The sequence below is a fragment of the Papaver somniferum genome, unplaced genomic scaffold, assembly GCF_003573695.1.
Source record: "Papaver somniferum cultivar HN1 unplaced genomic scaffold, ASM357369v1 unplaced-scaffold_123, whole genome shotgun sequence".
Taxonomy (NCBI): domain Eukaryota; kingdom Viridiplantae; phylum Streptophyta; class Magnoliopsida; order Ranunculales; family Papaveraceae; genus Papaver; species Papaver somniferum.
Window position 1 is genome coordinate 4,402,763 of NW_020621381.1, and position 144,179 is coordinate 4,546,941.

At 36.8% G+C, this 144,179-nt stretch overlaps 3 protein-coding genes, 2 long non-coding RNA genes and 1 pseudogene across 7 annotated transcripts; 4 read left to right on the plus strand and 2 right to left on the minus strand.

The window, feature by feature from the left end:
- Positions 1-6,283: 6,283 nt before the first annotated feature.
- On the minus strand, positions 6,284-8,185 carry LOC113330979. The gene is made up of 2 exons (XR_003350614.1): positions 7,543-8,185; positions 6,284-6,673 (listed from the first exon to the last, which is right to left on the minus strand). It is a non-coding gene; the product is annotated as an uncharacterized LOC113330979 (long non-coding RNA).
- Positions 8,186-32,957: 24,772 nt separating this feature from the next.
- LOC113331050 lies at positions 32,958-34,516 on the plus strand. The gene is made up of 2 exons (XM_026577835.1): positions 32,958-33,605; positions 33,758-34,516. Exons 1-2 carry the CDS (start codon positions 32,958-32,960, stop codon positions 34,514-34,516), a joined length of 1,407 nt encoding a protein of 468 aa, XP_026433620.1.
- A 1,514-nt stretch (positions 34,517-36,030) lies between these two features.
- Positions 36,031-79,363, plus strand: LOC113331051 (annotated as a pseudogene).
- A 17,372-nt stretch (positions 79,364-96,735) lies between these two features.
- Positions 96,736-97,333, plus strand: LOC113331052 (uncharacterized mitochondrial protein AtMg00810-like). The gene is made up of 2 exons (XM_026577837.1): positions 96,736-97,104; positions 97,289-97,333. The coding sequence occupies exons 1-2, from the start codon at positions 96,736-96,738 to the stop codon at positions 97,331-97,333; spliced, it is 414 nt and encodes a 137-aa protein (XP_026433622.1).
- A 595-nt stretch (positions 97,334-97,928) lies between these two features.
- Positions 97,929-99,759, minus strand: LOC113331028. Of its 2 annotated transcripts, none has more exons than XR_003350637.1 (4): positions 99,583-99,759; positions 98,946-99,057; positions 98,545-98,599; positions 97,929-98,339 (listed from the first exon to the last, which is right to left on the minus strand). It is a non-coding gene; the product is annotated as an uncharacterized LOC113331028 (long non-coding RNA). The 2 variants fall into 2 exon arrangements; XR_003350636.1 differs by lacking the exon at positions 99,583-99,759 and adding an exon at positions 99,325-99,570.
- Positions 99,760-100,623: 864 nt separating this feature from the next.
- Positions 100,624-103,387, plus strand: LOC113331027 (pentatricopeptide repeat-containing protein At5g48730, chloroplastic-like). 2 transcript variants are annotated; one of them, XM_026577803.1, is made up of 4 exons: positions 100,624-101,493; positions 101,831-102,071; positions 102,171-102,237; positions 102,543-103,387. In XM_026577803.1, exons 1-4 carry the CDS (start codon positions 101,068-101,070, stop codon positions 103,273-103,275), a joined length of 1,467 nt encoding a protein of 488 aa, XP_026433588.1. In that variant the 5' UTR covers positions 100,624-101,067; the 3' UTR covers positions 103,276-103,387. The 2 variants fall into 2 exon arrangements, with proteins under 2 accessions (XP_026433588.1, XP_026433587.1); XM_026577802.1 differs by having other exon boundaries at positions 100,625-101,493; positions 101,831-102,237.
- The last annotated feature ends 40,792 nt before the right edge of the window (positions 103,388-144,179 follow it).

Here is a 144,179-nt window from a genome sequence, read left to right on the forward strand (position 1 = left end):
GAAGAAGAAGAGGTGCCCTGATCCAAAACACAGGCGCCTTTAACAGCAGGGGTGCATGGGGGTGCCCTTATCCAAAATGAGGGTGCCTTTAGTACTTTTCTTCGGGGGTGCCCCGAGCAACTTTTCCCCGGTAGCGGCGCCAAAAATTGATCGAATTTTATATAGTGGTAAATAGAGTTGTCGTTCACTCGGACTTTGTATAAATTGATTCTAGGCTTAAATATAAAAATAAGAAATTATATACAAAATATGTCACGGGATGAAGAATTCACTGAGACTCGGGATTTCACTGTTTTTCATACTCAAGTGGTTCATAAATTAATCCTAGGCAATTATAGATCCAAACACAAGAAATATTAACTTTATTCTTTGCCAAAATAGATTTCGTAAAACATCAATTGTAAATTACAAGCATAGTGTATCAAAAGCACCTAAGACTAAGCATACACTGTCAAACAAGATAACAATTGATTAATAGAAATCATAAATCATTTGTAATCAGTGCAAAAAGTAAATAATGAATTAATTAAATTTACCACATGATGAAATTCAGCTTCGTCCGTCGTCCCAACGATGGGGTCTAGCTTCTCATGATGAAAACACACTCAAAAGGATAACTCATAGCTCAAATGGTATTTTTATTGGAAAAATAGTAGAAAACAGAGATTTGCAATGGTATAAAGGTGTTGCAAAATAAACTGTTACAAAGAACGATAAATGGAAAATGCCACAGTCACTGTAGCAAATACAATGCTTCAGTATGTGTCGTTGTCACTGTTGATGAACGACTGTTCTTTGGCATCTTATGTTCTTCGTCCTCTCCTTCAATGGAAGCAGCAGAGACAAGCTCTGCAACTTCCTATTCTACGCTCTGTTTTTTCCTCCCGTCACCCTCGATACCCTTCTCTGCAACACCAGCACCCTTTATATAGCCAGCATCACCAAGAAATCTCGCTCAATCACTCCAAATTTTCTTCCATTACTCGGCAGTAAAAGAATATGTCCTCGAGATATTTTCTTCTCCAATTTATCTTCTCATGTTGTCTTCTCATGTTGAAACACTCCAAACGCGCTCAGTCAGCATCCCAGAAGTGGTTAAATGCACAACAACCACACGCAACCATCCAAATCACACACACAGAACTCGGGTTACTCTGTTTTATCCAAAAGCAATGATTCGGCCCTTGTTAATCGATTCTAACCAATATACCCATCCTGTTTTGTCGTAACAGGATCATACTAATCCAACTCACCGAAATAATCTCTCTCAAATCACTCCCTGTTTCAAACTAAAAACCCGAGAAATACCTATCTTCCTTGATTTGCTCAATCGAATTATCTAGCCAAATTCTTTCGAATACAATGACTATACCAATCCTCTTTAGTGTTAACAGGTCCAACAAAATTGAATCCAGCGATTGAATCTTCCCTGAACAACCCTGAAATTCGTATCCAAAATCTGCCTGAAACTGCCCGTGAATATTTATCTTCCTGTTTGCTCCAACATGATTCTTCAGCCAACTATGATCGAATCCATTGCATATATCAACCCTGTTTAGTCTTAATAAACCCAGCCCAACAAAATTCAGGGATTGAATCTCTCTAAAACTCGACTAAAATCCGAACCCTAATCTGTTCTTCCCTAAGACCAATTTCCCGCCAAAACCTGGAATTTGAATTGTTGAAGATAACCTCCCTTATCCTCTGATGGGGTGCGAATAGTAAGTGGGTCCGCCTTAGTAATTAAGGTGCCCCTTATCCAAAGTAGGGGTCTGTTTAGCAAGTGTCCTCCGGGGTGCAAAAACCACTTTTCGAGCAACTTTCTCCATAAGAGCTTATTTCCTTGAAAAAACATAAAACAAGTTTATTAGTAATAAAATGAGGCCTAAATAATATAGTTATGGGTGAAAATGCGTCGCACTTGCGTGCTTATCACCGGTCCTGGTAATTAATGTAACCAATTTGGTAACTGATGTAACCGGTCCCAGTAACCATATTAAGGTAGAACTGATCCTTGTGTTTGGTAGAACCGTAAACCCATGATTAGTGTCTTGATTTGATCAATCACATAGTTCTTGGAAATCAGATGAACCAGTTCTAAACTTGTTTTGAAGTGTGGTATAATCGGTTCCAAAATTGTAAATATGAAAAAGGATTTAGAAAGAAATAAGATGTCGACATACTTTGAACATGTTCAGTAACTCTTATCTTTTATTGTTCAAAGATATTCCTTAGTAACTCAAGGATATCCATGACCGAAATAAGTTGAGAATCTTTTAATTAAGGTTGTTAATTTTATATGATTTTAATTACCAGCAATTAAAATGCTTGGATATTTTCTAGTAATTGGTAATGTGCTTGGATAATTACCAGCAATGATTTTATAATAATTGGTAATGTGCATTTACTAATTGGATATTTTCTAGTAAGATTTTGGTTAATATTGGACAGGGCATTTCTAGGAATTATGAAAACTGAATTTGGAAATATATTGCATATCTTGAGAATATTTTTGGTTTTGGAAATTCCTTGGTGTCCAAACTTTCTTGGTCTATAAATACCCAAGTCATTTCGAGCAAACTATCCTAAGAGCCAGCAAAACTACCTTGTTGTGTTGTTACTGGTGGAGCCGTCTATTTGGAGAGGAAAGTACCCTAATTGGGCGAAATATCTTACGACCGCTCGTTTAAAGACTTATGTGGGATCAAGAAGCTCTACAAGTACCGTTGGTGGGAAACTAGATAATCGCAGTATTATTAGTTTTCGATTGATTTGATTGACTAACGGTTATTGAACTTTGATTGCACCTAGTTTTTTATTCTTGAGAATCTTCTCTTCTGATATAAGATTCACTCAAACTAGATCGAAGTGTCGACTGGATCTTTAGAACTGCTTGTAGATCTAAAGACGTCTTGTGATAATCCATTTTTAACAGACTTCGTTCTGTGCGTGATTGATCACAAGAGATTCAAGTTGTGGTGTGTAGGTATTTATTGAAGATTTAAGAAGATCCGAAGATGAAGAAGATTTCTTATTTGGGTTCATAATCTTTGGTGTGCACAAAACTTGATCGGCTGGGATCCAACTATAATCGGTTTATCTTTGATATATTTGATTGATTAGTTGCGTAGATCGGCATTAGTATTTAGTATCTTGATAGATCCTATTATTGATTGCATAATCTAAACTCTACTACTTTGGTAGTTGTTGGATAGATTGATTTAAACCCGACAAAGGAGTTTATTGGATTAAACAAAAGAGACTTTGTCTAACTCATATCACTGAGATTGAATAGAGTTGTTACCGAACAAATTTTTTGTTCCTTTACTGTTTGGAATACAATCCAAAAAAATTGTTCAAGTGCGTGCACTTATTGAATGTCGGAAGCGCAGGGATACTGAAGAAACTAAGTGAACTATAGGTTTAGTTGCTTGGTCTCAACTATACGAAGTTAGTTTGATTTTGTATTGCGGCTTAATTCTGAGAATATTCAATTATGGACTAGGTCCCGAGGTTTTTCTGCATTTGCGGTTTCCTCGCTAAAAAAATCTTGCTGTGTCATTTACTTTTGTTTTCCGCAATTATAATTGTTGTTATTACAATTTAAAGTAAATTACACAAACGTTAACTCCGTATTACTTGATAGTGATTTTATAGAGTTTGGTTAAGTCCGAACCTATTATCAAGTAATCACATTTTGATTGTTGTATTGTCTCGATCTCGTATCCATAGACGATCACACAAAGTATGAATACCGATTCGTTGTATTGTCTCAACTCAGTCCATAGACAATCACATTCGGTAAGAGGACTTATATGTGGAAAAGTTTAAGATTGTGGTATATTTGGGTACCCTCGTCTTTTCACTTGTTGTTAGTTACTCCCTTCTTATGATGAATTTTGGGATTAATAAGTTATGCGGTACAGGGATATTATAAATGTTATAGGAGCTTCTATTACTTGTGTTAGTTACTCCTTTCTTACTTGTACATTTCCAGGGATATAATGACTGCTTTGTTTATTATGCATGATTGCTGATTGTGTAAAGTAGAACTTTCAAGCCAAGTTAGGAAGTTTTCATCTTGGTGTTGCAAACTACCAGTTAATGAGTTATCAGTTGATACTTTCATCTTCATTTATTATTTCATCTTTTTTGGTAATATAAACATGATATTATGTAGATATTTCGATTGTAAAAACTGAACTCGAGGGTTAGTGCTTGGTTGTTCTTTATGTTAGTTCTTGGATCCTCAAAATATGAAATTTATGTTGTATTTGCAGACTAAACGTGATTTTTCTTTTCTTGTTATGAATGTTTTATCTTGTTTATACTATTAAAGACATCTCAAGACAAATATATTATGCAATGGTAGCACGTCTGACTCCATGTTTGCATTTGTGTATACATTTTGTTGGAGATAATTTATACTAGTTGCTTCCACATTGAAGACAATTTGTACTAGTTGCATCCATATTTAGAGATAACTTGGGTTGGTTTCTTTCGTAATTGGAGACACTTGGGCTAGTTGCTTCCATTATTTTTGATGTTTTTTGGTATGCGTTTTTCTTCCTTTTTGATATGTTTGTTTATCGTATGTTTATATGTGGTTAGACATTTTTATACTTCCGAATACGGGGGACTACCAAAGTTGACGTTTACACTTTATTGTTTCCTTTAGTATGACACCACTAGTGTCCTGGATTCCTAATTTTGGAGACAACTTGCTCAAGTTGTCTAGAATTATTGAAAAAACTTGTGCAAGGTGCTTTCAACTTTCAATACAAATTGAACAAGTTGCTTCTAGTTTTATATCTTTCTTACATTTTAATTGTTGGTAATGATATCTGTATTATAGTCTCTTTTGTTATACATTAGCTGATACAATTTTCCACTGAAATGACATGCTTATGTATCTATAGGTTTTGGATACTTTATTGGGCTAAGCTATTCTGGTTGTGGTTTGATATACAAATTTAGGTTCTAAATTATAACATTCATTTACTAGTCTAGGCTCTCATTTATTATTTTGTTTCAAAATGAGTATTGTTAATAGTGTTATAATTCCTTACTACATGTATACTTTGAAGGTAGTGCATAAGCTTTCTTAGATTTCTGTCATGGAAAGTATATTTATCTTGTTCATAACAAGAAATATATTTGTGTCATGTATTTCAGGCTTATGTGGTCTTCATGTCACCTTCTTGGGAAGGTTCTGATTACTCAAACCACAAACCTATGACATTGATATCGGGGGAGTGAGTCAACCTCTTGATGGTCATTTTTTTTCTTGTACTTATTCTTGGTTATCAAGTCTATAGTTTGCACTTTTCAACACGTTACTGGTGCAATTAGTTATCAAGTATTTTTAATTTTACTTTATTATGTCGCTAAGAATATTCAGGCTGCAAATTGTTCGCACTCGAAGGTATCTCGTCTCTAAGGCTCATTTGTGCAAGAAATGTTGATGTGGATCTGCAAACAAGCTTACATGGAGACATTACATCCATTAATCATTCTAAACATGTACAAGGTTCAGTATTTATGAAACTGAGACATTGTATATATGTAAACAGTCATCAAATTATTTTTGTTAGCAGTGGATGGATTATCTGCGTTGTCCTTACTACTTGAGTTCCATTTTCCCCTATAACGAATTTGTGTTAAGGATATTTTTTCTCTCCAAATAAAGTATACCAAGGATATATGATTTGTGATGGCATACCGACTGTATAAAATTTATCTGATCTCAAAGATTTTTGATATAATGACTGCGCATTTGTATGATTTTGGAGTCAGTTTGAGCTAGTTGACTCCACTTTTTAAAGCCAACTTGTTTTCTGGATTCCAGATTTTGGGGGCAACTTATGCTAGCTGACTGCACTTTTGGAGCCAACTTGAGAAAGTTGTATCTACTTTTGAGACCAACTTTCCCTAGTTGACTCCACTTTTGAGACCAACTTTTGCTAGTTGACTCCACTTCTGGATCCAACTTACTTTTTTGATCCCAGGTTGTTGGAGCCAACTTGGCCAAGTTGATTCCACTTCTGGAGCCAACTTGAGAAAGTTGTCTCCATTTTCGAGCCAACTTGGCCTAGTTGCCTCCATTTATTCCCGCACTTTAGATTTCAGATCCAACTTAAGCAAGTTGACCCTAAATTTTTTGGAACCAACTTAACCTAGTTGTCTCCATATTTGGAGCCAACTTAAGCTAGTTGACTCAAAAATAGATAATTAATTTGCATGGATATGTTTATATATTTAAGATATCTCCATAATCCACGTATGTCTGCAATGTATCATAGTGATTCATTCATTTTGGGACAATATATCTATTCATATCACGTTTCGGTCTAGAGTGTCATTCAACAGACACAAATCTAACAAATGCAAAACCTTATTCTTAATGCACTATTCATTAATCTCATTTTTATAACTTACCTAACTTAAACACATTAAATAATTTGCATCTGCATCTGTTTCAAGCCCACCAACGAACACTTCATATTCTTCTTTGTATATTATTATTGTATCTTTCTGCAGGAGGGCATGCATCTCTTTCATAATCATCTTCTCTACTAAAGTATCTACTTATATATTGAGGATCGCGATCCAGACTTGGTGATTGTACACTTATGCATGGTCGACTTGTATAAGAAGGGACGAATCCATGTTTCTGCAATGTGATTAATAGATATAATATATTAATCTAGTTAATTCATTCTTATGTTAATTTGGTATCAAAAAATAAGAATTGAAAATAAAACTACTTGCTTCCAACTATTGATTCAAGTACAGCTACAACTTACTTGATGCTAACAGAAAAAACTACTTGTTTCCAAGATTATTCAATCTTTCTAACTCTACTTAATCTACTTTGGTCTATTCCAAAATACATGGAGATATACACTAACAGTATCGTATGTGGGGTAACTTAGTGTTTGTCAGTTCATTCTTGATTCCATGAATTATAGTCAGTTCCATTCTTTTGGAAATCTACAACTAAAGGTCTAAATATGGCAATGAGACAAATTTTATGCTTTTTGAGATATTGTCACCTATTAATCTAACAACAAAATGTATCGGTAACTCCAATATCGGTGTAATTAATCCTTTACTTTTGATGCTTTCTTCTTGTTTTCTTAATATGTTTTGACCAAAAGAATAGTTAATTAGTACTGAATTAGTTTGCTTAAATTATGAAAATTAGCCCAACTTGTCTCCAAAACTCGAAACAACTAGCACGAGTTATTTCCAAACTTGGAGTCAACTAGTACATGTTGATCCCAAAACTGGATACATAGCAAAGTTATTGTGCTCCAAATATGAGAACTTCCACATGTTGTTTCAAAATTTGGAGCAACTTGCTCAACTGTGGAACAACTACCACAAAATTAAAAAGAAACAATCAATTGAGAAACTCGTCGACAAATCCCCTACTACAACAGACTAAATTTCTATACATTAATACTATAAACACTAAAAGTAGACTAAATCACAACTCTAAACTTACAATAACTCATTACCAGAGATTTTGAGAGTTACCTTTTAAAGATGTTTATGTTGATTTTTAGCATCAATATCATCGGTTTCCATGCATAAATATATTGATCTCATTACATGCAATGAAATTATAAAAGTCATTAGTAAATGAAACAAAAAACAACAACGATTAATAGATCTGTACTAGATAAAGGATATTTGAAAAAAAATAATATCCGATTTATAAATCTAACTAGATGAAGAAGTTTTGAAACAAAAAAAAACAAATTGACGAATCAGAATCAAACAAAATTAGCAGTTAAATACAAATCAACATAAGCTGTTAAGGAAGATTAATTTGCATAAAAATCAACCAAAAGTTTATTACTAAACCCTAACAAAATCAAAATGAATTGAAATGAAAACTATTTGAAACAAGTTAATTGATGTTTTACCTTTGATTTGTACCTTAATTTGAAGATTGCACGTTATTAATATTCAAACATCAATTACAAACCCTAGTTTTCTGTTTTTTTTTTTTTAAATTTTCCATTTCGATTGATCTTCCGTATCTCTATAACCCTATCAAAAACTAGTTTTTAGTTTGATTTCTGCATTTTTTTTGAATTTTTTCCTGTCTAGTTTTTAGGTTTTGGAGACAATAGAAAGAGGAAGAAAGAGTGAGAGAGAGAACCGAAAACCTGAAATGAAAGTAACGCCTCCATGTTTAATCAGATGCGACGTTTATGTCTGTTTAACTAGGGTTATTTTAGTAATCTTCTAATTCGGGTTTTGGGCTTCTGTAAGTTTGGGGGTATATTTTAAGTTTATTTTTTTAATGGGCCTCACTACGGATATATAAATAATTTTCCCAATTTTTATTGTTTGTCAAATCAATGATATCCATGTTAGTTTTGATCCACATATCAAAATCTAACTGTTAATGTCTAATTCATCTTAGATTCTTCTCTTGTTTCTTTTATGATCTCACAGCGATATTATGTTACTTATCTATTGATGTAGTTTTTAAGTGGTAGTAAAGTTCGTTCAACTCGGATTGTGTAAAGGTTTGATTTAAGAACTAAGAATAAAAATACTAAAAATATATTCAAAAGGTTTGTCACAATTTCGAGAGAGACTAAGACTCAGGATTCCACCAAATTCTATTCATGTGATTCAAATAATAATTCCAATCAATTATAGATCAAATATTAAAAATATGGACTCTTATTCTTTGCCAAAAAGTAGATTTTTAAAAAGCAATGATTGTAAATCAAAAGCATGATGTATCAAAAATACATAGACCAAGCATACACCATCAAACGAAATCACACTCATTCAATAAAAATCATAAATCGATTAAAAATCAATGCAAATAGTCATAAAAGAATTATTAGAATTACCACATGCGTGAAATAGGGCTTCCTCCGTCATCCCAGTGTTTGGGTTTAGCTCCTCATATTAATCAATTGCTCAAAATACATGTTTATTAACCCAAAAGTTGATTAAAAGATGAAATAGTGCTAAAGCAGTGAGTTTAAGACTGCCAGAAAGGGTCACAGAAGAACGATAAATTAAAAGTGTTGCTACGCTTTGTTTTAAGACCGTCAGCCGCTGGTCGTTGTCACTATTGAAGAATGACTGTCAGTGAGGGTCTGTTCTTCGTGTTCTTCAGTAGCAGCAGCAGCAGAAAAATATTTTGATCAAACACTGATTTCTTCTTCTATGGCTCTCCTAAGATTCCCAAACTTTCGACACCTCCTTTATATGACCCAACCAATCTATTTATATCAAAAAGACTGATTAAATCTCTCCAGAATCTTCCAAAATCTCTTCCCTTCTCTTCACGTCAAAGTTGCGGCAATTTCATGTTTTAGAGTTTCTACGCGTTTCTGAGCTTTCCTTTTGATTCTAAACTCTTCCTTAGATATATATGAATCTTTGGGAAGGTTTATAGCTCTTTAGTCTCTCTAGAATTTCCTAAAACAAGTCACACACGCGACTTTCCATATTTTTCCGTTGAGGTAAAAACCCGTCGATTGAGCCCAAGTTAATCGTTTCCAACACCCATATTAGATTCCTAGACCCATAAGGAGTCTATCCTATGAAAATCAGAGGTTTAGTCGACCTCAAACTCCTCCAAATCACGCACAACAAATCTGCCAGAGATGTTTCCGTTTTCCCGCCAATTTCAAAAATCAAAAGGTGAAGGTGACCTCCCCCTAGTAATTAGGTTACCCCTTATCCAGGGTGTTGGGGTCCGCATAACACTTGTCCCTTGGGTGCCTTTAGTAATTTTTCTGGGATGTTTTCAACACTTTTTCGGGGTTACTCCGAGGTATTTCTGGGGTGTCTCTGGCATACTTCTGGGGTGCTTCTAGTACGTTATCTACGGAGGTTCAAATGCCACATTTTGAGCCAATTTCGCCGCAAAAGCTTATTTCTCCAAAAACACCTACAAAGACATAAAATAACCAAATAAGTACAAAATTGAGCACTAACAATATATACAATTGGGAAAAATTAGACACATAAATGCGTCTATCAAATACCCCCAAACTTATTATTTGCTAGTCCTCGAGCAAAGATAAAATAGAAAAATAAAATCCTAACTCACTGACGCAGGCATCGTCGATTGCATTTAGCGTATGCAATAAGCCTTTAAACCCCTAGGTGGCCCTAGTGGCCGAGTTATAGTCTCGGGAGGGCTTACCAGAGGTATACCCACAAAACCTTTATACTCCAGACCCTAGCTATCTACGCAGAACCTTGGAAAGCACTAAAGAATCTCCTTGGTTGACATACTTATTGACTACAGGAGGAAGTACCCTGATGCGAAATTCCAATTGATGTACACGAGTTTGCACTCAAGCATACTAAAATTCATATATAAGTGATAGAGCTCTACTTAGATAGTTGCACTATGGACATCATATTCGGAGTCAAACTAATCACATGGAAAGATTAAGAAGGTGGATATAGAGAAAAACATAGATGGTTTTGATGTTTACTAAGTGAACGGCGTTTCCCATATATGTCTGAAGGCCTCCGCAAAAATGAACCTATTCTAATGGATTGAGGTACTAGTCTGACTAATATCAACACACTGGCATATACAAGGGAACCAGTGGTCGATAACCTAACTCTAGGTCAACACAACTGGAATATACAAGGGTACCAGTGGTCGACTTTATTGAATTTATTCCTTTTGGTCAAATGGTCTGGTCTCAAAAAAAAAATTCAACTTTTTCAACTTTTTCAACTTTTTTTTTTCATGGTATCTCAATCACTCTAATTCACCCTAGCATTGGTAACAACTTGAATCGTGAGCCCCACCAAATCACTTAGAAACATATTTAAAAAGAAAAATAAAAATAGAAGTGAAAAGGACTCAACGAGATATGGCAAAACTACCATGTTATTTCTAACACCTGAGCTCTGTGCTTTTATGAATAGACTCTTCTAGATGTTGCCATCTAATCAGATTGGTTCCTCAACTCCTACGATCAAAATGCTTCCATCCACTTAGATTATTTAGTGCAATCCTCAATAGGCATAAATTTCTAAGCTCTGGAGTTTATTTATTCATACTGCAACTAAAAAGTTTCTCCCATACCCTCAAACTTAAATCTAACATTTTCCTCAATGTTCTAAAGATAAAATTAAAAGCATGAACAAGGAGAAACTGTTACCATTTGAAGCAAAAGAGATAAGGAAAGATATTACCATGTTGCATGAGATTGGGTTACCTCCCAAAAAGTGCTCAATTTAAAGTCTTCAGCCAGACGTCAAATACCACAAAATGGTTAATTACCTTTCAAATCATATATCAATAGTCGAAACATATGTGGGTCAACAAAAGCAAATAAAATTGCCACAATTATCAGACAACTGCACCAAATCAGAAAAATGAACAGACATAGCACATCCTCATCCAAGGTTTTCTGCAAGACAACTGGGTTTTTCTGTTGTGCCCATTTGGGATTCATATAAGTGTCTTGAAAAATTGACTCATTCGAACAAGTCTTTAGAATTTCCTCCTGGACAATATCAGGAGGATCCGGTTGCGGAGTCGGAAGTGACTCAAGTAATACCTCAGGTACACTAGGCTCGAATCCCAAGTTAGGGACTTCTAATGGAGATAATTGACCATTACTACCCCCAAACTTAGGGTAGTCAGTATTCTCGGACAAACCTCTAACTATTGCTTGAATTTCTGGATCCTCAAAGTGTTTAAAATACTCAAGAGCTTCTTCAAGTTCAAAAGTTTGGTCACCAAACTGACTTAAGAGAATTTCCTCATCAAGTTCATCTAAGGAATCACCAAATAAAGTGTCGTCCCAATTATCCTGAGTTAGATCCTAAACTAAAGTGCTAATCATATTCACTTCTTCTAAATCATCGGAAGGTTGTTTATTAACATTAAAGACATTTAGTTCAGTGGTCATATTACCAAAGGATATGTTCATAAGTCCGGTCCTACAGTTGATGACAGCGTTAGCTGTGGCTAAAAATGGGCGACCTAAAATCATCGGTATTTGAGCACTAGGATCCTGAGAAGGCTGAGTATCTAGAACAACGAAATACACTGGATAAATAAATTTATCAACCTCAATCAGAACATCCTCTATGACACCACGAGGTACTTTGACAGACCTATCAGCTAATTGCAATGTCATTTTAGTCGGTTTCAACTTTCCAAGACCTAGCTGGTTGTATACATGATAAGGGAGTAAGTTCACACTAGCTCCTAAGTCAAGCAATGCCTTATCTACTGAATAATTAACGATCACACAAGATATGGTGGGGCATCCAGGATCTTTATACTTAGGGGTTGTTTGGTTCAGAAGGATTGAACTTACCTGACCAGCTAAAAAGGCTTTCTTATGGACATTAAGATTACGCTTTCGTGTACAAAGGTCCTTAAGGAACTTGGCATAAGCAGGCATTTTCCTAATTGCTTCTAATAAAGGGATGTTAATGTTTACCTGCTTACATATCTCTAGTATTTCGTTGAAAGTCGACTCTCTCTTTGTTGGAGCTAACAACTGTGGATATGGGGCTTTGGGTACAAAATGAGACATGTCGGGAATCACATTGGCATCACTAGAAATTTTATCGGTTTCTTCAGTTAGTGGCTCCTTCTGGGGCTTATCTTGGGAACTAGAAGGTGGATCTACAGTATGTCCACTATTAGGCTTGGCTACCCTATTGTCTACCGTTTTACCACTCCTAAGGGTTGTGACAGAATTCACTTGATTAAATGGTTTTGCACCTACTTCATGAACTCCTCTAGGGTTGGGGGTAGTCTGACTATGGAGCCTTCCGTTATCTCTCTCACTTAAGGTCTTAACTATTTGGCCGACTTGAAGTTCTAGCTTAGCAAGGATCTGAGCATTAGTTTGAAAGTTCTGCTTGGTTTCCTGCTGAAAACTAATTTGGCTCTGTGCTAACATATACTGAGTTTTTGCTAACATATTAATAGATTCCTCTAAGCTAGTCGTTTTATTTTCTGGGCCTGATGAATTCTTAATGTAGCCAAAATCTGGGGGAGCATTATAATTACTAAACTGACCTAGACTCTGGCCCTTAGACCATGAAAGGTTCGGATGGTTTCTCCAACCAGGACTATAGGTTTCTGAATATGGGTCAAACTTCTGACGGTTATCAAACCTAGTGTTATTATATAGAGCATTGGCTTGCTCTTCATTATTCTGGACTTCCCAAAAAGGCTCTATTCTACCACTAGTATGACCCAATTCTAAGGCTTCTAACCCTTTTGCTATAGCAGCAATTTTGGCATCTGATTCATAGCCTCCTTCTACCCTATTAACGTTTCCTCTACCTAGAAGAATTTTTTTCTTGGGTTCCCTACTATATTCCCATTTCTGGGTCTTTTCGGCGATTTCATTCAAAAATTCCATCGCCGCATCAACAGTTTGGTTTTCAAAACCACCAGTGCATAGAGACACAACCATGTTTGTTGTTGAATAATCTAAACCCTCATAAAGGATTTGAACTATACTAACCTTTTCTAAACCATGATGAGGACATTGGGCTAATAAGTCATTGAACCTTTTGAAATACCTATACAAAGACTCTCCCTCCTGTTGAGAAAATGTGCAGATTTGCGTCCTAATAGACGATGTTTTGTGCCTAGGGAAAAACTTGTTCAAAAAGGCAGATGTAAGTTGTTCATATGTTTCTATTGAACCGGAAGCCAAACTATATAGCCACGATTTGGCTTTATCTTTCAGGGAAAAAGGAAATAACCTAAGTTTCAAAGCATCATCATCAAGGTCTCTAATCTTTAGGGTACTACAAATTTCCTCAAAATCCCTAACATGGAAGTATGGGTTTTCATTTTCTTTCCCTAAAAAGATTGGGAGCATCTGTAGGGTCCCAGGCCTAAGTTCATAATTTGCTTCAGTTTCGGCTAACATGATACAAGAAGGACGAGTAGTCCTAGCTGGGTTCAACAAAGCTTTCAAAGTTGCCATTGCTGGCACTATCGGGATATTTGGGATTCTATGCAATCACAAAACAAGGATGACTCAACCAAATCAAACCAAATTTTCTAGCAAACAAAAAGCATGATGGTTCCACTTAGATTGTTTCTAGACCAGCTTCTATTCTTTCGAAAAGGAACTCGTTACAATCTGAGCAAACCCCTCTGGAATCAAATCGAGGCGAGGGAAGCTCAGTGGAGCTTTTATACCCAAGGCCTCACCGGTTACAAGGCGACGCAGTCACGCATTCAAATCACAGAAACCATCATGAACTTCGAAGTATGATCAAAAGAGTAACCAATATTTTTCGAACGACTTTCCTATTAAGCTCGTTACCCTATCGGTCTTGTTCTAGTCAAAATTTTAGGCTTAGGTTCGCGTTTGGTTTCGTTTTCCTAAGGCGGGCAAGAAGAGAACGGTGATGAAATCCGAACCCTTATCTTGTATGGCCAGTCCTTTCCCTTTACTAGGAAATTAAAGCAGCCGTTTTCAAGTCCTCAGCATATATGCAAACGAAGGAATACAGTAAACCCGCTGACAGGGGATTCGCGGGTGTTTCGAAAAACTTACCTCCCGTACCAGACGGGAGAAGAACCGCTGAAGTCGACTCGGGCCACGACTCCTATGTCATGTACGAACCCGAGGGGCCGAGGCGATATCGTAATCACTGTCCTTCTCTGCACACAGTTTTTATTTAAACCAACCCTTCCGTAGGGTTTAAAAATAATAATGACCCAGTCCAAAAATAAAGTCCAAAAAGTGTCCAAAAATAAAAAGAAAAATTACAAAAAATAAAACCCTATTTACAGTTTCTAAAAATAAACCAAAATAACTATATACAAAATCTTCTTCTTCACTCCTTTCGGATTCCTCTTTTCTTTCCTTCTTTGGCGATGCTTTCCTTTTATAGCACTTTTTCTTTCCTTGTAGCTTCGCTCGAAATCTGAAAAGAATCAAAAAATACCAAAGGCGTAAAAGAGAACAAATATTCTAAAAGAGATAAAATAAATCTAAAACCTAATAAAAATCCGCGTCGGCGGCGCCAAAAATTGATGTAGTTTTTAAGTGGTAGTAAAGTTCGTTCAACTCGGATTGTGTAAAGGTTTGATTTAAGAACTAAAAATAAAAATACTAAAAATATATTCAAAAGGTTTGTCACAATGTTGAGAGAGACTGAGACTCAGGATTCCACCAAATTCCATTCATGTGATTCAAATAATAATTCCAATCAATTATAGATCAAATATTAAAAATATGGACTCTTATTCTTTGCCAAAAAGTAGATTTTTGAAAAGCAATGATTGTAAATCAAAAGCATGATGTATCAAAAATACATAGACCAAGCATACACCATCAAACGAAATCACACTCATTCAATAAAAATCATAAATCGATTAAAAATCAATGCAAATAGTCATAAAAGAATTATTAGAATTACCACATGCGTGAAATAGGGCTTCCTCCGTCATCCCAGTGTTTGGGTTTAGCTCCTCATATTAATCAATTGCTCAAAATACATGTTTATTAACCCAAAAGTTGATTAAAAGATGAAATAGTGCTAAAGCAGTGAGTTTAAGACTGCCAGAAAGGGTCACAGAAGAACGATAAATTAAAAGTGTTGCTACGCTTTGTTTTAAGACCGTCAGCCGCTGGTCGTTGTCACTATTGAAGAATGACTGTCAGTGAGGGTCTGTTCTTCGTGTTCTTCAGCAGCAGCAGCAGCAGAAAAATATTTTGATCAAACTCTGATTTCTTCTTCTATGGCTCTCCTAAGGTTCCCAAAATTTCGACACCTCCTCTATATGACCCAACCAATCTATTTATATCAAAAAGACCGATTAAATCTCTCCAAAATCTCTTCCTTTCTTTTCACGGCAAAGTTGCGGCAATTTCGTGTTTTAGAGTTTCTACGCGTTTCTGAGCTTTCCTTTTGATTCTAAACTCTTCCTTAGATATATATGAATCTTTGGGAAGGTTTATAGCTCTTTAGTCTCTCTAGAATTTCCTAAAACAAGTCACACACGCGACTTTCCATATTTTTCCGTTGAGGTAAAAACCCGTCGATTGAGCCCAAGTTAATCGTTTCCAACACCCATATTAGATTCCTAGACCCATAAGGAGTCTATCCTATGAAAATCAGAGGTTTACTCGACCTCAAACTCCTCCAAATCACGCACAACAAATCTGCCAGAGATGATTCTCTTTTCCCGCCAATTTCAAAAATCAAAAGGTGAAGGTGACCTCCCCCTAGTAATTAGGTTACCCCTTATCCAGGGTGTTGGGGTCCGCATAACACTTGTCCCTTGGGTGCCTTTAGTAATTTTTCTGGGATGTTTTCAACACTTTTTCGGGGTTCCTCCAGGGTATTTCTGGGGTGTCTCTGGCATACTTCTGGGGGTGCTTCTGGTACGTTATCTATGGAGGTTCAAATGCCACATTTTGAGCCAATTTCGCCGCAAAAGCTTATTTCTCCAAAAACACCTACAAAGACATAAAATAACCAAATAAGTACAAAATCGAGCACTAACAATATATACAATTGGGAAAAATTAGACACATAAATGCGTCTATCATCTATCTATGTTTCACGAGGTTAAGAATTCAATTATGCAAATACTACTACCAGTGAGTTTTCTTACTCTTAAGTGATGCATGTCGGATAAATATTACATACTATATTGAAAACGAACCTGCAAAAGAAAAAGGTTATCTCCCAGTGCGCAACACGGGTTACTATCTGATATACGTCTCGATCTTCTTTTCCCTTCTTTCTTCTCCCCAAATAGATAGTAATGAGAGAAACACAATGGAGCGTTGAAGGTTTGGAGAGTATCTTCAAGTTAGTTCAAACACTTCATGTATTTCTCTTCCGGAACCACTAAAACCACATCTATTAAGTTTATACCTTTCAAGTGTAGTTCTTCTTCTCCCGCCCCTACCACTAGCGTGTTAGAAAAAAACAAGTTTTGTTTTTTTGATACTGAACCATAATTTGATACTGAACCATAATTTGATCTCGACCTATTGCTCACTATATGTTTTTTCCATGTGAATAGATAAAACATTAGTCCCACATAGACTAAAACCTTAAGAGTTGTTAGACTTAAATACCATGGGTTTTGGATAAAGTGCATGGCGTTTTGGGTATACACACTTTTGTGTGAGGGAGAAGACCTAGACTAGGGAAAGGTTTCCTTTTCCCGTACGCGCGGTGCTTCACGCTTCCGCCGTCCGACTGTCCGGTCGGTTGGGCCGGGCTCGGGTTCGGGTGCGGGTTCATTAGATCCTACCTTTTTGCTAAAAGTTTTGGTACGTGTTTTCCATACATGTGTATGATTTCCCACTGGATTTTACGCGCGAAGAATATTTTCGCCTCTTTTGATGTCTGACATTCTGACATGACCGTTCTGTTATCTAACAAAAGTTTTGAGTCTTTCCTTGTCAATGTTTTCTGTCAGCTTTGACAGTGCAGTGAGAATATACTCATTCTTTGTCTGAATCTTCTTGTTGATAACATTTTGAAAGTACATAAACAAAAACAACTTCTACTTCTCTTATTTTCTTTCTCTGTTTTTCTGTGACTGTTTTTGTTTCCCAGTAACCATTTGAGTTTACTATTATACATCGCTTCCAAACTCTTAGGGTATTTTCTTTGTGTGCTACATTTAAAAATACTAACAATAGTTGTATCCCGGAGGTAAGTCGTCAATGGTTATAACGTCTCTCTATTTAGAGGAGTAACATCCGGTATTGTGTTTAGGTCAGCGTATCTCATACGTGCCTCTATTATTTCCTTCTACAATTGTCGCTGCAGCATCCGAAATATCCATCAAGCGTCGATTTGAGCTAAGTATTATTTCTCAATTTATGACGATTGTTGTTACTAGAACCAACAATCTAAAGACAATACCTTATTACTTTAATTTTCTGTAACAACAATGGGAAAAAAGTATTATTGACAAACCTACTAAGTTTAGTGGAAAAGATTTTAAACGTTGGCAATCGAAATGTTATTGTTTCTCAAAGACTAGAGATTAGATTAAGTTTCTTTGACAAGACCCTAAAGAAGGCTTTATGACCGTGATTATAAAGATAGACCGGATAAGTGGACTAGGAAGAACTATATGTGTAAAAATCATATACTTAACTACTTGGATGATTCACTGTATGATTTTTATAATGCAAAAGAGAATTTTACTGCTTTTGATTTATGGGAAGCCTTGGAAGAAAAATATCTTGTTGAGGCTGGTGGAAGCAAGAAGTTTTTGGTGGATACGTTCCTTGAATACAAAATGAATGATGAAAAACTTGTGGTTGATCAATTAATGGAACTTCAGTTCATCATCAATGAAATTCTTGTTGAAGGCATGGTTACTGATGAAGCTTTCAAAGTATCTGCAGTTATTGAAAAATTCCACCTTCGTGGACTGAGTACAAAAGGAGGTTGCGACACAAGACCCGTGAAATCACCATGATAGATCTGGGGAAAAAGATTCAAATTGAGGAATTATTATGCTGCAAATACAAGAACCTGTTGTACAAAAGACATGTCCAACAAAGGTCATATCCTAGATGATAATGTTGCACCAAAGAAAGAACATGATGGAAAATCTGAATCCATCGAAAATGGTAACAAACGCCATAACTTCAAAGGTAACCATCTCAAACCTATGGGTTGTGTCTCTCAAAACAACATCAAAGATAACTGTTACAATTATGGTAAACCTTGACATATGGCTAAAGACAAAGCTAAAAAGAAGAAAAAATGATCCGAAAGTGAAAAATAAAGGCAAACATAGCAAAGCATGAGAAAGCGTGTATTGATAATGGACATGCTTTTATCCCCTTTGCTTTTGACACTTTCGGTTATTTGGCTCCAGAGGCGGTTGGACTTCTCAAGAGAGTTCGGAAAGTCATGCACAGTAGTGTCATGACTCCCGGTTCGAGGGAGTTTTTTTTTAAAAGGATACGTTTTGCTATCCAAAAAGTGCTTGCGGCGCAGCTTGTTGCTCGCTTGCCTTCTATGTAAAAGACTCTATTTGTGATCAACTTTATATAAAACAAAAGGCAAACATAGTAGATGAATCTGGATATTATACTTACACGGTGTCTGAAGTCAACCTTGTCTCTGATGTGATCAATGTGACAAACTGGTGGTTAGATTCTGGAGCCACCAGGCATGTTTGCAAGTTAAGAATTGTTTTCTCCTCCTATGTCAAAGTAGGATATGATGAAAAATTGATTATGGAGAACTCTTCCACCGCGAAAGTGGTGGGAAAAGGCAAACTTGAATTGAATCTCACTTTAGAAAAAACTCTCGCATTGAATGACGTGTATCACGTCCCAGACATATGCAAGAATCTTATCCAAATACCATTTTACTTGGGAAAGGTTTTAGAAATGTTGCTGAGTCTAACAATATTGTAATCACTAAAGGTGGTGTCCTTGTAGAAAAGGGTTACGTCACTGAAAACATTATTAATCTTAGTGTACTTGCTTTGAACTTGAATAATAATGCATCTTCTTCTACTTATATTTATGACTCATATATTTGGCATGACAAAATTAGACATGTTAATTTCAAACCTTTGGAAAGACTTACTAGTTTAGGTTGCATTCCTAAACTAAACATTGACAAAGGTCATAGATGTGAAATTTATTTTGCATCTAAATATGCAAGAAAACCATTTAAGAAAAAGGTTGAACGTAGAAAAGTTCCCCTAGAACTAGTACACTCGGACTTAGGAGATTTGATATCAACACCAACTAGAAGTGGCAGAAAATGGTATATTACTTTTATAGATGATTACTCGAGATAGTTTCAGGTTTATCCCTTAAAAGTAAAGATGGGGATTTAGAGGCTTTCAAATTATATAAACTTGAATTAGAAAACCAAAAAGGTGTTACAATTAAAACTCTTAGGTCATACCGTGGTGGTGAGTACATAATACCTATAGGTGAATTTTGTAGACTAAATGGCATCATCTATGAAACTATTGCACCTTCTTTAATTGATTCAAATGGTATAGCTGAAAGGAAAAACTGAACACTCATAGATAAGGTGAACGTTATGTTGACTAGTTCAGGGTTACCTTCGAACTTCCGGGGGATGCGATTCTCTCTGCCTATTATATCTTGAACCGAGTTCCTTTCAAGAAATCTGATAAAAATCCTTATGAGTTGTAGAAAGGTAGATAACCTTCCTATGCATACTTTAAAGCGTGGGGGTGTTTGGCCAAGGTGGAAATTCCTCCTCCCAAGAGAACCAAAATAGGACCCAAAACTGTGGATTGCGTTTTCATTGGTTATCCTGAGCATAGTAATGCACATAGGTTTATGGTCATAAGTTTTGACCTTAATAACATTGGTATGAACACTTTAATGGAGTCTGGAGATGCAGTGTTTTTTGAACACATATTTCCTTTGAGGTCTGGACCTCGCAAAAGGTTCCATGATGATCTCACATATGTTCCTTCGACTAGTCAGCCATGTATCTAGAGGATGAGACCGAACCTAGAAGAAGTAAGAGAGCTAGAACCGAGACAATTTATTAGGTCCCGACTTGTGACTCTTACGGTAGAGTCTGAACCCCATACCTATACGGAAGCTATGACTTCTCCAGAATCCCCTTCGGAGAAAAAGCTTCGATAAATGAGTGGGATTCCATTCATAAAAACGGAACTTGGAAAATTGTAGACTTAACTCTTGGTATTAAATCCATAGGTTTCAAATGGGTCTTCAAAAGGAAGCTTAGAACATATGGAACTTTATTGAAATACAAAGCTAGGTTGGTAGCTAAAGGCTATAGACAAAAGGAAGAATTAGATTTCTTTGGTACTTATTCACCTCTCACTAGAATCACTTTTATTAGGATGTTGATTAGTATCGCTTCTATTAATGAGCTACCTATACATATGATGGATGTTAAAAATGCATTCTTATATGGTGAATTGAATGAAGATATTTATATGGACCACCCTGCAGGTTTTGTTGTAAAAGGTTGTGAAAACAAGGTATGCAAATTAAATAAATTTCTGTATGGTTTGAAACAATCACCTAGACAGTGACATGATTTTTTTTTATCATGTAATGATATCAAATGGCTTTAAGGTTAATGAATCTAGTAAATATGTTTACATTAAATCTGTGGATGATGCTTATGTTATTATATACCTGTATGTTGATGATATGCTCATATTAGGTAGTAACATTGATATTATTAATACCACTAAAAACATTCTTAATAAAACTTTGACATGAAAAACTTAGGCCCTTATGATGTAATCTAAGGGATGAAAATCAGAAAGACGTATGATGGATATAGTCTTAGTCAATCTCAATATGTCGAAATTGTACTCAAGAGATTTAATCATGAAAATGCTAAACTTGTCTCTACTCCTTATGATCCCACTTGTATCTTGAAAAATAACAAGGGTGAGGGAATTTCTCAACTTGAGTATTCCCGCGTAATTGGCAGTCTTATGTATTTGATTAGCTGCACAAGACTTGATATTGCTTACGCTGTGAGTAGATTGAGCAGGTACACTTGCAACCCTGGAAGGATCATTGGAATCCTCTCAACAGAGTTCTATGCTACTTGAGAGGCACTTCAAACTTTTGCTTAATTTTTGGGAAGTATCTCGCTGTGTTGGAAGGCTATTGTGATGCCAACTAGATATCAGACTCAGCTGAGTCCAAATCCACTAGTGGGGTACATCTACACACTTGGAGGTGTATCTATGTCATGGAAGTCTTCCAAACATATATGTATAGCTCGATCCATGATGTATTCTGAGTTTATATTCTTGGACAAAGCTGGAGAGGAAGCTGAATGGATACAATCTTTCTTGGAAGGGATTCAACTCTGGATCAAGTATGTGTTTTCGATCGCAGTCCACCGTGACAGTCAAGTTGTTATTGGATGTGCAAGGAACAATGTATACAACGGAAATTATATACATATACGAAGAAGCAACAAGAAAGTGAAACAACTACTCTCCACTGGTATTATCTCTCTTGACTTTGTAAGATCCAAAGATAATATTGCACATCCTTTGACGAAAGGTTTATCTAGAGAGGTAGTTAGATCCACATCGAGAGGGGCGATACTTAAGCTCATAGAATAAATCACCATGAAGGATACTCAACCTTGTGAATGGAAACTACAAGATCAAGGTTCAATGAGACAACTAATTTATAGTGATATCGAGCCAAACACTATTTTTGTCCCTCCATATGGTGTAATTGTGTGATAGTGCAACCTGCCTGCACGAGAGGATGATCTGTTGAGATCCTAATGGGTTCCATAGCTTTGTTTAAAGCTGGGTATGGAAGAACACTCATGATGGACCCACCTATGTGTATGTTGGAAGTGGGGTGGCTTCCTATAAGAATTTGAGCTGATTCTCTAGAGACATTCATAAAACAAGGATTTAACCCACGACCAAAATGGGCATAACCGCAAGAGCTTAAAAGTTTTCGTTTGAGATATCAAAGTGTGGTTGTTATTTATAAATTGCATTCACTGTTGGCGGTTTAATACATTGTGTTCACCGTTACAACAAGCAGTTCTGGTAACTTCGCACTAAGTTAAGGTTCAATCTTTGGGACACCTTAGCCTAATTTTATGTCTTCTGTTTTCTCTTGTTTTCTCAATATATTTTATCATTCATGTGGGGATTGTTAGAAAAAAAAAAGTTTTGTTTTTAAACTAAAATACATGAACCATGATTTGATCCCTAGATCTATTGCTCACTATATTTTTTTTCATGTGATTAGATAAATAAAACATTAGTCCCACATAGACTAAAACCTTAAGAGTTGTTAGACTTAAATACCATGAGTTTTGGATCAAGGTCATGGCCCTTTGGGTCTACATACTTTTGTGTGAGGGAAAATACCTAGACTAGGGAAAGGTTGCTTTTGCCGTACACGCCGTGCTTCGCAGCAAAGAACGCACGCTGTCGCTGTCCGTCCGGTCAGTCGGTCGGTCCGGGCTCAGGTTCGGGTGTGGGTTCATTAGATCATATCTTTTGATGGAAGTTTTGGTACGTGTTTTCCACATATATACATGATTTCTCACTGGATTTTAGGCATGAAAAATCTTTTCATCTCTTTTGATGTCCGACTTTCTGACATGACTGCTCTGTTGTCAGACAAAAGTTTCGAGTCTTTCCTTGTCAATGTTTTCTATTAGCTTTGTCAGTTTGTGTGAGATTCTCCTCCTTCTTTGTATGGATCTTCTTGTTTATAACATTTTGAAAATTATAAAAGAACACTTAGGCTTATTTTGAATGTACAGAAACAAAAACAACTTCTACTTCTCCTATTTTGTTTCTCTGTTTTCATGTGACAGTTTATGTTTCACTGTAACCATTTTAGTTTACTATTCTACATCACTGCTAAGCTCTTAAGGTGTTTTCTTTGTGTGCTAGGTTTATAAATACTAACAATAGTTGTATCATGGAGGCAACTCGTCAATGCTATAACATCTCTCTGTTTAGAGGAGTAGCAGATGATATTATCTTTAGGTCAGCGTATCTCATACGTGCCTCTATTATTTCCTGCTAGAATTATCGTTGCAGCATCTGAAACATCCATCAAGCGTCATTTCAATCTAAGTATTATTTCTCAGTTTATTACGATGGTTGTTACTAAAACCAACAATCTAAATACAATACCTTATTACTTTAATTTTCTGTGACAATAATGGGAAAAAAAACACTGTTGACAAACCTACTAAATTTAGTGGAAAATATTTTGAACGTTGGAAATCGAAAATGTTATTTTTTCTCAAAGACCATAGATTAGATGAAGTTACTTTGACAAAACCTTCAAGAAGGCTTCATGACAGTGGTTATGAAGATACACCGGATAGGTGGACTAGGAATAATTACATGTGTAAAATCATATACTTGAGGTTTACCTCTTCCATCCACTTCGTGTGCAGTCACATGTATCGTGAAGGAAACTCAGTTGCGGATTTGCTGGAGAAGCATGGTGCTCAGGTGGAATCTCTTTGGTGGAATGATCCCCATGTTTTCGTTAGACGGGCACTTCATATAGATAGATCTCTTTTGCCATTGTATCGCTTTAGAAACATGTAATTTATTTTTACTTTTTGTGCTTTTTTCTTCTTCTATTCTTGTTGGAGGTAAGGTCTAGCCCCCCTATATTCTTTTTTTCCTATGCCTTTGCCATGGGTAGCATTCCTTAAAAAAAAGGATTGTTAAGGGATTCAGTTTATGTAATTATGATTCTTAGAATCGATAATATGGATTTTATGCTTCAATTAGGTTGTAATTCTATCAGCTAAGCATATTTAGTATTTGGGGCGTCACAAGAACCAATACAAGTTTTGGTCCCGACTTTGTGAATCTTGCGGTAGAGTCTGAACCCCAAACCTATAAGGAAGCTATGACTTCTACAGAAGCCCCCTTATAGGAAGAAGCTTCGATAAATGAGTGGGATTCCATTCATCAAAACGGAACTTGGGAAATTGTAAACTTACCTCCTGGTAGTAAAGCCATAGGTTACAAATGGGTCTTCAAAAGGAAGCTTATGACAGATGGAACTGTAGAGAAATTCAAAGATAGGGTGGTAGCTAAAGGATATAGACCAAAGGAATGATTAGATTTCTTCGATACTTATTCACATGTCACTAGAAACACTTTTATTAGGATGTTGATTAGTATCGCTTCTATTAATGAGCTGCCTATACATCAGATGGATGTTAAAAATGCATTCTTATATGGTGAATTGAATGGAGAAATTTATATGGACCAGCCTTCAGGTTTTGTTGTAAAAGGTTGTGAAAACAAAGTATACAAATTGAATAAATCTCAGTAAGGTTTGAAACAATCACCTAAACCGTGGCATGATTTTTTTTTTCATGTAATGATATCTAATGGATTTAAGGTTAATGAATCTAATAAATGTGTTTACATTAAATCTGTGGATGATGCTTATGTTATTGTGTTCATGTATGTCAATGATATGATCACATTAGGTACTAACATTGATATTACTAATACCACTAAAAACATGCTTAATAAAAACTGTGAAATGAAAGACTTAGGCCCTGCTGATGTAATCTTAGGGATGAAAATTAGATAGATGTATGATGGATATAGTCTTAGTCAATCTCATTATGTTGAAACTGTACTTAAAAGATTTAATCATGAAAATGCTAAACCTGTCACTCCTTATGATCCCAATTGTAACTTGAAAAAGAACAAGGGTGAGGGAATTTCTCAACTTGAGTATTCCTTCGTTATTGGCAGTCTTGTGTATTTGATGAACGGCATTAGACTTGATAATGCTTATGCTGTGAGTAGATTGAGATGGTACACTTGCAACCCAAGGCAATATTATTGGAATGCTCCCAACAGAGTTGTACGCTACTTGAGAGGCACTTCAAACTTTTTCTTAAGTTTTGGGAAGTATCCCGCTGTGCTGGAAGGGTATTGTGATGCTAATTGGATATTAGACTCAGATGAGTCCAAATCCACTAGTGGGTACATCTTCACACTTGGAGGTGTGTTTCTGTCATGTAAGTCTTGAAAACAGACATGTATAGCTCGATTCACTATGGAATATGAGTTTATAGCCTTGGAGAAAGATGGAGAGGAAGATGAATGGATACAAGCTTTATTGGAAGGGATTTAACTCTGACCCTACCCCGCGTCTTCGATCGCAATCCACCGTGATATTCAAGTTGTTATTCGATCTGCAAGGAACAATGTATACAACAGAATGTCTATAATATATGAAGAAGGCACAAGATGGTGAAACAACTACTCTCTACTGGTATTATGTCTCTTGACTTTGTAAGATCCAAAGATAATATTGCAGAATCTTTGACGAAAGGTTTATCTAGAGAAGTAGTTAAATCCATATCGAGGGGGATGGGACTTAAACTCATTGAATTAATCACCATGAAAGATACTCAACCTTGTGAATTGAAACTCCAAGATAAGGTTCAATGAGACAACTAATTTATCGTGATATCGAGACAAGAACTATTTTTATCCCTCCTATGGTGTAATTGTGTGATAGTGAAACCTGCATGAGAGGATGATTTGTTGAGATCCTAATGGGTTCCATAGCTTTGTTTAAATAAGGGTGTGGCGGAACACTCATGATGGACCCACCTATGTGGATGTTGGAAGTGGGATCTCTTCCTATGAGAATTTGAGTTGATTCTCTAGTGACATTCATCAAACCAGGAATTAGCCCACGACCAAAATGGGCACAATAGCAAGAGCATGGCAGCTTTCGTTTGAGACATCAAGTGTAGTTGTTAATTCTGAATTGCACTCACTGTTGGAAGTTCAAGACATTGTGTTCACCGTTACAACAAGCAGTTCCGGTAACTTCACACTAAGTTAAGGTTTAATCTTTGGGACACCTTAACCTAATTTTGATGTCTTCTGTTTCCTCATGTTTTTTTGATATGTTTTATCATTCATGTGTGGGATTGTTAAAAAAAAACAAACAAACAAGTTTTGTTATTAAACTAAAATACATGAACCATGATTTGATCCCTAGACCTATTGCTCACTATATGTTTTTTTCATGTGAATTGATAAAACATTAGTCCCATATAGACTAAAACCTTAAGAGTTGTTAGACTCAAATAGTGAAATCACCATGATAGACCTAGGGAAAAATATTACAGTTGAGGAACTATTGTGCTGCAAATACAAGAACCTGTTGTTAAGCAAAGACATGTCCAACAAAGATCATATCCTAGATGATAATGTTTCACCAAAGAAAAAACATGATAGGAAATATGAATCCAGCAAAAATGGTAACAAATGTAAAAAAACGTCGTAATTCCAAGGGTAACCATCTTAAACCTAAGGGTGGTGTCTCTAAAAACACCATCAAAGGTAATTGTTATAATTGTGGTAAAACTGAACATATGGCTAAAGACTGTAGAGCTAAAAAGACGAAAAAATGATCCGAAAGAGAAACATAATGCAAACATAGTAGATGAATCTGAATATTATGGAGCCACCAGGCATGTCTGCAAGTTCAAAGATGTTTTCTCCTCCTATGTAAAGTATGAGATGATGACAAATTGTTTATGGTAAACTCTTCCACCGCGAAAATGGTGGGAAAAGGCAAGGCTGAATTGAAGCTCACTTTCGGAAAAACTCTCACATGGAATGACGTGTATCACGTCCTGGACATACGCAAGAATCTTATCCCAGAGCCCATCTTACTTGGGAAAGGTTTTAGAATTGTTGTTGAGTCTAACAATGTTGTAATCACTAAGGTGGTGTCTTTGTAGGAAAGGTTTATGTCACTGAAAACATGATTAAGCTTAGTGTACTTGCTTTGAACTTGAATAATAATGCATCTTCTTTTGCCTATATTTGTGACTCCTCATAAGTTTGGCATGATAGACTTGGACATGTTAATTCCAAACCTTTGGAAAGACTTGCTAGCTTAGGTTGCATTCCTAAAATTGTGTTGATCTAAATATGCAAGAAAACCATTTAATAGAAAGGTTGAACGTAAACATTTCTCCTAGAAGTAGTACACTTGGACTTAGGAGAGTTGAAATAAACACCAACTAGAGGTGGCAGAAAATGGTATATCACTTTTATAGATTACTACTCATGATACTGTCAGGTTTACCCTCTTAAAATTAGAGATGGGGCTTTAGAGGCTTTCACAGTATATAAACTTTAAGTAGAAAACCAAAAAGGTGTTACAATTAAAACTCTTAGGTCAGACCGTGGTGTTGAGTATGTAATACCCATAGGAGAATTTTGTAGACTAAATGGCATCATCTATGAAACTACTCATAGATAAGGTGAACGCTATGTTGACTAGTTCAGGATTACCTTCGAACTTGTGGAGAGTCGATTTTCTCTACCTATTGTATCTTGAACCGAGTTCCTTTCAAGAAATATGATAAAACTCCTTATGGGTTGTGGAAAAGTAGACAACCTTCTTATGCATACTTTAAAGTGTGGGGGTGTTTGGACAAAGTGGCCATTCCTCCTCCCAAGAGAACCAAAATAGGACTCAAAACTTTGGATTGCATTTTTCATTGGTTATCCTGAGCATACTAGTGCACATAGGTTTATGGTCATAAGGTGGCCATACTAGTGCACATACTAGTCATCCTCCGTCTCTAGAAGCTAAGACCAAACCTAGAAGAAGTACGAGAGTTAGAACTGTAAGGACTCTCAAGCTCGTAAACGTTATTAGACCGGTCAAGAGTCGATCTAGGGATGATCAAGAGACGATTAAGCCGATAATGATTCATTTAGTTTGACACGAACATTAATTAATAGAAATTAATATAACAATGAACTAGATACAAAACTAGTACCATTGGTTAGATATCAAAAAGTTGTGTGGAATGGGATACTCGTACGTGTCAATCGGATATCGAACGAAGAAGATATCTTCAGATTAGTATGGAGGGCAAAGTAGTCTTTTTGCTATCAACCGCCTGGCTTCCCGTATCTTTTATCTGGGTGCCTTAAGATTTTTGGTCGGCCATATCTCCAAACCGCTCGAAGATAATTCCATTCTCTTATCTTCTTTCTCTTTCTTTTCTTCTTCTGCTCTTCCTCTCAATCTCTCCGTCGATCTTAGTTCAAGTGATGAGTTCTTTTCCGGTGTGAGAAATTCATAGAAAGCTTTTAGTAGTCGAATTAAAGGAGAAGGTGATAATTTTGTTGTTGATAGAACTCTGGAAGATGCCATTTTTGGTAAGTTAAATTAGGGTTTCGTATTTGATTAATTTTTGTTTATGAATTTGATTTAAATGGATTGTTTATAGAATGGGTTTGCTGTTAATTGAAGTATAGATGGATATAAGAAGTTTAATTTTAATTTCATAGGGACCTAGGGTTTGTATTGTTCTTCCCCAAATTGGAATTAGGATTCATGGAGTGATTGAATAGTTTACAGGAACTGGAAGAGATGAGTTTGGAAACGATTAAACTTGAAACAAATGAAAAATTTGGTTGAGCTGGTGGTTTAGGTTAAAAATAAGATGTAGATGAATTGAGGAATCACAGATGTAGAATATGAATTGTTAAATTTAGATTGTTGTTGGTGATTTAGAATTTGGTTTCTCTGACCAGAGGATGTTGAAGTTGGGAGTTGCTAAGTGGAGAAGATAGAGTTACCTGAACTGAAGTTTAGAATGTTCCGTGGTTGTGGTAAATCGATGTAGCTGAAGTTAGTAATGAGACATTGGTGTTTGAATTTACAGGGATTGGTGTTTGAGGATACAATTTTGAAGAATGCTAGTGTCATAATGGGTTACAGTTGAAGATTGTGTATGAACTGTATTATTTGTAGTTAGTGGAAGCTGTGCATAGGATTGAATTAGTAGTTGTGGTGATGCTGCTCAGTTGGTGGTGGTGGTGGTGGTGTTAATGCAATAAGAGTGTAGTTGAGATACAGATGTACACTAGGAAGGATTGACGAATTACAGAGAACGAAGCTAATAATATAGTGATGCTGAGAGCTGCAGTTGATGCTAATTGAGCTATTAGTGGAGAAAATGAAGAGCTGTCAGAAATGTTGGTGTTCAAGAGTAGTGATTACAGGGAATGAATTGAGTTACAGTGTTAGCCAATGGATTTGGAGGAGGAAGTGTAGCTGTGCTACTCTAACAACTTCGTAGGGAGTGGGTAAAATCTGGTGTTGAAATTGAAATAGTTATGATGGGTACGTAATGCAGATGAGGATGAACTTTAGATGGATGTTAGGTAGTGGCATGGACTTGATGATGCTGTTATTGCAGGGTAGTAATGAAGCTGCCAGTGTTACTCAATGAAGAACTGCATTGAAATGGAGATGGTATGTATGTGCTTGAACTATCATTGTAGTCTGAGTATACGTTGAGTGATAAGGAAATGGTGGTGTTGTTCTGAGCTGCAGGTGTTGGTGCTAGTATGAGTTAATGAAGATTATATTACAGTAGAATTGTTATTAGGGGAACTTCAGTTAGAAGTTGTTGTTGTTAGAGTTGTTCTGTTGGTATCGACTTTAAGAGTCATAATTGTATGAAATCTTATATCTTGAATTTAAACCTGTTAGTCATCCCAGTCAGTTTAGATGACTCAATTTGTCATCTGACTTAGTGTATCTGACTCAGTTAACTCAGTGGCTAGACATGATAAAACCTGACTCACTGAGTCTTGACTAAATTAAATTCTTGACCGAGTTGCCCTGACTTGACTATTGACGCTAACCGTTAGTCGACTATGTTGACCAGACGCTGACCGTTAGTCGACCAGGCCTTGGCTTAATGGGCCGATTAGTGGGCCGGTTTGGATCAAACCTGTGGATCGTGGGGTTGGGCTTAGAACTAGTCTTTCTTTCGTTGATTTTTAGACCCTTTATGGTCCGAATTGACCTTTGATTCTTTCTATAAAGTTGTAGATCTTCTTGCGACATATCTAATGGAATATAGAATCAATGCAATTGAATTAGTAAACCTTTAATATGCTAAAGGTAGAGAATGAAAGAGGTGTAGAACCATTAGATAGTTCACTTATCTTATAACTAGAGAATTGTATAAGATTATGTTATGAGTCTTGTACGAGTTTATTGGATAAATCCCTAGAGTGCTTGCGTGCTTAACAATTAATCTTTATTAACAACGATTGATCGAAAGAATTAACCAATGTATCATGGATTTCAAGGTAGGAGTGGCTTTTCGTCAAAAGAGGTGGGAACTTTGTAACCTTCTTGTAATCATTAAGCTTTCCTTTAACTGCGGGCATGATGAGAATTTATTATCTTTGTGCATGATTGCGTGTACTTTGATGTACCATTCTTGTATCTTTGAGTATGATGTTTATGTTGTATCTGTATGTACGATGTTTGCTATGATGTGTTTTTGTGTGATATGTAATGTGAGATTTCCCTGCGAGGAGTGACTGTGTTTCCCCACGTCTCCCTGCTAAGTTAAGTAAGCGGATGCTCTTCCGTCGACAATATTATTTAGTAAGGCGGATGCTCTTCCGTTTAAATATTACTTAGTAGGGCGGATGCTCTTCCGTTTGAATATTATTATCTTTTAATTTTATCGTCTTAAGATAGTATGGCGGATGCTCTTCCGCTTTAATATTACATAGTACGGAGCATGCCCTTCCGTTTTAGTATTATATATACTATTTTATTTGGGGGGAATCACTCGTGTGCATATTATACTTGATGGACTAACTTTTCTGATCTTGTGGTAATATTCTGAATCATGGTTTGTATGGCAATCTGTGTGGACGATGTTATTATTATTGATTAGGGTTTGTTTTCGCATCGTCTTCTCCAACGAGTTTGGCGATGTTAGGATAACACTTGCTTCTTATTGCATGAATTTCTGAATGTTTCAATTTGTTTTCGTTCTTAAATTATTGTTATTATTTTAGAACTGTGGAGCATGTTAGTGATTATTTGAATGTTATTTGTTTTCTGTTGGGCACCCCTTTGGGATGATGTGCTCACTTGATCCCACTTCGTTTCAGTGATCAGAAGAAATAATGCACGTGAAGATATCCATTTTTCGTAGCTTAAGGTTTTAGCGAACTGAAGATGTTTGTCTATCTTTTATGTATGTATTATTTTGTTAATCTGTAAAACAACACATTATTATATTCATATCACTCGAGAGATTTTCACTTATATAATATCAGAGTACAAACTTGACCGTAAACCCTAATAATAATATCATAAACCCTAATGTTGCTGATAACATTTCTGAATCTGCCAAGCACAAATCATATGCTAGTATGGTTTCTTCATTTAAATCACTGGATTTTGATTCAACAAAACTGGCTAAACCTTGTTTTAATGGATCTCACGTATCCGTTCGTATATCTGAAGATTAGTATCAACTGGGTGTACAAGACTATAAGAACTGTGTAATTGGTAGACTGGTTTTGCCAAAGGGCACAGTTCCAATGAAGATTCCATAAATACATTCCAAGTTAAAACAACTGTGGAATCTTAAACCATGGTTTATTTCTCCACTTGGTAAGGGTTTCTTTTGTTTCAAGTTTTCCTGTGAGGAGGATGTTACTTATGTTCGTTCAGCAGGTGCTTGCAATATTAGACCTGGTATTTTTCATTTTCGTATCAAACCCTATCTCAAGTTTAGGTTTGCATATATGATTTGAGTTATGAATACTGGAGATCTAAAACTTTGTTTGAAATCTCTAGTGCTCTGGGTGATCCATTATAAATTGATAAAGCTACCTTGACTAGAAGTTTTGGTCTATATGCGAGGGTTTTGGTTGAGATTGACCTGTCTAAGCCATTACTCTATGAAGTTCTCGTTGAAAGAAAATATTTTTCTTTCTTTGCCTCAGTTGATTATGAAAAAATTCCGTCCTACTGTGATTTCTGCAAAACAATAGGACATGATCAAGCTTCCTGCAAAAAGAAGCAACAAAAAGAAGGGAGTGACTTTGTACCCAGCAAAGATGGTGTTAATAATAAGAAAGCTCAATATGTTCCTAAGAAACCTACTACAACAGCTACGGATGCTACGAACGGTGGCGTGGTTCCACCAAGTAACCCCCTCCTGTTTCTGATCTTACTACTGGTTCTGTTATACAGCCAAATAGTAATGAGTCGATCCCAATTCCTCCAGCTACGGAAGTTAATACTGATCCAATTGAAGTTACTTTGTCTCATAATAATGATAATAATTCAGTTCCTGGGAATAGCAATGGTGTGGTTGAGAATACTCCACCATGTAATAATGGTTCTCTTTCAAATCTGAATCTTTCAGAGAATGATGTTCATGATATTACTCATCGGAATGATAACAGTGGTGGAAATGATAATGATAGTCAAGCAATTTCCTTTTGAAGAGGTTCTCACGAAATCTCAGAAGAAACGTGCTAGAGAAAAAGCTAAAAGAGCTGCTATGGTAGATTCACAAAATGTACCTTGGAACATGCGTCCAAGAACTGGTAAAAATTTATGGTAGTTTTTGTATTTATTGCAGAGCCTTGGGTAGTTTTTGATTCTATCCCTAATAATTTCTGGTCTAGTTTGGACTTAAAGTTAGTTGTAACCAATGATAGAGGCAATCAACTTTCAAATTTATGGTGTCTCTGTGCCAGAAACATTAATGTCACAGTTGTTTCTAACTCCATGCAATTGATTGCTTGTGAAGCCACTATGGGAGACATAAGTTATTTTGTTGCTGGTATCTATGCTTCAACTTCTTATCTCACTCGTAGAGATTTGTGGATTGAGTTGTCAAATTTAATGGACAATCTTCAAGGTTCTTGGTGTCTCATTGGAGACTTCAGTGCAGTGCTGGGTGCCCATGAAAAATCGAGTGGTCCACCTCCTATTAAAGCTTCTTGTGATGATTTTTTGGCTTTCGCAGATACCAATGATCTTCACCATTTGGATACTAGAGGTGCTCCCTTTACTTGGACTAACGGTCATAAGGGTAAACAGCTTCGGCTAGACAGTGTGATGTGCAATGAACAATGGCTTCTTTCTTGGGATTCTTCTGTTTGTAGTACCCTTGCTCGTGTTAAATCCGATCATCATCCTTTACTTTTTAAGGCTCATAAGGGAGACAATTCTTTTGCTTCTTCTTTCAAGTTCCAGAGCGTTTGGTTAAATCATCTTGGTCTACGGGATATTATTTTTAATGCCTAGCAACAACAGTTTTTTGGTTGTCCCATGTATGTGCTCATTCAAAAGTTGAAGTTTTTAAAACGGTACTCAAAACTTGGAACAAAGATATTTTTGGTGATATTCAGTTAAGTGTTAATAATGCGACTCATATTCTTGAGGTGATTCAACAGAGAATTGCAGATGAGGGTTACTCTGATGAGTTGCATATTGAAGAACTTGATCCTTCAAGCAAGCTTATTGATGCTCTCAAAATTCAGAAAGATTTTTGGAGAGATAAGTCTAGGCTTCATTGGGTTAAAGATGGAGATGCTTGCACCAGATTCTTCCACACTTATGCGAAGATTAGAGCTGCCACTAATAAACTCACTCATCTGAAGGCTGATGGTAATCTTTTAGTTTCTCATGTTGATGTTTCAAATCATGTAGCGTCCTACTTTCAAGATATGTATGCTGGTGACTCTGTGAATCCTTCTACAGACTTCATCTCTAGAAATATTCAAAGTTCAGTAACCCAAGATGAGAACAACTCTATTACTTCCATGCCTAATGCGTCAGAAATAAAAGCTGCTGTGGACGATATGAATGCTAATGGGGCTCCTGGCCCTGATGGATTTAGTGGTGTGTTTTTCACATCCTTCTGGGATATAGTTGGTGCTGATGTGATTAATTATGTACAATCTTTCTTTTTAAATGGCTGGCATATTCCTAATGCCAATCCTAGTCACGTTACAATTATCCACAAGGAGCCTGGTGCTGACACCATTGAGAAGTTTCGTCCTATTGCGTTGGGAAATTTCCACTTCAAAATCATTGGCAAAATCCTAGCTAATCGTCTTAGCCCTATTGCCTTTAGAATCATATCTCCAGCAAAGAAACTTTCTTAAAGATAGAAGTATTTTTGATTGCAATGGAATAACCTCAGAAGCTATTAATTTGTTGGACTATAGATCTTTTGGTGGTAATCTTGCTATGAAATTTGATATTCGCAAGGCTTTTGATACGATCAACTGGGAGTTTATTCTTCAATCCCTGGTGCAATATGGTTTCTGTAAGAACTTTGTTGATTGGATTCGCACTATTCTTCATTCTGCTAGATTATCTATTGTAGTCAATGGTAAAGCCATGCGATACTTTGGATGCACTAGAGGTGTTCGTCAAGGAGATCCATTATCTCCCATCTTTTTTTGTTTGGCAGAAGATGTTTTAAGCTGCGCGATCTCTAATGCTTTTAGTCAAGGTTTGGATCATCACATTGCCTCTCCTAGAGGTACAATTGCTCCTTCTCATGTTCTCTATGCAGACGATATAATGGTTTTTGGTAGAGGTACAAAGCGAGATGTTCAGGCTATTATGATTATTCTTGAAGAATATGGTCATAATTCTGGTCAGTATATCAGCGCGGCTAAGTGCACAATTTTTTCTAGCAAGCACATTACAGCCAGGGCTTCCATTATTGCTGCATCTTACGATATTCTGATGGGCACCCTTCCTTTTCGTTATCTTGGAGTCCCTATTTTCCAAGGAAAGCCAAAGAAATCTCATCTTAATAGGGTTATGGATAGAATCAAGCTAAAATTTGCGGCATGGAAAGGTAAGTCTTTATCCATGATGGGGAGAGTTGAACTTGTTAAAACTGTCATAGCTAGCTCTGCTCTATACAGCTTTCATGTTTATAAGTGGCCTAGTTCTTGCATTAAAATCCTGGAGCAGTGGATTCGTAACTTTGTGTGGACTGGAGATATAAACTCTACTCATCATAACGTCGTAGCTTGGGATACAGTTTGTCTTCCTGAGTTTGAAGGTGGTTTGGGCATTAAATCTATGAAGAGTCTTAATAATGCAGCTCTTATGAAGATGACTTGGAAGGTAATGACTGGGGACTCTGAATTTGATAATTTTATTCGTACTTGTTTCAAAGGCTCTTCCTACAAGAAATCTTCAGTGTGGCATAGTTTTAAGGAACAGTGGCATATCATTCAAGAAAATATCATCTGGCTGGTCGCTGATGGTAGTAACATAGACTTTTGGAATGATGTTTGGTGCATCAATATGGGTTCCTCCATCGCAGATTTCTTAGACCTGGATAATTCGAACTTACACAACACAGTTGCAGATTTTATTGAAGAAGGAAAGTGGTGCTTCCCTACTTATATTCCAGAGCTTGAGGGTCACGTGCAACAGAGGATAAGAGAGACCCCTTATGCTTCTCATAAAGCTGACTAACAAGTTTGGACTGTGAGCAAGATAGGTAGTATTACAATAAAAGAGGCTTATGATTATCACAGACCTAGATCCTCTGAAACTTCTGACTTCAAGGATTTATGGACTGTAAAAATACCTCCTAGGCATGCTTGCATTGCTTGGAAGTTGTTTCATAACAGAATTGCGACTGATTACAATGTTAAGGTTCAAGGGACAGATGCAGCTAACTGCTGTAATTTATGTCCTACGCCTAACTGCAATGAAACTCAAAACCAACTATTTTTCAGCTGTATGTTCGCTAAATATATTTGGAGTTGGATTATGCAGGTTTTTAATCACCGTCTGAATTGTGACTCCATTAACTCGTTGTTTGCCTCCGTTAGAACGTTTAGAGGTTGTTCTCAAACCAAGAACCTTCTCTGGATTGTTGTGATCAACTGCATATGGCTCATATGGTTGTGTCGTAACAAGCTCCCGTTTGAGAACTGTATTATTCCTCATAACCTTGCAGTGATTCGTTTGGAATGCCTAATTGTTGAATCTGGGAAATATAACGGAGGTTTCTCTTTCAATACGCATGCAGATAAGCATATTCTGGATTTTTTGAGCATTCGAAGGTTAGCTCCTAAGTTTCCAAAAGCCATCTCGGTTAAGTGGCTTCCTCCTTCTGGCTGGATAAAGCTAATATGGATGGCTGTTCTCTTGGTAATCAGGGTCCTTTTGGCTATGGCGTGGTGTTTCGCGACTTCCGTAGTATGGTCAGAGGTGTCTAGCTCAGCAGTTGGGTATCACTAATTCCATTATCGCTGAACTTTGGGGTGCTATCTATGCTATTATATTACCCCAATCTAAAAGAGTCCAACGTCTTTGGCTAGAGTATGACTCTACCTCTGTCTTGCACGCCGTTTCCAACCCTGAGCTGGTTCATTGGTCGCTCTACACTCAATGGAATAATTGCTTGAAGTTTACCTCTTCCATCCACTTCGTGTGCAGTCACATGTATCGTGAAGGTAACTCAGTTGCGGATTTGCTGGAGAAGCATGGTGCTCAGGTGGAATCTTGTTGGTGGAATGATCCCCCTGTTTTCGTTAGACGGGCACTTCATGTAGATAGATCTATTTTGCAGTTGTATCGCTTTAGAAACATGTAATTTATTTTTACTTTTTGTGCTTTTTTCTTCTTCTCTTCTTGTTGGAGGTAAGGTCTAGCCCCCCTTTATTCTTTTTTTCCTATGCCTTTGCCATGGGTAGTTTTCCTTAAAAAAAAAAAGGATTGTTTTGGGATTCAATTTATGTAATTATGATTCTTAGAATCGATAATATGGATTTGATGTTTCAATTAGGTTGTAATTCTATCAGCTAAGCAGAGTTAGTATTTGGGACGTCACAAGAACCAATACAAGTTTTGGTCCCGACTTTGTGACTCTTGTGGTAGAGTCTGAACCCCAAACCTATAAGGAAGCTATGACTTCTACAAAAGCCCCCTTATAGGAAGAAGCTTCGATAAATGAGTGGGATTCCATTCAGCAAAACGGAACTTGGGAAATTGTAAACTTACCTCCTGCTAGTAAATCCATAGGTTACAAATGGGTCTTCAAAAGGAAGCTTAGGACAGATGGAACTGTAGAGAAATTCAAAGATAGGGTGGTAGCTAAAGGATATAGATAAAAGGAATGATTAGATTTCTTCGATACTTATTCACCTGTCACTAGAATCACTTTTATTAGGATGTTGATTAGTATCGCTTCTATCAATGAGCTACCTATATATCAGATGGATGTTAAAAATGCATTCTTATATGGTGAATTCAATGAAGAAATTTATATGGACCAGCCTGCAAGTTTTGTTGTAAAAGGTTGTGAAAACAAAGTATGCAAATTGAATATATCTCAGTATGGTTTGAAACAATCACCTAAACAGTGGCATGATTATTTTTTTTACATGTAATGATATCTAATGGATTTAAGGTTAATGAATCTGATAAATGTGTTTACATTAAATCTGTGGATGATGCTTATGTTATTGTGTGCCTGTATGTTAATGATATGATCATATTAGGTACTAACATTGATATTACTAATACCACTAAAAACATGCTTAATAAAAACTGTGACATGAAAGACTTAGGCCCTGCTGATGTAATCTTAGGGATGAAAATTAAAAAGATGTATGATGGATATAGTCTTAGTCAATCTCATTATGTTGAAACTGTACTTAAGAGATTTAATCATGAAAATGTTAAACCTATCTCTACTCCTTATGATCCCAATTGTAACTTGAAAAAGAACAAGGGTGAGGGAATTTCTCAACTTGAGTATTCCCGCGTTATTGGCAGTCTTATGTATTTGATGAACTGCATTAGACTTGATATTGCTTATGTTGTGAGTATATTGAGATGGTACACTTGCAACCCAAGGCAAGATTATTGGAATGCTCCCAACAGAGTTGTACGCTACTTGAGAGGCACTTCAAACTTTTTCTTAAGTTTTGGGAAGTATCCCGCTATGCTGGAAGGGTATTGTGATGCTAACTGGATATTAGACTCAGATGAGTCCAAATCCACTAGTGGGTACATCTTCACACTTGGAGGTGTGTTTCTGTCATGTAAGTCTTCCAAACAGACATGTATAGCTCGATCCACTATGGAATCTGAGTTTATAGTCGTGGAGAAAGCTGGAGAGGAAGATGAATGGATACAAGCTTTCTTGGAAGGGATTTAACTCTGGCCCAACCCCGTGTCTTCGATCGCAAGTTACCGTGATAGTCAAGTTGTTATTCGATCTGCAAGGAAAAGTGTATACAACAGAATGTCTATAATATATGAAGAAGGAAAAAGATAGTGAAACAACTACTCTCTACTGGTATTATGTCTCTTGACTTTGTAAGACCAAAAGATAATATTGCAGATCCTTTGACGAAAGGTTTATCTAGAGAAGTAGTTAAATCCATATCGAGAGGGATGGGACTTAAACTCATTGAATAAATCACCATCAAGGATACTATACATTGTGAATTGAAACTTCAAGATCAAGGTTCAATGAGACAACTAATTTATCGTGATATCGAGACAAGCACTATTTTGGTCCCTCCTTATGGTACAATTATGTGATAGTGCAACCCACATGAGAGGATGATTTGTTGAGATCCTAATGGGTTCCATAGATTTGTTTAAAGAGGGGTGTGGCGGAACACTCATGATGGACCCACCTATTTGGATGTTGGAAGTGGGATCGCTTCATATGAGAATTTCTGATTCTTTAGAGACATACATCAAACCAGGAATTAGCCCACGTCCAAAATGGGCACAACCGCAAGAGCTTGGCAGCTTTCGTTTGAGACATCAAGTGTAGTTGTTAATTCTGAATTGCACTCACTGTTGGAAGTTCAAGACATTGTGTTCACCGTTACAACAAGCAGTTCCGGTAACTTCACACTAAGTTAAGGTTTAATCTTTGGGACACCTTAGCCTAATTTTGATGTCTTCTGTTTCCTCCTGTTTTTTTGATATATTTTATCATTCATGTGGGGGATTATTAAAAAAAAAAACAATTTTTGTTATTAAACTAAAATACATTAACCATGATTTGATCCCTAGACCTACTGCTCACTATATGTTTTTTTCATGTGAATAGATAAAACATTAGTCCCGTATAGACTAAAACTATAAGAGTTGTTAGACTCAAATACCATGGGTTTTGGATAAAGGGATGTCCCTTTGGGTCTACACACTTGTGTGTGAGGGATAAGACCTAAACTAGGGTAAGGTTACCTTTCCCGTGCATGCGGGGCTTCGCACCGAAGCACGCACGCTGCCGCCGTCCGTCCGGTCTGTTGGGGCTCGGGTGTGGATGTGGGTTCGTTAAATCCTATCTTTTTGCTGAAAGTTTTGGTACGTGTTTTCCATAGAAGAATCTTTTCATCTCTTTTGATGTATGACTTTCTGACATGACCGTTCTGTTGTCCGACAAAAGTTTTGAGTCTTTCCTTGTCAATGTTTTCTTTCAGCTTTGCCAGTGCGCATGATAATCTACCCACTCTTTGTCCGGATCTTCTTGTATTCTGTAAGATTTGTCATTGCGCGTGAGAATCTACTCAGTCTTTGTCTGGCTCTTCTTGTTTATAACGTTTTAAAAATTATAAAAGAAAGCTTCAGCTTATTTTGAAAGTACAGAAACAAAAATGACTTCTACTTTTCCTCTTTTTTTTTCTTTGTTTTTCTGTGACGGTTTTTGTTTCACTGTAACTATTTGAGTTTACTATTATCTTACTTCTAAGGTCTTAGGGTATTTTCTTTGTGTGCTACATTGAAAAATACTAACAATAGTTGTATCCTGGAGGCAACTCGTCAGTGGCTATAGCATCTCTCTGTTTAGAGGAGTAGCAGGCGATATTGTCTTTAGGTCAATGTATCTCATACGTGCCTTTATTATTTCCTGCTACACTTATCGTTGTAGCATCCGAAACATCCATCCAGAGTCGGTTTGAGCTAAGTATTATTTCTCAGTTTATTACGATTGTTGTTACTAGAACCAACATAAAGTAGTTTCAGACTGCAATAGTCGTAGAAGGTCGTTTTCTTCATCACCAACTTCCGCTAGAGATTCTATTCGAGCTATTCGTCTCAAAAAGGTATTTAAAATTATTTCTCTAGAATGAAACGGTAACTTGGGAGTTCTCTTGAATGTGTGAATTATACTTAGGTAGAAGAATTAAGACAAAAGGTCATGAACATTATGCTTATGGATGGGACAGGACTCATACTGCTAGTCAACTTCAAGAAATTTATAAGAATTTAGGTAATGGTGAAGAGTCGAGTCAACTTCAAGAAATTTATAAGAATTTAGGTAATGGTGAAGAGTCGAGTAAAGAGGTTGATTTGGTTTCAATAGCTGGACGAATTATTGCTTGTAAAGCTTTTGGAAAGCTTGCTTTTTTACCACTAAGAGATGATTCTGGGACAATCCAGGTATGATTCTGGGGCTTCCTCTCTATAGGCGAGTTTGGTATTGTTGTGAGGTTTAGAAAAGTGCTTTTCTGTTGTGTTGCGTTGTGCGTTGTTGTGTGATGTGCTGTGAAAATAAAGCGGCATAACGTTTGGCAAACTATAATTTAAAAAACGCTGTTAAATTAACAAACTATAAATTCTGTTTGGTAAATTGATATTTTAAAGTGATGGTGATGTTTCCAATGACGAAAATAGACATCTTTTAATAATTAATTTTAAATATATTGTAACTATAATAAATTATATTTTTATTCTAATGTATTTAATAAAATAAAATAAATATTTATTTTATTATTTTATTTTATTTTTAATTTGAATTTAATAAGGAAAATTTGTTTTATTTCTTATAATTATTTTTATCTTCTAGTAAAGAATTCTATGATTATGGTTTGCTTTAAAAGATATTTTTATTGTGATTCTTATTTATTATTTCAAAAGAAAATATGAAAAATAGAGGAACAAGATAGAAGTTAGAAACATAATGATAAGTGTACAATATTTCAGGGTAAAATTTGTTTTTACAAAAAAATAACAAGGTTGAAATAGAGAATCAACTAAGTCAAATTATATGGACCCACAACTTCTCTTTTTCCAGCTTTTAAAAGCTAGTGCTGAGTAGCTTTTAAAAGCAGACCTAAAATGGATGTGTTTCTCTCCAAAAGCACTTCGAAAAAGATTAACCAAACACATTTTTTACAAAAAGTTTGTTACAAAGTGCTTTTGATAGAAAAAAACAAGCAATCCCAAACAGGGTTTATATATGTTGAAACTAGTACTCGTTTGTGCGCATTTTGCTTGTTAAAACATTCCTAGTACTCGTTAGTGCCCTTATATTGATTCTGTACACATTCCTAGTTATATCTTTATTGCGAGAAGGAAAAGCTTCTGCAAGATCAGTTTGATGAGTTAAAGACAGTTGTGGATATCGGGGAAATTGAAAAGACGAGGGTACCCAAATATACCTCAATCTAAAAAATTTCCACCTATAAGTCCTTTCTCCGAAAGTGATTGTCTATGGACCTAGTCGAGACAATACAACTAATCGTTTAACACTTCGTGTGATCGTCTATAGATACGAGATCGAGACAATACGACAACAAGATAACTTGTGTGATTGACTATGGATACAACATCGAGACAATACAACAACGAAGTATGTTTACTTGATAATAGGTTCATACTTAACCAAACACAATAGGATTGATATCACGTAAATAGGAATTAATGTTTGTGTAATTTACTTTAAATTATAACAACAACAATTATAATTGCGGAAAATAAAAGTACATGACACATCAATATTTTGTTAACGAGGAAACCACAAATGCAGAAAAACCCCGAGACCTTGTCCAGAATTGAATACTCTGAGGATTAAGCCGTTATACAAAATCTAAACCAATTTCGTATAGTTGAGACGAAGCAACTAAACCTATAGTTCACCTAGTTCCGTATGTATTCATGCGCCTCCAACTTGCAATAAGTCACGCACTTGGAACAATTCCTTTGGTTCGTATTCCAAACAGTAAAGGAACAACAAATCTGTTGGATAACAACTATTTTCAAACGTGATATGAGTTTGACAAAAGGCTCTCCGGTTTATCCCAATAAACTCCTTTGTCATGTCCTTAGATCTATCTTTTCAACGACTACCAAAGTAATTGTTAAGACTATGCAATCAATACTTTTAATCACAAAGAAATGTATTGATGCCGATCTACTCAACTAATCAATCCAATCTATCATAAAGATAGACCGATTATAGTTGGATCCCTTTCCAGCCGAAACAAGTTTTGTGCACACTAAAGATTATGAACCCAAATATCTTCTTGTCTTCAAATCTTCTTTGATCTTCAATAAACACCTGCACACAATCAACTTGAATCTCTTGTGACGAATCACACACATAACGGAGTCCGTAAACGATGGATTATTACAAGACGTCTTTAGATCTACAAACAGTTTTAAAGATCCCCGTCGAAACTTCGATCTAGTTTGAGTGAATCTTATATCAGAAGAGAAGATTCTCAAGCATAAACAAACTAGGTGCAATCAAAGTTCAACAACTGTTACTCAATCAAATCAATCGAAAACTAATAATAAACTGCAATTATATAGTTTCCCACCAATGGTACTCATAGAGCTTCCCAATCCCAAAAAAGTCTTTAAAACAAGCGGTCGTAACAGATTTCGCCTAATTAGGGTACTTTTCTCTCCGAATAGACGGATCCACCAGTAACAACACAACTAGGTAGTTTTGCTGGATCTGAGGATTAGTTTGCTTGAAATGCAAACTTCAGTATTTATAGACAAGGAAGTTTGGACACCAAGGAATTTCCAAAACCGAATATTCTCAAAGATATGCAATAAGGGCAAAAACGGTTTTCATAATTCCTGAAAATGCTTTGTCCAAACATTGACCGAAATCTCAGCATAAAATCTCCAACTAGTAAATGAACATTACTAATTTATATTTTCTAAAGATATGCATTTTAATTGTTGGAAATTAAAAGCATATAAAAACTAAAAACCTTAATTAAAAGATTCTCAATTTATTTCGATCCAGGATTCTCCTTTAGCTATTAAGGAATATCTTTGAATAATAAAAGATAAGAGTTATTGCACATGTTCAATGTATGTCGACGTCTTTACTTAGTAAATCCTTTTTCATATTTACAATCTTGGAACCGATTTGCCACACTTCCAAACAAGTTTAGAATTGGTTCATATGACTTCCAAGAACTATGTGATTGATTATCCTATCAAATCACCATTAATGGGTTTCACGGTTCTACCTCAACATAAAGTTTCGGTTCTACCTCCAAGTGGGTACTAGGATCGGTTACCATAAAATGGCTAACTAAGCACTAGGATCGGTTACCACTTCTATGGTAAAACTTGTGATCGGTTGACCAAGTTATAGGATCAGTTACACCAACTTACTAAAACTTGTTAAACCTCTTACAAGGATCGATTACACTCTCTCTTGTGATCGGTCACACCTCTTACTAGGATCGGTTATCCAATGGCTAGTATTTAGTCACACCAATTTTAAGATATCAATCTTACCATCTCAGGTGATTACTTAAGATCGTTTTCACTAATAAAAGTCATACCAATACAAAAGTAAGGCCTTGTGAATAGTTTTACCAAGATATATAAACAAGTTACGAGCGGTTATACTAAACACACATATTGGTAATTCAAAATATTTGCAATGAATAACAATACCAAAAAGCCTAGTGATTTCCCTTTCGATTCACAAAACAAGTTTATGAATTTACTTTCTTTAAACGAATGTAAAACATTGTTTCTTATGACGAAATCTTCACCCATACCGATACATAATCACAATAACATTCATTCGATTATGTCGTTGTCTTATATACGAAGTTCAAAAGATATACATTATACTTCTTATTGTAAATCCTTAATACAATGTCTAACTAGAGTATAATATTCACAGCTTCGCAGTTATGTTTTCAATATGCACGACTTGAAAGTTACTAGGGAATGATACAGTTCAAGTCAAATATTACTAACCTCAAGTGGAAGGATGATGTCGTCGTTGTAGCTCTTTACTTTTTCACATTCTTCAAGTCTTCACGTAATACTTGTAATGTCTCATATCTTAATACTTTCAAGCTAACCTATATGAAGTTGACTCTAGTAAATAATCAAGCGACTCTTTAAATGAGTTTTGGTTAATTAAAATATGACAACCAATCTTTACATACCAACGCTTGGTGGGTTCAACCGAGCTATGCTCTAATAATCTCCCCCTTTGTCAATTTTAGTGACAAGAATCTTGCATCATATGGATAAACAAATTACAAGAATTCATTACACATACGCTTGATTCCAAGTTTCAACAGCATAATAACCTGTATACATTCAATCCTTTAAATGTCGCTGTTGACATTGTTAGAGCATAGCTCGGTTGAACCCACCAAGCGTTGGTATGTCAAGTTTGTTTGTCATATTTTAGTGAATCAAAACTCATTTAAGAGTCGCTTGATTATGTACTAGATTCAACTTCGTATAGGTTAGCTTGAAAGTATTAGGATATGAGACATTACTAGTATTGCGAAGACTTGAAGAAGTGAAGAAGTAAGAAGCTACAATGACAACATCATCCTTCCACTTGAGGTTAGTGATATTTGACTTGAACTGTTTCATTCCCTAACGTATCTTTCAAGTCGTGCATATTGAAAACGAAACTGCGAAGCATGAACACTCTAGATAGACATTGTATTAAGAAATACAATATGAAGTTTATTGCTTAACCATTATACTTTGTAGATAAGACATCGACATAATCGTTTAAATGCTATTGTGATGATGTATGGGTATGAGGTGAAGATTTCATCCTAGGAAACAATGTTTTACATGTGTTTTAAGGAAGTAAGTCCATAAACTTGTTTATGAATCGAAAAGGAAATCGCCAGGCGTTATTGGGATTGTTATTCATTGCATATTTTGTGAACATCCAATATGTGTGATTTAGTATAACCTCTCACGACTTGTTTGTGTTCTTGGTAAAACTATTCACAAAGGCCTGACTTATGTATTGATATGACTTTTATTAGTGAAACCGATCTTAAGTAATCACCTGAGATGGTATGATCGAGTTTGTGATTTGTTTGACCGAATTTGGGTAAAGGGGAACCGATCCTATGAAGAGGTGCAACACATCACAAAGGGGAACCGATCCTTGTATAAGGTGCATCAAGTTTGTAGAAGAAAGGGGAACCGATCCCATGGACATGTGCAACACATATAAGTTATATACCATATATATGTGTGGAACCGATCCTAGTACCTAGTCAACCGAATTTTGGAAAGCTAGTGTGACTATGCACAGTAATCACATGGAGGTAGAACCGAAACTTGTTTTGGTAGAACCGTTAAACCCATGGTTTGTGATTGAGTGTTTCTTAATCAATCGCATAGTTCTTGAAAGTCAGATGAACCAATTCTAAACTTTTTTGGATGCGTGGCAAATCGATTTCAAGGTTATAAGTATGAAAGAGGACTTACAAAGTAAGGATGTCGGCATACTTTGAACACGAGCAGTAATGTTTATCTTTTATTTTTCAAAGTTATTCCTTAATAGCTACAAGAAGAAAATCCCAGGATCGAAATATAAATAAGTTAAGAATATTTTGTTTAAGTTTGTTAATTTTATTTTAGGAAAATGAGAATTAGTAATGTGCATTTACTAGTTGAGATTTTCCAAAGAGATTTTTGATTATTTTGGACAGAGCATTTCCAGGAATTATGGAAACCGAATTTGGAATATATTGAATATCTTTGAGAATATTTTCTGTTTTGGAAATTCCTTGGTGTCCAAACTTCCTTGTCTATAAATACTTGAAGTTTGCATTTCTAGCAAACTAATCCTCCGTGACAGCAAACTTCCTCGGCTGTATTATTACTGGTGAAGCCGCCTATTCGGAGAGGAGCGTAACCTAATTAGGCGAAATCTCTTACACTGCTCAGTTTAAAGTCTTCTTTGGGATTTATAAGCTCTACGAGTAGCGTTGGTGGGAAACTAGATAATTACGGTTTATCTTGTGTTTTCGATTGATTTGATTGACTAACGGTAGTTGAAATTTGATTGCACCTAGTTTGTTTATGCTTGAGAATCTTCTCTTCTGATATAAAATTCACTCAAACCAGATCGAAGTTTCGACAAGGATCTTTAGATTGTTGTTAGTTCTAAAGACGATCTTGTGATAATCCATTGTTAACATACTCCGTTCTGTGCGTGATTGATCACAAGAGATTCAAGTTGTTGTGTGCAGGTGTTTATTAAAGATCTTAGAAGATCTGAAGACAAAGAAGATATTGAAGATTTCTGATTTGGGGTTCATAATATTTGGTGTGCACAATACTTGTTTCGGTATAAGAGGATCCAACTATAATCAGTTTATCCTTGTGTTAGATTGGGTTGATTAGTTGTGTAGATCGGCGTCAATATAATTCTTTGTGATTAAAAGCATTGATTGCAAAATCTTAACAATTACTTCGTTAGTTGAGAATAAGATAGATCTAAGAACTTGACGAAGGAGTTTATTGAGATAAACAAAAGAGCCTTTGTCGAACTCACATCACTTGGTTGAAGAGAGTTGATACTAAACATATTTTTTGTTCCTTTACTGTTTGGAATACGAACCAAAGGAATTTTTCCAAGTACGTGACTTATTTATAAGTTGGAGGCGTGGGAATACAGACGAAACTAGGTGAACCATAGGTTTAGTTGCTTGGTCTCAACTATACGAAGTTAGGTTTAATTTTGTGTAGCGGCTTAATCCTGAGAGTATTTAATTCTGGACAAGGTCCCGGGGTTTTTCTGCATTTGCGGTTTCCTCGTTAACAAAATCTTGTTGGGTCATTTACTTTGTATTTACGCATTATAATTGTTTTATTATAATTAAAGTAAATTACACAAATGTTAATTCCTATTTACTTGATAAGCAATCCTATTGTGTTTGGTTAAGTCCGAACCTATTTATCAAGTAAACATACTTCGTTGTTGTATTGTCTCGATATCGTATCCATAGACGATCACATGAAGTGTGAACCGATTAGTTGTGTTATATCGACTCAGTCCATAGGCAATCATTTTCGGAGAAAGGAATTATAGGTATGAAAAGTTTTAGCTTGAGGTATATTTGGATACCCTCGCCTTTTCAATTGGTATCAGAGCGGGAAAACACGAAAAGATCTAACAATCTTTATTTGGTGCGATCCAACCTATAAGAAATTGAATCCAGTGAATGATTCAGTTAACGTAGAGCAAGAAGGTGATATACCTCAGAGAGGATGTTTGTTTTCAAAACCTGATAAACATCTCAACAGTGTGAATTCTCTGGTGGAAGACATCTAAGGAAATATTAACCATGATGACTTAATACAAAAACAAATACTTGTGACAAATGAGTCAGATTCAGAAGACAATAATGAGATTAAATTTTTCATAAAGCTTGCTGAAAAATATAATCTAAAGGATAATGTATTTTATCCATCTGCCGAGAAGCTCGTCAGAGAATCATTGATTCATGAAGATGTTGAATCTAAAGGACTTGATGTTGTTCAAGCCAACAAGGGTATATTAGTTAAAACAAGGATATGTGATTCTAATCTCCAGAATCTCTTAACTAATATACTACATCGTGTTTCTAATAGCCTAACCACCTAAAAGAATCAAGATAGATGTGTCTTAAGGGATAATCCTTTCACTAGTATCCGGTCAACATCATCCAATGATGATTATCTCTTAAACATAGAAAAAGATCAACTCATGAATACAAAAACAAATGATTTCAGATCATGCTTCTTTGTCGTTGATCAAGTATCTAAAATAGAATCCAAGAAACAATCTCATCAAATGATGATGTCATATTCCAAGGAATTCCTGGGTCGATATGAGAATTCTGGTTTCGCAACTCAAAAAACTTTAAGTCACGCTTATGATTTTGATCATCAATCTGATCATTTTGATAAGTCAGATCACTCCAACTGTAATACAGTGAAAGAAGTTTAATCTTGGAAGAATCCCATAAGGACGGATATTCAAAAATATCATGATGGATCATGTTCCATAAATTCTAAGCTATCACTAGATCACACCAACAACTGATGTTGGTCTTTGGAATTTCCCTACATGTGCTCAATTCAAATAAAATGGGAAGTTCTTTAAAAGAGCACAAGAACATGAAGATCGTATAATATTATACTCTTGAATATCTAAAGTATTTTTCTGTACTTGGTATATCTTTTCTATTTTTAGAAAAATACTTTCGGTCTTTGGAAAGTCTATGAGAAAAATTGGGAAAAATATTTTAAAAAACTCCTGGGTTATACTGGTTCGGAAAAAAACTCTATGATGTTTCCGAAAGTTTATATTTTCACAAATAAAAGTTATCGTGATTAGGTATTTCAATCTTGGTAACCCAGTCTGGGTTATTATATAAATCCCCTATAGGACCGATCTTCTTCCGTCCACGGTAAAAGATGGGTGAAAATAATATTGACACTGAATCTCAACTTTGAAAACTTGAGACCTTTCCAGATGAGTTCAAATGCTACTTCTCAAACTAACATAAAAAGAATCATATTGATTTTGAGCCTATGCTTATGCTAATGGGAGATTTTGAAGTCGCTCGTGATCTTTTGGAAACTGCAGTGGTGAATGAAAAACTGCTCGAGTCAAACCTCTTGAAGTCGATTTTGGAATTGAATCTTCTGAAACAAAGACTCAATCATCTGAAATAGAAAAGAAGGCTCAAGATTCAAAACACCGAGGAATCTTCGGTAAACAATGAGAGCACCACTAGAAATTAATTTATATGCAGTAATACTTAATCTAAGAATATAGACATCAATTTTTGATTTCTTTCAATGATTATATTAAGTTTATTATGAATAAAATTATTTGATTTATAATTTTTCTTGTGATGGTTTTTGATTTACATAGCCTGTGCTTGAATGCTTTAATATTGCTATGGATGTTTATGGGATTTTGATTTTATTACCTTGATATTCGATCTCATAATGTTGTGAACCCTTATGATTTGGGTGACTTTTTAATTTAGCAGGACTAAGTTCTAGCCCATGTTGGTAGGCTTTATCAAAGGATCATGAGGGATTCTGGTAGAAACAATATGTGAAAAAGTCAGAATATCTTGAATCGGTTTTGGTTTAGCATAAAAGCATATGTGTTTCGAGGGTTTTCAACTTTTGCTTGCAATAGTTAAAAACCGGGTTTCAACCTTTCTCTGGTAAAGGTTGGTTGTTGTTGTTATTCTTTTGTTTTGCATAAGGATGACAACATAAGGATATTTCGATATCAATTCTCCCTGGAAGAAGATGCAAACATATTGGAGAAGCGGATGCGAAATTTGAGGTAACAATATTGTTAGTTAATTGTTTTCCTGTTTAAGAAAAGCCTGATTTTATTTCATATATATTTTGCTTTTGCTTAACTAAATTTCGGTACAATTGATGTTTTATTCCATGATGTGTGTATGGATGTGTGTGATTCAATTGGTTCCGGTTAAGAAAAACTATTGTTATCTTGCTTTATTATGTGGTATCAATTGTTTAGGCTTACAAAATTTCGGTGCAATTGCGGTGCTATAATGTCTATGTTGTTTCAATTGCTTCCGGTTGAGGTGAATAATTATGCAAGTTGATTTATTTGGTTTGTTTGAATTATTTATGGCTTAACGAAAGAAAAAGTTTACGGGATGAGTTGTTTCGTCCAATTCAATTCCGGATAAGAAAAACTAAGTTTATCTTAGTTAGACTTATCAAAGTGGAGGTTTCTGTTATTCAAGTCTAATCGAATGCCTTAACAAGAAATGCTAGTTAACTAACCTAGTACTTGTCTTGTTTAAAATATAAAGGTCTAAGTTATATGGATAATTAGAACCCGATGAGAAAAATAGAGTTATCTTTATTTTGTTCTTATCGAATGAAGCGATTGTATTTGTACAATCGGTTTAGCAAAGGGACTAAGGTGCTTAGTTGTTTTTTGATTTGCTAAACTAAATTTGGAAAATTGCTTCGGGAAATTGTTTCCTTGATAACATATCAAAACAAATTACTTTGTAGTTTCGGTTTTGATATTGGTTATCAAAAATGGTGTGTGGAACCCTCATGCTTAACTCTATAGGTTTGCAAGTCTATTTTGAAATTTGTAAGATTCTTTTCGTGTTGTCCTTTATTTTTTCGTTTCTTTTTCATTTTGTAACAAAAAGGGGGAGAAATATATGGAGTAAACAAGTGATACTGGTATTGATTTTATATTGATTGGTATCACTAAGGAAAAGAACAATTGTTCTTAAACATTTATCTAACGAAAGAGTGAAAGCATAGACTAAGGGGGAGTAGCATATCATATTAATTGGTATAACAAATACGTGTGTATTGATGAAATCTACCTATATCACCTTTCAGAAGAGTATTAGCTTTGTTATTATAATGTCAACAACGACATTTAAGGATTGAATGAATGCAGGTTATTGTGCTGTTGAATTCGGGAATCAAGCGTATGTGTAATGAATTCTTGTAATTTGTGTATCCATATGATTGTAAGAGTTTTGTCACTAAAATTGACAAAGGGGTAGATTGTTAGAGCATAACTTGGTTGAACCCACCAAGCGTTGGTATGTCAAGTTTGGTTTTCATAATTTACTGAATCAAAACTCATTTTAAGAGTCGTTTGATTATGTACTAGAGTCAACTTCGTATAGGTTAGCTTGAAAGTATTAGGATATGAGATATTACATGTATTTCGAAGACTTGAAGAAGTAAAGAAGAAATAAGCTACAACGACAACATCATCCTTCCACTTGAGGTTAGTGATATTTGACTTGAACTGTTTCATTCCCTAACGTATCTTTCAAGTCGTGGATATTGAAAACGAAACTACGAAGCATGAACACTATAGATAGACATAGTATTAAGGAATACAATATGAAGTTTATTGCTTAACCATTAAACTTTGTAGATAAGACACTGACATAATCGCTTAAATGCTATCGTGATTATGTATGGGTATGAGGTGAGGATTTCATCCTAGGAAACGTTGTTTTACATGTGTATTAAGGAAATAAGTTCATAAACTTGTTTACGAATCGAAAAGGAAATCGCCAGGCGTTATTGGGATTGTTATTCACTACATATCTTGTGAACTCCAATATGTGTGATTTAGTATAACCTCCCACGACTTGTTTGTATTCTTGGTAAAACTATTCACAAAGGCCTGACTTGTGTATTGGTATGACTTTTATTAGTGAAACCGATCTTAAATAATCACTTGAGATGGTATGATCGAGTTTGTGATTTGTTTGACCGAATCTGGGTCAAGGGGAACCGATCCTATGAAGAGGTGCAACACATCACAAAGGGGTATCGATCCTTGTATGAGGTGCAGCAAGTTTGTAGCAGAAAGGGGAACCGATCTTATGGACATGTGCAACCCATATAAGTTAGATACCATGTATATGTGGGGAACTGATCCTAGTACCTAGTCAACAGAATTTTGGAAAGCTAGTGTGACTATGCACAATACTCACATGGAGGTAGAACCGAAACTTGTTTTGGTAGAACCGTTAAACCCATAATTTGTGGTTGAGTGTTTATTAATCAATCGCGTAGTTCTTGAAAGTAAGATGAACCAATTACAAACTTGTTTGGATGTGTGGAAAAACGGTTTCAAGGTTGTAAGTATGAAAGAGGACTTACAAAGTAAGGACGTCGGGCTGTCGGCATACTTTGAACACGGGCAGTAATGTTTATATTTTATTGTTCAAAGTTTATCCTTAATAGCTACAGGAAGAAAATCCCAGGATCTAAATATAAATAAGTTAAGAATCTTTTATTTAAGGTTGTTAATTTTATTTTAGGAAAATGAGAATTAGTAATGTGCATTTACTAGTTGAGATTTTCCAAAGAGATTCTCGGTAATTATTTTGGATAGAGCATTTCCAGAAATTATGGAAACCGAATTTGGAATAAATTGAATATATTTGAGAATATTTTCGATTTTGGAAATTCCTTGGTGTCCAAACTTTGTTGTCTATAAATGCTTGAAGTTTGCATTTCTAGCAAAATAATCCTTCGTGACAACAGACTTCCTCGGTTATGTTGTTACTGGTGAAGCCTCCTATTCAGAGATGAGAGTAACCTAATTAGATGAAATCTCTTACGACCGCTCAGTTTAAAGTCTTCTTTGGGATTGAGAAGTTCTATGAGTACCATTGGTGGGAAACTAGATAATTGCGGTTTATCTTGTGTTTTCGATTGATTTGATAGATTACCGGTGGTTGAACTTTGATTGCACCTAGTTTGTTTACGCTTGAGAATCTTCTCTTCTGATATAAGATTCACTCAAACTAGATCTAAGTTTCGACAGGGATCTTTAAACTGTTGTTAGTTCTAAAGACGATCTTGTGATAATCCATTATTAACAGACTCCGTTCTGTGCGTGATTGATCACAAGAGATTCAAGTTGTTGTGTGCAGGTGTTTACTGAAGATCTAAGAAGATTTGAAGACAAAGAATATATTGAAGATTTCTGATTTGGGGTTTATAATCTTTGGTGTGCACAATACTTGTTTCGGTATAAGAGGATCCAACTATAATCAATTTATACTTGTGGTTGATTGGATTAATTTGTTGTGTAGATTGACATCAATACAGTTATTCGTGATTAAAAGTATTGACTGCAAAATCTTAACAATTACTTCGGTAGTTGAGAATAAGATTGATCTAAGAACCTGATGAAGGAGTTTATTGAGATAAACAAAAGAGCCTTTGTCGAACTCACATCACTTGGTTGAAGAGAGTTGATACTAAACAGATTTGTTGTTCCTTTACTGTTTGGAGTACGAACCAAAGGAATTGTTCCAAGTACGTGACTTATTTATAAGTTGGAGGCGTGGGAATACAGACGAAACTAGGTGAACCATAGGTTTAGTTGCTTGGTATCAACTATAAGAAGTTAGGTTTAATTTTGTGTAGCGGATTAATCCTGAGAGTATTCAATTCTGGACAAGGTCCCGGGGTTTTTCTGTATTTCCGTTTATTTCTTTAACAAAATCTTGTTGTGTCATTTACTTTATATTTCCACATTATAATTGTTTTATTGTAATTAAAGTAAATTACACAAACGCTAAATCCTATTTACTTGATAAGTAATCCTATTGTGTTTGGTTAAGTCCGAACCTATTTATCAAGTAAACATACTTCGTTGTTGTATTGTCTCGATCTCGTATCCGTAGAGGATCACACGAAGTGTGAACCGATTAGTTGTATCATCTCGACTCAGTCCATAGACAATCACTTTCGGAGAAAGGACTTATAGGTAGGAAATTTTTTAGCTTGAGGTATATTTGGGTACCCTCTCCTTTTCAGGCATTATAATAGCAAAGTTAATACTCCCTCTAAAAGTAAGATATGTAGATTTTCAATCCGCACGTATTTGTTATTCCCTTTTTAGTTAAGATAACCACAAGTATCAAACCAAAAAAACTGCCCGAAGCAATTTTCCCTAATAGTTTAGCAAACCAAAAATCGACTAAGCACCTTAGTTCCTTTGGTAAACCGATTGCACAAATACAATCGCTTGTTTGATAAGACCAAAATAAAGATCAGAATTAACTCTATTTTTCTCATCAGGTTCTAATTATTCAAATAACAACTTAGAACTTTCACTTTTAAACAAGACAGGTACTAGGTTAGTTAACTAGCATTTCTTGTTAAGGCATTCGATTAGACTTGAATAACCGAAACCTCCACTTTGATAAGTCTAACTAAGATCAGAATTAATTTATTTTCTCTTATCCGGAATCAAAATGGAATAAACAATTCATCCGGAAGACCTTTTATTTTGTTAAGCCATAAACAATTCATACAAACCAAATAAATCAACTTGCATAATTATTTACCTCAATCGGAAGCAATTGAAACAACATAGACATTAAAGCACCGCAATTGCACCGAAATTTTGTTAAGCCTAAACAATTGATACCAAACAATAAAGCAAGATAACAATAGTTTTTCTTATCCGGAAACAATTGAATTACACACACATCCATACATAAACAATAGAATAAAAATCAATTTTACCGAAATTTTGTTAAGCAAAAGCAATAAATATATACAATAAAATAAGGCTTTTCTTAAATAGGAAACGATTAACTAACAAATTCGTTACTTCAAATTCCACATACTCTTCTCCTTTTTCTTCATATCTTTCCGGGGCAGATATCATCATGTTGTCATCCTCTCACAAGAATAAAAGAACAACAACAACCAACCTTTACCAGAGAAAGGTTGAAAACCGGTTTTAACTAATGCAATGCAAAAGTTGAAACCCTGACACACATATGCTTTTATGCTAAACCAAATGATTCAACATATTGTGACTTTTCACATATTGTTTCAATCAGAACCCCTCACGATCCTTTGATAAAGCCTACCAACATGGGCTAGAACTCAATCCTGCTAAATCAAAAAGTCACCCAAACCATAAGGGTTCACACCATATGAGATCGAATATTAAGGTCATGAAAACCAAAATCAAACATCCCATAAACATAAAAAGCAATAAGATAAAGCATTCAAGCACATGGTATGTTATCAAAAACTATCACGAGAGAAATTATAAAAGAATAATTTTATTCATTAAATAAGATAAAATAGACCTTATACAATTATTGAAAGAAATCAAAAACTGATGTCTATTTTCCTTGATTAATCCTTCATCTCAATGCTAGAGGAAGGTATATTATTACTTTCAGTCTTCAACTTGTGAAATTCTTCAAGTAGATAACCTTGTTGTTTGACCAGAATTTCTTGCAGTTGAGAAATTTTCGTGAAGGATTCTGCAAGAACATGTAATTCGTTCTTTGATTGAACACGGAAGTGTGTCAATGCTTCAATACACTGATCTTTCTTTAGCATATTCTCTCTTTACTTCTTGCTAAGCCAATTTCTCTTTTTGATTTTGCTCTTTGATTTCTCTATATCAAGAGAAGATGCAAACTTATTCTTAAAGTGATCTTTCTGATCTAGCATCTTATCAAGAGACGACATTGGATCCAGACTCATAGTTCGGACAAGGAATGACCAAGAAAAGAGAAGGATCTTTTTATAATTTTCATATTGCCGAAAATATAATATTCCTAAAAATATGAATATCTCAAATATTTTTAATTACTAGATTTTATTTCCATAATCTACATGTAAGTGCCTTGATCTTTTTTCTTCCTCACTCAAAAATTGGCACACGAGGTGAGGAAAGAATGCTAATACTGATTAGGTGGTATTAGTATGACATTTTCTCTCATTATGGAATTTTGAACAACCAGAGTGTCCTTGATCTAGTATCGTATGAGAAAATCTCCTTTCGTTACTTCGAACTAGCGAAGTATCTTGAGATTGACTTAGGTTGCCTATGCAACTTTTAGCAATTATGTTTTTAAGACAGTTTTTGCATCTCGTCTTGTTTTTCCCTTTACCACTAGATTATTTAATAACATCGGATGACATGTCCATTTTTAAAATGGGTAAATCACTAATGGAGGAGGAAGAAATAAGATTGACAATTAATGCAATATTATTTTTTTTTCCTCATCTTCAGAATCATATGAAACAGAGCTCTCATCTAGAGTTACAGTCAGAGCCTTGCTTCCAGTGTATTTATTAAGATTGGGACAGTCTTTAACAATATGACCAAACCCTTTACACTTAAAGCATTGCGGCTGATATTCATCATCTTCTTCATGATCCTTTTTGACAGGAACTCGATCATGTGGACGAGAAGATCGATGAGTATCCTTTATGAACCTCTTATTTCTTTTCTTTAAGAGATCTCGAAACTTTCTAGTAATCAATGATAATGATTGTTCAATTTCATCATCAGAATTTTCTGCAATCTATTCATCTGAATCATCCATCTGTCTATTCCTCTCCATTGGAGCTTTCGGAACTTTTGCAGCTTTAAAAGCGATTCCTTTTGTTTGAATAGACTGTGATTCATGATCAAAGATATTTAAGTTTCCAACAAGTGTGCTTCGTGAGAGTGTTGAAAGATCATTTGCTTCTATGATTGCATGCTTCTTAGAATCGTATCTAGATGGCAACGATATGAGAATTTTGCACACTATATCCTTTTCAGAAATAGTCTTTCCAAGAGAGAAAGAAACATTAATTATCTCAGAGATTTTAATATGAAACTCTTCAAAAGTGACGTTGTCATCCATTCGAAGGTTTTCCCAATTGGATGTAAGAGTTTGAAGTCTAGCTTCTTTCTCTGATGTGTTTCCTTCGAATACAATCTGAAGATTATCCCAAGATTCTTTCGAAGTTTGACATGTTGATACATGATGTTGTAGATCACGGCTTACAGCATGTATTATAGCATTCAAACCATCTGAATTATGCTTTGCAAGAGCCTTTTCTTCGTTTGAAAAATCTACTAAGCGTATACACTCAGTTTCCGAATTTTCTATATTTGGAAGAATACAACCATCGACGACTAATAGCCATGTATTAAAGTCTCGTGACTGGATAAAAGATCTCATAGCAGATTTCCACCATAGATAGTTTGTTCCGTCAAATATTGGCGGTACGTTAATTGAAGTGGATTCATGAGAACTCGAGTTCATTCTTATGGGTTGGATCGCACCAAACACATATTGTTAGATATATTCGTGTTTGCCTGCTCTGGTACCAATTGAAAAGACGAGGGTACCCAAATATACCTCAATCTAAAACTTTTCCACCTATAAGTCCTTTCTATGAAAGTGATTGTCTGTGGACTGAGTCAAGACAGTAGAACTAATCGGTTCACACTTCGTGTGATCTTCTATGGATACGAGATCGAGACAATACGAAAACAATATAACTTGTGTGATTGACTATGGATACAAGATCGAGACAATACAACAACGAAGTATGTTTACTTGATAATAGGTTCAGACTTAACCAAACATAATAGGATTGCTATCAAGTATATAGGAATCAACGTTTGTGTAATTTACTTTAAATTTAAAATAACAACAATTATAATTACGAAAAATAAAAGCAAATGACACAACAAGATTTTGGTAACGAGGAAACCGCAAATGCAGAAAAACCTCGTGACCTTGTCCAGAATTGAATACTCTCGGGATTAAGCCGCTATAAAAAATCTAAACCAACTTCTTATAGTTGAGACCAAGCAACTAAACCTGTAGTTCACCTAGTTCCGTCTGTATTCCTGCGCCTCCAACTTGCAATAAGTCACGCACTTGGAACAATTCTTTTGATTCTTATTCCAAACAATAAAGGAACAACAAATCTGTTCAGTAACAACTCTTTCCAAACAACGTGAGATGAGTTTGACAAAAGGCTCTTCCGTTTATCCCAATAAACTCCTTTGTCAGGTCCTTAGATCTATCTTACCAACAACTACTAAAAAAATTGTTAAGACTATGCAATCATGACTTTTAATCACAAAGAAACATATTGATGCCGATCTACTCAACTAATCAATCCAATCTATCACAAAGATAAACCGATTATAGTTGGATCCCTTTCCAGCCGAAACACGTTTTGTACACACCAAAGATTATGAACCCAAATATCTTCTTTGTCTTCAAATCTTCTTTGATCTTCAATAAACACCTGCACACAATCAACTTGAATCTCTTGTGATAAATCACATACAGAACGGAGTCTGTTAACGATGGATTATCACAAGACGTCTTTAAATCCACAAACATTTCTAAAGATCCCCGTCGAAACTTCGATCTAGTTTGATTGAATCTTATATCAGAAGAGAAGATTCTCAAGCATAAACAAATTAGGTGCAATCAAAGTTCAACAACTGCTAGTCAATCAAATAAATCGAAAACTAATAATAAACTGCAATTATATAGTTTCCCACCAACGGTACTCGTAGAGCTTCCCAATCCCAAAGAAGTCTTTAAAACGAGCGGTTGTAAGAGATTTCACCTAATTAGGTTACTTTCCTCTCTGAATAGACAGCTCCACCAGTAACAACACAACTAGGTAGTTTTGCTGGATCTGAGGATTAGTTTTCTTGAAATACAAACTTCAGTATTTATACACAATGAAGTTTGGACACCAAGGAATTTCCAAAACCGAGTATTCTCAAAGATATGCAATAAGGGCAAAAACGGTTTTCATAATTCCTGAAAATACTTTGTCCAAATATTGACCGAAATCTCAGTAGAAAATATCCAACTAGTAAATGCATATTACTAAGTTTTATTTTCTAAAGATATGCATTTTAATTGTTGGAAATTAAAAGCATATAAAAACTAAAAACCTTAATTAAAAGATTCTCAATTTATTTCGATCGGGGATTCTCCTTTATATATTAAGGAATATCTTTGAACAATAAAAGATAAGAGTTACTGCACATGTTCAAAGTATGTCGACATCTTTACATTGTATATCCTTTTTCATATTTACAATCTTGGAACCGATTTGCCACACTTCCAAACAAGTTTAGAATTGGTTCATCTGACTTCCAAGAACTATGTGATTGATTATCCTATCAAATCACCATTAATGGGTTTCACGGTTCTACCTCAACATAAAATTTCGGTTCTACCTCCAAGTGGGTACTAGGATCGGTTACACTAGTCACCATAAAATGGCTAACTAAGTACTAGGATCGGTTACCACTTCTTATGGTAAAACTTTTGATCGGTTGACCAAGTTATAGGATCAGTTACACCAACTTACTAGAACTTGTTAAACCTCTTACAAGGATCGATTACACTCTCTCTTGTGATCGGTCATACCTCTTACTAGGATCGGTTACCCAATGGATAATATTTAGTCACACCAATTTTAAGATATCAATCTTACCATCTCAGGTGATTACTTAAGATCGTTTGCACTAATAATAGTCACACCAATACAAAAGTCAGGCCTTGTGAATAGTTTTACCAAGATACATAAACAAGTTATGAGCGGTTATACTAAACACACATATTGGTAATTCAAAAATTTGCAATGAGTAACAATACCAATAAGTCTAGCATTTTCCCTTTCGATTCACAAAACAAGTTTATGGATTTACTTCCTTTAAATGAATGTAAAACATTGTTTCCTAGGAAGAAATCTCACCCATACCCATACATAATCACAATAGCATTCATATGATTATGTCAGTGTCTTATATACGAAGTTCAAAAGATAGACGTTATACTTTGTATTGTAATTCCTTAATACTATGTCTAACTAGAGTATAATATTCACATCTTCGCAGTTATGTTTTCAATATGCACGATTTGAAAGATATGTTAGGGAATGAAACAGTTCAATTCAAATATTAGTAACCTCAAGTGGAAGGATAATGTCGTCGGTGTAGCTCCTTACTTCTTCGCATTCTTCAAGTCTTCACGTAATACTTGTAATGTCTCATATCCTAATACTTTCAAGCTAACCAATACGAAGTTGACTCTAGTAAATAATCAAGCGACTCTTTGAATGAGTTTTGGTTCACTAAAATATGACAACCAATCTTGACATACCTACGCTTGGTGGGTTCAACCGAGCTATGATCTAACAGAATATTAGGTGCAAGTGGTTCAATAAAGCGGACAGAGAAAGGTGATTCATTGTGTCTGACATTTGTTAGATGTCGTTGCACATATTGCTATAAAAATGACTCCTACTAATAGCAAATCTTTGTTCTTTGGCTTCATACTATTTTATTTGGCATTCGAATGTGAAAGCATGAGAAGGTAGTTCTTTTTTTTTTTGTTTACATTGGAGTCTGTTTTCAGTTGAGATTATTGCTAATTCATCTCATGTTTGTTTCAGGAGAGCTTTATGTTTACATAAGTTCATTTGCCTTTCTCACAAAATCTCTCCTCCCGTTGCCTGATAAGTTCCACGGTCTAACAGATTTAGATAAGCATTACCATCAAAGGTGAGTTTGAAGTCCAAATATAATTGTAATTTTAGATTTGCAAAGAAGTATTACTGCCAACTGCAAGTTACGCGAACAAGATACTAGTATGATTTCCCTTTAGGTGGCATATCCGGTAGATTTATGTACAGTCATAAAATATCCTTTTTCTGTACCCGAGAAGAACTGCAGTGGTCCTACATCTAACAAAAAATTGGTTTAGTGGTTAGACGCTTCATAGTTTGTTGCATTACAGTAGTTAGTGATATTTTTTTTTCTTTTTTTAATCCGTAAATACGGGTTTTATTAAAGATGGCAGAAACCAACTGCTGGTAGATATAAGTCACATATTCCGACCAAGAAGAGATACAAAATTCACTTCAAAGTAAAATGAAAAAACAAAAGCTGCAGCAACCACCAAGAAACCAAACAGAAAAATTCTGAAACGCACACACAAGTATCACTTCAGGGTGGTTCGAAAACCACTCTCTCCCAGTTGATCATAAATTCTTTAAGTGAGGAGTTCTGGAATTCCGGTTGGAGATATAGCCAGTAATCAATGGTGTGTTTGATCTTCTGTATAATCTCTGCAATTGTGAGCGTCTTGTTGTTGAAAGCTCTACGGTTCCGTTCCTTCCACGAGGACCAAAGGATGGCAGCAGGTAAATCTTTAATCACTAGATCTTTCCTTGACTTACTTGAAGTAATGTCCATGAGCTTATCGCAACATGTATCGTAGGAGCGAACAATAGTTAGTGATGTTTGGCAATCACTAATATCTTTTCGACTTTGTTGTCCATATTTGTTTTTAGGTACATAGACATGATTGCAAATCCTGAGGTAGCTGACATATTCAGGGCATGAGCCAAGGTAAGAGGTCAATTTTTCAAGAATACATTTTCTAGTACAATTCAATCTGGAAAAAAAATATGGTTTCCGAATCATTCTTATGATGTTCAATGGAGCACATTCTTCCATCTGCTGCTACATATTATTTACTAGAATTCATGCCTTACTCATTCTTCATTTCAAATTGTAGTTTTTTAGTTAATTTTATATTGCATCTTTTATATCATGACATGCTGATTTTATGTAGATTGTGCCGGAGATACAAAAGACAGTGGTATCATTCGGTTTTCAATTTTTCAAGAATACATTTTCTAGTACAATTCAATCTAAAAATATTGTTTCCTGATCATTCTTATGATGTTCAATGGAGCACATTCTTCCATATGCTGTTACATATTATTTATTAGAATTCATGCCTTACTCATTCTTCATTTCAAATTGTAGTTTTTTAGTTAATGTTATATTGCATCTTCAATATCATGACATGCTGACTCTATGTAGATTGTGTCGGAGATACGAAAGACAGTGGAATCATTCGGTTTCATCGAAGTTGAAATTCCAGTTATACAGGCAAGTTTTTTTCTGTTATGTTAATTGATTTACTTCTTGATTGCAAGAATATGTAAGCCCGAAAGAATATACATAAAACTGAATTTGTCAAGATGGTATTAAGACTAGTATCATGGAGTAAAGAGAGAAACAGAATTCTTCATTACACAACAAGAGTCCGTACAATGTAATAAATACACACAGACTCTGACAAGAAAACAACAGTAACCACACACGTGTGGCGATCACAACCACAGAAACAAATAAAGACTGTGTGCAGATCATATACACAGAAACAAGAAAGGACTGTGTGCAGATCATATACACAGAAGTTTGATTTGAGAAACTTAAAACGTGGTGCTGCAAGACCTTTGGTGAATATGTCAGTTTCCTGCTCAAGTGTTGACAACTATATAACTTGTAGAGACTTAGACTGAACCAACTCTCGAACAAAATGAAAGTCCAATGCCAAATGTTTCATTCTGCTGTGAAAAATAGGATTTGAAGCTAGAGATATTGAACTTTTATTATCACAAGCAATAATAAGTGAAGTTTGAAGAAATATATGTAAATCTTTAAGAAGATTGCATAACCAAACAACTTCAGCTGCTGTTGAAGCCAAATATCTGTATTCAGCTTCAGTGCTGGATCTTGAAATAGTGACCTGCTTTTTAGCTGACCAGCTAACTGGATTATCTCCAACGAATATACAATAACCACTTGTTTATTTTCTATCATCAGGATTGCCTGCCCAGTCTGCATCAGAGTAACCTTTAAGAGCAGAGAAACCTTTTGTAAATAGAAGTCCATGATCTAAAGTACCTTTGACAAATCTCAGTATTCTTTTAGCAGTTGTGAGATGTACAAAAGTTGGTGTCTGCATAAAATGACAGAGTTTATTAACTGCAAAACACAGCTCAGGCCTTGTCCAAGTTAAGTATTGAAGAAAACCAACTATGAACCCAAATTCAGTAGGATTTGAAAGAATTTCACCATCAGTTGCACTCAGCCTTTGTGAACTAGAGTAAGGAGTAGAGCATGGTTTAATACCTACCAAATTTGTCTTACCTAGTAAGTCAAGAGCATACTTGGTCTGACTTAGAAAAAGACCTTTGATGTTTCTCTTAACTTCAAGTCCCAAAAAATAATGAAGATCTCCTAGATCTTTAACTGGAAACTAGGTGCAAAGATAAGCAATGATAGAATCACAATGTGAAGTATTATTCCCTGTGATGATTATGTCATCCACATACACTAAGATAATTGTGAGATTAGAACCAAGTTTCTGAACAAACAAAGAAGAATCTGCTTGAGAAGTTATAAAATCAATTGCAACTACAACATCCATGAGCTTTTCATACCAAGCTCTAGGAGCTTGTTTAAGACCATATAAAGATTTATGTAATCTGCATACCTAATCACGATGTTCCTTATCTTTAAAACCAGGAGGTTGTTTCATGTAGACTTCTTCTTTATTCATGGTCGGTTTTGGTTTGGTTTCTATCCAAACCAACACCGAAACCAATACTATTGGTTTCTAAAAATCTAAACCAAACAAATCCATTAACCATTGGTTCGGTTTCCAAATGGTTCCAGCTGGTTTCGGTTTGTCCCAGTGGTTTTTGGTTAACCAATAATTATGTAAAACCATAAAAAAAATACACAAATTTACAGATAAAAAAATTGTAGTTGCCGATAGTATTGGTTTACACAAATTTACAGACAAAAAAAAATATCAAGAATAGTTAAAGCTTACTCTAAATCTAGAGATCAAAATAAGATATATAATATATTTTATTTTAGTTATTGACAAATAACAAAGAAGGAAGACGGGAAGAAAAAAGTTGAGTAACAGCAGTTGTAGTTGGGGGTGGAGAAGGGAGGCGACTGAGAGAATGAGAAAGAGAAAGAGGGAGAGTATCATAATGAAATATTATATTTAGGGTTTCTATTTATCCTCTAAATCAATGGGTAGAATCTAATACTTGTAAATCAACTGTAGAAACTAAGTTTAAAAATTAATCGGTTTTCCAATGGTTTTTGGTTCGGTTTAGAGGTCAAACCAAACCAAAACCAACACTATAGGTTTTCCACTTTCTACACCGTAACCAATCCATTAGTAAATGGTTCGGTTTGGTTTCTTCCTAATTGGTCTGATTTGGTCCGGTTCCAGCAGAAAACCGAAACCATGTTCAGCCCTAGGGAAAATCCAATAGTATTGAAGAATCAGTAGTTCTCTGTTGAGACAATGTTTTATAAGGAAAACTCTCTTCATGAAATACAACATGTATTGAGAAAAACACTCTACCAGTAGATGGATCTAAACACCTGTAACCCTTGTGTTTTAAACTATATCTAAGAAAGACACATTGTACACTTCTAGGTTGAGTTTGTTATTAGTGTAAGGATTCAGCCAAGGAAAACACAAACATCCAAAAGATTTGATAAAGAAATAATCTGGTGTTTTGTTGAACAAAGATTGAAATGGAGTTGAAAACGATAGTGATCTAGTTGGTAATCTGTTAATGATATAATTGGCAGTGGATAAAGCATCAAACCAAAACTCAAAAGGCAAACTAGCTTGATATAGAAAAGTTCTTGTAATCTCTAGAAGATGCTTATGTTTTGATTCTGCCACACCATTCTGTTCAGATGTGTGAGGGCAAGTAATCTCATGATAAATACCACTATTGAGTAAGACTTTACTAAGAGCATTGTTAATAAATTCTCCTTCTCCACCAGTCCTTATAATTTTGATGTTCAAGTTTAACTTATTTTCTATATAAGCTTTGAAATTATCAAAAATAATCTTGAAATCAGACTTGAGAGTTAAAGGATAAATCCAACAAAACTTTGTGTAATCATCAATGATATTGACATAATATCTGAATCCATTTAAAGAAGTAACAAGTGTAGGACCCCATACATCCATGTGAAGTAATTGTAAAGGAGATGTTGTTACAAACATAGACATATTGAATGGTTGCTTATTAATTTTACAAACTCGACATTCAGTACAAGTAATATTTTTGTTTGAAATATTAAGAATCCTAGCTAGCCTACTGAGAGATTGAAAAGATGGGTGAGATAATCTTCTGTGCCATATTGTTGAAGAAGCTTTATTACATGAAAATGATGCTGAAGGTATTGGAGAAGTAATGTTTTCTTGTAATGGATACAAACCAATCTTACTGGGACCTTGAAAAAAAGTCTGTCATGTTCTCATATCCTTAACAGTAAAATCATTTGAAGTGAAAGTTAGAGAGCAATTGTTGTCTCTAGTAAACTTATGGACTGAAATTATGTTTTGTGAAGCTAAGGGAACATGAATAATTTATTTAAGAGTAAAACTATTATTAGGTACTTATACTAAAGAAGAACCAGTTTTATGTATTTGCATAGCTTCACCATTAGCAGTGATAACCGATTCACTACCTCCATAAGTAGATGTAGAAGCAATATTATCAGCATCAGCAGTCAAATGATGTGTTTCCCCTGAATCGACATACCAAGGATTTTGACTCATAATATTTGCAGAAGCAAGCATAACTTGTAAATTTCTTGGAGGATTTCTCCCTTGATATGAGAAATTCATTCTATTCCAACACTCATCAGCAGCATGACCATATTTATGACAAATTTTACAGGTTGGTCTTTCACCAGAAGAAATATTTGTAGAAATAAAAGAAGCAGGTGTACAGAAGTAGGGTAAGAAGAATTTGTTGTTGTTGGAGAAGGTGGAATACCAGCACCTCTACCAAAACCTCTACCAGAATATGAATTACAACCTCCCCTGTGAAAACCTCTAGAAGTCCCTCTACCATTGTTATTACCAGAAGCATAAAATGCTCTATTAGTTGATTCAAGAGAGGAACTTGCAATTTTACTGTTAATAACCATCTCTTCACTAAGCAACAAATTGTGTAATTCAAGACTAGACACAGGTGAGTTCTCATTCTTAAAGATGTAGCAAAAGAATGATAATCAACATTCAAACCACCTAAAGTAACAACTACAATTTCATCATCAGATATTACAGATCCAGTAGCAGCTGATTGATCAATAATAGTCTTGATCTCACTATTGTAGGCATCAATAATAGAATTTTTTTTCTTGATATTCATAATCTTTGTTCTTAATTGTTGTTGATAGTGGTTTTTAGCTTAGGGTTAAAATCGTAAAACCTTAGTCAAACAGTGACGTCACACTTGAGTAATAATGTCGCCACTAGCACATTTATTGAAACATTCAACATTTCTGCGTAAAATTACTGGGGTACCTTTTTTTATGTATATGCCATGCTCCACGGCAGGGCCCTCGGTACTGACTGACATCATCTCTACACATGCCAGCCACGCATGCTAGCCAAACGTGCCAATGACATGCTATGCCAGCCACATATCCGCGCCAAAGGCATGCCGACCATACCAGCCGCACCACCGTGCCAATGGAATGCCATGCCAGCCACATCTCCGCCCCAAAGGCATGCCAACCATGACAGCCGCACCACTGTGCCAATGGCATGCCATGCCAGCCACATCTCCGCGCCAAAGGCATGCCGACCATGTCAGCCGCACCGCCGTGCCAATGGCATGCCATGCCAGCCATATCTCCGCGCCAAAGGCATGCCAACATACCAGCCGCACCACCGTGCCAATGGCATTCCATGCCAGCCACATCTCTGTGCCAAAGGCACGCCAACCATGCCAGCCGCACCACCGTTCCAATGGCATTCCATGCCATCCACATCTCCGCGCCAAAGGCATGCTAATCATGCCAGCCGCACCACCGTGACAATGGCATGCCATGCCAGCCACATCTCCGCGCCCAAGGCATGACAACCATGCCAGACGCACCACCGTGCCAATGGCATGCCATGCCAGCCACATCTCCGCGCCAAAGGCATTCCAATCATGCCAGCCGCACCTCCGCACCGAAGCCATTCCGGCTATGCCTCCATGCCGCTGGCTGCCAAATGAAGGGTTGCAACAATCAACGGCCACCCTTCCTTCTGAGATGCAAATCTCAGCCGCTCAAGTTGGCACCAAGCGCGTGGCAACTTTTGGCCCAATGCCAAGTCCTAATTTTGGTCGCGCCTAAACTATGCCAAAACCCTAAGTTTGGCCGCCCCTAAAACTATGCCAAAATCATAGCTTGGCCTCGCCTAAACCATGCCAAAGCCACGCCGGCCATGCCTCCATGTTGCTGCCAAACGGAAGGTTGCAACAATCAATGGCTATCCTTCCTCCTGAGATGCAGATCTCAGCCGTACAAACTTGTCACCAAATGACTTGTGGAAATCTCTTGGCTACGGTCCCAACTCTTGGCCATGGTGCCAAAGCCCTAATTTTTCCACGCCAAAGCCATGTCGGCCATGTATTCATGCCGCTGGCTTCCAAATGGATGGTTGCAACAATCAATGGCTACCCTTCCTCCTGAGATGCAGATCTTAGCCGTACAAACTTGCCACCAAACGACTTGTGGAAATCTCTTGGCTACGGTGCCAACTCTAGGCCACGGCGCCAAAGCCCTATTTTGGCCACGCCAAAGCCATGTCGGCCATGCCTCTGTGCCGCTGGCTGCCAAACGGAAGGTTGCAACAATCAACGACTGTTCTTCCTCCCGAGATGCATATCTCAGCCATACAAACTTTCCACCAAAAGATTTGTGACAATCTCTTGGCTACGGTGCCAACTCTTGGCCATGGTGCCAAAGCCCTAATTTGGAAACGCCAAAGACATGACGGCCATGCCTCCGTGCCGCTGGATGCGAAATAGAAGGTTGCAACAATCAACGGCTATCCTTCCTCCTGAGATGCAGATCTTATCCGTACAAACTTGCCACCAAACGACTAGTGGCAACCTTTGGCTACGCTGCCAACTCTTTGGACACGACACATACTTAGCTATGCCAATTCTTTGGTCACGGCACCAAACCTTAATTAGCCACGTCAAGAGAATGCGCAAGCCATGCCAGCACCGTGGCCTCGCCACTGGCTACCAACGGAAGGTAACCACAATTAATGACTAACATTCCTCTCAAGATGCGAAATCTCGGCCGTCGAAAGTCACCACAGAACCGGCAAGCCTCTCAATCTTAACTTTCCAAACAATAACAACATGCTACACGTTTTACACGGAAACACTCGAGACATCAAAACATGTCACAAACCGGGGGATGCTCATCAGGGTATTGGTCTGGCGGTTTACAGCGTGCGGCGTACACTACGCCCGTTACAAGAAAGTGTCATAAGATTGAGGCGGTTAGTAAACACAAGAAGTAATGGTGAAACGTTTTCTTCATTATGGAAACATCAATTTCAGGCGTTACCTATTACCGCTTTCTTCCATTTACTCAACCGTTTCTAATTCTTACGGGACCAGGGTACGTTTCGTTGTGACTTGTATAAATAAGTCTCACCTATTTCCACCAAAAGAACAAGTTTTGGTCAGGAGAATACAACACCCAAAAATCACTTGTTAGCTTCTTAATCTGCTAGTGTTTCCCTTTTATGATACAAGTCGTCAAACAACAACTCTTCCAGAATCAACTATTCTGGTCTCAACACTCTCTTCGCTTCCCTCACTAAGACCAACCCTTCTCCTTCACTTTGTGACCGAAGCAAGTATGGAACGACCATTTCTTAGTTTAGGCCGGACTTGTACATATTGATATCTCGAATCAAAGTACTTCCTTGCAATACATTGTTTAGGGTTTAAACTCATTTCTCACCCGCACACACGAAATTACCGAAATTAGTAGACACCGTTTTCACCCTCAAACAATTGGAGACCACAGTGGGAGGTCAGTCTCTTGGTTGCAATATCAACTTCTAGCTTTCAATTTCGTCTTTAAATTCCAAACTCAATATGGTAGAACTTAGATCCGGGTCAGCAACGAACCCTGAGAACACCAGCCCGGAAACCGTCCATGTTGCTAACACTCCTCCCAGCGGCATCAACACGCCACCTACTAATCCCAGCAACATGGAAAGCGCTCCTTCAGGTATTACACCGCCAATCACCAAGTCCATAGCTACTTCCACCCCTAACGCTTCTACGCCGCCTACCAATCCCAGTAACACAGAAAGTACTCCTTCAGGTGGTACATCACCAGTCACCAGGGATAGAACTGCTGCTTCCGCCCCTGATGTTTCGTCGAGTATGGCACCTACGACCATCAATATGACTACATTTACTCCACCATCAGGACGAGAAACCGGAGGAGCCAGAGGAGGTCGCCCCTACATCACCATTACTGATTTGATCGAAAGACAGGAGGATCTTGCTAGATCCCAGACGGACATGGCTTCGACTCAAAAAGAAGTACTTTTCTTCCTAAAGACCCTAACGGAGCGGCTACCACAGGAGACGCGCCACCCAGAGTCGATGAGGAACACCTCCAATAACCCTGACGCCGTCACCTCAGCATGGCATACCTTTGTAGACTAAGAAACTCATGCCAGAACCCCATTGGAGAGAAATCAACCGTCCAATTTTGTCACGCGAGAAGATTTAGAGAAACTTCTTCGGAATCGAATCAAAAATGATGATGTAGACATGCATCAGCATCAACCCCCTTATCCGCCTGAAATACAAAGAATTCCTCTTCCAAGAGGATACGCTTCTCCTAAATTCACCTTATACGACGGCACCAGGAATGCACGTGAACATATCTCTTGATTCTTGGAGTCCCTAGGCGAATACGAATACAACCATGTCCTCCGTCTGAGGGAGTTTTCGAAGTCGCTTACCGGAAGAGCATACACGTGGTACAACAGCATAGCACCAAACAACATCTCCAACCGGGTTGACATGGTTACGACATTCTACAAAAAGTACTTCTTCGTGTATGAGCAGTTTACCTTCTCGAATCTAGGAAGGATGTTCCAACGAGATAACGAACATACAAATGATTTTGTCAAGAGATTCAGGTTTCAAGCGCTAGACTGTCACGACCCAAACGTGACCGAATAACAATTGGTGAATTCCTGCATCAACGGTATGGCTCCCATATATCGCACCTTACTAGAGAACCTATGGTTCCATACGTTCTCCAAACTCCATGAGGCTGCTAAAAGATCGGCCACGATAGCACCAGCATTGTTAGAAAGAACCAGGGAAATTAGAGGCGAGGACGTACGCGAAACTCGAGGAAGTAGACGTCTCGTCAACAAGAAATACAACACTGGTTCCTCCTCTGTGAGCTTAGTGTACGAAATAGGGAAAAGGAAGGCCCTAGTGGCAGATCAACATCCTAAGCGCGCGGCTCCAGCACAACGGGCGGCTCCGCCAAGGAGGGCCGCCGCTAAGGCTCTCATACGTCGTCATGAAGCTGGAGAAAACGTCATGGATTTCCCGTTCCCGATCGAGGAAGTGATCGAACTCTTAGAGGCATGTATCCAGGACGATGTCATCAGACTACCACCCCCCAGACGCCCACCAACCGAGGCAGAGATGGAGCACCCCAAATACTGCCGCTATCACCGGTTTTTTCACCACCCGACCAGCGACTGCAACAGACTAAAGCATATCTTAAAGTAGAAGTTAGAGGCAGGGGAACTTCATATGGGAAATGAGTGAGTGCATAGAGATCCCCTTCAAGTCATAAATTGCGGAATCTCTGGGGACCCCGTACACGAAACTGTACAATCCATGATGCAGCATGTGTGTGAAATTCTCTACCTTTCCAAGACGCAGCGTCAAGACATCTTCACGGCCCTCAATCGTGTTGTGTCATGCGAACGACTTTTTCCGGTTACGAAAGCTACGCCAGAAGCCCCGACTCTTTTAAGGGACAACACTGAAAAACACAACTGGGGACTGCTAACCACGGCCTATCTAAGAGGCACTGAGCTCGATAAAACTTTGATCGATGTATCCTCTGACTTCAATATCATTGTCATCAAGACTCTGAGAGCTGCGGGAATTTTGAAGCAAGAGGCTATACATTCCCCATCCATGGTCAAGAATTCAGGAGGAGAAGCGATGAACGCATACGGCTACATTAGCCTCGAAATCAATATGGGAGATGTTATAACCCGTGGCAAATTCCACATTGTCAAAGAACTTTCAAGTTATGACATGATCCTGGGGCGTTCTTGGGTATTCGACAACAAAGCCAAATTGGGAGCATCCCCTCTGCCAGTGTCAACGCCCGAAAGATTTTCCAACAAGCCGTCCAACCTGCTGCCGTATCAACAAATTACCAATGGAACTCGATTACGCGAGGAAAGCCCGTCCTCTCTCGCTCATAAATCCCAAACGCAAGTAAGTCTGGTCAAACAACCTTCTCTGCAACCAGTCACTTCTTCTCTTAACCCGTCGTGGGGACTCGATCCGATTATCAACATGGACACATTTAAGAGATGTGAGTGCAGTTCTGGGCCCTTTAAACGCTTCACCAAGAATTTGGAAGATGCACTCAAAGATGATGGGACCAAGAGTCAAACGGTTACACAACACTCAAAATCGTTTCAAATTCGAGACGTGGTAGTCAAGGCGACCTCATTTCAAGTCAGGAACATAACAGTAAGGATGGCTGTTCGAACTGGTTCGTCCGAAGAAAGGAAAGATGAACCATATCTGGTGGCAGACGTCCTCTTAGGTGGTTACTGCAAACTCATCAATGCTGATAAGTTGGAAGGCGTGACGATTCACTCATGATGGCTCAAGCCTTTCAATACCTAAAGCGATGTGCTGCTTTCTCCTCTAGGCGTTTTTTTTCTTTTCTCTTTAGTATTTCCTTCAACTATTTCCTTTTCCACTCAATATTTGTATTTCCTCCAAGATAAATGTACCGTTTGCATTCTCAATTGGGGTTTCGATTCCTATTCAAAAAGCATACCTTTCCTTTCTGACGAGTCTTCTGAATCTCAAAGGAAAAACACTAAATAAATTCTGAATCATCAGGAAAAAAATTACCCATCAAATCACGACCAGAAAAACCGAATCCCTGCAAAAAATACTTTACTCGAAACTTTGAAGGGAAGAATATACAAGGAATCATCAGACGGCAGGAAAGGTGTGGAATATCAAGCAACTTATTTTGATGAAAGCTTTTTCGAAAAAGAGGTTTTATTCAAAGAAGCTAAATAAGCGGGATGTTATTTGGCGAAACCCTAACTTCTCCATGAATACAAAGAAGATAAAAATGAGTTTATGAAACATCAAAGAGGCTACACGCCAAAGAGAAACGACAAAAAAGGAAACTAGTCATCGAAAGCAGACGCCCGGATCGCCAACGCCTCTGTCAGAGACTTTTAAAGCACTTTACCCAACAATATTTCGGACAACAAACGTTCCATTCAGAAGCCTCCTCTGAGACAGCAACTCCAACATCCCACCCGGAAACCGCCTCAGCAACATTTTCCGCTTCCTGTCCAACACCCACTTCGACAAACGTCTCAGCATATGCCACCACAGCTTTTCCAACGTCCCTGACAGCAGTTTCGGCTTCCACTCCAAAAGATGCTTCAGTTTCTTTAACCACAGCGGCGTCTTCCTCGAAAGATTTTTCAGCGGGCTTTCGAGGGTGTTCCAGTTCATCCGCATCAGAAACGATTATGACACCATCTCGGGCAGGGAAATTAAGCTGGCTCTCCCCTAGAAGTTTCACAGACTTAGTCTTCCGCCGCTTCAACCGAGAGGCGAGTTGTTCAGCCCCAGCGCTGGGCTGTGAAGAATTTTCGTTGCCCTGAGATATCTCAACGCGCTGGGATGCTTCATCATCTCCCCGCTTTTGCTCCATGTCCACCAGAGTCATGAAAGCCTGAGCATGCATCCGCACTCCACATAAATAGGTGAAAGGCATGCCCTGAATAATTTCGCCTGCTTCACGAAATAGAGGATTAATTCTTCCCAATGCCTCCTCATGAGAAGAAAACCATCTTTCGTCGATCCCAAAATTTCTCTTTGAAGAGTCATAGGTACGGTTGTCACTGGAAGATCCCATTATCTACCAAAAAATCAAAAGTTTGGGTAAGTTCTCACCCTATCTGCACCAGCAATCTACATGAACAAGAAAACAGAGTGAGAAACCAGGAGAAAGCACGAGACGATACCTGTAAAGAGGATAAACGTGATTTCAAGACGATCTGTACGAACAAAGGATTCAAGATCTCCTCTTATGTTCAGCAGAGCGATGAAATCCGAAAAAGAAAAACTTTCTACCAGTCATGAATTAAGGCCCGATATCGGCTGGAAAAGATATTTTCTATGCGAGTCAATTAGGTTTTGATTAAAAAAAACGTGGAAGTACGTGTTTGGAACACGCTGGCCTGCGTTATCTCTTCTGCTCTACTGCCAGCCCCAGAACATGGAAGCGAAACCGGCAGTATAACATGAGGAGGAGAGCTAACACCTTTCATATGGACGTGATACTTTGGGATATGAATAAGGAAAGGATTTCCTACCCGAGCCACGCATGGAAAGAGGCAACCGGGACAGCAGGAGACGCCAACAGTCCGCGTCACGCAGAGCCAACAACTCGCGCCATGCCAAGCCAGCACCGTACAAAGCCAGCGCCCATCCCAAGCCTATCCAATGCTAACGGCTCAATACCAAGCCGATCCAATGCCTGAGGCTCAATCCCAAGCCGCACAATACCTGCGACTCCCATTCCAAGCCGACCACCGCCAACGGCTCCGTTTTAAGGCACACCATGCTAACGGCTTGCCAAGCCAATCCATCAACTCCAACAACTCTGCGTTCCCTAGCCTAGCCAAGCTGACGCCAACTGTTTGCATCACCGCAGAAACCACCTCTACCATTCCACAGCCTAGCTAGCAGCACCAGGAGCAGAATCTAGGCAAAGCCACCAACACAAGAATCACGAATTCTCCTTACCTCCCGAAAAAGGTTAGACGGATCTTCTTGACCATCTCTTCATGACTTGACGTTTCGATTTTGTCCTTGTATGTCACCATCTTATGCTTACCTTGCAACAAAGCCCATGTTCCGAGCTAAGCATAGTACTTAATGTTGATGGTGGTTTTTAGCTTAGGGTTAAAATCGTAAAACCTTAGTCAAATAGTGACGTCCACTTGAGTAATAATGTCGCCACTAGCACATTTATTGAAACATTCAACATGTCGGCGTAAAATCACCGGGGTACCTTTTTTTTATGTATATGCCATGCTCCACGGAAGAGCCCTCGGTACTGACTGGGATCATCTCTACACATTCCACCCACGCATGCTAGCCAAACGTGCCAATGGCATGCTATGCTAGCCACATATCCGCGCCAAAGGCATGCCGACCACGCCAGCCGCACCACCGTGCCAATGGCATGCCATGCCATCCACATCTCCGCGCCAAAGGCATGCCAACCATGCCAGCCGCACCACCGTGCCAATGGCATGCCATGCCAGCCACATCTCCGCGCCAAAGGCATGCCATGCCAGCCACATCTCCACGCCAAAGGCATGCCGACCATGCCAGCCGCACCACCATGCCAATATCATGCTATGCCATCCACATCTCCGCGCCAAAAGCATGAAAACCATGACAGCCGCACCACCGTGCCAATGGCATGCCATGTCAGCCACATCTCCGCGCCAAAGGCATGCTAACATGCCAGCCGCACCACCGTGCTAATGGCATGCCATGCCAGCAACATCTCTGCGCCAAAGGCATGCCAACCATACCAGCCGCACCACCGTGCCAATGGCATGCATGCCAGCCACATCTACGCGCCAAAAGTATGCCAACCATGCCATCCGCACCACCGTGCCAATGGCATGCCATGCCAGCCACATCTCCGCGCTAAAGGCATGCCAATAATGTCAGCCGCACCTCCGCACCGAAGCCATGCCAGCCATGCCTTCATGCCGCTGGATGCCAAACGAAGGGTTGCAACAATCAACGGCCACCCTTCCTTCTGAGATGCAAATCTCTGCCGCCCAAGTTCGCCACCAAGCGCGTGACAACTTTTGTCCCAATGCCAATCCCTAATTTTTTCCGCGCCTAAATTATGTCAAAACCCTAATTTTGGCCGCGCCTAAAACTATGCCAAAATCCTAGCTTGGCTGCTCCTAATCCATGCCAAAGCCACGCCGGCCATGCCTCCATGCCGCTGGCTGCCAAACGGAAGGTTGCAACAATCAATGGCTATCCTTCCTCCTGAGATGCAGATCTCAGCCGTACAAACTTTTCACCAAACGACTTGTGGCAATCTCTTGGCTACGGTGCCAACTCTTGGCCACGGTGCCAAAGCCCTAATTTGGCCACGCCAAAGCCATGCCGGCCATGCATCCATGCCGATGGCTGCCAAACGGAAGGTTGCAACAATCAACGGTTATCCTTCCTATTGAGATGCAGATCTTAGCCGTACAAACTTGCCACCAAACGACTTGTGGAAATCTCTTGGATACGGTGCCAACTCTTGGCCACGGTACCAAAGCCCTAATTTGGCCACACCAAAGCCATGCCGGCCATGCCTCCGCGCCGTTGGATGCCAAACGGAAGGTTACAACAATCAACGGTTGTCCTTCCTCCCGATATGCAGATCTCAGTCATACAAACTTGCCACCAAATGACTTGTGCCAATATCTTGGCTATGGTTCCAACTATTGGCCAAGGTTCCAAATCCCTAATTTGGCCACGCAAAAACCATGCCGGCCATGCCTCCATGCCGCTGGCTGCCAAACGAAAGGTTGCAACAATCAACGGCTATCCTTCCTCCTGAGATGCATATCTTAGCCGTACAAACTTGCCAACAAACGATTTGTGGAAAACTTTGGCTACGCTGCCAACTCTTTGGCCACGGCACATATTTAGATATGCCAATTCTTTGGTCATGGCACCAAACCCTAATTAGCCACGCCAAGAGAATGCGCAAGCCATGCCAGCACCGTGGCCACGCCACTGGCTACCAACGGAAGGTAACCACAATTAACGGCTAACATTCTTCTCAAGATGCGAAATCTCGGCCGTCGAAAGTCACTACCGAACCGTCAAGCCTCTCAATCTTAACTTTCCAAACAATAGAAACATGCTACAAGTTTTCCACGAAAACACTCGAGACATCAAAACATGTCACAAACTGGGGGATGCACGTCAGGGTATTGGTCTGGAGGTTTACAGCGTGCGGCGTACACTACGCCCGTTACAAGAAAGTGTCATAAGAGTGAGGCGGTTAGTAAACACAAGAATTAATGGTGAAACGTTTTCTTCATTATGGAAACATCAATTCCAGGCGTTACCCATTACCGCTTTCTTCCATTTACTCAACCGTTTCCAATTCTTACGAGACCAGGGTACGTTTCGCTGCGACTTGTATAAATAGGTCTCACCTATTTCCAACAAAAAAACAAGTTTTGGTTCGGAGAATACAGCACTCAGAAATCACTTGTTAGCTTCCCAATATGCTAGCATTTCCCTTTCTGATACAATTCGTCAAACAACTACTCTTCCAGAATCAACTATTCTGGTCTCAACACTCTCTTCGCTTCCCTCCCTAAGACCAACCCTTCTCCTTCATTTTGTGACCGAAGCAAGTCTGGAACGACCATTTCTTGGTTTAGGCCGAACTTGTACAGATTGATCTCTCGAATTAAACTCGTTTCTCACCCGCACACACGAAATTACCGAAGTCAACAGAAACCGTTTTCACCCTCAAACAATTGTATAGAATGAGTGGAAGAAATTCGAGCAAAGCGGTCAGAGATACCTTTCAATAGCTAGTAGGATGATGTAGCAGTAGCAAAATAAGAGAGAACAGTATTAGAAATTGTAGATGTAATCCACATCATAACCGTAGCATCCTCATCCATCCAATCTGTGTATAAAGGATTTTCCACTCAATTATTTGCATTAGTGCGAGTTGTATATTGCGATGGAAATTCAGAAGAACCATCAAGGTAGTTCATTAGCTTGAATTTACGAATCACAGGTAGCATCAAAGCTTTCCAGATAAGAAAGTTATCATCTTTCAGTTTTAACTGAACAATACTAGTTAATTGATTAAAAAGAACTTTAGAGATCGAATGAGCTTTTGGATTTTCCATTAAAAAGATCAAAGAAGTTCAAGAAAGACTCAAGAAGATATCACAATGAAATATGTAGAAAAAGTAGATCTAGAGAAGAAGAAAAAAATCAGAAAAAAATGAATGTTTTTGATGAAAAGAAACTAGAATTTGAGATAAGAGAGAAAGATGATGAAGATGAAGATTGAAAGAGAAGAAGAAGATCAAAATCGAGCAGAAGAATGGAAGATTTCGTTTTGGTGTCTGATACCATAATAACACGGAGTAAAGAGAGAAATAGAATTCTTCATTACACAACAAGAGTCCGTACAATGCAATAAATACACACAGACTCTGACAAGAAAACACCAGTAACCACACACGTGTGGAGATCACATCCACATAAACAAATAAGGACCGTGTGCAGATCATATACACATAAACAAGAAAAGACTGTGCAGATCATATACACAGAAGTAAAAACTAAATACTCTTGTTACTAAAGACTTACTCTGAAGAAATTGAAGGTATCAAACCAGTAATGGGTGTGTCAAGTTGCATCTAACTTCAGATCATGTTGAAGTATTATCTGATTCTCACTCGCTTTTTTATGTAGTGAAAATTGTAGGATATCTTAAGTGACCATCATTTGAATCGAGCAACCTCTATTGAAATTAATCCTTTGGTTCGTTCAAAATTCTGTTGCAAAATGGGAAGATTTCTGAAGAAAAAAAAACACGAGAATATTCATTTTAGTATGTTTTTAACTGGTAACTCTGATGATCATGATGAGTGATAGTCGCACCCTAGCAGATATCAGTTGCATTCTAAATTGATAAGTGGTTTTGCTTTTCCCGTAAGAGAAGCAAGCTGATCACATTTTGTTTTTATCAATCAGGGAGCAACTGGTGGGGCAGTAGCTAGACCATTTATTTTCTAGAATGAAGCTCGATGAGATGTTATTCAATACATCGAATGTCTAACATACTCATTTGCAACTTATAGGTCGGAGGATTTGAAAAGGTATATGAAATTGGACGAATTTTCAGAAATGAAGGCATTTCAACACGTCATAATCCTGAATTTACCACTATTGAGGTACCTCTCATCTTACTCGCAATCTTTTATTTTAATTACCACAGAGAGGGTATTAGTCTGGATCACGTCACTCACATGGTGACACGTTTTGATGGCGATCAATAACTCTTAGTTGTATGAAGCATATTCAGACTACCAAAGCATGATGAACATGACAGAGGAAATCGTTGTTAGATGTGCTCTTGCAGTTCAGGGGAAGCTTACTGTTGATTATACATTACTTCGGCTGAATTTTCCTTTCCTGTTGTTGTTTTATGCTGGAAATATCAAGTTAGATCAGAAGCTCAAGCGCATTAAGCTGCAAATGAGTGGAACTAGTACTTCACTCGGGCCTAATTTTTACTTATCTAATCGCTTTAAGAATTTTGTTTACTGTTAATGTTTTGGTATGGTTTATAATGTAAATCTTCAGACTTATTACTTGTAGGGTTTGGAAATAAGTCTAGAAAGGCCTTGGAGGAGGTAAAGCATGCACAATCTCGTGAAACAAGCAACTAGGATGGACTTTATTGAGTTGGGAAATGATGTTAAAGTAGCTAAAGAAGTTGCTATTAAAGTACTTGAGGTCAAGGATAGATCTTCTATTGAAGCTTGTTCTTTTTAGAGCTGTTGCAGTTATCTTAACGTTTATATGTATCTGTATCTGCATCTGTTTCTCCTTGACTCTCCATACCCAAGTTAGAACGGTTCGCAATAAATCCTTCTAAGCTCGTAAATGTTTTCGTTGATACATGTTTTTAAGACTGTTGTAGAACCAACACTCCTGCAACCAACATTTGTTTTAGATTATCCAGTCGAGATATCACCTCTTGCTAAACCACATAGAAGGTATTAAGGATTCCTAGATTATATGCGTAATTTGGTTACGTTTCTAAGATTGATAGAGAGGTGGGATACAAAAGAAAAAACTCCGACTATAATTATTGTTAACCTCCCGAGCTGTACATGCATATCGTTAAATGATTGTTAATGTGAATCATCTTAACCCACACGAGGTGTACTAACTAAGATTTCCGGTACTTATTGCTCATTTTAGTAAAGCTGGTTTGACTGAGAGATTTGAATTATTCATCTGTGGACGTGAACTTGCCAATGCGTTCTCGAGTTGACATATCCTTTGTTAACCAAAAAAAAAAAAAAAGACATATCCTTCGGATCAGGTAATTATATATTCGTGGAGACATAATAGATGTTTTCTTTCATTGATACCTTTTATTTTTCTGGCCAAAATGGATTTTGATGTCAAGATCTTTAATACCTTGTTTAAATAGGTTTTTATTTACGAGTATGCTGATTTTTCTTTTATGGCAGCGAGAACGCTTAGAAAAACAAGTGAAGCAGCATAATGAGATGAGAGAAGCAAGTGGTTTACATACCGTTTCTGCGGAAGAAAGAGAAAAGAATAATGATGATGAATCTTACGAAGTTACTCTAGATGAAGATTTACTCTTTGGAATATGGAATGCCACCCGCTTTTGGAATGGAATGTATGCCATTTCCTGTATACCGGCTATGGTGTATGTGCTAACTTTGTTGAAAAAATGGGAGTCTAACAACCACATCCAATATTATGTTTAGGCAATTTGTATGGACTAACTCCAACATATTTCCAAGATAATCAATTAGACAGTCAGACCCAATCAAGGAAAATACATCCAAGAATTATATCTCAATTTCTCAAATCAATCTGCAATCGAACAGATAGAAATTTGTGAGTTGGATTAATATGAGAAATAACTTGGATGGTACCAAAGACCATATCCAAGCGTCAATCAATTTCAATCAATAACCAAATGTTGGATTCACCAATTCATTGAACTATGCACAACCTGTGATATTTCAATTATCTAGAAAATATAATGTGGAAAAGAAATAACACAGACACCAGAAAATTTTTTATTAGCGAGGAAACCGCAAATGCAGAAAAACCCGGGAACCTAGTCCAGATTTGAACACCACACTGTATTAAACCGCTACAGACTCTAGCCTACTACAAGTTAACTTTGGACTGGAATGTAGTTGAGCCCTAACCAATCTCACACCGATTAAGGTACAGTCGCGTTCCTTATGTACACCCACAACTAAGAGTTGCTACGACCCAAAATCGAAGACTTGATAAAACAAATCTTTCTCACACAGAAAAAGTCAATTGAATAGATAAATCCACTAGTACAAACCTTTACATAGGCCATGTTTTTTGGTTTACAGCCTAGCCACGTTTCAGGCTATTTGCGTGCTAATTGTCATAGGTATAACTATAGCCACGTTTTGTGTTACCCTGTAGCCATAGTGCACCATTTGGTCATGAGTTTAAACCTAAACCCATCAACTGTAGCCATAGTGCAACGTTTGGTCATGGGTTTCAGTTTAAACCTATTACATGTATCCATAGATACGTATGTGGCCACATTAAGCAATTATGTATGTGTCGAATGTGTAGGATGGTAATAGACACACCTATTAATCTGTGATGGAAAGGGAATTTATTTAGCCACTTTAAAAAAAGTTATGTGTCCAAAATGTAGTGTTCGTTAGACATCAACAACCTAAAAACTCAATACCATCCCTCACTCCAGAATAAAAGTAGCATTGGTGGAGCTTACCCTCTCTCATATTGGTTGGTGAGCGTAACTTCGCGTTCTCATTGGTTAATTGAGAAACCATTCGTATTCGTCGGATGAAATTTCATTATATATGGTGCGTTGATCTGACAATGTGCAGTGTAGATTGGGTGGATTGTTGGGACACACCCGACAGACGTCCCTCATTATTTAGAAAAAATGCTATATTAATTTCGTGTATTTATTATGAAAATCCAGAAAATAAAGAAAACTACTATATTAATCTCAGATATTTATGATTGAAATAAAAAAAAATCAATTCAACACACATATGGAATAAAATAATATAATTTATATTTTTTGAATCTTTTATAATTTCATATAGTTATTATAGAAAATCCAGAAAATAAAAAAAATACTATATTAATTCATACATTTATGAATAAAATAAAATAAAAATCAATTCAACGTATTTATGGATAAATTAATATTTTTTTGAATCTTTTATAATTTCATGTATTTTTATAAATAATCCAGAAAATAAAGAAAACTAATATATTAATTTCGGACATCTATATTTTTGGACGATTTTTAAGCTAAGAAATCTATGCATTTATTATTAAGAACGAGCACCTAGCTCAGCTAGTCATCCTCGTTCCCCAAAGTTTCATGTGTTCCAGGAGGTCCCAGATTCGAGCCCCCCAATGGCGTAATATTGCAGAAATTAACATGGAAGGTAGAGTTAGTTTGCCCCCCTTGTGACACAATATCAGTCCACCCCCCACCCCCCCCACCCCCCCCCCCCCCCCCGCTTCGGCTCCTTTGGCTAGGTTACCCATGAGTCTCGCTGGTAGGCTAGCACAACAACATGTTCAATTAATGTAGTAGTTTGTCGTCGGAATTTAGCTTGTTAGACTTCCAATTAGTTTCATGTAATATGGAATCAAGCTAAATATTATTTTAAAAAAAAAGATAAATATTTATTCAAAAATATACTATGAGTTTCGTTTCAAAATATCATTGGTAAACAAATATTACCGTAAAAAACGTCATGATTTTTATGGATTTAACTTGCTAAAATTATGTAAATACAGATCAAATATGTAGAAATTTTATATATTTTTAGACATAGATTTATATTATATCCACAATAAAAACGTTTTATTTATGGGTTTGTTATTGATACTTCTATTTAAAAGCATTCGATTAAAAACCTACTTCATTTTTTGGAGCCTCTCTATAAAATTATAGATACTCTTCTCCATGAAGAACAAGTCGAAAGTTTTTAATTTATATTCGATTATGGTTTGTTGCAATATATAGTGTTTCAGTAGTTGTTTTCTTTCTTATAATTTGTGATTTTGACTCAATGTTTTATTGATTTATTAACAGGTGCGCAAATTAAAATTCTCAACCAACTGTGAGTTTAATTTCTCAATATTCTTTTTGCTTTCGATTTTCTGCTTTATGTTTGTTTTATTGATTTGTTAACAGGTGTGCGAAACAAAATTCTCAACCAGGCGTGAGTTTAATTTCTCTTTATTCTCTTTGCTTTCGATTTTCTATTTTGTGTTTGCGTTGTTTTGGTTAATTTGTAACTTTAGATTTTGAAGATTTAATTAGGGTTTACTCTGAGTATTCATTTCTTTTGATTTATTTTGATTTCTTTAATAGTATTTTCCGGTCGAACCAGATGCCTAACGAGTGGCGAAAAAGCGTCATTGTCCCGATCTTTAAGAATAAAGGGGACATCCAGAATTGTTCTAACTACATGCATCAAACTAATGAGCCACATGATGAAAATTTGGGAACGCATCATCAATCGTCGACTACGTGGGAAATCTAACGTCACAAAGAATCAATTTGGGTTCATGCCGGGGAGATCCACCACCGAAGCGATTTTCCTGGTTAGACAACTAATGGAGCGCTACGGGAACGAATACAAAATCTGCATATGGTATTCATTGACCTTTAGAAGGCCTATGACAGAGTACCAAGAGGTAATGTGGTGGGACTCGAACAAAAGAGGGTATCACCTAAATATATATCCCTTATCAAGGATATGTATGAGGGAGCTGTCACAGGAGTCCGGACGTGCAACGGTGTCTCGGACGACTTCCCTATCAAGATCTGACTACACCAAGGGTCGGCCTTGAGTCCGTACGTATTTGCGCTAGTATTGGACCAAGTCACGAAGGATATACAGGGGGATACCTTGGTGTATGCTCTTCGCGGATGACATATCACTTATTGGGGAATCAAAACAACAGGTAGAGGATAAGCTGGAGTGGTGGCGATAGACACTGGAATCAAAAGGCTTCAGAATAGGTAGAACCAAGACTGAATACCTGAAATGCGACTTTGACGAAGTCGGAACATATGATGGAGAATTGCTGCTAGACGGACAGATTGTACCAAGGAAGGAGTCCTTTCGCTATTTAGGATCTATGATCCAGAGTAACGGAGACATAGACGAGGACATCCGACACAGAGCTCGCTCTGGGTGGGCTAAATGGACACTTGCGACGGGAGTCCTATGTGACCGTAAGGTCCCAACTAAATTGAAGGGAAAATTCTACAAAATGGAAATCCATCACGTGCTGCTATACGGGGCGGAGTGTTGGGCGAATAAAAACCCGCACCACAGGAACCTCCATTCGACCGAAATGAGGATGCTGAAATGGGCATGTGAGCATACAAGGCACGACAAAATCCGAAATGAGTACATCCATGTTAAACTTGGGGAAGCACCATTCTAATGCAACATCGGCTGCGATGGTTCGGGCACCTACAATGAAGACCACCTGATGCCCTGGTTCGCTTAGGACGCATCAAGCGGGACGAATGTAGAATGAAGCATAAAGGACGATCGAAACTTACCTGGGATGAACTGATTATATGGGATCTGAAGAACCGAGGCTTGGAGAGAGAGTTGGCGCTCGACAGAGCAGCGTGGAGGGCAGCGATCCACGTGAAAAAGGTATGTACATGAGGTACGTGACTAGACCCTCTTACTTTTGAATCTATTTTTGAATATATATTTTTAGTATGACTGTGTAAACCACGAACATGTAAGCCGCCATGGCATAATTGTGAAGGGGGGACTCCCCCCGTAGCTCTGCATCTCGCAGGATTGTGAAGGTGAATCACCCCGTAGCTCTGCAGTCGGGACATGGAGTATGTGGATACACCACCTAAATGGTCGCGAATGCGTAATCCCATGAAAGTGATGGTCTACTGCACCCTCTGTATCGAAAATGAACAAGACACGGAATGTGTCAAGGACTATTCTTACCTTGGGGTAAGTTGCGCCTAGGCCCGCAGACAGCCGGTGTAAAAACTTTGTCGCACACTTGGAGATACGATATCTACGAGATATTATCTCTGCTCTACCTGGTACTTGCTACTGGAAAAAGAGCTTTGGTTATTGGGGAGAGAAGCGCATGGCGACATATTAACATCGGCAGATAAGTTCACTAGATTACCTTTTGTCCACAAGAGTTCTCAAGAAGAAGGATCTTTTTTGTAATTCTAAATTATGTTTTCAAATTTTAATGTATTACTAATTTTTTTAAGATTAGTTTTGATTTATGAAGTGCTTAAAGTAGAGGAAACATTTGGGGAGAGAAAATACATTACAGTGCTAAACTAAAGGAGGTATGCAACATTTAGTATATTTGGAAAATAGCAGATTTGTTAAGTTATGTATATGTTTATATTAGTTTGTTTTGGATTGAGAATCCTAAATTGACTTCTGGGACTGAGTATTAATTTCATATTCGTTAACTATTAATTTCATATTCTTTTCTTTTTTTTTTCTTTTTTTTTGTAATGCTAAAGATTGAGAATTTTATTAACTTAAACCAGTTACATTGTCTGATGATAATTCGTTTTCAATAATACTAGGAGGTTTATCAAACCATACTCTAGTAATACCAAATCTCCTACTGAACTTTGTTAGTTTGTCAGCAGTTTTATTACAAATTCGAGGAATGAAATTTCACTCCCAGTATGGGATTGTTTTTAAAATACTAATAGCATCCAGTAGAATGTCCTCGTTTTCCCACGCAATTACTGGGGACGATTTGTTGATATATCCTTCAATTCCCTAAGGATCAGTTTCAATGACTATGTAGTTGGACTGCAACTCTTTGCTCCAGTTCACTGCATTAAGGAAATCTAAACACTCTGCTGCTTCGGAGTTTTTTATTCCTGCATAGCACTTGGATTTGCATCCTCTCCATTTTCCTGCAAAATCACGTAAGACAAGTGCAATTCCCGTTAGTCCAGTATTAGAATCATATGATGCATCACAGTTGATATTAGAATATGGAAAGGTGGGTGGTTTCCAATGTGGTATTGTGATCCTATCATGCTGCATGTGAGTGCTGACTTTCATTTTGGTGTTGAGACTTTTAATATAGTTAGAAAAAGTTAAAGCCTTCTTTGATGTTGTTGTTGGGTTCGCCTTTTTGTGCTGGAAGTTAACTCCGCATCTCTCATTCCATATTGTCCATGTAACTATCATGGAAGTATTTATCCAATCATCTTGAGTATACTGTTGATGTTCATGTAAAATCCATCTTTCAAACATTCCTGCAATATCAGCATGACCTCCAGTCATCAGGCTTGAACCACCCGGGACTTGCATCCACATTGTTCTTGAGAATGGGCACGAAAAGAGAACGTGCATTACTCTTTCATTGAATTGGGAACAAAATGGACATGCCTGATTGATGTATCTGCAAGATCTGGCAAGTCTTTCCTTTGTAGGTAATATGTCAGTTAGACATTTCCAGAAGAAATGCTTAACTCTCGGCCAGGTTTGAATGCTCCAAAATTTCTTCCAGCTTATATTAGTATTTTGAATTTTGGGAGAGACCTGCATATTACCTAAGCGTATCTCGTGCAACTTGTTGTAGGTTGATTTAAGAGTGAAAATCCCATTTCTAGTTAAACTCCAGATTAGTTTATCCTCAGCTGCCACGGAAATTCTCATACTTAATATCAACTCAGCTGTTTCGGAACAAAACAGATGTCGTATCAAATGTGCATTCCAATGTTTTCTGTCTTGAGTGAATAACTCATGTACCCATATATATTGTTCACTATCAGTTACACCCTGTCTCGGTACTGGTGATCATTCATGCCTACTATCCAAACATCCAATCAGATTTTTATCTTATCACCTTTTGCTATTATCCACCGACTGTTACTTTTTATGAAAGGAATTTGTTTATGAATTCCATTCCACATCTAAGAACAACTTTTCTTAATACTAGCATGTAGTAAAGACGTGTATGGGAAGTATTTGGCTTGCATTGCTTTGACCCAATGTGCATCTAGATTAGAACATATTATCCATGCGGCCCTGACGAGAAGAGCTATATTTAAAACTTTCAAGTCACGAAAACCTTGACCACCCAAATCTTTGTGTACAATTTACCAAAAATAATAATATTTGAAATATTTTCCTAAAACAATCGATAGATAAATATTTTTTTATCTTCTTAGAATATTTTTTTTTGGTAAATATAAATTTAATTCTAATAATATAAGCAAAAGATTAGAGAAGGAAAAATCTTTAGAATTTCTTGGGATATTTAAGAAATTTATTCCAAAAATAATAATATTCTCTCATGTGTAAAGAAATTAATTCCAAAAATAATAATATTCTCTCATATGTAAAAACGCTTGAACAAATGTCCCATCTCTTGCTTTTTTTTTAAAGATTTGTTCTACAAATGCTTGCAGAATTTCTTCTTCTGATCGGTGGTTATTGTTTCTTTTTCTAGGATACAAAAGAATTCAATCCATTGAGCTACTTTTCTTCATAGAAATCATCTTAAGTGATTTTTTCTTTTCCTTTTTACCATTTTGTAAATATTAGTTCTAAATAGGTAACAAGAGATGTTCAAGTTGTTGTTTTACTGCAATCGTATTGGGGCAACTCGAAACAATCGATATTTTATTTCAATTTTTGTTTGCTTCAAGGTAATCAAATCTTCTTTTGTTAGAAATATGTTTACGACCTTTCTAAATTACGACTTTTTATACTTTCAGGTGATTTTTATTACGGGTTGTTGGTTTTATTACTCAATTCAATTATTACTTTCGTTGATCATGATACCGTGTTTGAGAAAACTTTTTCAGTTGATTATGGTGTTGCGATTCAAAAGACAAAAAAAAGTTATTGTGATTGAGATTTTTTTATACTAAAAATAGCTTAAGCAATATTGACGAGAATCTCAATTTTTTTGTGTTTCCACCCAGCAAACAGAAAAACTAACAAAGCATAATACGCTTTTCCAACGTTCAAAACGTTCAAAATGAGGCTAGCCTACGTAATATTTTTAGTAATATTTTTAAATTTATACATAAGTATAATAGGCATTTTTGCATTTCAATTAATTGAAAAAAATGCTTATAAACCATGGAGATATATTTCTTGCATGGCTGATCAACCTTACCCAAGTTCAACAAAACAACCTATCACGATTATATATTAGTCTCTTCTTAGTAGAACTCGTGGTATTATTGGGTATCGGGTTATGCAGCGGGAACCTAGTTGATTACATCATAATACTATTTGACTGTAGATAATTGGATAATTTAATATTGCAAAAACCAACTGAAAGTTGGGGTGCATGGAGCGTAAAGAAAACATCATTTATATCATAGAAAAAATGACCTAGCTTCCATTTTTATTTCTTTTCCTGTACAATTTGATCTTAAAAAGATTAAGTCTGTCATTTGGAAATTTTCTATAGACAAGGTCACTTTGAATACAGGTGTAAGTTTAGATACTCCACATCTAGAAATGGTGTTGCTGCTAAGCAAAAAGCTTTTGCAAGAATAGAAGTCTTTAACCAAATGAAAAATTCTTCTACTTCTTTTCCTGCTGTGTCTAATGTTGGAGATCATTCTTCTTCTACTGGTCATTGGAGTACAAATGAAACAGGTCCAGTATGGATTCTTGACTCTGGAGCCACCAGTCACTTGATGTGATTTTTTGATTGTTGTTGTAGTAATAAGATTCGAATTCTAAGACTTGTGAAGATTAAATTTAAAGGTTTAATGAAAATAATAAAAGAGAGAATTACTGGGACTAGGATTCCACCATTCATATCATATGGTTCAGTTATTCATTCTTCAGCAATTATAGCTCAATAAATAAAGACATGGACTCTTATTTTTTTCCAAGGTAGATTCTCAAAATATTAGTTATAAATCGTAAGCACGGGACATCAAACATTTAAGCAAGCATGACCCATCAAATAAAATGATAACTAATTAATCAAAATCATAATTCCATTTTAGTTAGTGCAAAAGTCATATAAAGAATTAAATGAATTTACCACATGATGAATTTTGGTTTTCTCCGTTGTCCCAGAGAAAGGTTTAGCTCCACATAGTGAAAAACACGCTCAAAATATATTTTTATAGCTCAAATGGTGTTTACAAAGAAGAAAAAGGAGGAAAATAATATAAACCAGAAGTTTGCAACGCTTAATGGTCGTTACAACTCACTGTTACAACTGTGGCGAAGAACTATAGTTACATGGTGTCGCAGAAGAACTGTCGTTTATGGTATGAATATGTGACGGTCAAGAACGACAGTTCTTATTGGTTATTTGTTCTTCAGCTTCTCCTTCTCTGCAGCAACAGAGAAATCTGCTCTGCATCTTCTTATTCTTCTTTGTAGCCTCTCCAAACTCTCGATGCCGCTCTCTGACTCCTAGGAATCATTTATATACCCAACAGTCAAGAAATATTTCGAATAAATGCTCATAATCTCCTCAGTAATGACATTAAACTCGGGAATATTTTCTTTATTCTCACGCGATTCTGAGTTGTTTGATTTACCCCCAAAACTTTCATCCGACAGAAAAATCCTAAGAGAATATCCTCTTTTCAATCCTAACTTCCTATTATAACTCAGAGAATCAAATCAATTACACCCGATAATATCTTCCTTTCCCTGTTTTGGATAACTACCAAAAATAACCGAGTTTGCTTCTTCAAAACACGTAAAAGACGTGTGTACATAGTGAGCATATAATATTTGTTCAAATCCCATGAAAATCTGCAATAATATCTTCCCAAAAATACAACCATACTCCAAAAATATCTCACGGGCACGTGCATTAACCTGTTTTTCTTCCAACTCCACGTAACCTCCTGATTCTTCGAGTTTAAACAACTTGCTATCCCTGTTAACCGTAACAGGGTTGTATTAATCCAAATATACGAGAAAATCTCGATATTAACTCTTCAATCAATTTTCAGAAATCTTCACAGCTTTAAAACATTTTCCCGCCAAAAGTATTTTTTATCTTTTGTTTCAAATCGATCACTGTAGCCAAATTCGATCAAGTTTAAAGACCTTACCAAGCCTGTTTAACCAAAAGGAAGATACCCATTCAATTTTAGCCATTAAGTCTCACTCGAACACCTCCAAAAGCCAAACCCTAATTCTTCCACCATTTTTCCCGCCTAAATTGAATATTCAAATGAAGAAGAAGGTCTCCCATTATCCTGAGTGTTGGAGTGTGAATAGCAATAGGTGCTGATTAGTAAAGAAGGTGCCCCTTAGTAATTAAGCTGCCCCTTATCCAAAGTAGGGGTCCGTTTAGCAAGTGTCCTCCGGGGGTGCAAAAACCACTTTTCGAGCAACTTTCTCCATAAGAGCTTATATTTCCTTAAAAACACATAAAACAAGTTTATTAGTAATAAAATGAGGCCGAGCTAATATAGTTATGGGTGAAAATGCACCGCACTATCGTGCTCATCAACTAATGATTCCACTATCTTAACTGCTGCTGAAGAGTTTGATGGCGATGAACATGTTATGATGGGAGATGGTAAGTTACTTCCTATCACTCTCACAGGATCTTCTACTTTACACCCTACTTCTAGTGATGCTTCTTTTCAGTTAAACAATAGTTTGTTTGTTCCAAACATGAAACAGAATTTACTCTCTATTGCGAAATTCACTACTGATAACAACTGTTCATTTGAATTATTTCCTTGGGGTTATGAAATAAAGTCTATTCTCAGTAAGCAAGTACTAGCCAGGGTATTGATGAAGCACGGTTTATATCCTCTATCAACTAAGCTACTTCTTCAGTCATCTCAACATGTAGCTCTCAGTTATGTCTTGGGTTCACCAACTATTTGGCATCAAATATTGGGTCACCCAGCAACAAAGACTGTTCAAAAGCTTGTTTCATCTGAAGATATCAAGATTTTAAATAAAGATTTTGAAGCTGCTTGTTCATCATGTCAATTAGGAAAGAGCAAGTGCTTTCCTTTTATATCTTCTAGTTCTATATCTTGTCAGCCTTTGGCTTTGATTCACTGTGACATATGGGGTCCTGCACCTATAGTGACTATTCTAGGATATAGAGATTATATAATATTTGTAGATGACTTCAGTAAATTCAATTGGATTTATCCAGTGAAATGCGGAACTGATAGTCTTGCTTGTTTCAAATTGTTCAAATCTTCAATGGAAAATCTTCTTGAACACAAGATTAAAGAATTTCGAACTGGTTAAAGGTCCTTTCAGGGAGTTCTTTGACTCAAATGGTATTACAGTTAGAATCTCTTGTCCACATGTACACCAACAAAATGGAGTTGTATAAAGAAAACATAGGCAAGTAGCTGAAATAGGTAACACTTTGTCCTTTAGATCTAATCTTCCAAAAAGGTTCTGGTTTGATGCTTTCTTGACTGCCACTTATTTGATAAATAGAACTCCAACAAAGCTCTTAGCTTTCAAAAGTCCATATGCAGTATTATTTGGCAAACAACCTGATTATTTTTTTCTCAAAGTTTTTGGTTGTCTTTGTTTTCCAAATATTGTACATGCTAGGAAGGATAAACTAAGTCCAAGATCAGTGTCTTGTGTTTTTCTGGGATATAGTCCTTTTCATAAAGGATATAGATGTTATGATCCTTCTACTCACAAAGTTTATACAAATATTCATGTTGTTTTTAATGAATTGGTTTTTCCATTTGCTACACCAATATCAAGTTCATTTCATTCACCTGATACTTCAAGGACTTCAAATATACTTCTTCAGTCAGAGCTCTCTACTTCAGATGGACATCCTCCTGCTCCTTCACTTGATATTTCAGTTGCTACTTCTCCTGTTATTGCTTCACCTACTGGTAACACTTCTACTCCTACTGAGTTATCTACTTTTTCTGAGTATAATGTTGTCATGTGTCTAAGTCATTACTAGGTTACTCTGAGGGGTGCCTCTAGTACATAACTGGGGTGTGCTAATAATAGTGAATGAGTGGCTAACCTCTTAGCCGTTGGGATTCTGACAGGTGTCAATAATCGGTTCTTCCTTGTATTTCGTTTCTGAGTGGATTAGGGTATTAATTGTGTAAGAGAACAGTTGCGGCTGCTCAAGAAAGTTAATGAAAATAGTTTAGTTTTAGCTTCTTCTTCCTAAATCTCTTTTTAAGGCTGATCCTTTGAATCATATTTCTCAATTATCCTTGTTCTGTGTGTTAATTTGTTGTGGAAACACAACAATTGGCATCAGAGCCTACTTTCCTATCATGGATGGTAAAAAAAATCCTACAATCAAAGAAGTAAACGAAGAATTACACAGATTTAAGGATTTGTTCTCTGAACAGTTGTCCAAAATCAATGAAAGGTTAGATGGCCTTGCAGCACAGGATACTGAGTTTAAATCATCTGTATTATCCAGAAAAGACTTCTTCAAATACATGGAAACCTTTTCAAATAAAAAGAATGAAGAACATCGAGACACAGGTGGTGATGGTTCTCACTCAAATAACCAGAATAATGGAGGAGCGATGTTCAATCTACAACATGGGAATCGTGATTTCAACTCTAACCCAAGAATTCCAAAGATAGATTTTCCCAGATTTGATGGGGAGAACCCAAAAGGATGTTATTTCCTTCTCAACGGCATTAGAGATGAAAACCATAAAGCCATCATGGCAGCTATGCACCTAGAAGGCAAAGCAGATAAGTGGTTGACTAACTTGCAATCTAGTAGATCTATTACTTCTTGGTATGAATTAGCTGAGCTTGCTTGTTTTAGATTTGAAAATCCTGCTAATGAAAACATATTAGGGATATTCAATAAATTATCAAACTACCACAGTGGATGACTATTTTGAGCAATTTGAGAATCTTAAAGCTCTATTGTATCGTCAATATCCCATGTTGAATGAACATTACTACGTGATGAGATTCATTGGGGGGATTGAGAGATGATATTAAGCACTCATTTAGTATGTTCCATCCCACCACCTTGATGCAGGCGTTTTCTCTAGCCAAAATGCAAGAACATACCCTTGCCAACCAGCAGAAAAACAACAGACCTCATAACAATTTTTTTTTCTAATTCGTACAATATTGCCAGACAACCCACTTCACAAAATTTCCCACCCAAAACTGTATCCCTCCCACCTTTTCTTCCACTTCCAACTACCATTCCTACAAAACCTATCTCTCCTCCAATTCCTATTAAGAGAGTAACACCTGAACAAATGCAAAAGAGAAAGAAAAATGGTTTTTGTTTTAACTGTGATGAGGTTTATAGACCAGGGCATTTTTATAAAAAGCAACAATTATTCTTAATGGTAGTTGATGACTCTGAGGCTGAAAGCAGTGAACAAAAAGAAGAAATGACTCAAGCTGAAGACCCTCCTACTGTTGAGAGTGACATGGAAATCTCTCTTCATGCCCTTACTGGCCATGCTACTGGAGAAACAATCAGAATTCCAGGTTCTATTAAAAACCAAACCATCTCAATACTGATTGATACATGCAGTACATACAGCTTCATCGATTGTGATTTTTCCAAATCATTGGGATGTCTTATTCAGCCTACTGCCAAATTGTTAGTCATTGTGGCAAATGGAGACAAGACATTCAGCTCTGGCATTTGTGCTGGCATTCACTGGAAAATGCAAAGTCATGATTTTATTGGGGACTTAAGGCTACTTCCATTGGGAGGTTGTGATGTTGTTCTTGGAGCTGATTGGCTTAAGAAGTTAGGAGACATCTTCTCAACTTTTCTACCTTGAGTATCTCTTTTAAACATCATGGGGAAAAGATCACCTTAGTGGGTACCCATGCAACCCCTTCTCTTTAGATGATTGATTCATCAGGGTTGTAAGAGTTCCTTAAGAAGAACTCTCATGGTATCATGGGTCAACTGTTTTCTGTTACCCCTACTCCTCCCCAAGATCCTCCACCACCAGTTATATCTGACATTTTGCAATAATTTCAAGATGTTTTCTATGAGCCTACTTCACTTCCACCACAAAGGTCCTTGGATCACTCCATTCCCCTCATTCACAAGTCCACTCCAGTTAAGCAAAGGCCCTATAAATGTCCTTATATTCAAAAGGGAGTAGTTGAGCAATTGTTCCAAGAAATGTTACAAAGTGGAGTCATTCAGCCAAATCATAGCCCATTTGCCTCTCCAATACTTCTGGTGAAGAAAAAGGACAATAGCTGGAGATCTGTGTGGATTACAGGCAACTAAACATCATCACAATTAAAGATAAGTTCCCTATACCTGTTATTGATGAGATTTTGGCTCTTGTGTGTTTACTAGAATTGACTTGAGATCATGATATCACCAAATTAGAGTCACGCTGGCAGATATCTACAAAAGAGCTTTTAAAACCCATCATGGCCATTATGAATTCACAGTTATGCCCTTTGGTCTCACTAATGCACCTGCAACATTTCAAGCTTTGATGAATGACATTTTTCAACCATATTTGAGAAAATTCATCTCTGTATTCGTTGATGACATTCTAGTATATAGTCCTGACATGGAAACTCATGCAAAACATCTATATATCACACTTTCCTTATTGAGACAACATCAGCTTTATGCCAAATTGTCAAAATGTTGTTTTGCACAACCTGAACTGGAGTACTTAGGCCATATCATTACTTCTCATGGTGTGGTAGCTGAACCTGCTAAGATTTTTGCTATGATTAGCTGGCCTACACCTACCAATATCAAAGAGCTCAGGGGATTTTTAGGCCTCACTGGCCATTACATAAAAATTTTCAGGAACTATGGAGTGATTAGCAAGCCTCTCACTGAACTACTTAATAAGAATGCTTTCACTTGGACTCCAGCTGCTACTGAAGCTTTCGACTCTCTCAAGCTAGCTATGAATACTACTCCAGTCCTTGCTCTGCCAGATTTTTCAAAGCCATTTGTTCTGGAAACTGATTCTTGTGCTACTGGTATTGGAGCAGTTTTGATGCAAGAGGGCAGGCCAATTTCTTTCTTCAGCAAGCCACTTGGGCATAGAACACTTGTACTCTCTACTTATGAAAAGAAACTTATAGTTGTAGGGTTTGTTGTGACCAAATGGAGGCACTACTTGTTGGGCCATCACTTCACTATCAAGACTGACCAAGATAACATCAAGTATTTTCTACAACAGAAAATAACTACTGGTATACAACAAAAATGGCTTATGAAGCTAATGGGATATAACTATGATATTCAGTATAAAAAAGGAGTGGAGAACAAGGTGGAAGATGCTCTCTCCAGAAGATATCACAGTGACATCTTATGTTGCAGAATTAGACTTTCTCAGCCACTCTGGAAACAAGAAGTACTTTCCAGCTATGCCCAAGATCAGAAGGTGCAACAGCTTATCTCTCCACTACTTTTGGCTCCAACCTCCACTTCTCCATACACTTATCAGGATGAGGTTTTGAGATACAAGAACAGACTTTATATTGGCACTTATAACAATGTCAGGCAGTCTATTCTCTTGGCCACTCATGCTTCTGCAGTAGGTGGACATTCTGGCATCTATGAGAGAAAAACCCATTTCTTTTGGCCTGGCATGAAAGCTGAAGATTTTTCTCTAGTGTCTTCTTGTGACGTTTATCAAAGGCATAAGGGAGAACACACATTGCCAGCTGGTTTGCTTCAACCCTTACCAGTTCCAGATCATGCTTGGCAACACATTAGCATGGACTTTATTGAAGGCTTGCCTAATAATGACAGAAAAGATGTTATTTTAGTGGTGGTAGACAGATTCACAAAATACAATCATTTTATTCCTCTACAACACCCATAAACAGCTTCCTCAGTGGCCAAAGCCTTTATGCATCACATCTTTAAATTACATGGGCTACCTGCTTCTATTGTGTCAGACATGGACAAGGTGTTCACCAGCAACTTCTGGAATGACATTCAAGAATTTAGGTACTTCTCTCAAACTTAGCACTGCTTATCACCCTCAGACAGATGGTCTGGAAAATTACCTAAGATGCATGACTAGTCATCAGCCTAAGAATTGGATGCATCGGTTGGATTTAGCTGAATGGTGGTACAACACCAGTTTCCACACCATCCTTAAGATGTTTCCTTTTAAAGCCCTATATGGTTATGAAGCTCCACATTTAGCCTTTCCACCTTTTGTTACTACTTCAGTGGACTCAGTGGAGAAATATATGAAACAAAGAGAGGGCATTCTACTATTTCTCAAATACACACTGACAAAAGCTCAGGAAAGGATGAAACACTTTGCTAATGCCAAAAGAACTGACAGAGCTTTTGAAGTTGGTGATCTGGTGTACCTAAAACTGCATCCCTACAGACAAGTCTCAGTATCCCTAAGAAGCAACTTCAAGCTCTCAGCCAAGTACTATGGTCCCTTCCCTGTCATTCAGAAGATTGGTACTCTAGATTACAAGTTACAACTTCCTTCTGAATCCAGAATTCACCCAGTGTTTCCTGTCTCACAGTTAAAGAAGAAGACTGGTGTCTCTCACACTCCTTCCCTTACACTTTCAGTTGTTGATCATGAAGGACATGTCATTGTCACTCTCATTTCAGTTTTGGACTCCATATTGTTGGTCAGAGGTAACCATTCTGTTCCACAACTCCTTACCTAGTGGTCCAACCTGCAGAGGAGGCTACATGGGAAGACTCATCCAATATCTCAGCACACTTTCCAGTTTTTAATCCTTGAGGACAAGGATTGTTTCATGGGAGGGGTATTGTCACGTGTCTAAGTCATTACTAGGTTACTCTGAGGGGTGGGTGTCTCTAGTACATAACTAGGGTGTGCTAATAATAGTGAATGAGTGGACAACCTCTTAGACGTTGGGATGCCGACAGGTGTCAATAATCGGTTCGTCCTTGTATTTCGTTTCTGAGTGGATTAGGGTATTAATTGTGTAAGAGAACAGTTGCGGCTTCTCAAGAAAGTTAATGAAAATGGTTTAGTTTTAGCTTCTTCTTTCTAAATCTCTTCTTAAGGTTGATTCTTTGAATCAAATGTCTCAATTATCCTCGTTATGTGTGTTAATTTGTTATGGAAACACAAAAAATGTCATTCATACTAGATCAAAGTCTGGCATTTCAAAATCTAAACCCATAGGCTCAGATTTCATAGCTAATTCTCATATTAAACATCATATCCCAGTAGCTTACACTGCTATATTAGAATCTCTTGATGTACCAAAATTTTTCAAACAAGCTGTTAAAAGACCAAAGTGGGTACTAGCAATGAAAAATGAATATGAAGCTCTTCATAGTAATGACACTTGGAGAGAGGTACCATATGTTCATGGAATGAATTTACTAGGTTTTCAATGGGTATACGAAACCAAACTTAAGGCAGATGGCACTCTAGAGAGACATAAAGCAAGATTAGTGGCTCAGGGTTACAATCAAATTGATGGTGTAGACTATGAGGAGACTTTTAGTCTAATGGTTAAGCCAACGACTATAAGATGTGTTTTAAGTCTTGCTTTAAATCAGCACTGGTCAATAAGGAAATTGGATGTGTCCAATGCTTTTCTACATGGAGATTTGAAAAAAAGATGTTTATATGATGCAACCTCCTGGGTTTTTTTCCAAAGAGAATCCTTCTTATGTTTGTAAACTTCAAAAGTCCTTATATGGCTTAAAACAAGCCCCTAGGGCATGGTTTGATAAATTCAGCAAATTCTTATTCTCTCAAGGATCACGCTTTATAATAGTCAATCTGGTGTCAAGATGATTCTTTTAGTCTATGTTGATGATATCATTTTGGTTGGCAGATGATACTTTATCCACATTCATTAAGTCTTTAAGTACTGCTATTGCAATGAAAGACTTGGGATCACTTTCTTATTTTCTGGGTATAGAAGCTCTTTTTACTTCCAGCACCAATTCAATACTTCTTACTCAAAATAAGTATTCTCTGGAGTTATTAAAGAAGTTTGATATGTTAGAATGCAAGCCATGCAAAACACCAATTGCACAAGGTCAAAGAGCATCTATTTCTGATGGTACTGTCTTAAAAGATGCTTCTACTTATAGAAATTTAGTTGGTGGTCTTCAATACTTGACATTTACAAGGCCAGACATTAGTTATGCAGTTAACTATGTTTCTTAATTCATGCATCAACCAACTGATCTTCATCTGCAACTTGCTAAAAGAATTTTAAGGTATATTAAAGGCTCTCTAGGATCTGGTATTACACTCAATGGAGAAAATTGTACTACTATTACTGCATATAGTAATAGTGACTGGGCTGGCTGTCCAGATTCAAGAAGATCCACCACTACTGGCTATTGTGTCTTTCTTGGAGATAATCTTGTTTCTTGGTCTTCCAAGAAACAACCTACTGTCGCTCATTCCTCCACTGAAGCTGAATATAAAACATTAGCAGTTGCTGCCTCTGAAGTTAGATGGATTTCTTATATTCCGGATGAACTAGGTTTTCCTCTTACTACCCCTTGTCTCATGTACTGTGACAATACGGGTGTAAGTAGCCTAGTTTCAAATCTTATCTACCATGCTCGCACCAAGCATATTGAAGTAGATTATCACTATGTCAGAAGCTTAGTCATGATTGGTTTTATCTCTGTTAAGTATATTCATACTTTTGGATCAAATTGTTGATCTATTTACTATAGGGCTCAGTAAGCAACTGTTCTTCACGTTACAGGGCAAACTGATGCATTACAAGACTGCTCAGTTTGGGGGGCTGTAAGAGCAAGTAGCTGATTATGATCCAACCAATACTATGTGTCCATGTGTACCAATGCTCAACCAATAATATATGTCCATATGTACCAATGACAGCTCATTGTTACCTGTCTTTATCTTCTCTCTGTATTTATCGGTTGTCTCCTCTAAATACTTTTCTTTAGTTCACTGTAACATTTAACTGCAATAATTCAATACAACTCAGTTCCTTCAGATTCTAAAGTTCCATTTGCACTTCTTATTAACTCACTTCCTTCAGATTCTAAAGTTCCATTTGCACTTCTTATTATGTTAACAACGAAATGAAAAGACTGGGATGAAACTGAAAGAACCTTAACTTGACCAGCATAAATCATATCTTACAGTACCACCATTCTTCTCATTTGTTTTGGTTCCTTCGCACTGGTGGCTTCTATGAAATCCAAAATAAACAATCAAGAAATACCCTAATTGCAGTAACCAACTCCAGAACATGTCTGTTCCATCTATAACGAAAACATGGTTCAAAATCCCTAAAAATAAAAACCTTCCGTCGATGTTGAGAAAATTGAATAGAGAAATGACATTTCTTTGTTTTCAAAAGAACTTGAGAAGGGGATTCTAAGAACTGTCGATGTAGGATCCCGCTATAGATACAGTGCTACTAAGTCTAAACATTTCACATTACTAAAGACTGAGCATTTCCACTAAAGAATGGTGCTTGTTATAACCACAAAAATCTCATTTCTAGACCCAGTTACATAATATATCACTGTTTAGATAACAGTGAGTCGTAAAAATAACCAAAGAATGTAACACAAGTAAAAAATCAAGAAAAATTGTCAGCACATAAAAAGGTGAAGTAAAGAGAAAAAGATTTGAGGCTTAGTGTTTGTAGAACTTGGGTTGTCCCTCAGCCCAAGTTGTGAGAGAACTTGGCAATACGAATCCCAGTCTGTTCTTCGGAGATATCTAAGAATCTTCTCCCTCCTTTGCACCATTGCTACCAGCCCCTTTCTAGAATGCTTATCCTACATATTAGACAGCGTAAAATACCTTGTATTACATTTCTGCTACATCAGGTTTTTGAATTGAAAACCAGCAGTACAGTGAAAAATAGAGTATGAAATGAAGTTGACGCGTGCTGAGATCATCTATATTGCCAAGAGGAATAGAATAATGAAGGAACGACACATCCATGGAAAAACGTAAATATAGACCTAAACAGAAAGTTACCTTTTTTATGTAAAACAGATGATAGATGCTTGATTTTTGTTGTCAGTTGAGCAAACTGCACCACATTGAGAAACAATCCATAATTTATAAATTAATAAGTAGGTTAACAAAGCTTCAAGAATAACTGTATTTACAGACTTCTGGTACAAACAAATACTTCAAGGAAGTCCGACAAATGCATTTCCAGAAACTTGCTTCACAGAACAGCATAAATCTAAGTTTAACTTTTTACTTAGCATGAACAACAAGAAAAACATGTACCTAAACTTACTCTACCTATCATTTGTCGTTGACCAAAATTTCAGAAAATCATTACAGTTTCTAGGACTTCAGAATCACTACTATATATGAAGATATATGCAGAATTAGAAGAGTCAAGAGATAAAGACAGAGAATATTACCTTGAACACGGGAAGATCCACAGTCCGACTCTGATATTTTAAACTCGTCCCGAACTTTCTTGAGCTCCAACTTTATCTACTCTTCTGAAGACATGTTATCTGGATGGAAATACTGCATTCATACACCAAAAGGTTGTGGATTCAGGTAATCTAATCTAAAATGGAGAATAAACCAAAGTAATTCAATATTACGAGCTCAAGCATGCACATAACTTCTAAAGTAACTGTAACCCACCATTTGAATATTACAATCACATTCTGAAGACATGAAAAGCAGACAACTGTCTGTTGGAAGACGATATTTTAACCATGTCAAGTAGGAGTAATTAGTAGATTTATTTACTTGGAGACTTTGAGTCCTACTCAGGTAATAACTTACCTCTTGTCTGAAGATTGTTAACTGGTGTCTTTTGATGTTTTATGCCTGTGTCAGACGCTTGTGTGTTTATTATGTCAACAGAACTCTTATCAGTACGTTAATTAAGACCATTTGCTGACAGATTCACTCTTAGAATCTCTATTACAAAGTCAACATATCTCCATCATCACACAAATTGTTTGAAGAAAAACTTCATGAGCTAAAAATCAATAACAACGAAGTGCATTATGAAAGTTTCTCTCTGCTTGCTTGACTCACCGTACTAGTTAATCGGGTGATTCTTGACAAATCTTTTATATAAAATGAAAGAGACTGAGGATGCATTCTTTTCCATAGGTACTGAATTGTACATTCTTTGATTCTGTGAAAGCCTAACCTACATAGAATTCGATACTACTGAACAGTACCCAATTCTTTCATTCTGTGAGAACGTACCAAACACAGCTACAAATAGAAGTCAAAGTCTAGCTTTCTGAAAGCAGTTACCACCCAAGATATTTCACGAGTTACCAATGGATTCTTCGCACTTCCACAAAACCAACCATGTACGCACAAAATCTTATCTACTGAATATACAATATAGCATAAATGAAAAACAATTACTTGCCTTTTCAACTAAAAGCTCCTTTGCGGGTCCCATATCCACCAAAGATAGAAATATTATGCACTATTAAAAGAAAAGAAAGATGTTAATAACCAAAACAATCCGTTAATTGGAAAACCTTAACGACTGTGTAATCTCATATATACAGAGGCTTACTCTGCATCCTAGATTTGTCATCAGAATCAAGCTTCAATTTCAATAAACTCTCTTTAAGACTCTCAAGTGGCAACCCTCCAACCTTATCAACAACTTTTTCTTCCATTACTCTCAATTTCTTAAGCCTCTCATTCAATCCATGTACTGTGAACTCTTAGTAGTCTCATCTGGTCTAAGCTGTCGAAGTTTTCGACCTAACTCTTCATGAGAGTATGGATTCAAAAACTCAGTTTTCATTGCTTCCATCTCAGCTTCTGATTTTTCCTTGATTTCCTTACCACCAAAAATATCACTGGTCCGATCCTCCTCCTAATGCTCCATTAGATGGATTAGTCTCTTGATCACTGCCCCGCTTCACTGAATGATTTAAAGGAATTAGTATCAATTCCACCTAATCTGTTATTATTACTATTATTAGGTCGAGCATTTGGTTTGTCATTGATTTTCCGAATATTTCTTAAGCTTTCACGAATTGAATTAATCGAAACATTCCCCTGTTTATTTTCATCAGTTTTCTCAGGGACGTTTCTCTTGTAAAGGTCTTGAAATGAAGTCGTTGGTTGAGGAGGAACAGAAGATCTACGACGAAATTCAGAGAGGTTTTTTGTTATAGACTTTCTTTGACATCGCTGAAAAGAGAGGAAGATGATGGAACCTTGTCACCATTATTATTAGACTCCGATGAGAATAACTTGATTAGATTAGGGTTTTGGATGGAAATCTTGATCTTAGTTGCAGAGCCATTGAAGGAAAGGGAGAAGAAATGGATGAATCAAATCTAAAACCCTAGTTCCATCCACTTTCTTCACTTTAAAAGTCAGGACAAACCAACCCGTTGGGGTTGAAACTTGATTATCGAGTGGAGGCCCATGAACGGCCCATCATTATCTGCACATAACCCGTCCCATATCCAGACACAAGTGCTCCTTAACAACTTTCCGATGATAACAAGTAGAAGAAGAAAGGAGGAACATATCTGAATCATGGCTTCTTCTTCTTCTTGTTTCAGTGGAAGTTCAATTTCTTCTGCATATCATCATCATCGTGAAAGACCCCCATATATGAAACCAAAATTTATCCAATCCCGACCCATTTCAAATCAAAATGACCCATATTCTTCTTTAACATCCATTACTACTACTTGTACAGAAAAAAACAGCAGAAATGTGAGAGGGGAAAGAGATAGAGATAGAGAGAATCTAGAGAGAGAATCTAGAGAAAGAAAAGAAGAAGTGAATAATAAGATAGCTTCTAAAAAAGCTATATCTGTAATACTGAGAAGAGAAGCAACTAAAGCTATAATTGAAAAGAAAAAAGGTCCCACCAATTCTAAGAAACTCTTACCTAGAACTCTTCTTGAAGCTCTTCATGAAAGAATCTCTGCCTTGCGTTGGGAATCTGCCCTCAAGGTTTTTTTTTCTTCTTTTCTTTTTTGTGTTTTGTTGCACATCAACTGTTAGAATTAAGGCTAAAATTTATCTTGAAATGGATTTTAGCTCTGCGAGTTTGAATTGGGAGCGTTTAAGAATCGGAGTTAGATGTTACTTCCTTTATGTTTGTCACATCTTATATGGGCATACACTGCAGATGTGATGTTAAATTGATATTCACATCTTAAAGAACATACTATTTACAAGCATTAGTTTTGTATAATGTTTTCCGTTAACCATGTTTTTTCTATACCCTGGATCTAATTACTTGCGGCTTCCTCTTTTATATGTAATCTCTTGGTATTTTGTATTCTAGGTATTTGAGCTACTGCAAGAGCAGCTATGGTACCGCCCTAATCCTGGTATATACATAAAGCTCATAGTCATGCTTGGTAAATGCAAGCAACCCGACAAGGCCCAAGAGCTTTTTCAGTCTATGATTGATGAAGGTTGTATGGCGAATCATGAGTCATACACGGCACTAGTTTCAGCCTACAGTAGGACTGGCCTCTTGGATCAAGCCTTTTCTCACCTCGAACAAATGAAGGTTACACCTGGTTGTAAGCCCGACGTTTTCACTTACTCCATTCTCATAAAATCTTGTCTGCAAGTCTTTGCTTTTGACCATGTGCAAACTCTGCTCTCTGACATGGCAGAACAAGGTGTCAAGCCCAATACCATCACATACAACACCCTCATCGATGCCTATGGGAAAGCAGGCAGGTATTGATCGATTTCTGTATTCAAGTTTCCTCGTAATTGATAGAGTTCCTTATGTTCATGTCTTTATGATCTGGATTGGTTTGAAAACGAGGATAGTGAAAAACCTTGAAACACATTTTCAGCTATGCAATCTTTCAGACCAGACTGAACTGAAACCTACAAGAACAAAAGATGATTTTGTTGCAAGTGTAATTTTGTATGACTTTAATGATAAACACATTCTATTATATATATAACTGAGCTAGGTAAGATGCAGGGAAAATTACCTCAGCATATGAAATTTATATTTCGTTATGTTCTGATAGGTTTGGAGAGATGGAATCTACACTCATGGAAATGCTTCTGGAGCAAGAGTGTCAACCTGATGTTTGGACCATGAACTCGACTCTTAGAGCTTTTGGTGGTAGTGGGCAGATTGAGACAATGGAGAGATGCTATGAGAAGTTCCAGAGCGCAGGTATCCGTCCCAGCATTAAAACTTTCAACATACTCCTGGATTCATATGGAAAGGCTGGTAGTTATGAAAAGATGAGTGCAGTGATGGAGTATATGCAAAAATACTACTTCTCGTGGACAATTGTAACCTACAATGTGGTAATAGACGCATTTGGGAGAGCTGGAGACCTAAAACAGATGGAATACTTGTTCAGGCTAATGAGATCTGAACGGATTAAACCGAACTGTGTCACGCTCTGCTCACTTGTTAGATCATACGGAAGAGCAGGAGCGAAGGAAAAGATTGAAGGTGTTTTAAGGTTCATTGAGAACTCAGATATATTGCTGGATACTGTGTTTTTTAACTGTTTGGTTGATGCCTATGGAAGGTTAGGCTGTTTAGCTGAGATGAGACATGTGTTGGAAATGATGGAAAAGAGTGGCTGCAAACCTGGTAAAGTTACATACAGCACCATGATCAAAGCTTATACCAGTAACGGTGTAAGTAGTCGTGCGAAAGAGCTTCGAGATATCATCGGCAGACAATATGTGAATAGACGTGACAGTAAACTATCACAGATCGACGAGCCTCATTTTCATTAACATATGTAATTTAAAAGTGTATAATGTATTGTACTCCCTCCATTGCAGGAAAAAAGAAAAATCCTATTTACACAATTTTTAAGGCAGTAATTTTTAGTAATTTATTTATGCCCTTACGTCAATCAATATAAGAAAATTCAGAATTGACATATCTAGAGACTGAAAATTTGTAAATTTTATGTCCTTGGAAAACTTTCTAAAAGATCTGTGAAACTAGCATAACAAATATTTTGTTTGTTAAAAAGATCTGGGACAATCTTATTCCTCAGCATCTAAGGAACCAAGGATGACAGAATGATCAGGTATTATCTCATAAACTATCTTTTTCTATTCACTCTCATTGTTTTACTTCTACAACAAAGGAAAACTCTCTGACTCATAGTAAGCACCGACTTCAGTGCTTTCAAAAAATTTCTATAACTTTCTTTTTTCATAACATATATATCTTAGTGTGGCGAAGGCAGTTAAAAACAAGGGTGTGCAAAAACTGACTCCAAAGCCTAAGTTTGCACATATTTTGAGCTTCCAAACCTATTTTTACCATCTTGCACCCCCTAATAACATTTTGTTTCCCCTTGATATAATTTCTAGCTCCGCCCCAGTTAGTGTTCCCTTTTAATCACATAAAAACATAAGCCCTGGCATGGAATGTTCAAGGCATGGTGAATAAAAGAACTAGACAACATCTTAGTGAATGCATTAGTAATTATAATCCAGACATCATATTCCTGTCAGAGACCAAAAACAAAGCTCATAAAGTCAGCTAAAGTCATCAAATATATTGGTAATTTGGGATATCCAAACATAAAGTGTCAAGATATAAAGCCGGAGAATTAGGTCTTATGTGGAAAGATGGTCTAGGTCTAGGTGTTAAGCTCATTCGTACCACTAATAATACGATGCATATAATAGTTAAACTTTGCTTTGCATGATTGTTTGCGGGTTTTATCATGTATGTATGTGTAGACACCGCAATTTTACACATGGATTGTTTTGCCATGAAGTCATGATATTAGCCTTAAGACGTTAAGCCTATATTAGGTCCGTCCTATATTTTTATGCAAACAGTCTTCACCCATTTTTTAAACAACTTTGCTAGACTCATCGGAAAAAAACAGATCAAGATTTATATCTAAGGAAATCGCACAGACACGTGTTGTGCATTGGGATAAGGAAGGCAGGAGTGGTCCCATCCTCCCCTCTCACACGATGCAATCAGGACCCTTTTTGTTCGGTGGGTAAATCATTTTCACTTTTTAAATTCCTATATGCATATCTCCCCACATTTAGGACCTTGCTAGCAATTGGGAAGTGAGTCCGTTTAAAAAACCATGTGCTCATAAAGGTTCACGTCATATCCAAAGTGCCTAATAGACTAATAGTGGACTCCCTAATATGCATCTCATTTTTTAATCCATTACTAAAAGTGATAGCCACATATCTCTTTGGCCACCTAGTCCCCCAACTCAAAAATGTCGACACCATTTCTAACTTTGTTCCCAAGTCTTTCCGTCTAATTAAAATGAACTCATAATTGGGGATACTTAGGGTTATATGGGTTTGGATTTTGGCTAAGGGATTATTTTTTTCTTGAGATGAAATGTCAATACTGCCTTTCACTTTATAAAACTAAAAACAAAAACCTGAAAAATATTAATTTGGTATCGGCTTGTTTCACTTTATAAAACTAAAAACAAAAGCCTAAAAAATATTAATTTGGTATCCCTCTTAATTCATATGCCAACTCTTCTTTTTCGCGCCTTCTTCTTTTCTTCTCTTCTCTTCTTCCATAACTTCGTCATTTATCGTCAATTAATTGAAGATTCCAAATCAAAGTTTGCGGCTCGAAATATAGCTCAACAAGTTTATTAGTGTTATGATTGATGTTTCTTAGGTTTTAAATCAAAAATTAGGGTTTCAGTGTAATTGCCAGTATTGATTTCTTTATGAATGCAATACTGCCTATCATCGTCGACAATCTTAATCGGTTTAGTTTTTTAGTTTAACTAGAAATAACCCGTGCCATAACGGCACGGAATGAGACAGAATAATTTTTGGTCAGAATGATTTTAATAAACACTACAAACTATGATAAGATTTATTTTGACCCATGAGAATTTATAGCTATGAAAATATTAGATGTTTGTCATCCAAATAATTATAAATTCAGTTACACTTGCAATTGATTAAAATAATAATTTCTAATAAAAATGCTAGGTAAATTATTTTATGTTTCCCTGAAACAATAAATTTTTAATCGATCCCCAAAGATTGGCGGTCTTTGATACTGATTTGTGTTGTAATTAGATCTTTATGTTGAATCTTTATTGGATGAGAAATACATGTAATTACATCCTCTCAGAAATTCTTCCTCGATCACTGGCACTATCGTCATGTGTTCGTTATCCATATGTTCTAGTGATTCTGTTCATGTATTATCCCAGGTCATCCATTGCATGGTTTCAGCGAAGCCAAAACTCAATTCTCTCATTCTCTTCAAGGATCATCAATATTTTCGTGTACAGATGATGCATGAAGTATGGTTTTACTTCATTTTCCTCCTCAAGGGAACATCGATATTCTCTCGTCGATATCATTGTCTCGATTCCTCACGATATTTTTCAGCAGTTTCTATAAGTTTCGGTGTCAGTTTTAGATTTAGACGTCTCCAAAGGGTGTCCTAGTCTAAATTTTGGCAGTAGAACTGTTCGTTTCGTCTCATCTTGGTTCGCAGATTCCAAGTGTTTGTATTCATTGCAAAGTCTTGGTCGTATAGTTATCGTATCCGCAGTTTCTTATTTTATCTCTCCTTACTTCTTTCGCTCGATCATCCTGGACATTTGATTTGTCTGAGTTTCGACTTCCATTATGCTCCTTTATTTTTTCTAATAATATGTTAATCATAAAAGCAGTCGTTTCTTATGCATGCATACTTTATACTACAAACATTATTTAATTAATTGGTAAGTATTTCATTGAAATGAATTGTGATGGTAAATTAGTGATTATAGGTGGATAATACGTGTATGTAGTGAGGATGATTAGGGGGATGAGGAGTATAATCAAGCGAAGAAAATCGATAGTAGAGAGGAAGATAAGATGAGTTAGTTCGTGTTCAAGGCATTGCTTTTAGCATTAAGTCTACCCTACCCTTATTTTTTCCATAACTATTTGTCCCCGATTTACTTAAAATAGGGAAAAAGTGAGTTATATGAACCCTAATTATGTAATGAACGTTCTAAATTTTAGCCTTAATTATGATGCCTATGTTTGTAACGTTTATTGGTGGAGTAAGTTCTGAAAAGGCTAGCAGCAAAAGCGACCGAGATACCAAATAACTGATTTAGAGAAATTAAAACAGTTAAATGCATAGAATCGGGTTTCGTTTCGTTCAATAATACCGAGAATGATGAAGGTATTGCTTGCAGCCTTAAATCTACTGAATCTCTTAATCTTCTCCATAACAATAACATTAGGTGTTGAAAAGATGAAGGTGAATCATGAGAATAAAAAAAAGATTTGGTGATAGTTATGGTCAGTAATTGAAGATTTAGATGACAACGCTCAATCGTGTTGTTATGGAGAAAAAGACAATCATGATCAAGAAGATAAAAAAAAATTAATTCAGAGAAAAAAGGAAACCGCCCAAAAAGTCAAGAAGGTTTATGATAAGATTGAGGTTCAGAGTAACTGTAGCTTTGAAAAGGAATGCGACTCCAAGCTAGATTGTTGTCTCATTTGCAAGGCTGCAAAGAATGCAAGATTGAGAGTCTTCATGGCTTTAAAATAGTTTTTTTTTTTCAGTAAAATTAAAGTAGGCCTACGGTTGAAGTGAAAAGTTTTGGAGATTCACTATTTGAATAGTTCTCAATTGTATGTATTTATTTTTATTTTTATATTATTTCCAACAACCAAAAAAAATATGAATCAAATGAAATGAATTTTATGTATTCTTAACATAATGTTCTTTGTTCTTTGCAGGTTGATGAAGGGTAGTTAATTTATTTCAAGTCAGAAATAAGGGGTTTACATGTTGTAATCGCAAATGTTCTAATGTTATTTGTTGTTGGTTGATTAAGATGAGCTAATTCAATTTAAAAAAGATATGAGTCAAAAAAAAAAAATTTAAAAAAAAAGAGTTTAACATAGTTGTAGCATTTACATGGTAAGTATTTTTTTATGGCATACAATTTTTGTTAAACGGTGAGGAACTAATTATGAGGGTTATCAATGCATATATTAATAATTGAAGGAGGTTACGAATATTACACATGTCGGATGTCTTTGGCTGGGGTGAGACTGGGATGGTCGGATGAAACGTTTGTCTCTCAAAATATTATCCAACCGTCGAAGCCTCAAAAACCCTTTTCGTTTTTTTTTTTTGACTCGTATCTTTTTGCATTCGACTGTATTTGAATCAACATACGTGCATATTATTATTCAAAATCATATTTTTAACTGTATATGAAATAAATAAATAAATTATTTTATTTTTTATGTTGCCAAAAGTTATAACGATGTTCTTTATTTCCGAGTTGATAAAAGATGGATAATTTGTTAAGATATCTTTTATCCTATAAATTTTTTGTATCCTTTTTATTGAATAATTATTTTTTAGTTTTTTTTTACCAATTAAAGGTAAGGATTTTTCATTGGCATATTAATTTTTTTAATTGGTTATGAGGGTTATCAATGTGTATATCCATAATTGAAGGAAGTTACAAATCTTACATCTGTCAGATGTCTTTGATCGAGATGAATTCTTTCCCTCTGCTACCTGGAAACCATTATTCTGAAACCCAAGATTAAGCTGAATTAGGTTTTCTGTCCAAAATAATGTCCATACATACACTATAAAATTAGCCATATAAATCATCCAAAAACAAACACTTAATCATTAAGTAATAGTATGTACGTATATTTATAAATATATATCTCACTTATGCTTTAGAAAAAGAAAAAAAAGTCTCACTTCCCATCATGTACACATTGGCACCACCAAATACAATCAATGCATAAATGGTATTATGATTTCATTTAATGTTTTTTTAAATATGTTGAGTTAAGTGGTTATACACTAATTAAAGATTAATAAATTTGAATTCATAATAAAATAGGTTATAAAAACGCTAACCACAGTTGTCTTTAGCTGAGATGAGACTGGGATGATCGGATGTAATGTTTGTCTCTCAAAATGTTATTCGACCGTCTAAGGTTCAAAAACCCATTCCGTTTTGTATTACTGATACAATACGGACGCCGACTATGTAACCAATGCTGATTCAATATATCCCTCTGCCACTGTGACTCCGTAAATGGTGTCAAAATTACACTTCTCTGCCTCAAATTTGAACACTGTGGACATTGTCGAGTAACACATACTAATGCCGACTGTGTGTTTACATCTATGCCGCCTGGATAGTTTCCAATGTCGTGCACAAATTATGTTATCATGTTTTTAATTAATTTTGTATGAAAAGCTAACTAAGTCAACTGGTTCGTGTTCGGAAATTGTCAGACTAATGTAATGAGAGTCCCCAATCCCCGTTGATTCGAAATCATGTGTGGGAGGAGTGTGAGAAAGGCAGGGAAGATCACATGAGCAGCTTAAAAAGGCTACAGCTGTACTATTTTGATGTTTTCTAACGAAAATCAAAGGAAAAACAACTAATTGTTCTTGTGATCTCTTCTGTAGTCGCCTATAAAATGAACAATGTGTAAACGGTGTGGTCGTAATGGACTTCCTTTTTTTGTATTCTCAACATTTAAGTCCATAAAAATATCATGTCGAGAAGGGTAAGTTTGGAGAGCAGACACTTATCACAGTAGATCTTCAGCAAACATAAAACTGTAATGCAACGAAGATTTGAATATTATGCTGATTCTTATGTCTTAACACATTTGGGGATACTCAAGGGAAGTTTAGTCATTATCAATTTTTTCGGGATACGAGTTTTTCCAAATCGCTTTATAATTTTATTTTTTATATCTCCCAGTTTGTGATGGTATCCCCAACAATGGGTTCATTAAAATTCTTGGTTTAAATGAAATCTTTTTAATTTTGGTACTGACATTGCATAAAAAAACGGGTAGCTTTAGCTGGTCATTCCCTTGTCCCCTTACGACATAATCAGTCCCCCTATCCGTTTCGGCTTCCTTGGCTTTCTTGGCTGGTTCCTCATGAGACTCGCTGTTAGGCTAGCACGACAACCTGTTCAACTAATGTAATAGTACGTTGTTGGAATTTAGCTTGTTAGGCTTCCAACTAGGGCTTCCAACTAGTTTCTTGTAATAATGTTCTTTATCCAATAATATTAAGAATAATATTTTTCAAAATGGGAAATGATATTTAGGTTTCTTTTTTGAACCGTCAAATTCAAATCATTTGATCCAAGGGTTGTAATTAATGGACTGAAATTATAAATAGTTAGCTAATTCTAGAGTTTGGGGGAGGCAATCAATAGAAACCAGATGGAGAAAGATGGAAAGAAAATCGATAGAAAAGCAAGGGGAGGAAAAATTGAGAGAAAATCCAGTAGGAAAAAGAATTTGGAATTTGGGAGAATAACAGCTCATTTGAGTGGGAGAAACTGTATTGGAGAGTATATTTTGGTTTGGAGTAGCGTCTGGGTACGATTTTTGCAAAGTTGCGGCATCATCGACTCCTCTTTATTAATCTAAGTTACATTGCTTATATCACTTGCGAAAACAGGTTTGCGTCGAGTCACTATTAATTCACTGTACTTAGATGATTCTTTTTATGCGTAATGGAAATTATACATGATGATGTTGTCTTACCACAACAAATTCACAACAGAAAATAGGGTTTATTCTCAAATCATAAGGATAAGAGTCTCGGTGAACGATGAAGAACACAGAGATACTGAAAATGGTTGATTATTCATCAATTCCAACAGCCGCCTCTCTTACAAGTTTATAGCAACAAACCCAATTTGGTAAAGATGACTAATCCAGACAGTACACCTGTCTGCATCTAACCGGTAGCTCACAACTCATTAAGACACCTAATGATTACTAACGGCTAACACAATAAATACAACCCATGCACAGGTGCATGTATAAGATTATTACTAAGGGCACTCAGGCACATAACAATGCCACCCTCTCTGGAAAATCCTTGTCCTCAAGGATTAAAATCAGGAAAATGTGCATGGACATTGGTAGAGTCTTCCCGTAGCATTTTCTGCAGAAGCATTAGTCCATTGAATGAGCATCTGATCAATCAGTCGACCTGCTCTAGAGATAGTTATGGTATCCAAAATGGCAGCTGGTTGGAGAACAATATGGCCCTCATGATCAACAACTGGGAGAGAAGGAGATGGGATCAAGGTGTTTACAATTCTAGCAATATAAATAAGTCTCTAGATCATGATTGAAAAACAAGACAATCTCTGGTCAAGCAGACAACACGAGATTAACAACTCAACGTCTGAACAATTACTCTCAATAGAGAAAAATTCAATCAATCATAACTTATTTTATTTATTCACGCAGAATACACAACATACCTACAATCTTTGATCACCATTGATCTCACACATTTCTCAGCTTTCCTCCTACAGATCGACCCATCCTCTCTTGTGACTGAACTGACTCTGGAACGGCCATTGTCTTGGTTTAGGCCAGAGTCCTACAGATATATATCTTGTACTTAAAGCACTCCCTTCTTGCAGTGCATCTGTGTGAGGTTGAGCATTTGCTCGGTTCAAGGAGTTTCTTCCGCACGGTCATCTCCTCAATCATGTAAAAACCAGCAAATCGTTTTTCCCCATCTACAGATTAGCGACCACAGTGGGAGATTAATCTCTCGGTTGCAATATCAACTTTCAAATGGTTGATCTTAGGTCTGGGTTAGTTACAAATACAAACGACGCTAGCACTAGCAACAATGATAATAATGGTATCCCAGAAACCATTCCTGCTTCCAACAATGGTGGTGACATTACGCCTCCTCAGCCCAACACTGGAAGTCATCCTCTCTTCGGCCGGCATCCCGAAGAAGTCAGAGAAAATCCACCTACCATAGGCTATCTCATGAAGGTGCAAGAGACTCTTGCCAAGAATCAGACGGACATGGATGCAACACAGAAGCAGATGTGCAATTATCTCAAAACGCTCACTGACAAGATGTTAGAGAAAACTCGAGAAAATGGAAAAGGAAAAGAAACATCTTCGGATGATGATCCTGAAGTCGTTCCAGTTCATACGGTGGATGAAAATGAAGTCCGCAAAAATGCAGACGATCCATCAGCGAAAGAATCACCAAATTTCATTACTCGGGAAGATTTGGAACGCCTCTTGGAGGACCATGGAAAAGACAAGACACCACATGTCCATCGTCACCTGCCTCCATACCCTGTTGCTACGCAAAAAATTCCTCTTCCAAAAGGTTATACCTCTTCAACCTTCACTTTGTATGACGGAACAGGCAATGCTCGAGAGCATGTCTCTCGGTTTCTGGAAGCATTGGGCGAACATGAGCACAATCATGTCGTCTGTCTGAAGGAATTTTCATCATTGAAATTAAGGGCATATACGTGGTACAACAACATCTCGCCAGGAAGCGTCACTAGTTGGGGAGAAATGATTAACGCCTTCTACGGAAAGTACTTCTTCTTGTCAGAGCAAATTACTCTATCTGATCTGGGAAGAATGTTTCAGAGGAGCAATGAAAATCCTAATGACTATATGAAAAGATTCAGAGTTCAAGCCTTGGATTGCCACGACCCAGATGTCACAAAGCAGCAACTTGTTGACTTATGCATTGACGGAACGATCCCGGTCTACAGAGCTTTACTGGAAAATCTCTGGTTCCAGACTTTTTCAGAACTTCATGAAGCAGCTAAGCGATCAGCAACTACCGCAACTGCTTTACTGGAAAGATCAAGCTACAAAAACTGAGGAACCACGAGAAACTCGAGGTACATACATTTGATCAACAAACAATACAACTTCCAACCTTTCAAAAATGTTGTTACAGAAGGGAGAAAATTGAAAGATGAGTCACAACGCAAGCACGCTTCTCCAGCTCCTCTGAAAGCACCAAAGAAAGATAATCAATCTTGAAATGCACAAACCTTGACCCGACATCAACGAACGGGGAAATGATCTGACAGACTCAAACTTCTCTCTTCTCATGAAGGAGTGATCAAGTTACTGGAAGTCTGGGTTCAAGATGGTGCAATCAAATTGTCGTTCATCAGGAGAGAGCCAACTGAAGAAGGAATGGAGAATCCCAGGTACTGCCACCTTCATAGATTCATCAATCATCCTGCAATATTTTGAAGCACATTTTCAAAGAGAAGGTTGATCCACAATAGCTTCAACTGGGGACTAAAGTAGTACACAATAATCCTCTCCCAATCAGAACCTTTACACTCTCTGAAAAACCTATCAAAGAGGCAGTTCAATCCTTCGTCGAACGTGAATTGTTCTATCTGTCGAAGGCAGAAAGGAGAGACATGTTCACAGCACTGAACCACATCGTATCAAGAAGTCCATCCGGAAATACTTCTTGAGCCTCCAGCCACATACCAAGAGATGTACGACTGGGGATTGCTTACCACAGTCAATTTCAGAAGAAACGAATTTGGAAGAACGTTGATCGATGCTGGCACCGCCATCACCAACATTCCACTGAAAACCATCGGATCCACAGGCATCACTCGAAAATAAGCTACTCATGATCCCATCTCAATCTGAGACCTTGAAGGAACACTCGGAACTACTTATGGCTACATCACTCTCAAAGTGAACATAAGTTCAACCTGGACAGAAACCAAGTTTCACATAATCAGGAAGATCCAGGATATGACATGTCCTTCAGACGAGCGTGGATCCACGCTGAAAAGATTGGTACTGGCGAAGCGCCTTTGGTTGCACATCTTTCCAATGAAGAAAGTTCTGATCCAGAAGATTTGACGGACATTTTATCATCAGAGTACTTAGAGGAATTTCAAACTTTGACGAGGTTGAAGCAAGAACCTGCAAAAGATGCATAGACATTCATCATGAGTTCCACACTCAGGAAAGTCTCATTCCATGTCTATGTCATTTATTTACTCACATGCTATCCTAGCATCGAGACTCAATTCTGTTAGAGCATTGCTCGGTCGAACTCGCATGCGTTGCTATCTCAAGCATGTTTGTCAATGTTAGTGATCAAAACTATAAGTCTTGATTTCTAGTCTATTATAGCTAAGTCTCGTACTAGGATAGAAAGTGTAGTTAAGCTCAAGGATTTCATGGCGATTCATCATACAAGTAGAAGAACTACTCAAGGAACCGGTGGAACTTCTTGACAAAAAGGTATGTGAAGACTTGAACTTATCTATCACTCAAAAGTCTATCTACTCTATCTCCTACTCTTTTAGACAAGAAGTCGTATGCTATGTATATAGACTTTGATTATACACATTTGGTATTTCGAGCCGAGTATACCTCGCCTATCTATATCTCGAAATATGAGTTGGTAAGATTTTAGCTTTAACCAAGTTTATCTTTACCATGTGAAGAAAGTCATGATATGTTTCAATCATCTTGAAAATTGCTTTGACGAGAAATGGTGTAACAACTATATAACGTCCTCTAAGAATGTTTCAATAATTGAAATGAGAGTTTAGATTACATAACCAACGGTGGACATAAGTATTGTTGTGGAAACACATTTATGTATAAGTCATATTCCTTGTATCAAAGTTTTCGAACTTTGTTGATCAAGAGAACGGGAAGAATGGCGTGAGCCAAGTCCGCGAACTGCCGAAGTTCTCAAACCCGAGAATTTCTGCTGGAGTTGGAAAACTACTTGCATGAAACTAAGTCCGTGAACTCAGTCCGCGAACACAGTCCGTGAACCGGCGAAGTTCTCATACCCGAGAATTTCTGCTGGAGTTTGTAAACTCTGCCCGGTAACTTAAGTCTGCGAACCTAGTCTGCGAACTTGAGAAGGTTATATATCTGAAGATGATTTCTGAACTTAAACTTAAAAAGACTAAGGAATGCAATTTGCAAACCGTGGCTATAAAAGTTCATGAACCGATTCGAGTGAATCAAATCATCTTTGCTTCAATTGAGTCTTGTGTAGTACATGAGATTTCCTTGCAATTGAACAACTCTCTAACTAGTTCATTTGAAATCATTTGAACTAGTTATGGTGAAGAAGAACGTGGTTGATATGGAATGCTCATATGGCTAACCTTTTGGTTAACTATTGTTGAACCAACAAGTGCATACGTTTGGGTACGGTTAACAAACCTAGAAGCGTGCATTGTCAAGTATGTGTAACAAGCTAAGTTTTCGATCTAAAAGTTGAGAAATATTATCTTGAATCTAAATCAGGTTTTCATCTAACGGTGGATATTGATTGCTTTGTTACCAAGGTAACTTAATTGCAAACCCTGATTTGAAACACTATATAAGGGGAACTCTAGTATCTGTGCAAAACTAATCCCCACACCTCACATGTGATACTAGTTTGCATACTTGAGTCGGTTCTCCTTTAACCTTTAGTTTTCTTCTTCTAAAACCAGGTTAATGACTTAAAGACTTCATTGGGATTGTGAGGCCAGACCGAAACTACTTTTATCGTAGTTGTGTGATCTGATCTTGCATCTTCTATCGTACGATTACAATCAGATTGATTGGATTGATATTGATATCTCCGATAGGCAAGATATAAAAAGTAATCACAAACATCTTCGTCTCATTGTTTGTGATTCCGCAACATCTTGTTTCGCTACCATACGATTAAGATTATTGTCAGGTGATTGATAACTCTAGGTTGTTCTTCGGGAATGTAAGACCGGATTATCAATTGGTTCCTCTTCACCTTGATTATTATCAAAAGACGGAACAAAACCTTTTTAGGGTTTATCTGTGGGAGACAGATTGATCCTTTGATAGACTTATCTGTGTGAGACAGATTTGTTTATTATTAAATCTTCGAATTTGGATCGTAGCAACTCTTAGTTGTGGGTGAGATAATCTAAGGGAACCAAGTGTGCAGTATCCTGCTGGGATCAGAGGCGTTTGGAGTACAACTGTACCTTGGATCATTCAACTACAGTCCAGTCCGAAGTTAGCTTGGAGTAGGCTAGTGTCCCTAGCGTCTTAATACACTGTGTGTTCAATCTGGACTAGGTCCCGGGGTTTTTCTGCATTTGCGGTTTCCTCGTTAACAAAATTTTTGGTGTCTGTGTTATTTCTATTTCCGCATTATATTTGTTTATATAATTGAAATAATACAGGTTGTTCGTTTGAATCAATCAATTGGAAATCCGACCTTTGGTTGTTGATTGATATTGATTGATCCTTGGATATTGGTCTTTGGTACCATCCAAGTTATTCTTTGTATTTGATTTGAACTCGTAGTTCTTGCTTGAGTAAATAAAATCAAGAAGAGAGATATAAACTCGTTGATATACTTTTAATTGATTGAGTCTTGTTGATTCTCTTAAAAGTATATTCGAGTTTGTCCATACAGATTGCTAAGCGAAATATTGGGTGGTGTTGTTAGACCCCCGCTTTTTCAATTGGTATCAGAGCAGGCAGACACGTTTAAGACCTTACAAGTCTGTGTTTGTAGTGATCTGACTCTATGGACAGTTGTGCTATCTCAGTAAACGTACCACCAGTCTTTGATGGATCAAACTACCTGTGGTGGAAAATTGTTATGCGTACTTTTCTTCAATCGCGTGATTTCCAATCATGGGTATATGTTGTTAATGGCTATGAGGTTACCGTTGTTATAGTTGAAAATGTTACCATGCCTAAAAACATTAGTACATATATTGTTGCTGAGTCGCTTGATGCAAAGCAAAACTCTGACGGTTTGAATGCCATCATGCATGCAATTACCCCAGATCTTCGACATCATGTGGCTTCATGATCCACGTCTAAATATTCTTGGGATACTTTAGAAACTGTATTTGAAGGTAATTCCAGCGAAAAGGATGCTAGGCTTCAAAATCGTAACTCCGATTGGGAAACCTTCATATGGCAGAAGAAGAGTCATTTGATGAATTTTATCACAAAATGTCTGAAATTGTTAATGCATCATGTGCATTGGGTAGGACTATTCCTGAAAGGGAAATTGTGATGAAGATTCTCAGATCACTGCCATCTAAATATGAATCTAAAAAACATGCCATCGTTGCCTTGATACTCTTTCACGAAATACGCTTGTCGGAAAGCTCAAAATTTTTGATCGCGAATTAAAATCAAGAGATAAACATCACTTTTCTAGTAGTCATGATACTACTCCTAATGGAAAATCTCGTTTTCCTAAAGTGATTGATAAGAAAAATGAGAATTGCTTTATATCTACGTTGTCTCGGTTTATACAACAGCTTAAGAAAATTCTTAGACAAAGTAAAAGAAAGTCTCAAAAAGAAGTTCGATCAATCAAAAAGGAGGATAAGAAAACTCAGAAAAACTGTACTAGAAAAACTGGTCTCGTATGCTGTAAAAGTGTTCATACTTCCAAAGGTCTAGATACTGAGGTAAATAAAATAACTAAAGCATGGATGAATACTCTTGATTATTGTCCTGAGGATGAAATCTATGATAGTTCTCTTAATCTCCTTGCTGAAAATAACAATTGTGATTCTTATATGACATGTCGAATAACTCCGACTGTGTCTCATAAGCTGTGTCAGCAAATGTTACCTGCCTATGTATCACTCTCTAGTCATCTTGATAACAAGGGTGATACAGAAAAACATAAGATGCTACCAAAACTCTTGGTTTCCTTGTGTAAAAATCAGGCTCATATTAGCACGAGTGATCAAAAGGAGTCCTGCTCTGCTAAACACTGTGTGCAGAAGAAGAAGAAATCTCATGTGAAATCCTCTTTTCCTCAAAAGGTGATTTCTAGAATGGTGCGGGATTTGCACAAATCTTCAATCAAGTTCTTCAAAACTGTGATTATAAGGTAAAAGAGTGGTGTGAATAACTCTTCCTTCCTAAGGAATAAGCAAAAACTTGTATTAACAAGTAATTCCCACCCTCACGAGATATATTCCAGTCCTACATCGGATTGGAATGATTATGAGCTGTAATCTTGATTATTCATGATTCTTTTGTCTATCCCTCTTAGGCAAGAATCATGATGTTCAAGAGGGGTGTGTTGGAATGTGTCTGTTAAAACTTTAGGAGTATTCGGCTTTTGATTACTCTCCTCTTGTACCGTTTTTGTTCATGTATGGTTTCTGACTTTCTAAAAGACTCTTTTTTTCTTCTGGAGATAACCTAATTCTGTCAGGGTTTGGTAAAAGGTCTTTTTTGGAAATTCTTCATCTTTGTTCCTTTAAAATGAAGTTTCTACTCTTCTGGATGTTCATTTCATTTACCTTCTCTATCATGTCCTCCTCTAGTCTTTCGAGTAAAGAAAGTGAAGTATGGACTGTTCTGTTTCCGTCTAAGAAGATTCATTTTGACTCCTCTGATAACGAGATATGTTGTGACAAGCGTATCTCATCGACCGATGAGAATCCTTCAGTCTCACAATTTGATAACCTCTCTTTAACCATGAATCTTGTCTTGGATCAAGTACTGCCCTGAAAAGTGAACTCGAAGCTTCCTCCAAAATACTTGAAGAAAAGATGGATAATCTTGATTCTAGGATTGATCTAATCGAATATGAACTTGATGATATAGGGAATATGAGAAGAATTTTTCAAAGTAAGTGAAATGCATCATAGAAGCTTATTTGTTTTCAAGTAAGTCTTCTTTTTGATTTAGTTGGAAGAATAACTAGTGCTTTGAATAACAATGATTGTAACCACACATAGCTATTATTTTTCATCTTCTTGTTCTTTTTTAGGTTTATTTGTTTAAATTCTAAAAACTATTTGGAAGATGATGTTTTTACAGTATTAATCTTTATGATTTGTTATATTGAAATTTGTTATGGGATATTGGGGTTTACGACCGTGAATTATGTTTGTCCCATACTTTGTCAAAAGTAAAGTCGTTCGTGATCGGTATTCACATATTGATAAAAGAATGGATGGACTTTTGACAAATACAAAAGTTAAGCCTATATTGTCAAATATTTGATGGAAGATAGGTTAAAATATTTTGTTTTCAAGGATTATGTCTATTAAATATCGTTATGCAAATAGTGATGGAAAATAGAATGAATCCTTGTGTATTCCGCAGTATTGATCATCCCTGATCCATATTTATGTATTACTGTGAGGCTCCATAATGTATCTTATGTTGAGCACTATACAACCAAGTATATTATTTCTAGCTTAGTTGTTGTTCCGTGAGATATTTTATGTCGAGCATATTGAACTAAATTAATCATCTTGTTTGGTTATTTAGTTATTGCTCCGTAAGTTTTCTTATGTCGAGAAAAACAAATGACAATTAAATTGATTAATTTCGTGATTAGTTTGGTTGTGTATTCCGATTAGATTAATTATGGGTTCTCTTGTAATTAATCTAGTTGAGTATTTTCGTGTCTCCATAAGTTCTCTTATGTTGAGCATTATCAATTGAATTGATCACTTTTAATTCGATTGCGTATTCCGATTAAATAAATCATGGGTTTACTTGTGATTAATTTGATTGAGTTTTTGGATATAGGAAATCATTCTCATGGTTTTTGTGTCCAATAAAAAATCCTTCTTTTCTTTCGAAATTAAGGTCGCTCTTGTTGTTCCTTCGGGAATGACATCGAATGGGGGAGAGTTCTTTTGAACTTGTGCTTAATGGTCATATCTTGATGGGTGTGCGACTGTGGAATTTTAGAGGGGTTATCTTGTATCTTTAAACTCCTTGATGAATGGATTTAACTTCGGCGTTATGATTGCATCTAAATTAGTTGTTATGTATTTTTTCTTTTTGTCATGAAATGTCTCTCTCGGAAATTTCATTATGATCCTGTTCTTGTACCTTTGACAATTTTATTGACAAAAAGGGGGAGAATTAATATGTAATTCACACTACAAATACATATGGTTTTCGGATTTGTGTAAGGGGGAGTGGTTTCCATGTGAGATGGAGTATTGACTAAGGAGGAGTGATACATATCGCCATAGTATTATTGTTGAAGTTATGATACAATTGAACTTTGACGCTGTGTAATAATACTATGACACTGTATAACAATGATCGAGAACTATGTTTTCTCATTGTTATAACTACGGATCTTCAACAACGGTGATGCTAAACTTACAAACTTTGGGATCATTGGAGTACTTGGAAGTGACGAAGATTTCGAGGAACGTTGAAGATTAGACATGTGGAATATGAGCTACTAAAGTTTCTTTATCTTTTTTGTATTCCATATGCATTGATAGTTTTGTCACTAAAATTGACAAAGGGGAAGATTGTTAGAGAATTGCTCGGTCGAACTCGCATGCGTTGTTATCTCAAGCATGTTTGTCAATGTTAGTGATCAAAACTATAAGTCTTGATTTCTAGTCTATTATAGCTAAGTCTCGGACTAGTATAGAAAGTGTAGTTGAGCTCAAGTATTTCATGGAGATTCATCATACAAGTAGAAGAACTACTCAAGGAACCTGTGGAACTTCTCGACGAAAAGGTATGTGAAGACTTGAACTTATCTATCACTCAAAAGTCTATCTACTCTATCTCCTACTTTTTGAGACAAGAAGTCTTATGCTATATATATAGACTTTGATTATTGATAGACGCATTTATGTATCTATTTTGATATCTATTTTCTATATTGTTAGTACCCATTTTTGTACTTATTTTGCTATTTTGTGTTTTTGTAGGTGTTTTTGGGAAATAAAGCTCGATGGACTAAAATGTGAAATTCCGCTCGTAAAATGGAGGAAATGAAGTGATTTATTATTTAATAGGCTAGGCCCAAAAGGAAGAAGATGGAGAATTATTTCATTTGTCCAATTATTTGGATATGGGAGTGTGGAAAGTGTGGAGCCCATTATGTCAACATCATTTACAAGATATTAAAAAGATATATGGAGATATTTACTTTAATGAAGAAAATAAAAGTGTTAAGTAAGAAATCTACATGGAATAATTGATGGGAATTAAATATATAAAGAGTATGGAAAGAATATTATTCTTTATGGTTGGAGTTAATAAAGAATAAATAATTCCCAAAATAAGGAAAATTGTAAATGCATGAGAATTAAATTATTTGACGTGTGGCACATTCTTATTGGAAGATTTTTCATTATCTTGGCATGTGGCCTATTCTCATTCGGTGATGATGTAGCATTGGTGAATAGAAAAGGAAAGTGGATTCCTTTGAAAGCTATAAATACGCTGTGGATACAAGAAAAAAGAGGGTCCGGAGAGTAGAGTTTTTATTATCATTGTTTTCATTTCTCTTTCATAATAATGGAGTAATTTCTCCGCTAGGGTGGAGGAAGAAACTACTTCTAGCATGTAAGTTTTGATATTTAATTTTCTTTTAATTATTACTCTCCAATTAGTTTTAATTGTCTAGAAATTTTCTCTTCTTTATATCTTCATAATAACTGTTTAGGATAGTTTAGCTACCGATCATTTATAAGCGAAGGAAAATTAGGCCTTAGATTATCGACTTGAGTCGAATTGATATTTTATTAATGATAAATTTTCCAAGGCATGAGATTGGGTTCAAAATTGCCTTGTGTAGTTTTGAAAGTAAATTAGAGAAATTAATTGTTACAACCGTTAGAAGTAGTGGAATCCGAAACCCTAGTCTCTCTCTCTTTGGTCAACAAAATTAGTTTTTCCTTAAAAACATTTTCTTTATTAATCTTAAAACCAATCTTCATAAAAATTAATTGTTACAACCGTTAGAAGTAGTGGAATCCGAAACCCTAGTCTCTCTCTTTGGTCAACAAAATTAGTTTTTCCTTGAAAAAAATTTCTTTATTAAATCTTAAAACCAATCTTCATAAAAGTCCGAGCAACGAACTTCTACTTACCACCTGGAAAACTACATCAGTTTTTGGCGCCGCCGACGCGGACTTGCCTTTATGTTAGGTTTTAGATTTTCTTTTTGTAAATATTTTGCTAGTTTATTTATTTTATTTTATTTATTATGTTATTAGATTTTACTCTTTGGTATTTTCTATTTTTGGTGTGCAGGATGATTGGAATTTAAATTGGAAATAAGATTTGTGCACCAAACAGGTAAGTATCCAAGTTTTATTTTTATTATTTTTATTTATTTTTGTAAATATTCTGATTCTTTAGATATTCTAGATTTTTTTATTTTTGTAAATATTTTGTTTTCTTTATAAAAAAAAAGAACACGTTTGCACACACCAATTGCATCGTCAGACAACCGAATTTAGGAAAACCTGTGGAAAAGTACGCTGAACCCGTGCCTTGGGCCTTATGGGAGTTACCAGCCGAAATTCCACAAACCTCAGCCTCTTACCTGTAGGTATATTTTGCTGAGGTAACCTGAGCTTACCTATTTAGTCGACCCTGCATTTGCACGTGTAAAAAAAATGTCTAGCTGGTATTATAAAGACCAATATAATGATTATTCAACTGAGTATATGAATGGACAATATCCGTACTATGACCATAGTGTGGATAGTACTTGGGACCATTACCGACCTTCTGAAGGTTATGATTCATACCACGGTGATCCCAATTACTATTTGCACGTTCACCATTCCTATGGATGGGTACATGAGCAACAATGTAATGATGAAAATGTGGAAAAATTAGAAGATGTGCTCCAGCGTTTCTTAGAAACTGCACAAATTAATGAAACCTTCATCAATTCTTCGATTAATTCTTTAAATGATAGGCTCGATCAATTAATTGAAATCGGACGGAACTATGACCTAAAATGTAAAGAAAGAATTGCAGCTTTCAGTATTGCTCTAAATGAACTTAACTGCCAATTAGATAAGGTTCAACCATCTTCATATTATGATGATGATGAGGATAATATTGATGAAGACTATGAGAAATGTAGTCATGATGACGAGGAAATTGTTACACCAATTAATCCTTACGATGATCATGGTGTTTCTAGTTTAAATCCTAATAATATTGATAATAATTCACCTATTCAAAAGGAAGTTGATTTGACTAGAGATATCATAGCTTTAGATGTTGTAGTATATCATTGTGATTATGAAGCCGAGGATGGTTTAGAGGAAAGAGTTTATCCCGAGACTAGTAATTCGGAAACAATAGTCCTTTCTGAGGATTATAAAAATGTAGAACCACATGATTACAACCTAGAAGAAATTAAAGACCAATTTCCTAAATCTGATAATTTAGAAATTAGGGAAATTGTGACTAGTTTATCCAAGGATATTGACAACTCTAGGTTTGGGAGTGAATATCATTCTCCCCGTGGTTTACCTTTGACTCTTATAAAAGTTCATAACTTGGGACTTGACATATGTACCTCTACTATCTTAATAGACTATCTTCATGCACGATTTCCTGAACCTAGTTATGTCCAAAAGGAAACTCAGTTGATAGTAACCCATCCTCTGGTTGATGTGGTTAATCCGGTCCAAGATATCATAATTGATTTTGTTGTCCACCAAGATTTTATTTACCAAATGTGGGAGTATCTCAATTTGAAATGTGTCATTATATAATTTTTAGAACTAAACCTAATTATTTTAGGAAATTAGAATCGTCGTCACATTTGCTTAAGAATGACCACCACTTTCATTGCGGTCAACTGTTTGAGTCAAATATGATTGACTATGAGGATCCTCAATTATTCAGATTATTATTATGTGCTTCTAAATTATTATTTGAGTTTTGCAGACTTTACAACCTGATATTTAGGATCTTACTTATGAGGAGGTGCATCCCATGAAAATATTTTATTTAGACCCCTTTATTGAACCTGAACCACAACTAGATGTAGTTGTTTTGAACAGGAAACTCGGAAAGGCTGTGCTATGTTTATTCACTTTCTTGGTTTGTTGTAGTTTCCTTTTGTCTGTGATAACACTTTTTGATGTAGAAGATCCACAAGTGTTTCGGTTACTGCTATATGATTCGAGGTGATTAATTCTTTCTTATGTCTGGCTGAAGACGTTAAACTTAGCACTTCTTGGGAGGTAACCCAATCTCATGCAACACGGTAATATCTTTCCTTAACTCTTTTTCTTCAAATGGTAACCGTTTTTCCTTGTTCATGCTTTTAATTTTATCTTTAGAACATTGAGGACAATATTAGATTTAAGTTTGGGGGTATGGGAGAAACTTTTTAGTTGCAATAAATAAACTTCAGAGCCTAGAAGTTTATGCCTATTAAGGATGGCATTAACCAATCTAAGTGGATGGAAGCATCTTGGTTGTAGGAGTTGAGGAACCAATCTGAGTAGATGGAAACATCTAAAGAGTCTATTCATAAAAGCACAGAGCTTAGGTGTTAGAAAAAAAAACATGGTAGTTTTGCCATTACTCGCTGAATCCTTTTCACTTCAGTTTTTTTGTTTTATTTTTAAAAATATGTTTCTCTAAGTGATTAGGTGGGGCTCACGAATCAAGTTGTTACCACTGCTAGGGTGAAATAGAGTGATTGAGATACCAAAAAAATAAAAATAAAATTAAAGAAATTGAGACCAGACCATCAGACTAACCGGAATAAATAAAGTCGACCACTGGTACCCTTGTATATGCCAGCTGAGTTGACCTAGAATTAGGATTATCGACCACTGGTTCCCTTGTATATGCCATTGTGTTGATATTAGTCCAGACCAGTATCTCAGTCCATTAGGATGAGTTCGTTTTGGCAGTGGCCTTCAGACAGATATGGGAAACACCGTTCACCTTAGTCAACATCAAATCCATCTACGTTTTTCTCTACATCCATCTTCTTAATCTATCCATGTAATTGGTTGACTCCGGTTATGATGTCCAGAAACTATCTGAGTAGAGCTCTGTCACTTATATATGAATTTTAGTATGCTTGAGTGCAAACTCGTGTACAACAATTGGAATTTCGCATAAGGATACCTCCTCCTGTAATCAATGAGAGTATGCCAATCAAGGAGGTTCTTTAGTGCCTTTCAAGGTTCTGCGTAGATAGCTAGGGTCTGGAGTAAAGGTTTTGTGGGTACATCTCTTGTAAACCCACCCGAGACTATAACTAGGCCACTAGAACCACCTAGGGGTTTAAAGGCTTGTTATACATGCTAAGTGTGACCATATCCTCGAAGAGATGGAGTTGTATGATTTGCTCGGGACTAGCAAATAATAAGTTTGGGGGTATTTGATATAAGCATTTATGTGTCTATTTTGATATCTATTTTCTATATTGTTAGTACCCATTTTTGTACTTATTTTGTAGGTGTTTTTGGGAAATAAAGCTCGATGGACTAAAATGTGAAATTCCGCTCGTAAACTGGAGGAAATGAAATTATTTATTATTTAATGGGCTAGGCCCAAAAGGAAGAAAATGGATAATTATTTCATTTTTCCAATTATTTGGATATGGGAGTATGGAAAGTGTGGAGCCCATTATATCAACATCATTTACAAGATATTAAAAAGATATATGGAGATATTTATTTTAATGAAGAAAATAAAAGTGTTAAGTAAGAAATCTACATGGAATAATTGATGAGAATTAAATATATAAAGAGTATCGAAAGAATATTATTCTTTATGGTTGGAGTTAATAAAGAATAAATAATTCCCAAATAAGGAAAATTGTAAATGCATGAGAATTATATTATTTGGCGCGTGACACATTCTTATTGGAAGATTTTTCATTGTCTTGGCATGTGGCGTATTCTCATTTGGTGATGATGTATAATTGGTGAATAGAAAAGGAAAGTGGATTCCTTTGAAAGCTATAAATACGATGTGGATACAAGAAAAAGGGGGTCCAGAGAGTAGAGTTTTTATTATCATTGTTTCAATTTCTGTTTTGTAATAATGGAGTAGTTTCTCCGCTAGGGTGGAGGAAGAAACTACTTCTAGCATGTAAGTTTTGATATTTAATTTTCTTTTAATTATTACTCTCCAATTAGTTTTAATTGTCTAGAAATTTTCTCTTCTTTATATGCTTCATAATAAATGTTTTGGGTAGTTTAGCTACCGATCTTTTATAAGCCAAAGAAAATTAGGTCTTAGATTATCGACTTGAGTCGAATTGATATTTATTAATGATAAATTTTCCAAGGCATGAGATTGGGTTCAAAATTTACTTGTGTAGTTTTGAGAGTAAATTAGAGAAATTAATTGTTACAACCGTTAGAAGTAGTGGAATCCGAAACCCTAGTCTCTCTCTCTTTGGTCAACAAAATTAGTTTTTCCTTAAAAACATTTTCTTTATTAATCTTAAAATCAATCTTCATAAAAGTCCGAGCAACGAACTTCTACTTACCACCTGTAAAACTACATCATTATACACATTTGGTATTTCGAGCCGAGTATACCTCGCCTATCTATATCTCGAAATATGAGTTGGTAAGCTTTTCGCTTTAACCAAGTTTATCTTTACCATGTGACGAAAGTCATGATATATTTCAATCATCTTGAAAATTGCTTTGACGAGAAATGGTGTAACAACTATATAATTTCCTCTAAGAATGTTTCGATGATTGAAATGAGAGTTTAGATTACATAACCAATGGTGGACATAAGCATTGTTATGTATAAGTCCTATTCCTTGAACCAAAGTTTGCGAACTTTGTTGATCAAGAGAACGGGAAGAATGGCGTGAGCCAAGTCCGCGAACTACCGAAGTTCTCAAACCCGAGAATTTCTGCTGGAGTTGGCAAACCACTTGCGTGGAACTAAGTCCGCGAACCGGCAAAATTCTTATACCCGAGAATTTCTGCTGGAATTTGTAAACTATGCCTGGTAACTTAAGTCCGCGAACCTAGTCTGCGAACTTGAGAAGGTTATATATCTGAAGATGATTTCTGAACTTAAACTTAAAAAGACTAAGGAATGCAGTTTGCAAACCGTGGCTATAAAAGTTTATGAACCGATTAGATTGAATCAAATCATCTTTGCTTCAATTGTGTCTTGTGTAGTACATGAGATATCTTTGCAATTGAACAACTCTCTAACTAGTTCATTTGAAATCATTTGAACTAGTTATGGTGAAGAAGAACGTGGTTGATATGGAATGCTCATATGGCTAACCTTTTGGTTAACTATTGTTGAACAAACAAGTGCATGCGTTTGGGTACGGTTAACAAACCTAGAAGCGTGCATTGTCAAGTATGTATAACAAGCTAAGTTTTCGATCTAACGATTGAGAAACCTAGCGATTAAGATTGTTTTGAGGTGATTGATAACTCTAGGCTGTTCTTCGGGAATATAAGACCGGATTATCAATTGGTTCCTGTTCACCTTGATTATTATCAAAAGACGGAACAAAACCTTTTTAGGATTTATCTGTGGGAGACAGATTGATCCTTTGATAGACTTGTCTGTGTGAGATATATTTGTTTATTGTTAAGTCTTCAAATTTGGGTCGTAGCAACTCTTAGTTGTGGGTGAGATCAGCTAAGGGAATCAAGTGTGTAGTATCCTGCTGGGATAAGACGTGTAGAGAGTACAACTGTACTTTGGATCAGTGGGAGACTGATTGGGGTTCAATTATAGTCCAATCTGAAGTTAGCTTGGAGTAGGCTAGTGTCTGTAGCGGCTTAATACAGTGTGTGTTCAATCTGGACTAGGTCCCGGAGTTTTTCTGCATTTGCGGTTTCCTCGTTAACAAAATTTCTGGTGTCTGTGTTATTTCTATTTCCGCATTATATTTGTTTATATAATTAAAATAATACAGGTTGTGCGTTTGAATCGATCAATTGGAAATCCGACCTTTGGTTGTTGATTGATATTGATTGGTCCTTGGATATTGGTCTTTGGTACCATCCAAGTTATTCCTTGTATTTGATTTGAACTCGCAGTTCTTGCTTGAGTAAATCAAATCAAGAAGAGAGTTATAAACTCGTTGATATACTTTTAATTGATTGAGTCTTTTTGATTCTATTAAAAGTATATTTGAGTTTGTCCATACAGATTGCTAAGCGAAATATCGGGTGGTGTTGTTAGACTCCCGCTTTTTCAAATTCTGCTAGCAACTCCGCAAGACGTTATGAATGGTAGTTTCACCGCATTAGTATTTTATCAAGTGGTTGAATCTGACGTTTTTCTGAATCAAGCACTGAAACATTCATTACTGAGATGATGTCCAAAAATGTCAAAGAACACTTTGGGAGTTTCTCCTGCAATTCCATGTGTTCCACAAAATCAGAAAGCTCCGATATCTGCAGAAGTGTCGAATTCCACTACCGCAACGAAAGAGATGTTGAATCAACAGAAGATACTCCAAGGCCGAGATGATCAAACCCCTAAGATATTCGATGCTTAAGGAATGTACGCTTCAACACTCAAGCATCTAAGAAGCCTTCAAATTGTACTCCCAATCAAAGAGTACACCTTCGATAATGGCGCATCTGGCTTCAGCACAAATATCTTGACGATGACACACTGATTCAACAATAGCACGATCAAAGTGCAACTGAACTACAATCGATAAGTCTTCATTATCCCATGATAAGACTTCTGAAGCAGATGCAACATCATTCATCCATCGATGGTACAAACTCCTTCAACATACACCGGGACTTGATCTAACTGGAGAAATCAATTCTATTACAATAAATGTTATTCACATAACAAGTTATTGTGACCTGACGTGATTCCATGAAACTTCATCAACGAGTCTCTCTACATCGCAAGCCCCTACACGAATGAGGAACTTCCTCTCTTCACCGATCACATCCAGAATGGAAACTGCCGACTGCTATTTACCACAACAACATCGATTCCCTGACAATGCACTTCACAGTAGTTCGGGAGAATTTGGGTTAAACCCTACACCCTCATCTTAGGGACGCTCAACTCATCAATTAGTTCGTGAATGTAAAGGCTCACTGGATGAAGGAGTAAAGACTATGTCGATAATCATGGACATAGCCTTTTCGGTCTTTGGAGCAACTCTGACCATAGTATAGTCATCAACAAGAATTTCTGGAGAAAATTCTATCGTGATCCAGCATCAACGACGGTCTCAGGGGCAACATCCTCATGACCAGCTTCATCAACTATCCGTTCTATGAAGTGTTAATCGATGGATCGGACTTCTCCAAGCACTAATGATTTATATCAAGGTTTTTAGACATGAAATATGTTCACATGAAAGTCTTTCGGAAGCTTGCACAACAGGCGGGCACAATCCCAAGTCTTCTACAAGAAGTTCTCATCACCTCTACAAATGAGATACAACATACTTCATCCCATGGGTTTACAAAAACGTACCGATGAGTGAGTAATGGGACAATACTTCCCCAACTAAAGATTTTCATCTATGTCTCGTCTACAACATACCAAAAGGGCGCATCAATCGGACACACGAGCTGAAAGATATGGCCTTTAACGTCAGGTCTATGAAATCTGAAAAATTTGTACGGGATTATAAGTTACAAATGTGCACGCTTCGTTGGCTGATTTCTATAACTAAAAATTGAGTGATTATTTTCTCATGTGATAACTCAGTCTCTTAGCTTCAAAAGTTGGGGTCTAGCATCGAATTCTGATGTCGTATGAGGTTCTTTCAGCTTCCAGAGCATACAACATGCAGGAAGCAATTCTTGGACGGGACTCATAACTTCCACAGTCGATCAGTGTCCACCAGGTCTTTCCATCAAGTCCTTCATCAAGGTACCTCCAACTTCGACCACCTAGGTCTTTGCATCAATTTTTCTACCCGGGTCCTCTATCTAGGTCTTGCCGGAAGAAGGGAAAATGAAAGGGAGAGATTTAACAGAATACTGGGGACTGACGGTCCACTGATCATGATGATCAGTTTCACAGTCCAAGACCCGTGGCACCAGACTCTCATGTTCTAATCATTCATCATAAAAGGAATGCTACGACCAGGACATGCGACCATGGTCATTACATCATCCCCTCTTGAGAGCAACCTCAGTTATGGTCTCGTGACCAGGGTTTCAGAAGTGATGTTTCTGCAGCTGACAGAAGCAAGATGGCACTGCAAGCACCATGCTCATGTATCAATCAAGGGTACTTGATCTCAAATGACTCGGTAACATTAAAATCCTTCACCCACCATTCAAGACACAAGCGAATGGTCTAAAGACACTACATGAGTGTTTTACAACAAGCTTGTCTACGATGATTTTACACTGTCCCGCACAAAGCATCAATCTGGGAGAAATTGGTGAATAATCTAGGTATGGGTCATATACCATTCCCTTCGTTTTGATGTTCTCTACAACATATCAAAAATCACAGAAATTGGAGAAATGAGCAAAAAGATGTGGAAAATTTTCTGAAAACCTCCTGGAAGTTTATTGTTTCGTCAATTTCGGACCTTAAACGTGCTCAAAAGACAAAAATATTCTTTGCTAGAGCTTGGAAATTTTCTAAGGATGAAGAAACACGGGTAGATCACGAAAATCCGACACCGGACGAAGATTCTATAGCATTTTCAATGAAGACCTGACTTCTGAATTTTCTGATGACGAATTATGACAAAATTCTTCATTCATTTACATCTGAATCAGTAGCTACGCCTTCCGCGCGAGATCAGACTTCATATTCATCCGCTAGTCTCATTTGCTGAAGCCGGCAGCATTTTGCTGATAAGCTGCAAGCCTTTCATCTTCAGCTTTCCTTCTCAGTAATAACTCATCTCGTCCCTGCTTCTTTCTGCATCCGCTAAGGCTAAGAAAGCGTTGATTCAACCAAGGATGCCTCCCAGATGATCGAAATACATACAATGCATCAGCTTTCCAACGTCTCTGAAAGGTTTATTCACCTCGGCATGAACATCTGCAGAAGTCTTCATCTTTGACTTGATATTTATGGAGAGTTTCCCGAAAGGGCCGGAAGAGTGGTTATAACCAGAAGTCACCACTATCTGAGGCGAAAGACATGGAGTTATGGATATACGAATAACAAGCGCGTAACAAAATGGTAACAATCCAACTCTTACCTATTTACAATTTCACTAGCTGTAGTGATTATAACGTCAGAATTTCGAAAACTTGCTCGTTCCCTCAAACCTGCAAAGACGAGCAAAATTCATTATTCAAAATCATGACTTGATTTTCATAAAACCGTGAACAACCCACGTGAATTTTAACATCCACTGGTTTTTCAAAAACCAGACAGACATCCATTCTACAGTTGTGAAAACTCACATACAGACATTATTTCACCATGTATAATGGTCTACAGTTGTTCAAAATCAAAACATGAGTTTACAAAATATTTAACGTGAAACTAACGTAAATTTGAAAAATATATCTATATATTTTTTTGCTCCCTTGCACGAGCATCGTGTTTGAAGCGAGAGTATATTTTCAAAGATTTCTGAAAGCTCGAAGATAAAAAAATTTCATGAAAGATCATAAACAAAAATTTATTACTAACAGACGCACGTCTATTAAAAATAAAAACTTTTCTCTCGTACGAGCATCTACCTTTGAAACGAGAGTTTATTCCACTTTGTGAAATCTCACATATTTTAAAAAATAAAATTTTGGTTTTCGTGAAAGCTCATAGACAAAATTTTATATCATCAGACTGAGGTCTATTTTGTTTTTTCCTTAAACTAACAAACGAACGTGCGTATGTTCCTAAAACAAGGATTTCTTTTCTTGGGCCCGGACCCATGAATCCTAAATCAACCAAGGTTCGATCACCAAATCAGCAGTGCTACACCAATTTGCGCTCGATGCTCTATCATGCTACTGGGATCTTCGTTCAAGCCATGGTTCGTTCGTGCAATCGAAAATCCGGTAACATTTTATCTTACGACTAAGTTCAATTATTTATTTCGTCTGTAACTAGAAAATCACCATCCAGTGCTGACTGAGGAACATGGCTGTCCCTCACTAAGCAGGGGACTTTAGATGGTGGATTTTCAACAAGGGTTAAAATCGTAAAACCATAATTGTAATGCTCCTGATCCATCAATCAGATGAGTATTGAGGCTCATGTATCTCATCTAAGCATGAAAGCTCATGCCGCATGAATCTCTGACTGAGAATACTATCTCTCAGAGTATATACAGATGTGCAGTCTCTCGGCTGAGGAAACGGCGTATCTCATAAATACTGAGCAATTTCAGTAATTGCTTCTATATAGAATCGAAAGATTAGACGGCTCCTAGACGACTTACCTGCTAGTATAGAGCAATAACGTCTTCAGGATGTAGCAATGTTTTCCCTGACTATATGAAAGAAATATGACGCTTCAACAAGCTCATATCACTCAATTCCTGAATAATTAATGCTTCTAGATGATCGCGCTAGTATAGAGTTATCAATTAATTATTCCTAAATTATTAGATTCATTAACTGAATTCCTGGAAAATTTTCTACATTATTCATAATATTTCGTCACTTCAATTCGTGGTTCTTCCCAGCAGAATTCCACGAGTTTGTGATAAGTATTCAACATACGGGCATCTGAGCAGCTATCGAGTAAGCCCCGACCAAAATGGTGCAAGTGTACTCAGAAACAATGCACAAATGAACACCTGAATGCACGAACGAGCATTTCAAAACATGAAGGAACGATGAACCTATGCAAAATAGGATGAAAAATAATAATAATAAAATATTGGCAAAGGCGCTAAGGGACTGGGATCACCTGCCGGCCAATCACGCCGTGGCCAGTCCCACACCCAATTTTATATTTTATCATATTTTATTATTTTTTCCTGATCTCATGAAAATCCCTTCGTTTGAACAAATCTCCTTCGTCTCAAGGAAACTCCCTAGTCTCATGGTGTTTCCTCGTATCAAAGAAATAATAAGAATTAGGAAAGGTGTCGTGGGACTGGGCTCACTAGCCGGCCGGGCATGCCCTAGCCGTGGCCGGTCCCACACCTCATGGTTCCTCATTATTTTGTTATTTCTCTCATCCCATGGAAATTCCATGATTTCATGTTATTTCCCTCAACTCATGAAAATTATATAATATTAGGGAGAAAACTCACGGGACCGGGCTCATTGGCCGGCTGGTCATGCCCTAGCCGTGGCCGGTCCCACACGCCCTTGTCTCATTATTTTAATATTATTTGTTTCCCTCATCTCATGGAAACTCCTTCACTTCAAGGAAACTCCCTAGTTTCAACAAACTCCTTGAATTCATGAAATTTCCCTCAAGTCATGAAAAATAATATAATATTAGGGAAACTCGTGGGACCGGGCCCTAGCCGGTCCCACACGCCCCTTAATTTATTATTTCTTTATGTTTCCCTCATCTCATGGAAACTCCTTGATTTCAACAAATTCCTTGGTTTCAGCAAACTCCTTGATTTTATGATATTCCCCTAAAATCATGAAAAATATTATAAAATTAGGAAATGTGACTTGGGACCGGGTTCATTAGCCGGCCGACCATCCCTTGGCCATAGACGGTCCCACACTTCATGATTCCTTCATTATTTTATTATTTATTCCTTCATCTCATGAAGTTTTCCCGGTTTCAGCAAAATCCCTGATTTCTTCATATTTTCTCAAAATGTTGCTCAAACGCACACTAGAAAATATCGAAACTATCAGGACTGAGACACGGATATTATGGTGACGCGGGCATGTCTCCTTGACCGACCAAGGCCGGCCCTAGGGCTTGCAAATAGCCGGTCCCACATGTTTTAATAATTTTGACCTAATTTGCTCAATTGCTCATATTGGGTCCAAACTCTTCTCAAACAACTTGCAAGTTTCTCAAATGACCATCATATGGTCCCATGACCACCAAGGGTCGGTCTCATGCCCTCTTGGTCGGTCCCTCATCGCTCAATAATTAGGTTTTACTACCTAACGCTCACACGAGTACTATTTTAATAAAGGATTAAACCAGCATTTAATCATCCTTTCACAAACTGGTCTTCAAGAAATTTTGGTATTTTGCTCACTTGAGCATATGGGCATGACATGGTCGATTATTCATCCCGTGTAGCCAGTCCCTCCTTCACTCCGTGATTGATTTTCAATAAATCATCAAGTTATCAAAAATTAGGGTTTCGAATCCAGAGCTCTGCAAAAACATGATTCTGAGCAGATTCAAACGCTAATAATTTTACGTTGATCCCACGATCAACATTTTAATAATTATGCTCGGTTCGGATGTCAGCATCTTAAATTAACATTTTGCTCAGACAAGCAATATTCTCAGACTAAGGAATATTGGTTCAAATATCAATATTCAACGATACTAACAATTCATCAAACAAGCAACATTTTCTCAGATGAGCAAAATTTTGCTCGAATATTGGTTCAACTATTAATATTCAACGATTCAACAACATTTTCTAATCTTAGGTTATCAACATTTATTCGATACCTTTGTCTCAACAGACATGTTCAATTCATGAGTCTCAGTAAAATTTACAAAGCACGTTCGACTCAGCAATACAAGGACTCATCATCCCATGAAGTCAGCAACTGACTCCACAATCACGAGACATCAATCGTGTCACATGAGGGATATTAATTAGGGTTTTGGTCTGGCGGTCTACGGCATGTGTGTTCATACACACATTCCATAGACCGTGAGAAAGTCGTGCAATCAGTTGGAGGAGTTAGCAAAGTAGTGGGTGGAAAATTAATCAAGTCTCCGCACAATGAACAACTGGTTTTAACACGATTTCCACTTCTCCACTCTTTGACTCCAACAACTTTCAGACTTCATGGGATCAAGGTGTTTACAATTCTAGCAATATAAATAAGTCTCTCTATCATGATTGAAAAACAAGACAATCTCTGGTCAAGAAGACAACACGAGATTAACAACTCAACGTCTGAACAATTACTCTCAACGGAGCAAAATTCAATCAATCGGAACTTATTTTATTTCTTCACGCAGAATACACAACGCACCTACAATCTTCAATCACCATTGATCTCACACATTTCTCAGCTTCCCTCCTACATATCAACCCATTCTCTCTTGTGACCGAATTGACTCTGGAATGGCCATTGTCTTGGTTTAGGCTAGAGTCCTACAGATTGATCTCTCGAACTTAAAGCACTCCCTTCTTGCAGTGAATCTGTGTGAGGTTGAGCATTTGCTCGGTTCAAGGAGTTTCCTCCGCACTGTCATCTCCTCAATCCCGTTAAAACCAACAAATCGTTTTCCCCATCTACAAAGTGGAAGCAGTCTGAGTGGAGCACAGGATTTGGGATCTTGTATTGTCCACTGAAGTTGGGAACGTACACCTATACTGATTGTCTTCTCTCCATTAGATATTGTAACTAGGAGGTGAGCAGTGGGTGAAATATCAGATTGCAAAGTCTTAGCTAATTCAGAATCAATAAAACTATGGGTACTCTCAGTATCAATAAGAATTGAAATAGCTTGCTTCTTAAGAAGACCAGGTATTCGAATTGTTTCACCACTGACATGTCCTGTGAGAGCATGAAGAGAAATCTCCATGTCAGAATCAACAGGTGAAGAAGGATCCTCTACAAGATGGTCATCAAAAAGGGTATATTAATTATATGTTCCTGGTTTTAACATCCTATAAATATATCCTTATATAACAATAAATATATCCCTACTTTTTAATAACCTTATCCATTTAAAATTAGATTACCTTAATACCCTCAACAATATAATATTTTCTTGTATTACAAAATGGAACAAATTTCTTCCTCTACTACTTCACCCGTACCACCACCAACATTCAACTACCATTCCACCACCACCGTTCAACGACCACCACCTACCAACCACCACCACTACTAATATTCCACTATCACTCCACCAACATTGCATCACCACCACCAGTCCGCCACCACCACTGGCACCACCACCACCGCCGTCAGTCCACCACCACCACCACTGTCGCCACTAGCACCACTGATGCAATCACCACCAGTCCGCCGCCGCCGCCACCACCCACCGTCACCACCACCTCCGTCGTCGCCACCACCCACCGCCGCCACTAGTTTAGGTATTTTGTATCAACAACAGTAGTTGATACAAAAAGAAAAGGATCAACAGCGTATGTTGATCCAATTTAGGGATCAACAACAATAGTTTATCCAAAAATAAAAAAAGGATCAACAGTACATGTTGATCCAATTTAGGGATCAACAACAGTAGTTGATCAAAAAAAAAAGATCAACAATAGAAGTTGATCAACGACAGTAGTTGATCCCATAAAAAATTGGATCAATAACAGGAGTTGATCCCGTAGATGGATCAATAACCGGAGTTGATCCCATAAAAAATTGGGTCAACAACAAGAGTTGATCCCATAGATGGATCAACAACCGTAGTTGATCCCATAAAAATTTGGGTCAACAACAACAATTGATCCCATAAAAATCACTAACACTATTATTACAAAATCACCATCTCCCTGTCTAATGGCAACATGTCAAGCTAAAAGAAGAAATGGGAACAAAATCAAACAAACAAAATTTTGTTTTTCCTAAACATCATCTAAACCTAGATTTTAAACAGAATTTTATCTAATGGCATCATCAGACCTAACCTGCGCATGTAATCACATGACTGTAATCATCAGCTGCAACATATCCTAAACATTCATTTAAACCCAGATTTCAAATCTCATGCACTATGGCAGCAAATACACCCTGCAATCTTCTCAACAACTTGATACTGCCAAAGCTCCCTGCAACATTCAACATCTCAACTAGCAACTCCAAAGATTTGCAACTGAAATTTCCCACAACTTCTTCACTATCTACTGTAACATGCTCTAATTGCAACTCCTCTTGCACACAAAACAGAACTGCAATGCATCTTCCCAAGCCAGCATCTCCACTTCCATTAGATTGCAGCTGCTACATCTCTTCTTGTGCATTAACATCACTTGTACCACCAGCATTACATCCTTCTGTCATTAGCTATAAGACCAACTGCAATCTGCAATTTCAGAACAGCTTCATTGCAAACCTAAACACACATCTAATTAGCAGCAACAATTAACTGAAATCATCACAAACTCTTAGTATCAACACATGTTGTAGCTCCCATCACAAATTGAACCATACATTCACTTAATTGTTCATTAACTCAGACCGATCTTCTTACCAATCTCTTCTTAACTCACCACTTATAATCCCATCCAGAAGCAGTACTACCATTTACAGTTGCATCAACAATGACCAATTCTCCTTCATTTCAATTTCACACAAATTATCATTCTCAAAATCGAAATAACACAAAACCCAACTTTCCTCCTTCTATTAATAACCCAAAATCACCATTTCTTCTTTTAGCTCACAGAAAACACTAACTTCAATTTCTGTACAAACAAACAAAATTTCACATTAGTTATTAGGTTGAAGTCTCACCACCATCACCATCTCCCAACCACCACAAATCACAACCAACCTCCACCATCACAGTAACCACAACAACAACCAGAGCCACCATTATTTCTACCGCCAATTTCATCGTACAATCATGTTACAACAACGAGTCGATACAAACAATCTTTAAGAACCAACACTGATATCACTGATTTTAGGTTCTTCCTGCTAAATCCAGTTGAAATCGAAATGAACCTAATGTTTCTGATGCACCAAATTAGGTTTTGGATATTAGTTTCTCATTGATTCATCACTACATTTAAGTTTTGCTGTTGAATCAATTGAAAATCAATCTAAATCAAAAAAAATTATCAGGTGATGCTGGAATAGTGGTGGCGACGAGGAAGAAGGTGATGCAAAGATCTCTCTGAATCTTCAACTCGAAATTAAGAAATTGAAAATCAAAAACAAAACTATCAATCTTTGAATCTGGAGAATCAATCTTTAACCTAAGAAGATAAAGAACACAATCATAGTGATAGATCCGCTTCTAATAGTGGAGGACGTGTTGGTGACGGCGGCGGAGGTTGTGGGAGTTGCAGAGGTACTGGTGGTGGTTGAGAGATAAAAAAGAAAAAAATGAAAATTCGATAGATCTAATTGAAAGTTAAAGGAGGAAGGGTAAATATGGAAAGAAAAAGGAATATTAATGGATCCCCATGGTCTTATAAATGGAGAGGGACATATTTATCGTGTGATAAGGATATTTGTGAAGTCCTTTAAAAAGAGGGACAATAATTCAATCACCACCTTCAAAAATCTCCTCAGGTTCTGCTTGTACAGAGTATCCACCATGAATAATTGCTGCTTAGCACAAACATGACCAGGTTTGTAGTATTCATCACAATTATAGAAAATACCTTGCTCTCTGCGCTTTCGAGCTTGCTCTTGAGTAAGTCATCGAATAGGAGGAGTTAGAGAGTGTACAACTCTAGGTGGTGGAGGGGGTGTTGGTTTGGAGGTTGAAGGTTGTGTAGGAATAGGCTTGGGAGGAAAATTATTTGAAGTATATTGTCTAGAGGAAAAATCGTTTGTAAATGCCTTGGGTGGTAGTTTATGAGATTGTTGTCGATGCAGGACAGTTTGTTCTTCCATCTTAGCAAGAGAGTAGGCGCGCAAAAGGGTAGTGGGATGAAACATAAGCACAAAATTTTGAATGTCAGGTTTTAAGCCTCCAATAAAACTATTAATGAAATAGTTCTCTGGTAAATCAGGGTGTAAAATCAGCAGAAGAGACTTATAGTGTTCAAACTACTCAAAGAATGCATGTACATTAGTTGTATGAGCTAGCTTATTGAAATTAGCCATAATATTCTCATTAGCTGGATTTTAAAATTGCAAACAAGCTTGGTGACTTAATTCAAACCAGGAAACAATAGATCTGAAAGATTACAGGTTTAAAAGCCATGTTTCAGCCTTACCATCAAGATGTATTGCTGCCATCTTCACCTTCTGCAGTTCATTAGTGATATTGTGGAGTTGGAAATAATGATTGCACTTTTGAATCCAGGAATGTGGGTTATCACCATCAAATCGAGGGAAGTCGAGTTTGGGTAGACGTTGATGAGTGGTTGTTTCTTGATCTTCATGATGTGGTCGTCTATTAGAAGACTCAGCTCAGTTTGGATCGATTCCATGAGAGTCTCATTGAGAACAATTTTTTTCAATACAAGACTCCCTATGTGATTTGAATTCTGTAATCGTGTTCTCCATCCGGAGTTTGAACTCGTCTTTAGTTATCATCGTGTCGATCTTGTCATTCAACAAGTTGATTTGTAGCTGTTGTGAATCGTATTTTTCTTGAAGATCTTTGCAAGTTGGATTACCGCTTCCTCCCATAGTGAAACAAGGATTGAACGGCTCTGATGCCAATTGTTTTGTTACCGCAAAAAATTCACAACAGAAAATAGGGTTTATTCTCAAATCACAAGGATGAGAGCCTGGGTGAAAAGATGGAACGATGAAGAACACAAAGATACTGAAAATGGTTGATTATTCATTAACTCCAACAGCCGCCTCTCTTACAAGTTTATAGCAACAAACCCTATTTGTTAAAGATGACTAATAAAGACAGTACACCTATCTGCATCTAACCGGTAGCTCACAACTCATTAAGACACCCAAAGATTACTAACGGCTAACACAATAAATACAACCCACGCACAGGTGCATGTGTAAGACTATTAGGGCACTCAGAAAAAGGGCACTCATCCATATAACAGATGATAATGAAAATGATTCATTAATAAATAGTACACGTTGAGTTTTCTTTGTTACACCTGTGTTCTCTTTACTTTGGTATTGATCGACACAAATAGTGGTCTCTGCTAATTAACACTACGGGAAAAATAGTAATCTGCAACTGTAGATTGACAACTCGTAATTTTAAAGTCGTAAAAGATAGCATGTTTTAAAAAAATTTCCAATGGAAAAGTTGTCAAAGTAAAAACCGTCCAACTCTTAGGACCAAAGAGGTCCAAAGAGTAGTAACGAGAATGAAAAACCACAACGATTTTTGTAAAATGGGTTGCAGAGAGAAGTAACCACCTTTAGACTTTACAACATATCTTAAAGGTAGTGAAAAAATGTATAACAACATGCATAATGGTTGTTGAAGATAAAAAAAAATTGATTTTGAAAAATGTTCTTTTAAAGATTTGAATCCAGGCATACTGTGTGTTCGCGCAAGTCATCAACCATCCTTCCGGCTTCACAATGTTGGTAGATTTGTGCTTTTTTTTCTGATCAATATTCATAACCTTTACAAGGGTTGTAAAATGAAAAATTGACTTTGAAAAAAAAAAATGAGGCTAAGGTGAATCGAACCTGAACCTTCTCTGTCTAAGACTTGGATTTCAACCACCCTTCCACATTTACATGTCTGCTTATATTTTACATTTACTTTTATAAAAACTCATAAGGAAAGAAAATGTTAAGGAAAAAAAATAAATGGACGGTTATGATGTAAATGGATGGTTATGATGAGAGATGGAAAAGATAAGAAGAAAAGGATAAATAGACCTTCTACAACCCCCTTAAGAGTTGTCGTAGAGGTATAAAAACTCTGCTAAATTTTTCCCACTTCTGCTAAATTTTATTCACTTCTGCAAAAAATTCCCACTTCTACTAAATTTTTCTCACTTCTGCTAAATTTTATTCACTTCTGCAAAAAACTTCTCACTTCTGCTTAATTTTTCTCACTTCTGCTAAAATTTTTTGTCATCGCTATTGACAACCTTTATAAGAGTTGTTGTAGAGGTATAAATACTTCTGCTAAATTTTATTCACTTCTGCTAAAAATTTCTCACTTCTGCTAAAAAATTTCTCACTTCTGCTAAATTTTTCTCACTTCTGCAAAAAAAAAATTGTCATCACTATTCACAACCTTTATAAGAGTTGTCGTATAGGTATAAACACTTCTGCTAAATTTTATTCACTTCTGCAGAAAATTCCCTCTTGAAAAGGGTCTGTTTAAGGTTTCGGAGAATATTTCAAAGGAACCTTACCTGTAAATGCATGGATTCATCATTCTTATGAAGTTTCCGACTTATATAGTCACTCCCGGCCAGGTTTCGAGCTCGGAGCCAAGTTATGCATACAATATGCTAGAATAAAGTTTAATTAAGGTTTCGGAGAATATTTTGAAGGAATCTTACTTGTAAATGGATGGATTCATCGTTCTTACCAAATTTCCGACTTATAGTAGTCAGCTCCTGGCCAGGTTTCGATCTCGTATCCAGTTTCTTTCTCGAATTAGACAAATTTGTGTGTGTTTAAGGTTTCTGAGAATATTCCAATGGAATCTTACCCGTAAATGGTTGGATTCATCGTCTTTGCGAACTTTCAGACTTATAGTAGTCTGCTCATGGCCAAGTTTCAATCCCGGAGCCAGTTTCTTTCTCGAAGCAGACAAATTTGTGTGTGTTTAAGGTTTCTGAGAATATTCCCATAGAATCTTACCCGTAAATGGTTGGATTCATCGTCTTTGCGAACTTTCAGACTTATAGTAGTCCGTTCATGGCCACGTTTCGATCCCGGAGCCAGTTTCTTTCTCAAAATTGAAGAATTTGTGTGTGTTTAAGGTTTCTGAGAATATTCCCATGGAATCTTACCCGTAAATGGTTGTATTCATCGTCTTTGCGAACTTTCAGACTTATCATAGTTCGTTCATGGCCAGGTTTCGATCTCAGAGCCAGTTTCTTTCTCGAAGTTGACGAATTTGTGTTTGTTTAAGGTTTCTAAGAATATTCTCATGGAATCTTACCCGTAAATGGTTGTATTCATCATTTTTGCGAACTCTCAGACTTATATTATTCCGCTCCTGGCCAGGTTTCGATCTCGGAGCCAGGGTTTGCATACAATATGCCAGAATAGGGTTTGTTTAATGTTTTGGGGAATATTCCAAAGGAATCTTACCTGTAAATGGATGGATTCGTCGTTCTTACGGAATTCCCGACTTATAGTAGTCCACTGACGGTGAAGTTTCGATCTCGGAGCCAGGGTTTGCATACAATATGCTAGAATAGGGTTTGTTTAATGTTTCGGGGAATATTCCAAAGGAATCTTACATGTAAATGGATGGATTCGTTTTTCTTACAAAGTTTTCGACTTATAGAGTCCACTCACGGCCAGGTTTCGATCTCGGAGCCAGGGTTTGCATACAATATGCCAGAATAGCTAGGGTTTGTTTAAGGTTTCAAAGAATATTCCGAAGGAATCTTACCTGTAAATGGATGGATTCGTCGTTCTTATGAAATTTCCGACTTATACTAGTCCGCTCCCAGCCAGGTTTCGATCTCGGAGCCAGGGTTTGCATACAATATGCCATAATAGGGTTTGTTTAATGCTTCGGGGAATATTCCAAAGGAATCTTAAATGTAAATCGACACCGAGCTTCATATTTATCGATTTCGATGATGTATAGCCTTCCTGGAGCTTCTTGGTTCATAGTTTGTACGCCGTTATACCACATTTGAAGTTCGAATCGACACTGAGCTTCATATTTGTCGATTTCGATAATGTATCATGCTAAGTTTGAAGTCAGAACCCTCCTGGAGCTTCTTGGTTCATAGGTTATACGTCGTTATACCACATTTGAAGTACGAATCAACACTGAGCTTCATATTTGTCGATTTCGATGAAGTATCGTGCTAAGTTTGAACTCAGAACCCTTCTGAAGCTTATTGGTTGATAGTTTCTACGCCGTTATACCACATTTGAAGTTCGAATCGACACTGAGCTTCATATTTTTCGATTTCGATAATGTATCATGCTAAGTTTGAAGTCAGAACCCTCCTGGAGCTTCTTGGTTCATATGTTATACGTCGTTATATCACATTTGAAGTTCGAATCAAAACTGAGCTTCATATTTGTCGATTTCGATGAAGTATCGTGCTAAGTTTTAACTCAGGACCCTTCTGAATCTTATTGGTTGATAGTTTCTACGCCGTTATACCACATTTGAAGTTCGAATCGATACTGAGCTTCATATTTTTCGATTTATATGATGTATCATGCTAAGTTTGAAGTCAGAACCCTCCTGGAGCTTCTTGGTTAATAGTTCGTGTGTCGTTATACCGTATTCGAAGTTCGAATCGACACTGAGCTTCATATTTATAGATTTAGATGATGTATCATTCTAAGTTTGAACTTAGAACCCTTTGTAGCTTCTTGGTTCATAGTTTGTACGTCGTTACACCACATTTGAAGTTCGAATCAACACTGAGCTTCATATTTGTCGATTTTGATGAAGTATCGTGCTAAGTTTGAACTCAGAACCCTCCTAAAGCTTATTGGTTGATAGTTTCTACGCCTCTATACCACATTTGAAGTTCGAATCGACACTGAGCTTCATATTTATCGATTTCGATGATATATCATGCTAAGTTTAAACTCAGAACCCTCCTGGAGCTTCTTGGATCATATTTTGTACGTCGTTATACCACATTTGAAGTTCGAATCAATACTAAGCTTCATATTTGTCGATTTAGATGATGTATCATTCTAAGTTTGAAGTCCGAACCCTTCCGGAGCTTCTTGGTTCATAGTTTGTACGCCGTTATACCATATTTGAAGTTTGAATCGACACTGAGCTTCATATTTGTCGATTTCGATGATGTATCATGCTAAGTTTAAAGTCAGAACCCTCCTGGAGCTTCTTGGTTGATAGTTTGTACGCCGTTATACCACATTTGAAGTTCGAATCGACACTGAGCTTCATATTTATCGATTTCGATGATGCATCATGCTAAGTTTGAAGTCTGAACCCTCCTGGAGCTTCTTTGTTCATAGTTTGTATGTCGTTATACTATATTTGAAGTTCGAGTCGACACTGAGCTTCATATTTATCGATTTAGATGATGTATCACGCTAAGTTTGAACTTAGAACCCTCCTGAAGCTTCTTGGTTCATAGTTTGTACGTCGTTATACCACATTTGAAGTTTGAATCGACACTGAGCTTCATATTTGTCAATTTCGGTGATGTATCATGGTAAGTTTGAAATCAGAACCCTCCTGGAGATTCTTGGTTCATAGTTTGTACGCCGTTATACGACATTTGAAGTTAGAATCGACACTGAGCTTCATATTTGTCGATTTCGATGATGTATCATGCTAAGTTTGAAGTCAGAACCAACCTGGAGCTTCTTGGTTCATAGTCTGTACGTCGTTATACCACATTTGAAGTTTGTATCGACACTGAGCTTCATATTTGTCGATTTCGATGATGTATCATGCTAAGTTTGAAGTCAGAACCCTCCTGGAGCTTCTTGGTTCATAGTTTGTACACCGTTATACCACATTTGAAGTTCGAATCGACACTGAGCTTCATATTTGTTGATTTCGATGATGTATCATGCTAAGTTTGAAGTCAGAACCCTCCTGGAGATTCTTGGTTCATAGTTTGTACGCCGTTATACCGTATTTGAAGTTCGAATCGACACTGAGATTCTTATTTATCGATTTCGATGATGTATCATGCTAAGTTTGAACTCAGAACCCTCCCGGAGCTTCTTGGTTCATAGTTTCTGCTTTGTTACACCATATTTGAAGTTCGAAACGACACTGAGCTTCATATTTATCAATTTCGATAATTTATCACATACTAAAGCTACTTCATGACCTGTATGATTATTCAAAATTGCTTCATGACCTATGTGACTAGTCGAAATTCAAACCGGAAGCACAAAGAGTAAGCACAAAAACACAAAGAGAAAGCACAAAGAAAACACACTTTCTTTTTTTTTTTTGCTTCATTCCCATATATTTTTCGGAATTTTTTTATAACTGAAGGTCGATAATAATATCTTAAATTTATTGTATTTTTGGATTTTTTTTTCATATCGAAAGTTGATAATAAAATCGAATACACGAGTTTGAACTAGCACAAAGAAAAACACACAAGATTCTCAATCCGTTAACAGTCTTAAACCAAATCTTGGGCGTCCAAAGAGTTTCATAATCCGTATGACAGTCTTGAATCAAATATCAAATCTTGGTCGTCCAATTTTTTTTAGATATAACCAAGAAAAAAAATTCTCCCATTTCCCTTC

Excerpts from the sequence above, each read along its gene's own strand:
- LOC113331027 (XM_026577802.1), top strand. The coding sequence starts at position 101,068 with ATGGCTTCTTCTTCTTCTTGTTTCAGTGGAAGTTCAATTTCTTCTGCA. Across the intron at positions 101,494-101,830 it reads GTTGGGAATCTGCCCTCAAG|GTATTTGAGCTACTGCAAGA; the intron begins GTTTTTTTTTCT and ends TTTGTATTCTAG. Across the intron at positions 102,238-102,542 it reads GCCTATGGGAAAGCAGGCAG|GTTTGGAGAGATGGAATCTA; the intron begins GTATTGATCGAT and ends ATGTTCTGATAG.
- LOC113331050 (XM_026577835.1), top strand. The coding sequence starts at position 32,958 with ATGGTAGTTTTTGTATTTATTGCAGAGCCTTGGGTAGTTTTTGATTCT. Across the intron at positions 33,606-33,757 it reads CTTCTTTCAAGTTCCAGAGC|TTAAGTGTTAATAATGCGAC; the intron begins GTTTGGTTAAAT and ends GGTGATATTCAG.
- LOC113331052 (XM_026577837.1), top strand. The coding sequence starts at position 96,736 with ATGCATCAACCAACTGATCTTCATCTGCAACTTGCTAAAAGAATTTTA. Across the intron at positions 97,105-97,288 it reads TGTACTGTGACAATACGGGT|GGCAAACTGATGCATTACAA; the intron begins GTAAGTAGCCTA and ends TTCACGTTACAG.